At 36.4% G+C, this 128649-nt stretch overlaps 12 protein-coding genes across 22 annotated transcripts; 5 read left to right on the top strand and 7 right to left on the bottom strand.

Moving 5' to 3' along the window:
* Positions 1 to 9800: 9800 nt before the first annotated feature.
* On the bottom strand, positions 9801 to 18855 carry LOC128868946 (alkyldihydroxyacetonephosphate synthase). Of its 8 annotated transcripts, none has more exons than XM_054111595.1 (7): positions 18488 to 18855; positions 13739 to 14147; positions 13143 to 13636; positions 12959 to 13045; positions 10911 to 12099; positions 10727 to 10831; positions 9801 to 10518 (listed from the first exon to the last, which is right to left on the bottom strand). In XM_054111595.1, the coding sequence occupies exons 3-7, from the start codon at positions 13334 to 13336 to the stop codon at positions 10096 to 10098; spliced, it is 1998 nt and encodes a 665-aa protein (XP_053967570.1). In that variant the 5' UTR covers positions 13337 to 13636; positions 13739 to 14147; positions 18488 to 18855; the 3' UTR covers positions 9801 to 10095. The 8 variants fall into 8 exon arrangements, with proteins under 8 accessions (XP_053967570.1, XP_053967571.1, XP_053967568.1 ...); XM_054111596.1 differs by having other exon boundaries at positions 13143 to 13618; XM_054111593.1 differs by lacking the exon at positions 13739 to 14147.
* On the top strand, positions 18030 to 25322 carry LOC128868948 (DNA polymerase interacting tetratricopeptide repeat-containing, protein of 47 kDa). Of its 2 annotated transcripts, none has more exons than XM_054111605.1 (7): positions 18030 to 18095; positions 22383 to 22571; positions 22628 to 22917; positions 22974 to 23166; positions 23222 to 23505; positions 23682 to 23846; positions 23925 to 25322. In XM_054111605.1, the coding sequence occupies exons 1-7, from the start codon at positions 18045 to 18047 to the stop codon at positions 24028 to 24030; spliced, it is 1278 nt and encodes a 425-aa protein (XP_053967580.1). In that variant the 5' UTR covers positions 18030 to 18044; the 3' UTR covers positions 24031 to 25322. The 2 variants fall into 2 exon arrangements, with proteins under 2 accessions (XP_053967580.1, XP_053967578.1); XM_054111603.1 differs by lacking the exon at positions 18030 to 18095 and adding an exon at positions 19002 to 19097.
* LOC128868949 (lactosylceramide 4-alpha-galactosyltransferase) lies at positions 24186 to 26967 on the bottom strand. Its single transcript, XM_054111606.1, has 2 exons — positions 26103 to 26967; positions 24186 to 26049 (listed from the first exon to the last, which is right to left on the bottom strand). The coding sequence occupies exons 1-2, from the start codon at positions 26675 to 26677 to the stop codon at positions 25470 to 25472; spliced, it is 1155 nt and encodes a 384-aa protein (XP_053967581.1). The 5' UTR covers positions 26678 to 26967; the 3' UTR covers positions 24186 to 25469.
* Positions 26968 to 29537: 2570 nt separating this feature from the next.
* LOC128868114 (pre-mRNA-processing factor 40 homolog A) lies at positions 29538 to 33003 on the top strand. Of its 2 annotated transcripts, XM_054109870.1 has the most exons (8): positions 29546 to 29649; positions 29706 to 30277; positions 30339 to 30589; positions 30648 to 31699; positions 31762 to 32064; positions 32126 to 32194; positions 32256 to 32342; positions 32393 to 33003. In XM_054109870.1, the coding sequence occupies exons 2-8, from the start codon at positions 29889 to 29891 to the stop codon at positions 32681 to 32683; spliced, it is 2442 nt and encodes an 813-aa protein (XP_053965845.1). In that variant the 5' UTR covers positions 29546 to 29649; positions 29706 to 29888; the 3' UTR covers positions 32684 to 33003. The 2 variants fall into 2 exon arrangements, with proteins under 2 accessions (XP_053965844.1, XP_053965845.1); XM_054109869.1 differs by having other exon boundaries at positions 29538 to 30277.
* A 618-nt stretch (positions 33004 to 33621) lies between these two features.
* LOC128868116 (phosphate carrier protein, mitochondrial) lies at positions 33622 to 36146 on the top strand. The gene is made up of 5 exons (XM_054109872.1): positions 33622 to 33765; positions 34642 to 34816; positions 34880 to 35456; positions 35543 to 35730; positions 35815 to 36146. The coding sequence occupies exons 2-5, from the start codon at positions 34669 to 34671 to the stop codon at positions 35970 to 35972; spliced, it is 1071 nt and encodes a 356-aa protein (XP_053965847.1). The 5' UTR covers positions 33622 to 33765; positions 34642 to 34668; the 3' UTR covers positions 35973 to 36146.
* A 95-nt stretch (positions 36147 to 36241) lies between these two features.
* On the top strand, positions 36242 to 39565 carry LOC128868113 (ATP-dependent RNA helicase DDX24). Its single transcript, XM_054109868.1, has 10 exons — positions 36242 to 36650; positions 36708 to 37136; positions 37197 to 37668; positions 37729 to 38052; positions 38107 to 38226; positions 38324 to 38640; positions 38701 to 38836; positions 38899 to 39082; positions 39138 to 39269; positions 39332 to 39565. The coding sequence occupies exons 1-10, from the start codon at positions 36447 to 36449 to the stop codon at positions 39486 to 39488; spliced, it is 2475 nt and encodes an 824-aa protein (XP_053965843.1). The 5' UTR covers positions 36242 to 36446; the 3' UTR covers positions 39489 to 39565.
* Positions 39491 to 41167, bottom strand: LOC128868115 (sister chromatid cohesion protein DCC1). The gene is made up of 4 exons (XM_054109871.1): positions 40981 to 41167; positions 39950 to 40916; positions 39727 to 39890; positions 39491 to 39665 (listed from the first exon to the last, which is right to left on the bottom strand). The coding sequence occupies exons 1-4, from the start codon at positions 41028 to 41030 to the stop codon at positions 39566 to 39568; spliced, it is 1281 nt and encodes a 426-aa protein (XP_053965846.1). The 5' UTR covers positions 41031 to 41167; the 3' UTR covers positions 39491 to 39565.
* Positions 41168 to 41865: 698 nt separating this feature from the next.
* On the top strand, positions 41866 to 46427 carry LOC128868112 (uncharacterized). Its single transcript, XM_054109867.1, has 3 exons — positions 41866 to 42545; positions 42608 to 44258; positions 44801 to 46427. Exons 1-3 carry the CDS (start codon positions 42013 to 42015, stop codon positions 45629 to 45631), a joined length of 3015 nt encoding a protein of 1004 aa, XP_053965842.1. The 5' UTR covers positions 41866 to 42012; the 3' UTR covers positions 45632 to 46427.
* Positions 46428 to 49843: 3416 nt separating this feature from the next.
* On the bottom strand, positions 49844 to 54488 carry LOC128867277 (uncharacterized). The gene is made up of 7 exons (XM_054108388.1): positions 53891 to 54488; positions 53740 to 53817; positions 51841 to 51990; positions 51492 to 51764; positions 51126 to 51376; positions 50566 to 51070; positions 49844 to 50505 (listed from the first exon to the last, which is right to left on the bottom strand). Exons 1-7 carry the CDS (start codon positions 54435 to 54437, stop codon positions 49904 to 49906), a joined length of 2406 nt encoding a protein of 801 aa, XP_053964363.1. The 5' UTR covers positions 54438 to 54488; the 3' UTR covers positions 49844 to 49903.
* Positions 54489 to 57161: 2673 nt separating this feature from the next.
* LOC128866452 (VWFA and cache domain-containing protein CG16868) lies at positions 57162 to 64766 on the bottom strand. Of its 2 annotated transcripts, none has more exons than XM_054107209.1 (8): positions 64599 to 64766; positions 63336 to 63928; positions 62325 to 63282; positions 61582 to 62250; positions 61184 to 61524; positions 60781 to 61105; positions 59404 to 60723; positions 57162 to 59327 (listed from the first exon to the last, which is right to left on the bottom strand). In XM_054107209.1, the coding sequence occupies exons 2-8, from the start codon at positions 63789 to 63791 to the stop codon at positions 58495 to 58497; spliced, it is 4902 nt and encodes a 1633-aa protein (XP_053963184.1). In that variant the 5' UTR covers positions 63792 to 63928; positions 64599 to 64766; the 3' UTR covers positions 57162 to 58494. The 2 variants fall into 2 exon arrangements, with proteins under 2 accessions (XP_053963184.1, XP_053963185.1); XM_054107210.1 differs by lacking the exon at positions 64599 to 64766 and adding an exon at positions 63997 to 64576.
* A 1318-nt stretch (positions 64767 to 66084) lies between these two features.
* Positions 66085 to 67922, bottom strand: LOC128866812 (uncharacterized). The gene is made up of 2 exons (XM_054107801.1): positions 67852 to 67922; positions 66085 to 67441 (listed from the first exon to the last, which is right to left on the bottom strand). Exons 1-2 carry the CDS (start codon positions 67864 to 67866, stop codon positions 66467 to 66469), a joined length of 990 nt encoding a protein of 329 aa, XP_053963776.1. The 5' UTR covers positions 67867 to 67922; the 3' UTR covers positions 66085 to 66466.
* Positions 67923 to 75542: 7620 nt separating this feature from the next.
* Positions 75543 to 84142, bottom strand: LOC128868207 (pro-resilin). Its single transcript, XM_054110038.1, has 2 exons — positions 83990 to 84142; positions 75543 to 77258 (listed from the first exon to the last, which is right to left on the bottom strand). The coding sequence occupies exons 1-2, from the start codon at positions 83993 to 83995 to the stop codon at positions 76635 to 76637; spliced, it is 630 nt and encodes a 209-aa protein (XP_053966013.1). The 5' UTR covers positions 83996 to 84142; the 3' UTR covers positions 75543 to 76634.
* Positions 84143 to 128649: the final 44507 nt, after the last annotated feature.

The raw sequence follows: 128649 nt of genomic DNA, 5'->3' as shown, positions 1-128649 counted from the left end.
AAGTTCCACAATGTACTACATACATACATACGTGCATTTATATACAATACCAGTGAAGGGTGGCGCACCAGCTGGTTTCTTTTTAAATCACTGTCAAATGATATGTTAGTTTTAAACAGGTGCGAAACTAGTTGCTGGCATATTGCTCGATGTTTTCACAGCATAAACTGAGTACTATTTCGCCGTGAGATGCCTACGAAATTTCACGCATATTTCACGTCTAAGCAAAATGTGTGGATTTCTATTTCACGTGAAACATGAACTTAGTAATATGCTTTAGGTCAGGGTTAGGCTGACCCGGTTGACTGGTTCGACAGCGATACGAGATGGAGTTCATACTATGCTTTAGATGACAATTTTGACACTTGCATCCATTTCGTCCTTAGAAATTAGCAGAAACTCCATATCATATCTTCGCGAATATATTCCACAATTAATCGGATGATTTGCTCTTAAAAAAATAATAGAAATATGTTGAACGTTGTTTCCTTAGTTTTTTAAATTAAATCAACCAATCGATCACCCTTTATAAACATACATATGCCTGCAAGAACTCACTGCTATTGGACAGAAGAAATATAGTTTTCTTAGAACTTTTGAAGCTTTGCGCGTCCGGAGGCCAAATGAGAGTACAAGCTCGTCATCTGCACAAATGGCTAAGACAGATGAAGCCAAATCAGAAAAAACATGTATTACATATGCACACACATATATGCACGTATCTTTGTTGGAACAAGTATCCAACCGCCAGCCATGCAGCCAGCTACACGCCCACAACAATTTGTGTGGCGGCGGCTGTAGTGGCGGCGCGTTTATAACTACGACACGAATTGGCAATTTGTTAAAATTTTATGGCAGAAAATGTGAAAAAGCGAAGCAACTAAAGCTCAACGTACAACCACAAAACAAAAAAAGCAACGAAAATAAAGAGCGTCCGGGAGAAGATTTTAAAGCGCAATTTCAGCTAACCACCAACGCTGACGTTGCGTCGCTAAGACAGCCATAAAACGTAAACCTTTTGTTGTTATTGTTGCATAAACAGGAAGCCAAAAGAATTTCGCACATTGTACCGCGCTGCTTGGCAGTGATACACTAGCGCAGTGCTTGAATGTAGCGGCAATTAACCCGCCGCGTGAGTGTAGGTCAAGTTGCCGGTATTCGATATACATATGTACACGCGCATACATATCGTACATACATGCAAGCTCATGATGCACAGAAGATAGTTGGTTGAGCATGCGGCCGAGGCATGCGAATCGTTTCTATTTTTTTATTATGATTATCGGCAGTGACTAACTATTATTTTTGCACATTTTTATTTTTGAAAGTTTTTCTTTACGTGTATGCAGCACTTTTGTGATGTTTATAATTGCTACGCAGTAGCAGTAGCAACGACAACTTAGAAATGAAATATGGCAGCAGCCATACGCTGAATATCATTAGTTGTATCAGCGACTTGTACGCAGAATTGTTGTTGGTGTCGATGTTTGACATAGTTGTTAGCCAAGTTAACATGGCGTTGCAGCTTCGTTAGGCCCAAGCTGCTATTGCTGTTGTTTCTTCTTCTGCTTTTAGCCATTACCCAGATGCACTGTGTTGCAGATTCTGTGGCCCTTGTCACACTTACTTTCACTTCCTTTATAGCTTTACTCCTTGATTGTGTGATTGTGTTTAGGTGAAAGGGCAACTATGCAGACATTAATCTGGTGGAATAAGTGGCAAATGAAACATGTTGCACGCAACACAGCAAGGGAGGCAATCGAAGATATTCTTCTAAACATACTTAAAAATGAATACAGTGCGTAAATATATTTAATAGGTAGTAGACATGAGCAGTGACTTTCGGGAGCTCTAGCAATCATTTGGAAAAGCCGAAACTGACGGCTGTGTTTTTGAAGAATGAAAAAGAAACAATCGATGAAAATTAACTATCAGGAAATTAACTTTTTTGGTAGGACTAGATCGAAGGAAAAGAGGGGTTACATGCCTTGATTCAAAGGTCAAGGGAAGATACTAGTATCATGGATCCTGCACCCTAGCGGGGAATTTGTGTGTATGTTGAGTATGTCGAGATCAAAGACTCAAAGCAAGACACGTTGAATAGATAATAGTAGTAGAGCAAAACCAACAGGAGCAATATATTTTGTTTTTGCTTTTGGCCCCTAGAATGTCAAAATCAGTCAAATCATGTCAAAAGACAGTTAAGAGTAATTAAAAAAGCCAATTTAAGGCTAGTACCAACTTCACAGCCATGAATCTTCGCCAGCTTGCCGGGAAATGTTGCTAGTAACATTGACTGTCAAATGAGAAGAAAGGTCAAATTTATGATCATCGCCCCAGAAACAATTTTGGTAAGAAAAGTGTTTTTGTTTTTAAACGAGTTAATACACATACATACATACATATTGACACAAAAAACTATAAGGAAACTTTGCGAAGACGTTTCGCTTAAAAATACCAAACGATTCAGACGCAAGCGAACAGCCAGTTTTCATGTATTTACAATGACATATCAAATACATAAATAAGTGTGAAAAAATATTGCTGGAATGTTGCGCAGTGTTTTCATGACGCGAACTGAGTACTGCTTTGCCGTGCGGTACATACGAAATTTCATGTTTATTTCACGGCAATGCGAATTGTAAGGATTTTGACAGCCATTTCACTTGAAACGCGAACTTAGTACTATGCTTTAGACACCAAATATATGGAAAGAAATCATATCCGCCGCTCTATTGCTACAGCCTGTAATTGTGTCCTGGCTCTTGTTTCAAAACATTTTAATTCGGTAGCCAAAAACTTAAATTAAATTTCAGTGGAATTCGCATCACTGATGACCGGATTCTCATTCCCATTCCTCATGCCTCTGTGCAAAATGCACTTTTGAATATATTCGCAATTTATTTCCAATCATTTTCTCTTAATACCATTCAACTCCGTGAAATAAGCGTCCTCCATTATCATGCCATCCGCATGAATGTCAATAAATCAACACATTTGCATCGTTTTATTAAATAAATCATCATCATCAACACCGACGGCGACAACATTCATTCATTAGCCTATCCACACGCCAATCTGACTCGAATGCACCGCTTGGTTGCATGTGCAGCACAGTGACATTCGCGTGTAGTCACTCACAACAACACTTACCCCAGCTCAGCACCACGAGCTGTTATTCGTGGGGCTGTTATCGCGCGCACATCAAAGCCAACTATCAGCCTCCAAGCTTATTTCTTGTTTCTAGCTCTTTTCCTAAACTATTCTGTGGTGCAAGTATCTATTGGAGATGTATGCTACAGCGCTTCGTTGCCATTAGCCGCATAGTTCCTGCATTGACATTTCAGATTACCGCAGACGCCACAGCGAAGCGTTAATGCGAAGTTGCGCGCTAACAAAGTTGACAACTTGACATATGAGCGCAAAGTACGAAAATGTTGTCGATATGCTCGCATATTTCAGTAGAATTCTTAGCTTTGTTTCTACTTCGCATAGTTTATTTGCTGCGCCACCTTCTACCAGCTGCGCAACCGCAGTAAGATACGCGTCACAGCAATGTTGCAGCTGCAATTGCAACTTCTATATAGGTATGCGTTTAAAATAACTAGCTCCTTAGCAGCAGAAATCAGAGCAGGCATGCCCAGAAATACTTGTATATATAGCGGGTGTTTTTTAATAGCTTGAGAACTAAAAAGAATAATACAAAAAAAAAATCGAGGGTCTGTCAGACTCACGCACGGTAAAAGTGAAACTTCTAAGTTGGTTGTTCCATGCATGGGAGTCCAAGAGAAAGAACGCGATAAACCAATTTACCGGGGCTGTGTATTAATTACGAGTTTAGTGAATTTTCTATTCAAACCCACACGTTAACGAGGTTATGTATTCAAAATCCCTCATTCGTGATGTATTTCATCGTACATTTATGTGATATATTTTTTGATATATTTATTTGATATATTTACTTAATATATATTTACCTTGGATTGCCATGTATTTCATCAGGCATATTGGAGACAACTATCTGTTGATGAGTCGCATCTGATGCGCAAGTTTGCGTCACATCAGTCTCACTCTGACTCATTTTGCCCGTAACTTAATTGTTCACCAACACACACTGAATTTCCTCTAAATAGTTACGCAATAAAGAAAAATCAATAGCCGTAATACGTATTATCCTTCGATTTAGCGATATTGTTAAAAACTATTAAGAATATCGCTTCGTTCAGTGCGAATCACAGGTCAACGCAATATCCTAACCTCGCTTCACACTTACTGAACGGCTGATGCACGGCGTGGGTAGTTTGCTATAGAGCAGTGCTGTCCATCCCATACATCAATTGATGACACGTATTCTTACTCTCCATCGTTCAGTCGTTAGCAAACCAGCAACAAATAAACAACACGTTTGTCCGCGACGCTTAATGTATGCAATACAATGCCGTGTGAGAACTTTTTTATGCTAGAAAGTGCCTTTGGCGACTTGCAATGCCTTTTATGTTACAAGTCGTTCAAAGGAAGCTATAGATGTAATATCAAAAGGCATTTCGATTCCTCCCACAAAAATTGTCTACTCCAATCCAATATTTATTTATTTTGGTTTAAATTTCCCACTGAGCTGCTCCCATTCTCTCGTTCTCACTTATACACTCACATTTTTCATTTTGGACAGCACTGCTATAGAGCAAACGGGAGAGAAAGAAAGGCATTCGAGAGAGAAGGGGAGAGACGGCGTGTCTCAGTGGCTCCCTCACATCGTTCAGCGCTTGCGATGCGAGAGAGCGACAGAGAGAGCGAATAGGCGAGAGTGGGAAGGAGCAGCTGCTCCTTGGCCCCGCCCATTTGACGGATTTCGGTAACGCTCCGAACTTACCGTTTCACTCGCCTATTTTCAATCTGCCTTGGGGCCCCCGACGCGCCTAAAGAAGTTTCACTTCAATAAATATTAGTGAAATGAATATTTTTTATCGTAATCGGGAATTTATTTTTTGAATAGGATGCCGGATTCATATGTCCGCCACTGTTGGGAGTTGCACGGATCATTCGATCAGTTCAATTTTTGAGTATATATATACATACATGTATATGTACAGGTATATATAATTGGCGCGTACACCCTTTTTGGGTGTTTGGTCGAGCTTCTCCTCCTATTTGTGGTGTGCGTCTTGATGTTGTTCCACAAATGGAGAGACCTACAGCCGGCAGAAATACACTCGGAGGTTTGCCAATGCCTGCCGAGGGGCGACCGCTATTAAAAAAATGTTTTTCTTAATTTTGGTTTTTCACCGAGATTCGAACCTATAGTACGTTCTCTTTGGGAATTCCAAATGGTAGTCACACACCAAAGTACATTTCCACAATTTGGAAGCGTTGTTCAGGCGTTAAACGATTCATGATGGCTTGCCAAACCTTGGTTGTAAAGAGAAATGTCAACACAGTTTGCCATTCTCAGCTGTCAAACCATAGTTATCGATATCGATAATTCTCATGCAACTAAAAAACACCCGATGAAATATACACACACAGACAAGTACTTGTATAAAAATATTACACCGATAAAAACTACTTAGCAATAAATTCCTTCAACTGATCATCGCTGATTGATGTGACATTTGGTTGCTGCGGTGGCGGTAGCGTTGCCAGTTGGCAGTTGGTTCGCGCCGGCGCATTGCGTACCTACTCGAGATTCATAGTGTGGTTGTGTTGTGGCTTAAAAGCTCTGAACCACAAAAAGCAGTCATTCAATGTCGACCAAGTTGTTCACTCGTATTTTCATTTGCTTTTATGCGTGACTTGTGGGCGCTGTCTTACGGTTTATAGTTGCTTGCAACCAAAGATATAAACATTAACGGCGCAGCATAATTTTTTGCAGAAAACGTTTATGTTTATGGTTTAAGGGTTTTTATGTGATTTTATTGTACAAAATCTTTTTATAACATAATATAATATTAGGCCGATATTTCACTAAAAATTCTAAAATCTGAGCGCGTTTTTTAAGTACGCAAAGAATTCGCTGATTTTTATTGCTTCAGAAGTACTCAGCTCGCCTCTGATTTACCCAGCTTTAGGCTATAAGTTGTTCTCTGAACACGGGAAGTCTCATTGTACAATAAGTATTGGTGCGGTTGTGGCAAAATAGAATGTGTGACATCTGTACGGCCCCCAAGGCCCTTTGGATTATTGTGTTGTGACTTGAAACGTTCAGATATCACATTTCATCTCTTCATTCCTTCATAAACTTACGGAACAGCAGTTGATTAAGACGGTTGGTTAAGGAGTTTGGTAATTGGTCAAAAGTCAAAAAGCCATACCCAAGGAAGATTATGCTAAAATTATATGGGTTTTTTAACTATCACGCGTATTCTGCTCGTATGAATATTGCTTGTTATTCCAAAACTGCTCTAAAATTTTAGCTTTTAAACAACAGCACACAGAGCAGGTATTCTTCCAGCAAAATGCAAGTGAGGAATTATTTTCAAGACTACAGACCTACAGAAGAGCGTCTATGCGACCATTATGTGTATAAATAAAATATTGTACACACAGAAGACGGTATTTTATTTCTAATTTATTTAGCCTTACTCACCTTTTTTACTTCTTCTTTTACTTACCTCACTGCGCCTTTCTTTACCATCCTTTAGCTTCATTTCCCTCGTTGAATCATGAGCAAGCCAAACGCCATCAACAACGTATGAGGCAACCAAAAAATTCATCCAATGTACCTACTCAATATAATGCATACTCTATACTGATCTCTTTTTTCAGTATTTCGCAAGCAAAGGATTGCTGTATCATGAAATTGTATAAGAGAATTTCGTATGTTTGTTTATTTTTAGCCTTAATTTGTGTTTTTTTTGTAATATTTATTTTTTTAAAGCTTCAAACACTGTTTTGAATTTAAGTACAAAAAAACCCCATACAAATCCATAAAGCCCAATCAAAATTAATCACACGATCGGAACATTTATAATTTTTGTAAATGGTGTCGTATGTCAATCATATTTAGCACTTGTGATTTAGACAAATCCAGCACACCAACAGACAAAATAATTTTTTTATCTAATAAAAAAGTTTTTTAGAAACAAATTTGGATGATTAATTCAAACCTTGCACATACGAGTATATACCAGTGACAGATAGTGAGCTCAACTTTTTATTGCAAGTAGATTCCAGATTCTACGATTAATGAACAAATATAATTTTTTGAGTTTGTTTTAGAAAAAAGCGGTTGCCCCAAAAACGCGAATTACAAAACCGTTCTGTCTTCCGGCTTCCCTGCGACGTTCTAATGAATAAACAGTGGGCTAGGCCAATCTATTTTATAGCATGGTCGTTCTGAGTCAACATTTCAGACCATGTAGTATTTATTACCTGTATGGTCGGCAATCTTCTGTCATCTTTCGAGACCTGAGCTCAAAACAGAGGAGGATAAAGCAAGGAGTGTCGCAGGATATCATCCTTTCACCGATTGCTTATTAACTTCTATATTTCGAAGCTCGCCCACCCACCAAAGCGAGTTCATTGGTCTCCTCCGCCCTTCAATAACGGCGTCCCACAATGCCATCGATAACTTGTGTTTCAAAGTCAACGTTTGTCTCGCAAGCCTTTCTCACTTTTTCACTGTGAGGAATTTCCAGCTTTCCCACACTAAATTCACGGTGACCCTGGTGAAAGTTGATAGCACACCAATACCAACCTTTAACAACCCCAAAATTCTGGGTGTCACCTTCGACAAATCGCTTGCCGGCAGAAAAGAAATGTTGCTGGTGACATTTAAAGTATTTGGCCGGTCGGTACTAAATTACGCTACACCCGTCTGGTCGCCTGGTATTAGTGATTCGCAATGGGCAAAGGTCATACCTGTCAAAATACTGCTATCAGGACAGCTACGGGATGCCTCCTGATGTCTACCCTACAATACATTCACAACGAGGCTTCCATGCTCGCTGTTAAGGCGCACAGTAAAATGAATCGACCCCGACAAACTAATTATATGTCCGTCATGTGACTCCCTCTGGCCCCAATCCCTCGAAACAACACTTTTCCTGGGCCTACCATTAAATGAATTAGGCGATGACGATCGGTGACTACACCGCACTGACAAGACTCCTCTGCGCTTTCATTAGAGTCACACATTACACTGTGCGACAATTTTGGGGTCATCAAAATCAAACCACACCGGACCTTTTTTTTCTGAAAATATACCTATTCAATAGCAAAACCCTCGCTGTGTTTTTAAAAGTTAGCTCGATTTTTTTTTTTATAGCGTTTTGAAGTTTTCTATTTTCATGAGATTTTGGAGTTTTACCTGTACGCTAAATTTGACTTATAAATCGACCTTTGTTTGATTTAATCCATTTATTTTGTCATAGCTTGATGCAGAAATTTCGTACATGTACAAATAAACTTATTTTCAGAAGAACCTATATCTCAATACGCAATTTTGAATACCAAAATTTCGAAAAATTGTATGTTTTTACCATTTTTTACTGTAATTATGAAAATAATATAATTAAAATTTCTCACTATTTCTTCTGGCAAAAATGTTGCAAAATGTACTAAAAAAGTCATTTATAAGATAAAAACATAAAACTGAACTTTAAGTTTGTTATTTTCTAAAAAAATAAATTTTTAACAAGATTTTTCTTCATAAAAATAATTTTTTTATACTCTGCTTTAAATTTTTTTTTAAATATCTAAAAACTCTGTAGGTAAAAATATTAAATAGATTAAGTAAAAAGAATATAGACTTGAATTCTTATAATTTTTTTTTTTTTTTTATTAAAATAAAGAATTTTTACGTACTAAAACCTTGGAGACGAGCTCTTTTCGACAATGATTGAATTTCAACATCATCATTATCAGAGTAATCAGATTCATCAGTAAAGAATTCCATGCCTGTCTCTTCTTCTTCTACCTCATATTCTTTTTCCTCCTGGTTACTCCATTTTCCTTCATTTCCTTCCTGGTCGTATTGAAAAATATGTTTACTCCACCAACATATTTCGGCTAGTATGGCACCTGGAGCTCGTTTTCCTCGGTATCTTGACTCAAATGGCATCGCAGTTTGATGGTAGTTTTGACGGGTGGTTACGTATAAAATTATTTTCATAATTACAGTAAAAAATGGTAAAAACATACAATTTTTTGAAATTTTGGTATTCAAAATTGCGTATTGAGATATAGGTTCTTCTCAAAATAAGTTTATTTGTACATGTACGAAATTTCTGCATCAAGCTATGACAAAATAAATCGATTAAATCAAACAAAGGTCGATTTATAAGTCAAATTTAGCGTACAGGTAAAACTCCAAAATCTCATGAAAATAGAAAACTTCAAAACGCTATAAAAAAAAAATCGAGCTAACTTTTAAAAACCCAGCGAGGGTTTTGCTATTGAATAGGTATATTTTCAAAAAAAAAAGGTCCGGTGCGGTTTGATTTTTGATGTCGCACTGTGTTATTCATAGAATTCTGAGCAAAACGTGAATGGTTAGATAAACATTTCTGTTATAAGGCCCATAAGTTTCCAATGTAGGAGCTGGTATTACAGAGTTTTTATAAAATATGTTGGTTGTCTTCTGTTTTCAAAAATGCTGCTAATGAATAATTTCTTCTTAGAAGTCTCGGGTGCAGAAGTTTCTCTGGTGTGGCATTTTAACCACGGCTAGGAAGCACCCGGATTTCCCGACCGACTTCGTCATGAACCCATATTACAATAAAAACATTTTTTTTAAATAATTTCAACCAATTTTAACTACTGTTTTCCCAATTTAGGAAATATCCCACATTCACATTCAAGAATCAAACTTTAAAAAAGTTCACATTTTAATAATCATAAAAAATTATGGTTACATACTTATCGCAAGTAATACTATTTTATAGTGAAAATATGGCAAAATTTCGGTTCATAAACAATATTTAAGTAAGTAAACAAATTAAGTTTTTTTTCTGGCTCGTACATAACAGTAGTCATATTATCCTAGTACTATTACAAAAGTAAAAAAGAACACACACACATTTTGAGTAATTCCACTACATTTCGCTAAAGCCAAGTTTAAACTAATGCCTCTTAGCAATTTTTAGGTTTTTCCCAAGTTTAAAGTTTCGCCTTTAGTAATGAACTCGACGCGGCGCTAGTTTCTTGTGGCACCACTACTTCTTCCCTCTTTTGACTTTCTGCTCGCCATTTTTCCTCAGGTAGCAAATTTCCCGCCGCGAAAATATTCTTCGGATCTAGTTGCCTTTTCGCCGCCACATACAGCTCACTGCCGGCGCTCGAGACGGTCTTCTCATACCATTTACTACGGATTTTTCCAACACCATGGTGATGGGAGAGCGAGCCACCCGAGGCAAGAATCTCATCACGCGCACTCGTTTCAATCTCTTCGAATGTCGCAACTGGATCAGTTATACCGGTATGTTTGAACCCGAAATAGAAGTAAACACAGGCGCCAACATCGTAGGTCTGCGTGACACGGCAAGATATAAGAAAGTGCTTCACGCCACGTGAGTGACATTCCTAGAGCAGAGAGCAGATAGATTTCAATGAGAATTAGAATTCAAATAAGGAATTCAGAGCAGAGCAGAAAGTGCCAAACTGTACATTTGTGTAAAAAACAGAGATGCTGCTGATAAACAATTATTATTTGGCAACTCTCGTGCTATTTTAATACCAGAATGCATTTTCTTATATATATACATATGTATTGTATATGTATACAACTCACCGCTTCTACACGGCGCTTCACATTGCGACACAACGTACTGCAGCGATCCCAGGACACAGATGTCTCAAAAGATTCAGCAACGATTTGCTGATTCAATGCAAAATCCTGTATGTAGAAAAAAGATAAATAAAGAGCATTCAAAAACAGATGCAATCATTGTTTTGCTTTTCCTTTTTGTACTCACCCTTATGTACGCAATGACAAAGGTCAGTATGTAGCCACGTTCGCCGTTTTGACTACCTGCCGGAAATCCTTTGAACTGCTTAGCAATTTCATAAATGAGTGCCTCCTGTCGTTGCACGTCTCCCTCTTCACCCTCAAACAACAACGTTGCCGCGCACATTTTTGTCAAATTCAGCCCCTTCCACTTCGTAACGTAAGACTTCTTCAAGCCGTCCAGCAAACTGGCCAACCAACCTTTTACTGGCTTTAGAGTTTGGCCCAAAATAAATTGCTCGTTGTCCATTAAGCGCACTGACGCCGGTTGGCAACGTCGACGCGCTACTTCTCGCATAAATTGTACGCCGCTCTCGAAATCGGGAAAGGCTAGTGAGCCGTAACGTTTAACCGGTGGCAGTGGACGCACTTTCAGCACCACCTCAGTCACAACACCAAGTGTGCCCTCAGATCCCATAACTACATGATTGAAATCCGGCCCGCAGGATACACGCGGCGCCATGCACTGGCGCTCTAGTACACCACCAGTAGCGGTAACCATGCGCACGCGCAATACCAAATCCTCTATATTTCCGTAAACATTCTTCTTCATGCCAGAGGCCCGCGTTGCCACCCAACCACCAAGTGTTGAGAACTCATAGCTATCCGGTTCATGGCCAACAGTCAAGCCCAGCTTACGCAATTCCCGCTCCAAGTCCTGACCCACAATGCCCGCCTCAAAGCACACTGTCAAATTGGCTTTATTCAACCACAACATGCGATTCATCTGTGATGTATCCAATACGCAGATCATGCGTTTCTCCGCTTGCGGACAAGTAATGGAGCCAGAGACTGAAGTACCACCGCCGTATGGTATAATAACCACATTGTATTTATGCGCGAGCGTCACTAACTGCGCAACATCAGCGTGGCTGCGTGGCCACACAACAATATCGGGTATGCGTTTGAACTCATTCCGCCAAAGGTGATAGATGTCGTGTAGTGTCTGGCCGTGACAGCGTATCAGCCGATCCTCTCCAGACTGTGAGCACACGAGCTTGGTCGCTTGTAGATCACGCATGAAAGGCGCATTTAAGGTGGGTGCCGGAAACTCGGTAGGCATTTTCGGGAAGGGTGTTTTGTCGCTGACGCGCAAGTTGAATTTACTATAAACCCAGTCGGTGAAGTAGGGCAGGGTGCAACCTTCAAGAGGGTATCTGGAAAACAAAGGGAATGGTGTTAATTTTTTTAAGGCTTATTGCCGCTTAAAATTTAATTAAAATACATATGTATGCTTGTAAGTATATTTATGCGCGAAAAAATCCTTAATGAGATTTAGAAATTTTCAATACTTAGAGTGGTAAAAGAGTAAAGCGCGATCGCACGGATTGTAAATACATTAGGATGGTAAACAAAAATTGTGTTTTACTGCTGCTACCGTTTAATTTGTTTAATGGTCAATAATTGGGACATCTATTTACAGTAATTTTTTTAATTTAATATGTACTCGATTTGGAAATTACTATTGAACTCCCAAGGAAAAATGCAGTTCTCCGTAAATTCGGTATAAAATGGTTACGTCGAGGCATTTAAGCTCCTTTTTTCATTTTCCTTCAAAATGTTCCACAAAATTACGCCCTATGATTGATTTAAAAAATCTCTAATTACTTTAAAATATATATAACGAGTAAATGGCTCATTTGTTTGGCCATGGACAAATAGAAGAAAAAAAATTTGCTTGCGCATAAAATGTACGTGCACATGTCAACATAAATTTGTGTCATTCGAAGTTCACAACTCTTCAGCTTGCTCGGACATTAAATGATTCACTAAGCTGCTCAATTCGCAAAAGCATGCTAAACAGCGTCACAGGAAATGTCCAATATTGCCGCCGAACTGACGCTGACACTGCCAATTGCAGCCACTAAACTCTGGCTAATACTAGTTTCAGCTTCCAGCATAAGCATCATTTCATACATACTTATACATTCATAAATATGTTAGATTAAAAGCAAAAAATACACCGTTACATATGTATGCATCTACATTCATAAATTTATGATACTCAATACAAACTTGTCGCCCTTGAAGCCAATGATGCCATTGTCCGCGTAGAACTGCGAATCTTTATAACCCCAACCGTACCATTTTAGCACATCCTGACTGCAGCGCCATTCGAGAAAGCAACCGGAAAAAGAAAAATGCATTTGCTAATACAAACTTTCAAAATTATGAGCAAACATCAATGGTAAACACTCACCGCCTTTGTGGAAACACACTCTCCACTTGCTGGGAGAAACGCTGATCCATCAATACAGTGGCGGCGGCCATATCAACCGGCTTGCTGCCTTTGTTGTATTTACTGCTACAGTTGTTGTTTTCGCATTCACCGTCACTGTTGCTCCCACGGCTGGAGGCTGTCAACGGGCTGGTACTTTCATTTTTTGTATACATCGTGGATGTTATCAAATTTTCCACTTAATGTTGTTGTTTTTGTATTAGGTGTAACTACTTTTTAATTTTATATTTGTCTGCTACAAAATGCAATTCACTTTGTTTTAAGTAATTCAAAAAGTTATATTGTAAGTATATTTTTAGCTTATCCCACCGCCGTGTGTGTATTGTGCACAGATGTTGTTCATTTATGTGAATGCTTACGCACAAAAAATCGATTTTTTTCAATTTGTTGCAAATTCTCTTGCAGACCGTTGTCTTATTATTTTTTCTCTGCTGCCGCTTTTATAAAATATATTGCTTTAAAAACATTAATTGATTTTTATGTTAATCCGGATAATTTATAAATATTTTTTTATTATTTAATTTATTTAGTGTAATTCAATTTTCACTTAAGTTTACCAGTCATTCAGTTATTGTTAAGCACACACGTTCTCGCCTGCCGTTCAACTAACTAAACTCTAGTAGTGAGTAAAATCACAGGGGTGTGCGGTATTTTTGGTCGCAAAGCATCGAAGGGAAGCATTTCCCCATATGAGCGCTTTGAGCGATGCGAAGCATGACCGGCGCGCTGCGGTGCTCAGTAAATATGCAAAACACTCAAGTTGAGTTTCATTACTTTGGCGGCATTCAAAATGCAAGCGGCGCAAAGCGAAGTGCGTGAGCATACGTTTATGAGTAAATGTGCTTTATTACGATTTCAATTTTTTGTAACTTTTTTTTTTTCTCGCGACTCGTGCGCCAATTCTTTATTTTATTATCGCTGAAAATTAAATACGCGCACATATTATACACACAGTGCTCCACTAAACTATTGGTGCAAGGAAAAAAACATGAATTGGAATATTTTAGTTATTTTGTCAAACGAAATATTTTGATGTATTATTATACAGGGTGGGTCAAATAAAAATAACTAATGTTAAATTTTATTAAAATTGAATGAATTAGCATGAACGGGGTGCTTTTAAAAAATAGAGTCGTAAAATATCTTGTTCACGTATACCATGAACAAATTATGTGGACGTTTTCGTCGTATTTGCAATATTTCGACAAACGATTCAAATGAAATTTTAACCAATGCGCCACATCCAATCTGTGATTTATTGCTTTGAAAACCAAAAGTTCTTTCGTTCAAAATTCCCTAATTAGATTAGTTGGTATTTGTTATAAATGAAGCGCTTTACCTTGTTACGCTACCCCCGTACAGGAGAATTTTTGTAAAAAGGTATTTCATGCTGCAAAAATGAACCGTATTAAAAAAACTCTACTTCCAACAATATGGTTTTTTATATCTGTAGCGACAATCGAATTCATGACCTGCTGCCGATATGCTACGCATAAACACAATCGGCTTGGGCTGAAAAACTTCTTGCAGCAATAAAATCTTGACTTTAAAGGTGTAATGAAATATCCAATACATAGCAACTAAAATAGTTGCCAAAATGCATTTCGATTAGGCATTTCAAGCAATTTTTATATTTGAATAACCGTCTCTAGTGATTTTTTTGGGGCTAAATCGAAAAAAATTGTGTTCGACATGATTTGGTTTTTTAATCACACGACATATCGCTCATTTGCTGCAACGTCGTCATAACTCAAAAATTGTTATTTTCCAGGAGACGCATTTTTCAGTTTTTAAATGGTTTTATATATATTAAAATTGTATATGAAAAGAAGATTATGGTCAAATTTGCTGAAATAGCATCTGGGTAAGACGTATATGTAAATTAAAGGTTGAAATGTATAATGGACTTTTTTCTGTAGCTTCAAAAGTACTCCGAGTTTTTCTTATGACGTTGTTGCTGCAAAAATAGGTTTTATGGTCTGACATAATTAAAATTGTGACGTTACTGCAAATAACAAAAAGTTTTATAGCTGAAAACCTATTGCAAATTCTGACTTGTGACTGTATTATATTTGCATCTTACTAAACATTATAAGAGAAAAAAATATGGATATTACTGGTGTTTGCGCGAGTGTAATGACTTTCGATTTTAAGGATTTTATCGATGCAGCTTTTAACACCTTCCCTTACAATTTCACCAATTTTTCTTTGCTTTCCATGTTTTCCTCGACAATCCTCCATCAGTAAAACATTTGCCATCTTATTTCGTTTCTCCTGCACAGTTCTTATTGGGCGATCATTAATATTCAAAGTATTTTAAAAAAACAGTTTGCATACTCGAACTTTCTGCCCATTGAGATGGAAATAGAAGCCATTATTATTTTCTCTTTTCTTTCTCGTACCACCTTCACGCACATAACGATATTTAGACTGAATGAGCTCCATACTATTCTGAATAAATAGTCGCTGTTTTTCGTACATAGCCAAATCCCAGTATGATCTAAAAATTACCTTCCGTTCCTGTTCTGTAAATTTTTCAAAACATTTTCGCTTACACTTCTCTGTACGTGGAGGTTCAATTTTTCTCTCTTTTCGAACTTTTTGACACGTAGACCTCATTTTGTATTCTTTTCCAATATTTCTCAACTTTTTGTTTATATTTCTTACCCAATTACTCTCATTTCGTTTACGCTTTACTCCTTTTTTAGTGGACTCGTTAAAATCATCGGAGTTTCGACACCGGTTGTGTTAGCCTCAGAACTGTCTGATGTTGAATTTGGTTCGCAGTGACTGTTACTCTTACTGACAATATCGGGTAGAACGTATGTGGTATCACGTACGGAATCGTCATCATCCTCAGAAAATGACCTCGAGCTTAATGAGTCTGATTTCATTTCATCAAAATTCACTGTTGATGTACTTTTTATCTGGCATTCTTTACCCTCTCCATCTTGTTTTTTTAAAGCAATTCCCACCATTTTGGCGGATCGAGAATTAGTTTCCATTATTTTTTGACAACAATACTGACATAAATGGAAATGATTCATAGCAAATAATTTATACTTAAAAAATATTTAGTGCAAGAATGTCATAACAGTGAATAGTTCTTTAATACAGTATTGCTTCACTAATACATCTTATTTGTAATAGTGTTTCAAGACAAAATAGTACTGAAATAAAAATTATTATTTTCTGCAAAAACGTCATAACACTCAAAAACACTACAGGAATTCACTCAAATTTTTACATGCACAACGTCATATCTTAAAATAAGGCAATATACACGATAGAGAAAGAGATATAAAAGTGAACTTACCTTTTATTAATATTGTCACAAAACGAAATATGACACTTTTCTAGAGAACTTGACGATGTTAACCACACAAAAGCCGACGCACAACTGAGATAATACGTTGTTGCAAATACGACGCAATAGGATATGTAATTAGAGCGAAAGGCATCTATCGCGATATTGCGTGAAATGTTAAAACTTCGGATATAACACTTTGTCAGTTGATCAAACATATTATTTCCGATATATTAGTGATGTTAACTAAAATTTTGCGATTTTTGAGTTATGACGACGTTGCAGCAAATGAGCGATATGTACCAGTATGTAATTTTCAATTTATGATGCCTATAAAAACTACAATAACACAAGCGATAAAAATTATACTCAATATTTTTGACACACTTTTCAAAGTCTTACTGAGTGCGTGCATTTTGAGTGCTTAATACGCCCAATTTCTTCAAAGAATGAGAAATGCACTCAATATTATTTGGCATGCGCAAACAATCATAGGGCAGTTCACGATGTGATAAAAACGAATCGAAGAAATTTACGTATGCAACATATTCCGTTCCAATACAAAGTGTCTTTGAAAAGTTACGCCTACGGTGGACATTTAAATGATGTCATTTTTCACATATAATATTAAGAGCTGAATTTTGAGTAACAATAGTGCAACCTGTAAGAATTTAAACTCTATCATGTTTTATTGTAAAACAAAATCTAGGCGCGTATTTTGAAAGACCCTTCTTATGTACATATGCATGGAGTAAACGTGAACACAAAAATGCCTCTACGCCACAATATATTGTAAATTGAGATAATTCGAACTTTAAGATAAACAAAATTACAAAAGAAAACTTGATCCCTTAGAGAAAACAAACAATTATTTGTAACATATGTATGTATGAGGAATGTTTATGATGCTACAGAAACAGCAGCAACAGGCCTGAGTGTGTCTAACAGCACCATAACTTAACTCAACCTAGACGTTAGTTGAAACCTTGCTCTTTGTGTCGTTCACAAACTTTACTTTAAATAAATTAAATCTTCTCGAAAACTTTATATACCCTTTTTAATTCTTTTTTAACAGTTATATAACATTTCATGCAGAAGGTTGCACATATCGCGATAAGCGTATGTACCAAATTCGCATAAGCATAAGTTCGCGTAAATTGCGCTATATGAGCAAATCGCAAAAAATATAATATATGCGCTGTCATGTGAATACCACAAATTACTGCATTAAGCTTGCTCGAGACACAGCCATATTTAGCACATGGGTCGTACATACATACATATATATGGGACCGGTAGATATGACGCATAGCGTTCTATACAAACACATGTACATACAAGTGTGTACAATTATTTTTTCTGAAACAAATGACAGCACCATGTGCACGCTTCTGATAATGCAAACATACCTACAATCGTATGTACACTCAAACGTGCTTCACTTCTCTCACACTCTCAAGCAATTAAAACGCTCCAAAGAGTTTTTCAAAAGGGTGGAAATTAAGAACCAGTGACGATGCTGTACGGCCGGCTATTACATAGTAATCGTAATTAAAATGAAAAACAAGAAAAAAATAAACCCCGAAAGCTTTGCACTGCAACAACATGTAAGAGTTAAAGAGTAATGCTCATTTATGCTCATATCTGATATGACTCAACAACAAAGATAACAAACGAATGTGTGTGTATATACTTGCACAGTGCGGTTCATTTAAAATATATAATTTTAGTGTTATCAAGCAAACAATATCGTATGAATTAGATAAGAGGGGGTTGGTGGTGTGAGAGTAGAAATTAGGCAGGTGTTGCGGAAACACTATTTGTAGAACATTTTAGTGGTAAAATTTTTTTCACATTCTGTATGAATTTGTATTGTTGGATTACTCGAATTTCAGTGGGACTTATCAGCACTCGGTTTTTAACAGTAATTGTAATAATTTTTGTTCGATAAATTATAATAACGGCACTCTTGTTTGCTTGACAGCTGATACATTCTCACCCCGGATAAATATTTTATATTTCTACATAGTATGCACGTATCACATTTCAGTTCACATTTAAAATAGGCAACAGTAAGTCAACGAAACTGAATAAAGAATAATTAATTTTATCCTTCTTAACTTATTCATTAACACGCAAAGCTCTGTTTAATTTCCGTTATTGTAAGCTAATGAATATTGTATTAGAAAAAACAAATTTCTGTTTTGAATAAAAGGAATCAACACAATTTTTTCACACGTTTGCTTTGGAAGTCACTGCCACAATGAAATAGGCGCTTTTTCCATTATACAGCGCGACTGACAGCTAACGGACTACAACTTTATCAGTTTCAACGTCGATGAGTTTTTGTATTGCCTTTTTTAACAACAACAAACAAACTTAAAATATGATATTATAGCTTTAAAACGTAATCAACTGTTTCTGTTTTCTATTATTTTAATTTTTGTTTTATTGAAACCCCTTCAAAAATGGCGCGTATTATACATATGCACCTTTGTTAAATATTTACATACATTTGCGTGTTTTTTATGCAGACATACATAGATGCGAAATTCACAGTAAACTGCACTAGACAAATACTCCAGTGCAAAATATATGTGTGCACCTTTGTAAGTTCGTCCAATGTACAGGTATATTATTGATTGTGTTTTCAAATATTTAAATACGTGCATACATACATACGTAAATTCCAGCGAAACGTGTTCAATATAAGTTTTAATACATAATAAATATTTGACACTGCCTACATTTTTGACTATTTGTAGGAAGAAAATATTTCTCATACAACCTTGTGTCCATCTCACACAATCACACACCCGCATATGCATATGTATGTACTACCTAAAATGAAGTAAAAGAACGAATAAAAGGAGTAAAGTAAACTAATTGTTCATATGTATGTACTTAGGTAGATACGTGCATGCATAAGTAAGTTCACAACTTTAGACATGACGTATTTATTAACGAAATGCGGATGATGCACTACTTAAATGCAGTACATAAATACATACATACATACATACATCCATGAACTGAGCATGCAACACAAACTATCAGCGAATAACTAAACAACTTTCAGTTTCAAATGCTTTTGTCAAAGCTGACACACTCAAACACACATATACATATACCTATGTGTACATAATATTTTGTAAATGGCATATGTACGTACGTGTACACCTAGGCAAAAAATGATACATAAATTTGCACAGCACTTTAAAGTACATTGCTGGTTGCTGATTTTCCCATAAAAAAAAGTAGCATACAAACACCAATGAACTCAACTCCAGCCATATAAACATATACATATATTGATGATTTTCCGTATACCTAAATAGGAAAAAAGAAAATTTTGTTAAATAAAAAATATTGCAAAAATACAAAACATATAGTATTGTTTGTCCATTAACAATATTTTTATAAAGTGGCAAGCAAATTTCCGTAAAACCTCATGAAATATTCGAAAAGTAAATTGGCTTGTATGTACGTACTCGTATATTAAAATTTCACTTCCAAACATAAATATATTAAGATGTACATGTGTAAATATATTAACACATATCGCTCATTTGCTGCAACGTCGTCATAACTCAAAAATCGCAAAATTTTAGTTAACATCACTAATATATCGGAAATAATATGTTTGATCAACTGACAAAGTGTTATATCCGAAGTTTTAACATTTCACGCAATATCGCGATAGATGCCTTTCGCTCTAATTACATATCCTATTGCGTCGTATTTGCAACAACGTATTATCTCAGTTGTGCGTCGGCTTTTGTGTGGTTAACATCGTCAAGTTCTCTAGAAAAGTGTCATATTTCGTTTTGTGACAATATTAATAAAAGGTAAGTTCACTTTTATATCTCTTTCTCTATCGTGTATATTGCCTTATTTTAAGATATGACGTTGTGCATGTAAAAATTTGAGTGAATTCCTGTAGTGTTTTTGAGTGTTATGACGTTTTTGCAGAAAATAATAATTTTTATTTCAGTACTATTTTGTCTTGAAACACTATTACAAATAAGATGTATTAGTGAAGCAATACTGTATTAAAGAACTATTCACTGTTATGACATTCTTGCACTAAATATTTTTTAAGTATAAATTATTTGCTATGAATCATTTCCATTTATGTCAGTATTGTTGTCAAAAAATAATGGAAACTAATTCTCGATCCGCCAAAATGGTGGGAATTGCTTTAAAAAAACAAGATGGAGAGGGTAAAGAATGCCAGATAAAAAGTACATCAACAGTGAATTTTGATGAAATGAAATCAGACTCATTAAGCTCGAGGTCATTTTCTGAGGATGATGACGATTCCGTACGTGATACCACATACGTTCTACCCGATATTGTCAGTAAGAGTAACAGTCACTGCGAACCAAATTCAACATCAGACAGTTCTGAGGCTAACACAACCGGTGTCGAAACTCCGATGATTTTAACGAGTCCACTAAAAAAGGAGTAAAGCGTAAACGAAATGAGAGTAATTGGGTAAGAAATATAAACAAAAAGTTGAGAAATATTGGAAAAGAATACAAAATGAGGTCTACGTGTCAAAAAGTTCGAAAAGAGAGAAAAATTGAACCTCCATGTACAGAGAAGTGTAAGCGAAAATGTTTTGAAAAATTTACAAAACAGGAACGGAAGGTAATTTTTAGATCATACTGGGATTTGGCTATGTACGAAAAACAGCGACTATTTATTCAGAATAGTATGGAGCTCATTCAGTCTAAATATCGTTATGTGCGTGAAGGTGGTACGAGAAAGAAAAGAGAAAATAATAATGGCTTCTATTTCCATCTCAATGGGCAGAAAGTTCGAGTATGCAAACTGTTTTTTTAAAATACTTTGAATATTAATGATCGCCCAATAAGAACTGTGCAGGAGAAACGAAATAAGATGGCAAATGTTTTACTGATGGAGGATTGTCGAGGAAAACATGGAAAGCAAAGAAAAATTGGTGAAATTGTAAGGGAAGGTGTTAAAAGCTGCATCGATAAAATCCTTAAAATCGAAAGTCATTACACTCGCGCAAACACCAGTAATATCCATATTTTTTTCTCTTATAATGTTTAGTAAGATGCAAATATAATACAGTCACAAGTCAGAATTTGCAATAGGTTTTCAGCTATAAAACTTTTTGTTATTTGCAGTAACGTCACAATTTTAATTATGTCAGACCATAAAACCTATTTTTGCAGCAACAACGTCATAAGAAAAACTCGGAGTACTTTTGAAGCTACAGAAAAAAGTCCATTATACATTTCAACCTTTAATTTACATATACGTCTTAACCAGATGCTATTTCAGCAAATTTGACCATAATCTTCTTTTCATATACAATTTTAATATATATAAAACCATTTAAAAACTGAAAAATGCGTCTCCTGGAAAATCACAATTTTTGAGTTATGACGACGTTGCAGCAAATGAGCGATATGTAAATCTTTATTGGGTTGTTTTATCGAAAATTTTCTTCAAAAAAAATTTTTTTAACAAAACCGCAAGCCAATAATGAAAATTTTTTCATTTTTAATTTATTCCCGCTCTATTATTATTATTTGTTACAAATAAACGCATTACAATGTAATATTTTTAAAGTTTTTATCCAAATTTCGAACACTTTCTTTTAAAACATTAATTTAAACAACTTATTCAAATTACATCAGGGGTTTGAATCAAAGTATCACACATCCACCCATAAATGAAAACATAAAAATTGAATGTGACAACTTGTTACAGTTAAATAAATATTTCTACACACCATTTTCATGCCTGCCTTTGAGCATTGCAACACTGGACTACAGCTGTGTTCATTAAACACAGCAGTAGTGTTACACATGTTGATTTTTTGATTTCACTTCTTGATTTGTTTATAAATTTTTCAGCACATGCATGGTGATTTTCTAAACACTTTTCAAAATATGACTGATGAGCAATTGGCAATGAATAAAACATGGACAGACGAGGAGCGTTTGGCTTTGGCCGCAAAATTAGATGAAGAGCTAGACGCATTCATCGACAGTTTGGAAAAGAAACGCTATGAAGAAGGTTGGCCTGAAGATCGTTGGCAAGAAGTGCGTACAAAAATCAGTAACTTAAAAGAAAAATCACATCATTTATAATTTATCAGGAAATGGATAAACATCCATTCTTCATGAAGAAAGCTCCACAGCCTGGTGACGAAGTGCATCCAATGTTCGAAGGGCTGCAGAAATTAAAATACGACCCGGAAGAGAACACTGCTGAGGAGCTTGCTCTTAATTATAAAGAGGATGGTAATTTTTATATGAAACATAAAAAGTTTCGCACTGCAATATATAGCTTTACTGAGGGTTTAAAAGCTAAATGTGATAAACCGGAAGTGAAGTCAGTGCTGTATAATAATCGTTCAGCAGCGCATTTCTTTATCAAGAATTATCGGTAAGAAATTATCACGCACGAGTTATCCTAAATAAGAATTGGTTTTCGCTTAACAGATCAGCACTTAGTGATGCTCAACGCGCTCTCGAATACAATCTTGATTATACAAAGGCTCGTTGGCGTGCCGCTCAATGTGCCTTTTATTTGAAAAAATTAGAGTTGTGTTCCCAATTGTGTGAAGAAATGCTAGACCGAGACGAAAATAACAAAGAAGCCAGAGATTTGTTAAAGAAAAGTAAAACGAAAAAGGTTGTATGCCCCACCAGGCGTAACATAAATAATAAGACCTGTTTTACTTTTATAGTTGGAAATTGAACGTGATCTACGCAAAGAAGCTGCGGAAACAAAGAACCGTCTTGGGCGATTACAACGCTTGTTTGATGCGTTACAATTACGATCCATTAAATTCGATGATCAGAAGAAAAATATGCCCATCACAGAAGAGTTGCTGCATCCGAAATTCTTACCTTTAGAAGATCATCCAGTGCATTTAGACGATGACAATGAGACTCTAATATGGCCGGCAGCTTTTTCTTATCCAGAATTTTTATTTAGCGATTTTCAACAAGAACTGCCGGAGAATGCAATGTAAGTGAATGTGCATGTAGTATATAAATTCCTAGGTGTGTCAAAGACAACTTTGTACCAAAAATAGATGGTTTCGCATAAAAAGGAAAACTGGATGCATACGTTTTTGTAATACACCAGACCTAATTATATTACCTTTATTACTAACATAAAATTAACTAATTTTCTTATTGAAGGATGGAAGATTGCGTAAACGCTTTATTCAAGGAACCACTGCCATGCGACAAATCTACTAGATATCGTTCTGGTAATATAAACGTCTACTATGAGAATCGTAAAGTGGGTTGTGTGCATAAAGTTGATTTAAATAAGACCATTAACGAAATTTTGAATGAGAAGGGGTATGTGAAAATATTGGAAATATTAATTATGATTTCATTTCTTTACTAATTATTATTTTTATAAACTAAACTATGCAGGTTCTTTGTCACTGGTGGTTCGCTGTTGTTTTATATTGTGCCGAAAAACTCACGGGTCGAACAAGAGTTCGTTAATCAGCAGAGGAGACCATTGATATATGCGTAAATTAATTTACGTATACGTCCATATCAATACTTAGGCTAAAGATTGTATATTTGTATGTGTGTTCACGTGTTTAAAAAAATGCTACGTACATGGATTAAACATTTATATGAACCCCCCAATTTTCATATTGCCCTTTCGAACTAAAAGAGGTAGAGTTTACGTGCGTTAGTGCATATTTATTATTACAACACCTTATATCGCTTATACATAACAATTTGTGTTAGTAAAACTTTGATTAATGGTTTACATTTAGGCTTACGGATGCAATCTATTTTGTTTTGTAACTACACGCAGCCTAAAATGCACTCTTTGTATAGGTATGTTGCACATTGCGTATAGATTGGTATTTGTACATATTTGTAGGTATGTATATAACCTTTTTCTATAACAAAATCGCCGGAAAATCAGCCAAATGCCTTTACAATACTTTGTATGCTCTCTCGAAAAAAACGTGTATAAAAATAACCTTGAATCGACTATGTGGCAGGAATAGGTAGGATGTTTGTTTTGTCTAACTTTACATGTATGCATTTGTGCTATACCTAAGCGAAATCCAGTTTAAGCATGCTCGGCAAAAATATGTGGCACATACTTTTGAAGCCATTGATCAAAAAGATGCAAGGAAAATAATCACTAATATAACAAAACCAGTAATAAATTGTCGTTTGATTTAAATGAAATAATAAGAACTTAGAGAAAATAAATGAAAGTATTACTGTATCGGCTTAGTGATCAATATAGCTTCAATAGTATGGTTTATAATATCCTACTGGTATAGATACAATTATTTCCAAACAAATTAAGTGTCAAGAATTTCTAAATTTGTATAATTATGTACATACTTTGGTTTTTCCTACTCGTAAATTAAGAGCTAGATATTTTTGGAGATTCGTTAAAAAAATTAAATATATTTTAATACAATATCTAATGTGATTTTTGTGCCTAGTGTATTCTGTCAAAAGAAAATACATTTTTATGCAAATGAGTATATTCCATAACCCGCATTAGTTTAAATTTCTTTAAGAGAAATTTTCTAATAAATATTTCAAATATGTATAAAAAAGCATATTTGTTAAGAACTTAGAGTTCAGTAACTATACAAATATAATTCTCAAATGAAAATACAAAATAAAAAAAAAAACTAACGAGATTCTTCAAATAATACAATTCATTTTTATGGTTAGTTGTGAAACCTTTTTCTCGTTCTTTTTATCAAAAGAAACTTTGTCAAAAAAAGAATAGAAACTTTGTCAAAACAAAAACAATAACGCATAACATTTAAACACTTTAAGCATAATAAGCTATCGGCATCTTAATAATTTAACTACACAGAAAACTGAAATAATTCTATCGTACTTTCGTCTTATCGAAATACTACACGCATACGTATGAAGAGTTTTTCCTAACCCACTCCTACTTACGGTTTATTTTCCTTCAATTTAGAAGTAATCGCCTGCTGCTGCATAAACCTTTGGGCAATGCCTTTCAGCTAATATGCCATAAGCGGCGTTAGCGCCCACTTTTATACGCCTTTGCTTCGAATGTTTGTTCCACACATGAGCTACATACGAATCTCGAAGCAAATCCAATGTCTCGGTCAGGTACTGCGCTTCGAAGAAATACTCCCATTTCATCCATGGTATAGCATAGAATGCTTCCCGCGGCATTACATGGAAGCCCATACATCGTTTAGATTCCATCATTAGTTCAATGTTGTTCGTCTTGCAGACATCATTCATAACGCGCGTTATCACGCCTGGTCCATTGTTCCCCCAATCTGTCCCATCGAAATTCAGCAAAAAGTCAAGTAAACATTTTTCGGCGATTTCATGACCAAAGCCATCGGGTGCAAAATTCATCACTCCCGCCGCTAGATATGCATTCGACTCTGCTCCAGTATAATTAGGTGGCAATTTATCGAGACTACGTAAAACTACGACATCCATATCAAGGTAAGTGCCCCCCCAACGCCACAAGGTTAAATATCGCAAAAAGTCGGAAACATGTGAAAGCACATAACTACAAATATAAATTTTAAAGCACACCAATAGTTATTATTGCATTGATTTTACCTGGAACTAAAGAGCTTCCCATCTTTAAGCCACTGGTACATTGGTGTGCCAGCTGCGTACGTCCAAAGGTTTAAATTACGCAGATGCACGTTGGTATAGCTGAGTATTGCTTCCATTACTGGTGGGGTATTGTTGTAATCGCGATAAGCGGGACTAGCGAATAATACAAAAACACTAAAACTGGGATTATGTAATGCTGCAGATTCAATAGCACAAGCTTCTCGTGCTGTTAGGTCCATCATATTCAGTGGTGCGCTGCTTATGTATTGCATACTACTCCGCAGTTTTTCATGTGGACAACTGGTTTCGTGAAAGATAATAGAACGCCCACTTGCGTTGGGCTTTGGTTCGGCCAACATCACGTCTTCTAAAAGATGAGGGCCATCAGTAAGTTTATTTTGTGTTTGATACTGTTTTTGCGGTGACGAAGAAATTGATGGAACAGTACTGAAGGTATTCATAAAGCAATAGCGAACGTCTGTCCGACTCATGCTGGAACCATACATTAGGCACCAACTGAATACCAAGAGCGAAAGTAGGAGCAAGAAAATCCATTTTACTCTAGGTTTGTACATTATTTGTCTTTCTGTTGTTTAGAAATATGAGATTCAAAGATGAGATGAAATACGCAATTCCTGGAGCATGTTTGATCAAGACAATATTTAAATGCTAAACTGTTATTCGCACGAGTTGAACTTAAAACTTTTTTAGGAAGTCCACTTCCATCTTTTAAATCAAAAGTATTACGACAACACCCACATTATACACATATAATAAAGAAATTCGACAAATTGTCTTATCGGGGAATATTTATTTTAATTAACTTTTGACAACCTTGAAAAGGGTCAACCCTGCCTTATCTTTCCAATTGTTCAACTCTAAAATATAGCCCTGCCACATGTTTATTAAGAACTCTATTCACAGTTGTTCTACCTTCCTTTATTACGCAAAGTATTTTTTTCATTTATTTATTTGAAACATAATTATAAATAATTACATTACAGTAAGCATAGAACTTGTATACAAAGTATTTGACTCACATTTCACATACACTGAAGAGCAAAACTGTAACAAAATGTAATACTTTCTATTTCAACACATTTTTTTTTAGACATGTTTTAACAAATTAAATATTTTTTTTGCATAACTTTATTGGCATGTATGTACTCTCTCTCTCAAACCGGTTTGGTGTCAATGCAACAACAACAACACTAGTAGCAAGCAATAATGCAAATAAAGACAAATGTTACAGTTTTGCACTCACTCTTAATTTTCAAATTTTCCGTTATTTTTCTCGTAATTATATATTTGGTGGATTTTTAATTATTATAAACGTAACCGTGAATAAGACAAAATGTTAAATCGGGAAGTACAACGCCAAATAATTGATTTGCTGAAGAAGGGCGAGTCTATAAGAAAAATAGCTAAAAAATTCGAAGTGAGCCACATGGCTGTGCAAAGGCTGCGGAAAAATGTACCAGACGCTGTTCCCAGTAACAAAGGAGGCCAGCCAAGGAAGATAAGCGACCGCGATGCCCGCCATCTGGCAAATTTTGTAACAAGCAGCAAGGCGGTCACTCCCAAAGAAGCACTAAAGATGCTGGATATTGATGCCAGTCAGTGGACAGCCAGGCGCAGCCTGTCAAAACTGGGACTAAAGGCAGCGGAGAAGAAAACCAAGCCAATGCTGACAAAAAGACATGTGCGGTTGAGGCGGGATTTTGTTGCGGCTCACCAAAGCTGGACAGTTGAAGATTGGGATCAGGTACGTCTTTATAAATGGATTATAAAAGACCGTTTTTCATAAAATTTCAAAACGATTGCAGGTTATTTGGTCTGATGAAACCAAAATCAATCGATTTCAGTCAGATGGTCGGGCCTGGTATTGGGTTAAAGACCCAAATGCAGTCCAGCCACATCACATCAAGCAGACAGTAAAACATGGTGGTGGCTCCATTATGGTGTGGGGCTGCATTTCCAAAAATGGTGTGGGTCCTTTAGTACGAATAGACGGTGTAATGCGGAAAGAGGAATACCTGGCCATATTGCAACAAAATCTGCCGGGTGTAGTGGAAAGTATGGGTCTTGCTGCTGAAAAAGTAATTTTTCAGCAAGACAATGACCCTAAGCACACCGCACATGTTGTACGAAATTGGATGCAACGCCAAAAATTTCGTAACTTGAAGTGGCCTCCACAATCACCGGACATGAACCCAATCGAAAATTCATGGAGTCATGTAAAATCGAAGCTTGCCGAATATTCAAGTCCGCCCAGTGGAGTTAATGAGCTGTGGGAGCGAACACGCGATGTATGGGATGCTATTCCGACTGACTTTGTCTTAAGGTATACACGAAGTATGCCCAATCGTATCCACGAGCTGAAAAAATCCAAAGGGTATTGGACATCTTATTAATATTTATTTTATTTATTGTAAAAAATAAAAAATGGGTTGAGTGCAAAACTGTAACATTTGTCTTTATTTGCATTATTGCTTGCTACTAGTGTTGTTGTTGTTGCATTGACACCAAACCGGTTTGAGAGAGAGAGTACATACATGCCAATAAAGTTATGCAAAAAAAATATTTGATTTGTTAAAACATGTCTAAAAAAAAATGTGTTGAAATAGAAAGTATTACATTTTGTTACAGTTTTGCTCTTCAGTGTATATCGCAGAAATATGGCACAATAAAATCATTCCTATAAAGAAAACGGCATTTTGGTTGCAAATCATCTGATTTGTATTCATAGCATACTTTACGGTTTACAGAATACAGAAGGTGGGAAATGAATTGCGAATCACTAAGCGGAGAGCGAACTACATGCCGAACATAGCATTACCAAAGGCACTTTGTGTAATTTTAATTGATCAGCTAACTTGATCTACTGTCAAATATTAAAACGTAAATGAATAACAAAAATTATTTCATATCCATGAAGAATACTGATGTTGGAAATTTTTAGGAAAAATTATGGTTACTGATATTTAAGAATTGTGTTAGTGTTTACCCTCGAATTTTATTCAATAACTTTCTGTTGCAGAAAGCCAACAAAAATTTATAGAGACAATTTGGGAAGATTTAATTTTATGTTTATTATGGCAGGCTTGCATAATTTGATGTATAAATTTGCATATTTACACACAACGAAACGAAAGGCATTTATCTCTTTTCTAAAAATTAATTTTAAAACAAGCTTGGCAATATATTATAATGTGATACACTTATACAGCTTATGAGGCTTATATGACTTTTACTCCTTTATTATGGCAGCATATATATGTCGGCAAGTTGAAATGACGATCAATCGTTAATAATTATCTCTAAACCTTAATTTTTTGTGTGTATAATTTCTAATAAGATGGTGATTCTTTTGGTACCAAATTTTACGAAACGCAGCCACTGTGCACTCAACCGCGCTGAATGCAACCCTGATCGACGCTTTCAAACGTCAAGTGTGCATTTTCTTCAGCCGGGAATTGTAATTTTACGCGAGTTGTGCATGGTTTAATCTATTTTATAATGTAAACAATTGAAAAACTTGAAGCAAGTAGTGAAATATTTAATCTATATCCAACCAAGTAAATAACTTGTGCATTTACACAGCATTCTGTATCAGTTCCTCCAAAGACATCTGGTAATAGTGTAACAAGGCCCTTTGAGGTTAGAACATCTTCGGGGCTTAGACTTTTTTGTTGGCATACGTTGACAAATTTACGACTTCTGTCTCATTGCTATTTCATTTGTATTGCTGGTTTTACTTCCGTGCGAATTGTTTGCCAGAAAACAATGAATGTGCCCCCGGTAGCAGCGGCAGGTGCAATTCCGCCCCCAATGGGCATGCCGCCAATGTTTAACATACCGCCACCAGGCTTTGGAGGACCACCGCCTCCAGAGTTGGCCGCAGCATTTGGCGGCATACCACCTAATACTGAGTGGACAGAACACAAGGCTCCAGATGGACGACCATATTACTACAATAATAATACTAAACAAAGCTCGTGGGAAAAACCCGAGGCTCTAATGACGCCAGCCGAGCGGTTGACACATCAATGCCCTTGGAAAGAGTATCGTTCGGATGCCGGGAAAGTGTATTACCACAACGTAAACACAAAGGAGTCGCGTTGGGAACCTCCTCCGGAATTTTTAGACATGCAAGCGAAAGTTAAAGCAGAAGAGTGAGTTTCCGTAAAATGCAACACGTAAATTCTTCATTTGTATTATACTATATCATTATAGAGCTGCTGCAGCCGCGAAGGCAGTTGCTGCCATGACTTCATCCAGTATGGCAGGCATGGTACCACCAGCTGCTTTGGCCAGTATACTTCCTGCGACTCTTCCTACAGTGGTAAATATAGCTACGCCTGACATTCGTTCACCTATGACTCCAGGGAGTAACGAAAATTCTTCATCCGCCCTTGATCAAGCCATGGCAGCTACACTAGCTTCTATAGAAATGCCACAAGCTGGAAAGGAAGAGAAAGAAAACGGTAATTCAAGAAAAGTAATCAGAATAGTATTTAAATAACTATCAATATTGTTCTTTAGCTAAGAAAGAATCGCCAACTGAAGAACCCAAAATCATTTATAAGGATAAAAAGGAGGCGATTGAAGCATTCAAAGATTTGCTGCGTGAAAAGAATGTACCCTCAAATTCTAACTGGGATCAATGCGTTAAAATAATATCGAAGGATCCACGTTACAGTTCTTTTAAAAACTTAAATGAAAAGAAGCAAACGTTTAATGCGTATAAAACCCAAAAGCTGAAAGATGAACGCGAAGAGTCACGTTTGCGCGCCAAAAAAGCCAAGGAAGACCTTGAACGTTTCCTCATGTCCACCGATAAAATGAACTCTCAAATTAAATACTATAAGTGCGAAGAGTTATTCGCGACCAATAAAATTTGGGCAAGTGTTCCAGAACAGGATCGTCGCGATATTTATGATGACTGCATTTTTAACTTAGCTAAGAAAGAAAGAGAGGAAGCCCGACTGCTAAAAAAGCGTAATATGAAGGTCCTTGGCGAACTACTAGAATCTATGACATCTATTACGTACGAAAGTACTTGGGCGCAAGCACAATTGATGCTGCTGCAGAATGCTGCTTTTAAGAATGATGTCAACTTACTTGGTATGGACAAAGAGGATGCGCTCATTGTTTTCGAAGAACATATCCGTTCATTGGAAAAAGAAGAAGAGGAGGAGCGAGAACGTGAAAAGAAACGTCTCAAACGGCAGCAACGCAAAAATCGTGACGCATTCTTGTCCTTGCTCGACGCACAACATGAAGCTGGAAAGCTTACCTCCATGTCCTTATGGGTAGAACTCTATCCAATAATTTCAGCGGACTTGCGTTTTTCAGCAATGCTCGGCCAAACAGGATCAACACCACTCGATTTATTTAAGTTTTATGTGGAGGACTTAAAGGCGCGCTACCATGACGAAAAGAAAATTATACGTGAAATTCTAAAGGAAAAACTGTATGTGGTGCAGGCAAATACCTCATTTGAGGAATTCGCCACAGTTGTTTGCGAAGACAAACGGTCGGCAAATTTGGACGCTGGAAATGTCAAATTGACTTATAATGCTTTGCTGGAAAAGGTAAATTTATTCAATATGAAATTCAAAATCATTTAATTTAATTATTTTATTTTTATAAATAGGCAGAGGCTGTGGAAAAGGAAAGAATAAAAGAAGATGCGCGTCGTTTACGAAAAATAGAAAATGAAATTAAGGCTGAATGGCAAGAGGCAAACATTTCGGTACAAGAAACATTTGAAGCTGCAAAGAAGTTGGTGGAGCATTTAGAATCATTCGCCATATACGAAAAAGAAATAGGCGTTAAAAAAATCTGGGAAGACTATATTAAAGAAAGTGAAGATGCATGTAGTCATCACCATTCGCGTTCACGAAAATCAAAGAAGAATAAAAAGCACAAGAAACGAGCGCGTTCCAGCTCAAAATCGGTAAGTCACAAGAAAACTAATAACCCACATTCCAACTGATTGTTGTGATTATGTTCCACAGGATATAGAAAATGATCAGGAGGAATTTGAGGGCGCAAAGTTAAAGAAAAGGAAATCGCATTCACGTTCGGTAAGCGCACAACTCCACGAACCTAATGTATGATAATTAACTTGCTTATAATTTTTCACAGCGTTCGGTTAGTTCTAGCCTCAGCATGGAAAGTGAGCGTGTATCAAAGAAAAAGAAGAGGAGAAAGAACAAAAAGTCGTCTCGAGCCGTAAGTTAGCTGCGTAAAATTTCTTTCTGGAATAAATAAGTTTTTTTCAGTCCTCCTGCGAATCAGAACGTCCTATTTCCTCGCCGATTGCTTCACCTTCAGCATCTCAAGTGGAAGACATTACTGCTACCCGAAAAAAGAAACGTGACAAGAAAAGCAAAAAGGATAAGAAACATCATCGTTCCATAACACCTATAAGTGCAAACGGTAGTAATCCTTCGGATATTGAAAACTCAGGCAGAAGTTCACGAAACGCTGAAGAGCAAGCCCTTAGCGAAACTGAGCTCGAGACTAAACGTGCCGCTCTACTAGCACAGTTAAACGAACAAATGGAGGATTGACCAGCGGAGAACACAACGTTAGGCAAAAAGTCAACTAGGCCAATAACTGGCAATCGCAGCAACAATTAACTACGCCAAGCCTATAAACCGATGTACAGTAATTACAGGCATCAGCAAGCCTACCCCCTTATTATAGTACATTTTCAAGAAGACTTTTTCGTAGCTGCGAGTTTTTTAAGAATAATATTATTAATAATAATTGTATGTACTATATGAATTGCACATGTATACTGCCAATGGCATCATAACTTTTGGCAAATAGCAACTGGTAATTGAGCACTCGTATGATTAAAAATAAATATTAAATTAAAATAATTAAATTCCGTGGAACTATATGAGTGGCGCAAGAGTTTAACTTCAGATATAGGTTAAAAATGGGTTATATTTAAAACACAAACACAATAATTTGTCATAGGAAACGGGGAAAAGTTCCTATTGCATGTTTCGCAGTTTGCGCAACTTTAATAGAAATTTAGTACTTAATAAAGATTTTCAGCTGAAAAGAAAACCAAAAGTGGCAGACTAACGCACAGTATTGTACGCGCAAGTGACTTCAAGTAACTTTTTATATATGTACATATATATTTTTTAATAAATTAGAACATTAAATGGTCAGGTCAAGTTTGAAAATACTATCTCAGAAATTGGTACATAAAATTATACGACACATACACCTTCATATGTGCGCGCATGTGAGCGAATCTTTTATTACCAAATGCATTTTCAAATATCTGCTCGTATTGTGTGCAGTGGCGCGCGAGCAAATTTTTGAAAACCATAAACGATCTCAAATTTTCTCACAGTATCACAAGTTCCTCTTTCATACACCTAATAATTGAACTCTCGGCGCATTTGCATACATAGGACACGCAACCGAAATTTCTGAGATTCAGAGAGCTGGTCGTATTCGGATAGAAGATTGCTTGCAATATAAAATAAGTATTCTACACGCTGCATTTCGGCTCGTGGTTTGGCGTGCAGCGAACGTTTTTACGTGCTATTATTCCTCTTATTCAATTTATTTTATTTTTCTGTGAACTATCTAATATTCGCGACTCTAGTTTTCGCTATTCCTAATCGAAGTGAGTTTTAAAATAAATATTATAATAACTTACAAGTGCGTGTGAGAGATTTGATATTAGATTATTCTGAAAGCAGTAAAATTTTATTACGCAATGGACAGGAATTTGCATTCCGAAAGATGCAAAATATGAGAATGTTATGTAAAACGCATAAAAAAAAATCAAAAACAAAATTATACTGAATATTTCAGCTTTTGCGAAGTGAGAACTTCTTCTGCAAATAAACTTAAAAATAAATTTATAATTTTTTCGAACTTAAAGTTTGCTTCGCCAATTATAATATATTAAAGTGCGTCTAAGTTATACGTAAATATTTATGTGCTTGTTTATAAACATACAGAAATGTACACATATACGTAGATTTTTAGGTTTTTAAGCTTGGTTGAAAAAAAAACAAATTTTTCGAGCTCCATCCTTCAAAGAAAACTTTCGATTCTATGGAATGTATTAGCCTTCGATGTGTTAATGACCTTCTCTGCTGCTTAAAAAAAGATACGCGAAAGTGTGACGGTTGGCCTTTAAATGTAATCGTTTATTACATCATTTTTGGCAAACGAATTATTTAACCTCAAAAGATTAACTTAAAAATAAAAAGACAAAACTGCACGCGAATTATTTCAATTAGTCCTTTTTTGTTGTCGCGATATAATTTAAATAGTAATAATGATTTTTATGTGTTCGAAACAAACTTATTTTGTTCAAATGATTATTTGAATGATATTCAATCGATCTTAAACTGGCCAGCGCTTTTTAAATAAATTTATAATATATTTGCATATGTAATTAAATTCTTTGAATGCCTATTTTTTATTTTTCCATTATTTTATTTTATAGATTTCTATTATTTTTATTTAATACCATTTTTTTGATTTTTAGCCCGATCTGTAAACTACAGTAGTCGAAATGCTCTTTACATCGCTGCTAGAAGCCGCCCAAAACTCACCTTTTAAAACCCCTTTTTCATCAGCAAGCTGTCAATCCAACACTCGCGCTGATGGACCACAGATTACGCCAAATCGCCAAATAATGGCGGCTGCCACTGTTGAGGGCGGTAGGGCTAACTGAACTTAAATTTAAATACGAATTCTACCTCACAGTTTATTATTTTTCAAAGATTCCTGCGCGTTCGGTTCCAACACCTATTTTGCTCTCTGTGGTCTTGGTGGCATCATCTCTTGCGGTCTTACCCACACCATGGTGGTGCCATTGGATTTGGTGAAATGCCGCCTACAAGTCGACCCAGTGAAGTACAAGAGTGTGTTCAACGGTTTTGCCGTTACACTGAAGGAAGATGGCGTGAAAGGCCTTTCCAAGGGTTGGGCACCGACCTTCTTCGGTTATTCGATGCAAGGTCTTTGTAAATTTGGTCTCTATGAAGTGTTCAAGGTGTTCTATTCTGATGCGATCGGTGAGGAGAACTCCTATCTGTATCGTACTTGGTTGTATTTGGCAGCTTCAGCATCGGCTGAGTTCTTTGCCGATATTGCTTTGGCTCCCATGGAGGCGGCTAAAGTGAAAATTCAAACGACACCCGGATTTGCCAATACGTTGCGCGAGGCTTTGCCTAAGATGTCGGCACAAGAAGGCATTGCTGCCTTCTATAAAGGTCTAGTACCATTATGGATGAGACAAATTCCATATACAATGATGAAATTCGCCTGCTTCGAAAGGACGTTGGAACTGTTGTACAAGTAAGTAAGCTACATAATTTAAAGACTTTTTATTGTAAGTATTCGTAAAGAAAATATATTAAGCACTAACAAGAGTCTTTTTGTAGATATGTTGTACCCAAACCACGCCAGGACTGTACCAAAGGTGAACAATTGGTGGTCACCTTCGCCGCTGGTTATATTGCTGGTGTGTTCTGTGCTATTGTGTCGCATCCAGCCGATACCGTTGTATCAAAATTGAATCAAGCCAAGGGCGCTTCCGCCTTCGATGTGGCCAAACAACTGGGCTGGGCCGGTATGTGGAAGTTTTGTGCTAATAATCCTAATTCAGACATTTTATATTTATACCAAACTTTCTTCTCATTTTAACGGTAAATAGGTCTCTGGGGCGGTCTAATGCCCAGGATTGTGATGATCGGTACTTTAACTGCCGCTCAGTGGTTTATCTATGATGCAGTTAAGGTGTACCTCCATATGCCAAGACCACCACCACCAGAAATGCCAGATTCATTGAAGGCGAAATTGGGTGTGGCTTAATTTGACATATAACATTTTTAAATTTATTAGTAATAATTAATTAGCGACATTGTAAATTATGAAAAGGATCCAAGGAAAAAAAGTTAGTAGTTAAAAAATTATACAACTACCGATATAAAAGGGAACGAAATTTTGGTTTTCATAGAATGCTGCAATAAAATTTATTGTATCGAATCGATGTTTTTTAATACATATAAAAGGGTTGGTGAGAACCAATTTGGTGATAGATCAAGGTCAATCTACATAAGCTGACTTCGTTTTTGCGAACAAAAAAATATATAATAAGATCAATTTATCTCCATTTATTTAATCAAATGAGATCCGGCAACCCTGCTAAAAGAACGATTGCAACAGTGGCGCTCAAACTAATTATATAAACAAATACACGTGCCGGGTACAAATGTCAAAAAGCCATTTGTTTTTTACAAGTGATTAAAAATTAAATAAATTGTGACGATCCTCAGTTAAAACAAAATGCCTGCAGCCAAAACAAAAAAAATTAACCTCGGAGTAAAACCTTATAAAGTAGTCACTGGCGGAGATGCACTCGAGAAGAAAGCTTGGGAGAAAGTAAAAATCAAGGGCAATATAATCTCGGATGATGGTGGCGGATTTGAAGGGCTAATTGGTTTAGAAGTGTTGGAAGAATATGACCCCAAATTAGTGGAAACAGCAAAAGTATTTTTGACTATTTTTATTGTGTTACAATATACTTTTAAAGGTAATTTATAATAGGGAAAACGCACTAGAAAGGAGAAGCGTATGGATCGAAAGGCAGATGCCAAAAAGCTTAAGGTGATGAAACAGTCTAATGATGAGGAAGAGTCACAAGAGGACACAGAAACAGATCATGAAGCAAGTACCGAAACAACTAGGCCCAAAAGCAGAAAGGAACGTCTAGCAGAACGCAAATTGAAGTTAATAGAGAAACGTAGAGAGAGACGTGAAAAGCGTAAACAAAAGAAGAGTGCCAATAAAGTAATCAAAGATGGGAAGCCTACCCAAAATGATGCTTTGGGTAATGAAGAATATCCAGCAGATCGGTTTGCTTTGCTTAGGCCACCAGCATTAACGGACGATAAAATGGATGACAATCATAGCGACGATGACACCGAGCGTCCAAAATTAGTTAGCTCATCAGCGTTGACCGTTGATGATTTAGAGGTTGATAACTTTTTTTTGTTTTGTTTGTAATTACTAATACGATTTCAAAATTGTCCGTAGGGTTGGAATGGTTTAGGGGTTCCACATGCCGTTCTTCGTGCAATTGCTGACAGGGGTTTCAAGTCCCCAACAGAAATTCAAGCCATGACCCTACCTGCCGCGATTTTAGGCAAGAAGGATATACTGGGTGCAGCAGAGACCGGCAGTGGTAAAACACTAGCTTTTGGCATTCCAATTTTAGCTGGTATCATGGAGTTGAAATCGAAAAACGTACGCAGCGGCATACGCAAAGCTCCAAAAGTGAAAGGCCAAAAACCGGAACTTCAAACCAAGCCAGTGAAAGAAAATCGGGAGTTAACACCTCCACCAGAAGAGCTTGATTTCTATCCATCTTTACCTACAGAAGACGAAGCAAGTGAGTCCGACGAGGATGTGGAACATAATGGCCCCCTTTATGCGGTTGTGCTGACACCAACGCGTGAGTTGGCGGTGCAAGTCAGAGAACACTTGGTGGCGGCAGCAAAATACACTGGTAAGAAGAATTTGAATTCGACATTTATATTGTGTTATTTCCTATTTCTTGTTGCCGCAGGCATTAAAGTGGCTGCAATTTTCGGCGGTTTGGCCGTAGCAAAGCAAGAGCGTTTGCTTAAACAGTGCCCCGAAATTGTGGTCGCAACACCAGGACGCTTGTGGGAACTTTATGAACAAGAAAATCAACATTTAAGTAAAATGGAGGACATAAGTTTTTTAGTTATTGATGAAACTGATCGCATGGTGGAAAAGGGCCATTTTGAAGAGTTACGAAGCCTGTTAAAAGTGTTAAACGCGAATGAAGAAAAGAAGCAAACACGACAAAATTTTGTGTTTTCCGCGACATTAACACTAGTGCATGATTTACCCGAACATATGCAGCGTAAGTTTTTATGACTATAATTAAATGTTTTTAAACCAAGTTATTAAACTGCAGGAAGAAATGTTGGGAAACGGCCAAAATTTCTCAAACAAACACCGGGAATGAAAATTCAGAGCCTTATTGAAGAGCTGGGCATATCCCAACCCAAAATAGTAGACATTACCAGAAGCCAACGTAAGTTCCACCGCATGCAAATTAACAATTAAATTGTGAAGATTTGATAGCAAAAGTTCACACTTTATTTCAACCAAAAAAAAAAAAAAAACTTCAGAGACCGCTCAGAACCTCACCGAATGCCGTCTAATTTGTTCAATTGATCAAAAGGACTACTATCTCTACTACTTCCTACAACGTCATCCAGGGCGTACAATTGTTTTTTGCAATTCCATCGATTGTGTGAAACGCTTGGCCACCCTCTTCGGTCTATTGGAATGTGCTCCTTTGCCGTTGCACGCGAGCATGATACAAAAGCAACGTCTGAAAAACCTAGAAAGATTCCGTGACAACTCCAATGGGCTTCTAATAGCCACCGATGTAGCAGCACGAGGCCTGGATATCCCAAATGTGGAACATGTGATACACTATCAAGTAAGCTAAAATAAAAAGGCTTAGTAAACATTTTTGACAATAAATTCTTATTGTTTCTAGGTTCCCCGGACTAGCGAAAATTATGTGCACCGTTCAGGGCGCACAGCACGTGCAAATAAAAATGGCATTACTGTAATGTTCATGGAACCAGGAGAAGTGAAGAACTACGTAAAACTCTATAAAACATTGGATAGATGTAAGTTCTTACGCACGTATTCCATTGATTTTATTAAGTGCATGTATTTCTAACACCTGTAGCGGAGGACTTACCCCTGTTTCCGGTTTCTGAGAAATATCTGCGCGCTGTGAAGGAACGTGTTACCTTAGCTCGCGAAGTAGATAAGCAGGAATTGAAAATACGACGCGCGCAAAGCGAAATCGGTTGGATGAAAAAACACGCAGAGGAGATGGATATGATTATCGACGGTTTCAATGACGAGTCGTAAGTAAATATAAAATTAAATGCAAATAAAAAACTAACCCATTCATATTTTTAGCGGAAGCGACCAGAATGATGAAGATGCTCTTGTGGTCGAGAGAAGACGAGATCGGTTGCATTTAGAAAATATTCGAGCACGGCTTAGATCTTTGCTAGTGAAACCAATGTTCCCCAAAGGCTTCAGTTTTAAGTAAGTTAATATTGAAATTAGGAAGCTAATTTGGAAAAACATGGTTTTTTCTCCGCTTTCAGATATCCAACTAGCACTGGACAATTACAAGTGCCATACATTGGCATACCAACCTCAGGCAATGAACAGGGTAGCGCCGTAAATGTAATGAAAGCAGCTATTGAAGATTTGAAGCAGACAAAAAAAGAGCGGAACAAGAAAAGAAAATTACTTTCATAAAATTTCGTATTTAATATGGGTTGTTTTATTTGTTTGTGTTTTGTAATAAAATAATACAATGAACTATTAAGATGAAATCAGTGTTTTGACACAAAATATCGCACACCGTTCTCCGTGAGGGAGCGCGCATGCTTGGCCAGCAAAGTGGACACGGAAAGGGTAGGTGTACTAAAACATCTACAAATATAAACGTATATTGATTTTCGTGCATTAGCCTAAGACAGTGTTGGATACTCACTCAATGTAAGGCTCCATTTCATCCATCGTCCAACGTGTTTTAGTTTTGAATAATATTCGCATTCGTTCGTGAATATTTGTAGGCAGCAGCTCTTCCACAAGCGAACGGATACAAGTTGTATTTCCTTCTTTATCAATGATGCCCAGAGCTCGTAAATGTTTTTCCTATTTAATAATTGGTAAATACGATTAAAGTTTAAAAATCATACAACTCGATAGCTTACATCGCAATTCATCAGCTCCGGCATTGCTTCCTGCCAAGTGTTCATAAACTCATCTTTGCGGAACTTCAGTTCCGGTTGTAAAATGTTTTGTGCTATGATACGGGCAACCAAGTCCTCTTTGTATGTAAACTTACCATCCTTTCCCTCTGTTGGTACAGTGTAAATCCTAAATAATCCTTTTACAATTTCAGAAGGCGCGATGCCTTCTAAGGCCGATACAGTCTCATCATATTCTACTTCATCTAAAGGCCACGAATTTTCAGTCAACAATGCCAACATACAATTCAAAATACGCATCTCATATTCACATTCAAGCATTCGAACCCGACCATCAAATTCCATTACGCGGAAATGCAGCAAACCTTCGTCAAATTGCTTGCGACTACATTGAACAGTATCCAACAGTTGATTGTATGTGAAAAGTAGTTTCCGGTCAATATATTCCTCGTTCTCGGGTCCTGAGTAACGCGTCAACTGTAACAGTTCATATATCTTACGATAACGTGGTCGAATTTCACGACATTCAAAGTATTCGTGAAAAATTTTCAAAACTTTACGCTGCTCCAATACACGATCGACCGAAATATCGTCATCATCTTCATTTAAACTCGATTCGAGCGAAGACGCGCCAGTGCGAGGACTTTTCAATGGGGAGGTGCTGGTAGCAGCAGCAAATTTCAAGTCCGGCACCAATAGGAGACTATTGGAGATTTCAGCACCCTTCACGTCATATGTTCTCTCCTCGGTACATAAAACAATTTTCTCATTATTGCCCCCTTTGAAGTATAGAGTTTGACCAAGGCGTATTTGCTGGTGCATGTGTGTGTCCAACTCAAGAAGCTTCAAGTTATCATCGCTTTCAGCGGCTGAAGGATAATAAAGTGCTTGTGTGACCTGTGTAAGATTTTTAGCATCCAACTTGGCGTATTTAATGATACTTTGGACATCTTCCAGCGTGCGAACATATCTAGCAGTTGATAAAAGAGGAAAATTATTTATATATCTAGGTATATATTGTTATAAATATTCACGGTTTTTCTTCATCTTCCTCTAAATCTACTTCCATGTCCAATTCACTCATTTCATGTGCTTTCAAATAAATGTTAATGAAATTTATGCAGGTTAACGAAAAATTCAATAAAGGCGCCAAATGTGACAAACAGCTGTGTTTGTTTATAAAACTATGGTTGTGTTTGATAACAAAATTAGCTATCAGTCCAAATCGAGAGCAAACGCGAAAACCCCCTCTCAAGAGAAGAATAATCAAAAAATTGACCGGACCGAAAATTTTTCATCATTTACAAAAGCCGATAGAGCTAATTTGGAAAGAAATAGTAAATTTGACACATATTTTATCGAAATAATCAGGTATTGCTTCAAGATTAATAATTGAGGAGAGAGAAATTGTGTATGGTTAATCTCCTCATTAAATTACAGATTTAGGAATTAAGCTTTAAAATGGGGATAATATATTCATATATAAGATTTTGCTAAAGTATGACATAAATTCAACTTAAATTTCGTGTGAAAAACCGACCCCGGAAGTACCATGCAGCAGCTGTAACATTTTTGGAGGCACTGTCGTGCTTGGGCCTTTGTAAATGGTGTATATTTAAAAATGTATCTAATATGAAATACCTTAACATTCCTAAGTAAATTTGCCAAATGATTAAGAATTAAAAGAGGTCAAATTCCGATTTTGTTTTTTTTAATACCGGTTTTACGCGGTTGCCGGTAATTTTTTTTTTTTCATGTTTATTTTTATATTTTATTCATTTACATTTTTTTAATTTTTACTTATTATTACTAATACTTTATTTTAAAATTTATTGTGAATTTCGCGTTTTTAGTGTTCTTCAATGATTCGAAGCAACACTGAAAAGGAACGGTATCCTTCCTTGGGAATAGATTTTTTCATTAATTTATTTGTTGTTGTACATACAGAATCAAGAAAATTTTCTTCCTTTGTTTTCTTGAGAATTTTTGTTTCTTTGGCGATGATTTTTATGGTACATAGTAAAGTTTAACGTACAATTCAATAAATAATAAATAAAGTGGTTAAAATGGACAACAACGAGATTAGAATGTTTATGGATGTTAAACTAGATATACACAATAAACGCCCAGATTCTCTTAAGTTCAAGCAATGGTCCAGATGTGAAGTAAAAATTGAAGGCATAAAATGTTTGCCCAGCTATTTGCGCGTTGCAATCACAGGATGTAATGATAATGAGACGAACGTGTCTGAGGAGGAGCGCTCAGAGTCGAAACGTTGTATTAGTGTTTCCGTTATAGTACCGGGCGTTAGCATTAGTTTGGCAGCATCGCGTACTAAAAAATTTAGCTATGGCCTTTTTTGGACGCAGAATCGTAAACAGTGTTACATATATTTTGCAGTGGAAACAGAGTCAAGTTGCAGACGCCATATGAAATGGATTAAAAAGACTATTAAAAATTTAGAATTACATCGACAATTAATGTTGGAGCAGAATAGAATTAGTCGCGGCCCAGTTCTGGACAGTGCTGGTATGCATGTAAAGCAGTACGGGAAGGAAAACGTCCAAGTTAGCTCGCAACCAAAGCAAGAAGATGAAAAGTAAGTAGAAAACATTAATAAAATCAAATAGTACACATCAATATGTATGAATTCAATTACAGTTCTAGCGAATCACTTTACTCGGCTCTTGGACCGCTACCGAAAATTCCAAGTTACGATTCTAATCAAAATGATTGGTCGCGCCGCATATCACACAATTCGGAAATTTATGAAGAGATCTTTGAAAATATTGATGGGCAACCACGTGTCTCGCGACGAGTATCTCGTGGTTCCATTGCTTCTGGAATTTATGAAGAGATGAAGCCCAGCCCTTGTGCGTTCAATTCTATCGATGAAGAATCAACTGAACTACAGTTGGGAACGGGCTTAGAAACTACTCCACCTCCACTTCCGCCACTACCACCGCCTCGGAAGCGGATAAACACTTTCGATGGTCAAGGTGTTTTGGGTGAAATACCCCGTTCTAATACAAATCCTGAGTCAGAATTGGCAAAGAAAAAGAAGTATAAAAATGTGTTAGATAATATTTTCGGCAGTGGGCGCGCCAAACGCGCTGAAAGTGTTAGCGAAACACAGGCTTGCACCGCAGAAGATATAATCAATAGCATTACACCTACCAAAGCAGATGATGATAATAAAGCCACCACGCTGATATATACCAATGATGCTGCGGCGAAACGGCAAGAAAGATCAAATTGTCCATCATCTGCTCTCGCTAAGTCGAAACGAAATAGTTTTTCCTCGCCAGACCTATTGAAAATAAATTACATGGATAACTTTGACGAGAAACACATCGTCAGAGGTGCATTGAATGCAACCAATACATCCAGTGATGACTTAGATTTGGGTGGAGACAGCTTACATAATGCTTTCTTAGAACCGTCCAAAGAAGTTTTCCAATTGTCAATCTTACACGGAAAAATATCCGTTGATAGTCTTAATGTCTCTGAAAAAATTCCAAACAATTTTAACTTTTCCGCGATTAATTCATCGGGTATTAATTTAGTAGGCTCTAATGGTGCAGCTATACCCGCAAGCAATCAAAAGAAGAATAAAATTCTGATAGACGATTTAACTGGCTACTGCGTTATGGCACCTATTCGACCAAAGAAGACGCAACATACGTCTAATGATAAGATACCTACTGAGCCAACCTCATCAGGTTACTCAACTAGTTCTTATCCGTCCGCAAGTTCTTCGTCCGCGGAAGACTCAAAAGCGCTAGCTGTTAAAGAACGATCTACAGTCGTTGCTGAAGAGAGCGCCATATATGAGCAAATGTTGGACTTACACAAATCAGCTGTCGAACCCGAGACTACAGAATACAAGAGTCCACACCAACATCAAGTCGATGAATCGGTTACTCTTTCAGCAACTAGTGCTTCACCGTCCGTCTCTAATATTACAGCTTTTACTGGAAATTTATATGAAAATTTATTAGCTGTAAAAGCTTCACAGGAATTGGAGCAACAACTACCACCTGCGTTGCTTAGCACAAGCACACCCACTGAATCACCGCAGACACAACCAGCAGTACAAGATAACCAATTAGAAGAAGAGGAAAATTTCTACCAAACGCCGCGCAAGTCAATAATTAGTGTTGATGAAAAGATTCCTTCCTATTATCCAAATAGTTGTGATACGGCCAAAACTCGTCGTCATCACATAATGGCCACCGCTAGTCCACAGCAAGCGATTTACAGTACTTCGCCCTCCATAAATGCAACCAGTGCAGCAGCGAATACAGCCGAGGTAGGCACACCTTGCAAAAGAAGAAAATATACACATTAGTTTTGTCGAAATAAGTTGATTGTGTTTGTTTATTGCGCGTTTTGAAATGTGTTATCGTTGTGTTATTGTTGCCTTTCTTCTAGAGATTTGCTGAACTCGTTTCTCGAGTTTTGGTAGATATTTGTGTAGGTAGCAAATGAGATATTTATTGTTGACCATCTAGAATCTTTAGAAGGATAAGTATGCTATCAGGGCACCCAAGCTGATAGTTGCGTATTTTGTTCTTTTATAATTTTTTTTATGAACTGCGGTTGCTTAGAAACTATTGAGCGCCTAAAAGTATGTAGCATATATTATTTTTTTTTTCATAACAGGCATTAAGCAGATTGAACACCGGTGGATTAAAAGTTGTTGTTTCCTAATACACACATGTCTATGCGTGCATCGTTCCCCTAATATGTATTGTTGGATTTTTAATAAACATTTCCGGCTTATTCAGTTTTGTTTTTTTAAAAAACTTAGTTTTCGATAAACTGCATCACTACACTTTCAACTATTTTCAGAAACACAAAAATGCATCAACATCTGTTGGCTTGCGGCAAATGGTCAATTTAAAAATACGAGGTGTACGCAAAGAGAACCTCTACATATCCTCCCCACAAAACATCTTAGAGCAACGCCAAAGTGGAAACTATCCACCGGATACTGACATCAAAAACTTGCAGAAAAATGGTAAATTACATAAATCGTTGCGTGCAGGTGCTTTGAAAATTGCCGAACATGTCTATACCGTTAAGCATGCAAAACAGAAAAGCAGCAGCACTGATAAGAACCTAAACAATAACAACAACGAAACGGATGTAGTTAACTTTCCTGATGATATGCGCGAACGGCTACAAAACGAACTGTTGCAATTTGCGTTGCTGCAAAAGATTGATTTCAAATTCGATGACGCAAGATCTGCTGCCGATCAGCAAAGTCCATTAGAAGAGCTAAAACCACCATCACCCACAACGAAACAGCAACCGCAAAGTACCGGGAAAGAGCGCATATACGAGAACCTGCTGCATCATCACCTACAACTGCGGCAAGCAGAAAATCGGTTTGTTGCTGGTACTGTTGGCGATTCTTCGACTTCTGCGTCAGCCGCCAACGGTATAAATTCAAAATTGGAAATGCATCAGAGCTGCATGGCTGGCGTTAACACCAAGGTGCCCATTGCTGCTGCCGATGTCGTTGAAGTGGCAGATAGTTGCAGTGCTGTTGCGGAGAGTAGTGGCTTAAGCGGTGCAAAAAAATTCACTTCGTTGCCGCGTTTCAAGAAAATCGATTTCTCACCGCTGCGTCTGCGTATAAATAATGTATTGCAACGCGGACTGCAACAAGACTTCTAATGGATGCCTGAATGTCTATTGCGCGTGGTTTTAGAAAAAGGTATTGAAGTCATGGTCGTCATGGTCATACATAAAAACACGAAAATATCGATATTAGTTAAGATATAATTGCTTTAAAATTCCGCTTACGCAAGCTCTAAATTACTCAATCTACACTTGTTGCGTTTCGTGTTTGTTCTAAATTTATGCAGCTTTATGCTACAGCTATTGTTGCTCACCGGTTTTACTCGAAATACTCGTATCTATGTAAGCCTTTTAGTTTTTGAATAAGCTTTGGCTGTTTTAATGTCTATATGTAAGAAAGTGAATACCATATATTTTTTTAATATTTACTGTTACTATTATTTTCTTGTATCTTTTATGTTGGCCATCTGAATTAAAACAAAAAGTTGTCAAATGAAATATGTATTAAACAATTTATAATGAATTTGTGTTTATGATTTTTTAAACGGAAGCTAAACAAGCTTTTGGTAATTTTGCTTATTCATGATTTTTTCTGAATTTTTTACGTCTATTTTATACTTATTTTCCTCTTTACTAATTCAGATAAACTTAAATGTATAATTAAATTGAAATTTTGTATTTAAACTCGTATTAAATTTATTAATTAAAGATTTTTTATAACATTCTTTGTGTGGGCGCACAAAAAAAATCTGCGTGCCTTGTTTGAATGTGCACGAGGAGAATCTAAACTGAAAAAATTACTTTTGTATATTAAAACGGTTTAAATGTAGTTAAACGTTACCAATCATGTTAATTATTTTTAAATACATTTTACAAAAACGCTGTTGTGTTATGCGCTGGCTTTCTTGTTTCTTTCTGTATGCTGCTTTAATTTACACTTATGCAGCTTTTTTGGTTTGGCTTACTGATCTTAGTTTAGCGCGCTGTTAAAGTTATACTTTATGTATGTATGTATGTATGAACACATGTATGCTTAAAGAAAAATGTGCATAGAATTATTAAACGCTAATGTGGAAAAATGTTTAAACATATCGCTGTAACAATAAGCAAATCAGTTAAACTAAGAAAATGCGTACAAATTAAAAATATCCGCCGATTGAAAAGTTCTAAACATATATCTAGGGAATTTTTAGTTTTTTTATATACTTGAATAAATATAAAGCATATTGTTAGAAAGAAACTAATATTAGTGGAGATAAATAATAATGCAGAGTTGTGATTAAATAATAAATCAATACTCAGAATATTTTTATTCATAAAATAAAATAAAATTGAAATAATCAGTATTACCCGCTCAACAGTAAATTTAACTGAAAACATCAAATAAAAGTTAAAGAAAATTTGAATTTTTTCCAAAAGTAAACTTGTATGAAGTCTTCATATTCAAAACAAGCTTCCTCTCAAATTATATCCTGACTTGTGTGAATGGTTGAAAAAATGAATGAAACAGTATAACAAATCAAAGAACTTTATGCAGTACATATCCTAGTTAAAATACAAATTTAAGGTTATACGCTTTTACCTATCCTAAAAATAAGCTCACAGTATACTCGTACAAGTAGTACTATAGTAACAACAACTAACCAATATGTTGCCAGACCTCTTTACATGAATCTCACTTCAATATGTACATTTAAATTTTTGATAAAACAACGTAGATCGACTTAGTATGTTTTACCAGTCAGGCGTTATGTTCCTTGGATTGGAATGCAATATGTGAACTAAAAATGGCTGTTGTAGCAGCACAAAAATTCCCCATACAATTATCCATGCTGGATTGACAGCCAATGGCCGGATACAATTCCGGGTTGTTCCGGTAAGGTAGAACCGACTGGAGTTGGAACGCTAAAATTGGTTTTTTTGTGGTTGTGTGCGCCCAAACAAAAAAAAATAATATGACGAGAAAATTTCAAAAATTTCCGGAAACCACTAATTCGGAGACTAAGGTTTTCCACGACAGTCGACCAAGGACTGTCACTCCAGCAGCATTCCCCGTAATTGTACGGGGAATTTTTATGCTACTACAAAAACAACAACAACGCCGGTTTTTTTGTATATTTTGCATAAGAAATTTTATTTTCATGCGATTGCAACGAAAGTTTGTTATGCTTATACTTTGAAGGGTTCCCGATTTGAGTTCTAACCGCTAAATGGCGTCGCAGTTGAGATATTTAGAAAATTGGTATTTATGGTCGGGTTCACAAGCAAAACATATGAAAACTTAATAAAAGAAAAATTTAAAAATAAAATTGACCCTGGTGTTATGTTTTTATAACCCGATTCGGCTCAAATACCAAGCATAAGTCACATTACCAAAGACAAAAATCTCTTCTTATTCTATATATAAAAAAAAGTTGCCTGCGTAAAATGGCGTATAATTTATTTAAGAATAGAAGATAGAAATAAGAATAGATCGACCGATTTCAACTGTCAATTTTTTGTTGAGTTCGCCCCCGCTAAGAAAAACTTTTTTCGGCGAGAAAATTTGAAAGGCGTCAATATTCAAAATTGGGGAAAACTGCCGCCCGAACCATTGCGCTCTTTGTTCTATATATTTTTTGACTAATACCCATACATTTTGTACAATGGTTACTTTTAAATAATGTCATTTGGTGCGAATATAGTTGAAAAATGTGGATTTAATGCCGTACTTAAAGTAACTTTGTCGAACATTTGAATTTACCACTAACTGTAGCGTAACCTCTCATAACGGGCACCTCGCGTGAGCGGACATTTTGTTCCATACCAAATCGTACGTGTCGGAAGAAGTGGACACCTCTCTTGGGCGGACAAAAGCTAACGCCAAAGGAAGGTTTCACTGTATATAGATTCACCATCGTATTGGACCATTGTTTCCGCTCGCGAATGAGGATTACAAAATTCTTAAAATTTATTTCGTTGGCAACTCTAATACCGAAATGCGTCTAATATTTGGAGTCTTGCAAGAACTTCTACATGAACTCAATGTTTTGGTCCGGTTGTTCAAGACGTCGTTTGCAAATATGCCTTCTCATGACACAAAATCATCATCGGAGCGTTATACATTTCACTGGCAATCTTGAACCTCACGAGGTGCTCATTCCGAGAACTCTGATGATTGATTTTGAGTTGAAATTTACTCCGTTAGAAGTTCATCTTGCATTTGCCATGTCAATGAATAAAGCGGTGGCCGGTCTTTGGAAATATGGGGAATTGAGCTTGAGATCCCGTGCTTTTCGCAATGCATTGATTTGAGTACAAAGAATTCCAAAAGTATTTCAGACATTTTAATCAACTTTTGGGTGGCGCGAAGTTCGCCAGGTCGGCTGCGATATGTAAATGAGTTTTTTGCAACTGCACAAAATCGTAACTAAGCTCAATTATTTGTGCGTAAAAACTGTACTGACATTAGAAAAAAAAATGTTTCAGCTATTGTTGGTTTTTAAAATTAGTATATCAAATTAGTAAACAAATATTTATGCATATAAACTTTACTCAAGGAAATAATCTCTTGGCTTCTTGCTTATGTATATTAAACGAAAACATATCACTAATGAAATATGAAACGGTAAAATTATCGCTAAAAAAGTTCAAAAAAAAAAAATATAAAAAAAAAAATTGCAAAACGCTGGTTGTAATAATTTATGAAAAAACGCTTGTAGGCAAATTGAAAAGCTAAAAATGTGTTCAGCAATGCTAATAAATACTATGTATTACCACTTTATGGAAATATCGAATGCTGTAAGCGCGTTTTATAGGAAAATTTTTTATTCGAAACATTTAACCTGCGAAAAATGTTGTTCAGTCATCTGTTTTAGTTTTAACCTACTTTAGTTAAGCTTAATTGTTGTTGGTAACATTTACTTGCGTACATATATAAATATAGGTACATATATACAAAATGGAAACATCATATGGCACTATTGATATTCAAATAGCGTAATTTATAAAAAATAAAAATTAAAAAATATTCACAAATGCTTTGTTTAAAAAGCTATAAAAACGAAATTATGAGTTTTAATCAATTTTAATATTTTTTAATTTAATTTTTTTTTTGTAAATAAGCTTCTTAGTCATTATGAAGCGCAGCTCTACTGGGTTAATTTATTCTAAGAAACAAAATCGTCGGTCCTACGCGCTGCTCATGTGGCTGCGGCGTGTCTGGTGGTAACCATTTTTGAAAATAAAGCGAAATAGTTTTTTTAACTTTATTTGATCCACAACAAATTTAATACAACTACTTATACAATTACAATGCACACTCTCATACAGACATATACGCTAAATACTGATCCAAAAAAAAACATAACACTTTCTACCTCACGCGCCTCACATGCACTCCACCTGCTGATAACGCAGGCACGCTCCAATGTTATCCTCTGCGCTTCCCTTGCCCGCCCCGTTGCCGAAATGCACGCCAACATAGAAAGGCGTAACGGTAGATTCAATGCGGCAGGGCCACGCGCCACTAGAGCAGAACTGCGTGCCACAGTGTACTGGTTCACATCCCGGCAGCGTAGGCGAACCCAACGGACCCATGCCTATGAAGTCTTCCACAATGCACGGCATGGTGAGGCGATCTGTACAACGCGAGTACAGTTGACGCGCGTTTCTCGGCGTGTTGTTGCTATCTCTTTTACTAGCGCGTAACTCGTCGTTGATGTGTCGCCCACTATTAAAATCGAAAGCGCTGCGCAGAAAGCTGAGAAGATCGAAGCCACCACGTATTGGGCCGGGTCGACGAGTTGGCGCGCCACCACCCAAATCAATATCACCACCACCAGAGCCTTCGTCGCCGATTTCGTCACTGAGTGTTGATGAGGAAGGTGTGGCCGGTGTAGTGCTACTGCGCGTGTCCAACGTCGTAGCGCTGCTACTAGCAGGTGCTTCTGAAGACACAGCGGGAGTTTCGGAAGCAGCTGGCGCGGCAGCTAAAAAGAAAAGAAAATCGTTTATGAAAGTTTTAGTTCCTCACAGTGCGTTACACTTACACGACATCTCTGTGCTACTTGCTGGCGTCGCGCTACTACCGACAGCCTCCGTAGGCATGGTCGCAGCGCTGCTATCTGCTGCTGCTGCTGCCGATGTACTACTATCCATTGCGCCGGCAGCGGTGCTCGTTGCTGCGTCGGGTGCTGTTGCGCCTGCCAATGTTGTTGTGGCATTCATCATCTGCAACATATTAGGATCATCGGCGAGCACAGGCGATGGCATTGTGGGAATGACATCCATCATAGGATTACCGCTAGTACCAGCGCCAGCACCACCACCTCCGCCCATCATGCTGCCCATCGCACCAGCCAACATAGGATCCATCATCAATATAGACGCGCCCATATTTAACATGCCAGGCTCACCGGCACTGCTTGGTCCAATACGAAACGATTGCTCATCGCATGGCTGATACATAATCGAACACATGCCTTGTTCCTGACGCATGCAGATGCGATAATTCTGATTGGCTAAATGCCGTCCGTTTTCAGCGAAATTGAAAGTCTTTAAATGGGTGTGAGTTTTTGTTTAAAATTGAAGTCAAACTAAATGAACAAACCTGTATGATACCCTCAGTGCCGGTGTGGTATTGCAAACAGCCGACTGGCGCGCGTTGGCTGAAGGGAATTTGCGCAATGCGTATCTCCCAGAGGCGTATGGGCTGAAATCGTTGCGTGAAGTTCATGCTGAGCTCGATTACTGGCATTACGTTGCCGCTGCTGTTCGGATAGAGCTGACTGAAGGTGAGTGGACGCAGGTTGCCAAAGAGTGTTTGACGGGGAGCTGCGGCGCCGCCGACTTCATAATAAACTGTGTTAGAAATTTTCTTGATTACTATGAAAACTCTATTTGGAAAACCATTTCTTCTAAAATGTATGCCAATTTCCATTACTTCTTCACACTTTGCATGCTCCCAGTTACGTACCGTGCTGACCGCTATTTTGTCCACACAGTGTCAGCTCGCCGCTTGGTCCGCCGTTCACTGCGAACACATCCCCATCACAGATGCCAGTGCGTCGATTCGGTTGTCCCATTGAAAAGTGATAGAAATCTATGCGCAGCTGGCTGACTTCATTGCCCATCAGTTGGATTTTAAAGTTGCAAGGCGCACTATAATTGCTTGGCATGAAACTGGGGAATTGTGGTGACACCAAGTAGGTGATGTTGTTGCTGATGGTGGTGTTGCAGCTGGCGATGACTGCATTTGAATATAGAAAGTTGAAAGTTTTAAATTTTAATTATATCTTACGAGTCAGAGCTTCACTGCTACTCACATATACAGCATACACCGAATCCCATGGCACACTCGCCTTTCGCGGTACCACCTTTGGCGCGGCATTCGTAAGCATTGAAGCAGTTGCCAGTGCGTCGGCCATCATCGGAAAGACATTCGCCATCCACAGGTACAGGGAAAAGGTGGATCACTAATGAATGCAATGATGCAGAAAAAAAGAGAATTTTGGTTTACATAGATTATTGCTGCTATTTAAGTTTTTGTCTGGAGTTCTTAGACTTCCGTCTATCACAATGGATCGGCAACGGTCTAAGTGAGTGGGTTTAAAGACCGACTGCCACTTCTTCTAGTCTGCCGTGAATAATAATTTAATCCGAGTGTATTGCTTGCTGACTCTGACGCTGCTCTGCGTTAAGGCAGAGTATATACGAAAGAGTACTCGTAGTGAGCAATGCCATAAAAAGTCAGCAGATAAAAATCAGAGGCCATTCATTGTTCATCTTTACTTTGCTGCTTAGTGGAGTTGGCCCACAGAAAACAATCACAAAAGCAGAAATTTTGTGAAAAAAATTTATTTTTGTTTCCAAAACTTTTGTAGCAATAGAAAATAGTTGATCAATTTTATTAATGCATAGTGATAGTAAACATTTTGAAGTTCGATAGGACAAACCTAGTATTGTAATCGGTGCCACTTTGCCACATAGACACTCCTCTTTTGAAAGTTTATGCAATTTATCCCAAAACCGACCTTCGAAGAGAGATTAGCTTTGCAACACTAAAGTCCCTGTGCAAATCGGAGCAACCATACATACATATTTTTTGATTTTATTTCATAAGATGTGGGCTATTAATGAATATTGCATTCTAGTGCCTGATATACGTATGAAGATTGACAAAAGGCTGGAAAATTTGAGAAACATGTCAGCAAGGTGTCAACTACAAAAGCAACAAGTAAAGCAAATCTCAGTTCGGATTTAAATGTATATCTAAGGAGCCTAGTTTTATGTATGGTGAAAAAAATGAATAGGAGTGGTCAACATCAGACCGTTAACCGGCTCTCAGCGATTTTGAAATAATCAACTGATTTGCTGACGCAACCGGAGTCATGCCAGAGGTTTGTTTGCGAAAAAATTGAGTTTGTGTTGCTGATATACGAAAAAAATGAACACTATCCCTGCTCATGTTACTTCATGGACGTCTCAATAACGGTTGTTTAGACAAGTGGGTGAATACGTGTGAAATGAGCGGGCGGAATTCCGCTGCATCTACTCCCATAAATTTGAATAACCTTTGGTTTTATTGGTCCCTAACAGTCTTCTATCAAGTATAAAAAAGTATTTCTGGAAAAGTTGGAAAGGTGTCCATGCCATTTACCAAAGTCCATGTATAATAAATATCTTTTTAGCATCAGAACTGGCCGTGGTAATGGTTTTTACGAAAGCCGCCTCCAGTGTATCGAAAAAGAGTAAACCAGTTTTAATTGAGATCTTCATATCAAAATTTATTAAGTGGGGTTAGTATATCTCCAGTAATACTTAGGGTGCTGAATGAAGTGTTGAAACATTTTCTGTTCGTATTTACATTTTTCTATTCCTCTTGCTTTTCTTTTATTTTCTCAATTTTATGTTGAATTTTGGATAAGCCTGTTGAAAATTACAGACATTTACTGTGTGAAAGAAATAAAAAGCACTTTCAGTTACATTTTTACATAAATTTAGCTGAGTTAGTTTCCAAAAACTAATTCTCTGGGGAGTTTGCAAGCCACTTATTTGCTCACTTCTTAAATTTCGCTATGGCTTAACACATCGGTATTTTGTTTTTTGTTTTACATTCACGAATGACTCAACAATTTTTGTACACTCATGTCAATTTGTGTTTTTGTTTTTATTGACGGAGAAAGTGTATGCAAAAAAAATACTCATACGCACGGGTCACTCACCTCGATTTTGACGATTGTTTGGCAGTGCAAATATCGTATGGTTTCCCAAGTGTTTTACAATGGTATTCATGGAGGCTCCTGTAAATAGGATAAAAATTGTATTTATTTTTTTTGAAATGTTGAAATGCATGTATTGCCACCAACTGCTTACCACGCTTTTGCTGGCCGCCCAGCTTCTGCTGCATTTGCGTACGATTGGTAGCTCCTTCAAGCGGCACATCAGTTTCAGCTTCACCAACGCCAGTGGCAGCAATATTCAACAAAGAAGCATCGAAGTTTGGGCCAACATATTGCAAGGCGTCGTGCGCTTGTAGCAGCAGCACCTCCGACTCTTCCGCGGAGTCTTGCCCACTCACCACCCCATTCGATTGCTCTGCCGCGTTCCAAATATCAATATGTTGCAGACTGGCTGGCCAAGCGGGAGCGGGACCATGCATTTCGGTTGTGGTCAAATTTGAATTGTGCAAGGCGAGACTAGGTGCTGCTTGCGCCAGCCGTGGTATAGAATTCGTGCAGCAAATATTTAGTACCAATAAAAATACTGTCAAGCGCATCAACTGCTGCAGCGGAATAAAACAGCTATAAATATCTGAGTTCAATATTGTTGTATGAGTACTTTTCACAATTTGGCATAAACCGTAAATATTTATTTCAAGCGTTCTCACTGCTACCTGCAGTCCCAATCTTTTGCATTCCATAGCGCTGATGGCCTTGGATGCAAACGAAAGAAGTCAATATAAAAAAATTAAAACAAAAAAAAACAAGTTTTTAACTTTCTTGATAATTAAAAATTTGCGCGTCTGCACTTCAGCAGCGTTGAAAACAAAATGCGCGCAGATTACTTTGTTATTGTACTGCGACACACGGCAGCAGTGGCTAAATAATTTCATTGGCAGCAGCAACAGCAGCAGCCTCCAGCAGCGGTGCATTATTATCGGCACGGATATAGCAGCTGGAGTGATACTAACTTACATACCAAACATATACAAACCCATGTACATATATGTGTACACAAAGCCATGCTGCATTTGAGCATGCGTCTAGTCACATTTATAACAACAATAACAATATTGACACAAGTCACAGCAGTGTCTAGTAAATAGTTAATCGAGCTACGAAATGAAAGTGGCGGTGAGAGTGTTTCGCGTCTTTTTCTTGCCGCCACCGCTGCAGTCGACAACGAAAACAACGAAACGTGTTCTTTGAACTTGCTTGCTCCAGCCGTCGGACTCACAACTCTGCCTGCGTGCAATTGTGTCGGCCTCACTATACCATAGCCTATTGGCTTAATATTTGTAGGTATGTGTGAATATTTCATGTGCGTTAGTCGTCATCTAACTACACATCTAACATACTCATAGCAGCAACTCCGCTTAAATGTTGGTCGTACTCCACTTTGCTGCTTTTATTTACTCATCATTGAGGCATTGCGTTGCCTGCTCAAGTAAATTGTCCTCATTGACGCGCTACTTTACAGCGCTTTGATTTGTTATCTTCAGCTTATTGACAGTTTGCGAGTTGTTGCAATTATAGCGTTTGTTGTTGTGGTAAATAAAAAGTAAATTAAATACTATTTTTATGTTGCTGGTATTAGCAAAAATCTGCATAGCTCAATTATCTCGAACGAGTTCGTGACTTAAGTCTTTTGTATCATTGGCAGTCAAAGCCTGAAATTAAATATTTTTTGTAATGTGATTTGCAGGGGTTTCAAAGAAAAATTACAATTCACAAGTGCTTTTGTGTCAATAAATTTAAATTAAACACAAGTTCGAGCTTTTCGTAATATTTGGCAAAACTGTTGGAGAAGCTGTCGCTGGTTGATATCTCACGGAGAATGTTCAATGGCAAAAGAGAAAACGTTCATAGTTTTTAACAAATTTTTTACATTGTTGTAGCAGCATTCCTAACCGCTGGCTGAATAGAAATCCGCCATTTCAAACAATTTAAACCAAAGGGGGTGAGATTAGATGGTTTAAAAGGAATGTGAAGAGTTAGTCTTGCACAGGGCTCCTTTACATATTATATAAAGGGGTTTCCTCCAATCAGAGGTGTTATTTTGATATTTTGATAAAAATGCTCTTTTTTAATATAAATGATCGGATGTTTATTTCATTATAAAGAGGAAGGTGTGCCGTTAATATTGGAAAATAACATCAGGCAAAGGACCTCGTGGTGGCCACGCTTACAGGACAATATCCTTTTAATGAAATTTTCCATAACCGAATTGGAAAGTGGCTGCCCTATGACCTCGATAGCCTCAAGAATTCCATCTTTGAGATCTTGAATTGACACTGGGCTGTTGGCGTAGACCTTCTCTTTCACGTGGCTCCAAAGAAAAAAGTCGTGAGGTGTTAAATCACAAGATCTCGGTGGCCAATTGTGATCACCTCTTCGACAGATAACACGGCCCGGAAACTTTTCCCGTAAAAGATCAATGGTTTCGTTGCTTGTGTGCCATATGGCGCAGCTTGTTGAAAATAAACGTTGTCCATATCAATACCATCCAATTCCGGCCATAAAAAATCGTTAATCATCTCTCGATAGCGATAGATAACACCTGTTATTGAAAAACCCTTTATTATAGTGATGCCTATTATTTGATGTTTAAGCTGCCTTAGGATCTAGACGTAGGGTATATTCAATAACGCATTATAATGCGCAACGTACTTTTGCAGTGTTGGCAATGCGTTCAGAAATGCAAATATGGCAGTACTGCAAATGCATCGCGTTCGAAAACGCCATTTTTGTATCAAACGTCGCGCATTATTTGCAGGAAAAATTTTAATACTGCCAATCTATCAATTGCAACACTTGTCACATTGGCAGTGCTGCCAGCGCTGCAATTACTGCGCATTTATAATGCGTTTCTGAATATACCCGTATTTGTGCTAGCATCAAGCGACTCTCACAAAGCAACTCATCATTTGCGATGGATGGTTGCATATATTTTTAGGTAATGCTGCTGAAACGTAAGTCCTAGGTGGAATATTAAGGGTCTTTCAAAAGAGGCACCTAGATGTTGCTTTAAAACGACACATGTCAGGTCTCACTATTTTTGTTCAAACTACGTCTCTTAACAATTATATGCGCAGAATGATGTCATTTAAATTTCCATCATGAGCACATCTACTTGTAAAATCCGCCAAACAACAGGCGATTCATGAATTGTTGAAATCGCCGAGATATCGATGTTGAAGATTGTTCAGCAGGACTTTACGTTACAGCAGCAATATTCTCAACCGAACGTACAGTTTTTGGGCTGCCATTCCGTTTTCTATCTTCGACTGACCAGTTTCTGGAGAATTTTCATCAACCTTCAACGCATTCAACGCATAATTTTTTTTTTTATAAAATTTTTCACATTTGCTTCTGCAAGTCTTGACAGTCGAAATAAATACCACACAGCATATTTTGAATGCAGTTTGGATGCTGAAAAATTGTTTTATTCTTAAAAAATGTTCAGTATCTTGGCATCTATAATTTTATGTAAATAATTAAGTGCTTATACGTATTCATTTATTTTGAGTAAACAGTTAGTTTCTTTTTAAAATAATTACTTAGGTAAACAACGTTTGTGTGTGTGTATGTATACTTTTTGTATGTATTGCTAAATTTATGTTTTTTTATAATAAGTACATATATTTATTTTATATATATTATTTAGTATATTTTTTAGACATACATATACATGATTGTATATAAATGCTTAGTATGTTTTGCCTTATGCAAAAATATGAAATAACAAGTTACAATAAACAAACAATAGTTGCAAAAGCGACAACCGCCACTTATGCATTTAGTTTGGAATACAGATGAAAGAAGTAGTATGTGTAGAATTTGCAGTTCACATGCGGCAAATAATGGTTCAAGTCACTCAGTTTCGTTAGCATTTACAATATGTAAAAGTTATTTAATGTTTTTTAATAATAATGCCCGCGAATTTCGTATATCTAATGGATGGTTTCACGTAGTACTTATATTTTTTATTAACATTTTATTTTAACAAACTGTACAAAGCCAAAGTAGTCACATATAAGATAGGCCAAAGACATGTTTTTTTATTTTATTTTATAAATGCGTATTTGTGTGCTTAAAAGTAGTGGAAAACAACGATTACGCTAACAAGCAGGCAGTAAATGGCATGCAACGTGCAATTGATAAATTAATTGTGAACAATGATAACGAGACTTGCGACTTCAGCTGTGCGCGCATGCGCAGTTTTCAATCATTTCACTTTCACATAATTACATTCGAAATTACGATTAAATGTATGTAGTTTTTTGGTTTTCCAGGTAAGTAAGAGTTTCGAGATGTGTTTTGTAGGTAACTTGTAACAGCTTAAAGTCAAATGCAACATTTATATAAAATATGGTAGCACATATATACAATTTTTAATACTACAGTACGAAGTTAAAACTTAGCATTATTTAAAAATAAAAATGCTGCAGAAAGCAGCAATATGTAGTTACACTAGACGTATGTTATGTTTAGAACTTAGCAATAAATTGGCAAACAAGCGGATACATTAAAATAAATACATACGAAATGATGTTTGTTTAACACAAAGACTCTTAGAAGTACTGTTTTGCTTTCAAAATGCATAAAACATATTTTTTTTTTACAATTTTCTCATCTTAATACTAATAAAACCTTAATGCGTGTTAAACAAACAATACCTTGTATTAATACTTTTAACTTCTATCCTAACCTATGAAATTAATATGTGTCAAACTCTCCTCAAACAGGCCAATAAAACTACGTTTCGGTCGGCTCCATATGACGATGAACCGTCACCGGCGCTAATATGTAACGCGGCGCAGCCACGTACTCCTCCGCCGAATCAGTGAGTGGCAAAGTCGTCTGCCCATAGGCAGGCCCACTATCGCCTATGTGACGTGCAGGCGTTAGAACCTGTTGAAATTTTTTCGGCGAGTTTATTTGATAACGCGTTGCTACCACATCTTTTGCTTGCGCGGGCGTCGGCATGGGATGGTTGAGGTAGGGGTTTGGATTGTGTGGTTGATGATGACGATTTGTTGGACTCGATATTGATGTTGATATGGACATTGTATCTGATTTGCTGTTGCGTTTATCGTGCAATAATAATGGCTCCGCCAAGGCGAAACACTGATGATCGGAGGAGTCCTCGTGTGGTGTCATTGTGGAGTAACCATGATCCGATTCGCCATTTGGCGGTCGTCGATAGCTGCTGCCAGTGGACATGTGATAAGGTGAAATGTCGGCGGGATGCATGAGGTTGCGCTGTGCAGATGGGTGATCGTAACCACCATTGCCACCGGGTGGATCGTCGTGCGCTTGGCAATCATCAAAATTGAAGCGGGACAATGGAAGCCCATAATTCTCTTCTTGCATGGAGTCCATATAGAACTGCTCTTGTGATTGCGTGTCCATATTGTGTCGATAACAATAAATGGCAAAGCCAATAACGATGCCCAAGACAATAATAGCACCTCCGACAGGACCGAAAGCCGAGTATGTGTTCGGTTTCTGGCCGGGATTATAAGTATGTGCGGCGATTATATCCACGTCGTCTAAATCTCCGTAAGGTGTTAGCGAGGAAAGCACTCCTAAGCAGGAAAGAAATAAGAATAAGAAATTTGGTTTTATATGTAGATGAGTGAGTATAGCGCAATTCCAACTCACCATTAAAGCAAGACACCTGCGCCGCGCAAAAAGACGTTGTAAAGCTGTTTCCGTCCACGTCTTGCTGACACCATTCACAACCCATCACTGCCAGACATTCATTCTGCGTCCCGTATACATCACAGTTGATGTTGACACACGAGTGTAGCAGCTGATGATCCGCGCTGACCGGTGGCAGCGCAATGAAATGTTCGCTTGGCGGTTCGCAGTATGAAAACTGTTGGGTATAGTTCACAAAACGTTCCGCATTTGATTCTGAGGAGTCTGGGTGGCTAGCACCAACTACTCCATTAAATACTTCCATTTCCATGGGGCACTCGCAAGGACATTCGCAATCCATCTGATCCATACGATTACAATTCAAGCACACGCGATCGATAGTACTACAGGGACAGAAGGCACCACCATCGCAGGTCGAATTGAGCACTGCAGCAAAAATATTGCTGCCATATACTAGCGCGATTGCATATTTTGTGCGCTCGCCATGCACGACATTCGTGAGGATATCGCCCAGCGAAGTGTTGAAAACATAGTAGCGTTGGAGCGTACGGTTCTGGTAGTTTGCACAAGCCAATTTACGCATCAGCGATTTGTGATTGAGGATATCATTCGCTAGATACGACTCTTTGTGCGTGAGATGTTCATGGGGTCGGCGTTGATTGCGCGCTGGTGAGCTTGGCTCCAGCATACTAGGATGCGCTATAAGATAACCTTCGTTTTCGAAGAGCAAACATTTGATATGTTTCATATGGCAAAGGGGAGTTGAATCAAGTATCATTTTGTAGTAGTAAGCATATGGTAGGTCTAGCGCAACGATTGCAACCGGTTGGTCGCGTTCGACGGAGTGTAAAGCATTGGATTTGCCCTCGAAAATTGTGTGCGCAATGGTGATGATGTAACCTGCGCCGCCAGCATCTAAATAAGGTTCGGTTGTAATAATTTTACCAGGCTGCAGTAAAGCCCTTCGGAACCACGGTCGTCGAGTGGGATCGTAATTGGTGCTAAGCAAACAACCGGGGAAAACTTGTAGCACACCATTTACTGTGGCGATATAACGGCGTATTATGTAGTTTTTCAGTGTGCCACGTGCGTCTTGATGACGTTTCTTCAAGTGTTGCATGGCGCTATAGAGTGCATTCACCTCGTGTCGAATTTGTGGACGAAGGCCTGGATTGGCTAGGAGACCGGTAGTGTCCTTTAAGTAGGCCATTATACTCTCTACTGTTCGTATTTGGGCTCCCGGTGAATTCACGCGATTATTGTGCAAAAAGGTGAACGGCGACATAAAAGCTGAAGCGCTCAGAAATAGAGTAGGTGCGTCTGTAAAGTCATTAAATTCAGAATATTTAATACGCAAGTAAAAAAGAAAAAACATACCAGTGGTAGCTACTTGTCGAAAGTAGCGACACGTCTGCCCATTTGGTGGCGGTACCAAATCCAACCGGTGATACAGTAACTCCATACTGGACAAATATTCGTAATCATTGTGGTGGAAGCGTGGCACGTTGTCCTTGGGCACACTGAAACGCTGTAAAGAGAGTGGTAGGCTTGGAGGCGCCTGTAGAGTTGCTGATCTTATAGCATTATCAGTGCTCGCTGGCGTTGTCGAGTTGCTGGAGGATGTTTCTGGTTTATAAGTGGACACAAGGCATAGTATGTATATACCCAGTATGGACTGCCATTGATAAATACGTTCAAAAGCCTAGTAGAAGAGTTGAAATAAAAGAAATAATTTATATGGATTTTGAATTTTTGAATTTGAATTTTTTTCATTCCCAACCTCGATCTTACGATCTCTGGTGAGATAAACGCTCGTTGTTATATTCCCCATTTCATCATGCAAAATAAGTCTTCTTGTATAAGCAAAATCAGTTGAGTTTTCCAAAAAGCCAATGTCTACAGGAAACGGTGTCTGCTGCTGCGCCATAGGGCGTGGAAAAGCCGGATGGGCGATGGTTATACCGTTCCGATCGATAAGAAAAGCATAGTTGAATTCGTTTTTGTTGGCATTTTGTGCTGGTTGTCCATAACTGATGACATCTTCGATCAAATCGGCTAGGTAAAGATTCACACCCACCACACCAAAAGGAGGCACGGCATGCGTTACCGATATAATAGAGTCTGCAAGTCGATTGAATTTCCATTACTGATTCCTGTTCATACATCTACTTTACTTACCTTGGCTATTTGGTTCCACCACCGGTAGTTGCACTTCCAGACTCTCGCTCAAATATCGTTCCCTAAATGTGTGCTGAAAAAGGGCAACGCTTAGCCGCATCAGATCATTCATTTGCGCCTTAGTGAGTACGAAAAATTTTCCCGCTAATTGCTGTTGGTCCGTATCATTTTCACACCATTCGTTTACTGGTATTTTGTACTTTGTGTAGTTTTGTGTGGCAATATCGGTAAGAAACTGCTTCTCATACATGATACGCTTTTCATCGGTGACCACAGCGCAAGTGTGTATCACAATTGGATCTATCAATTGACGCTGACCGTTGGCAATCACCTGGAGTACATGCATTGTATCGGAGAGATTTGTGAGTAGTCCCCGGGTGGCATAAACGAATTGTATGGGGTTTTGTTCAGTGATTATGCTGCTGTTCTGTAGTTGATGAATCACTTTAAAGGCATACTCGAAGCCAAGAGAGTGATTCGTTTGGCCATTCGTCACTACAAGTGAGTGTATATGGTTAAGAATCTCCTCTTTGCGTGGACGTGTCGCGTAAAATACGCTAGTTGACATGTCGTTAGGGTAGGGTTCGAACTGCATTATGTGTGCTTCATCGGTAACAGTTGCGATAGAAATTAAATCGGTGGGCGATAGCAGTTGCAGAATATTGGTTACTGAAAATTAAATATTAAATGATTTAAAATAAGTTATAGTTATTAAGTAATAAATGTTGGCCATAAACGTTTACCTAATGCCTTTGTTAGTTCCAACAATTCCATATTCATTGCCGAACCAACATCCAGCAAGAGAAAAACGTATTTATTTTTTATAGATGATACATATAATTGCTGGAAGTAATTCTCCGTATAATAGCGTGTGCGCAAATCATCGGCATGATCACTACGCGATAGAAAAAAGATATGTTTAAAGTGATTTCCTAGGAATTTTAGTTTCGTATTAGTCGTAGTTGTAATTGTTGGGGCCGTGCTGCGTACATTCGACGACATTTTAGGATGCTCAATTGAAAAATCACTTTTCATTAGTGCATTCTTGAGCGTTTGTAGTTTCTCGAGTATGTACGCGTTGGCGCGTGCCTCAAAGGAACCTTCATCCATGAAATAGTTGCTCATGTCGAACTGGCGGTAGAATTGTGATTTATGGGTCTGTGTTAATGTTGAATCAGTCTTAAGGTAGTTTAATATTTGTATTTGTTTTTTGTTGTAATTTGATTCAGTGGTCATAAATCCTTTACTTTCGCTTGTAATTGGTTGGAAGCCTTGAATGCAGGTGTGCAAATACATATGCAGATTACGCACTCCATGACCTGTAGCAACTAAGCCATCCAAATCGTCGATTTCAATGTCGAATTCATCCTCTTCGCTGTCGTCATCACTTACGCCTTCTTCTTCGTCGGCGTCGCTTTCTTCTTCTTCCGAATCCTTATCTTCGCTTATATCACCGTATTCAGTGGCTTGTAGATGCTGTTGCAGCAGTACTTTTGTGATGTTGAAACGAAAGAAGTCACGCAACTCCAGCACCATATGCGTTGCTTTTTGCAGTTTCTTTGCAAGTCGTTTGCTGAATAATTGCAGGTCACGCTGAAGAGTTGCCGACGCAGAATTGTGTTGTGTCTCACTATTATTTTTAAATATGTTTATGCTGACGGCAGCACCATTGCTGCTGAAATGCATGGAGTCAAATAATTCCTAGAAAAATAGGAATTAGTTTAATTTTTATGATATCATGCGTTTGAACTCACCTGTATGGTTGCAACTCGCATTTCAACATTACGTATGATTCGCAGTCGTGTGTCGATATTGCGTACAAGTTCCAGCACATTTTGCTGGTTATGGTAATTTGCAAAAAACACGCTGGTCGAAGTCTGAGCGAAAGGGGAGGTAACTCCCATAGCGCCAACAATACTCGATTCACTTGTATTGCGTCTCAAAGGCACTTTTTGTGGCGCAACAGAGACACCAGCTCCTGCTGCTGACACCGGCAATGGAAGCGTATTTACATTGACAGTGACAAAGTCCTTTGCTACCGTCGGCAATTGTGTGGTTACACTTAAGTTTGTATGAAGACTAATATTACTTAATAATACAGGAACATTGCTGTTGGTGTGGCTATTAATTGCTGTTTCATTCTCGTTGAACTTATCGAGCACAACGGCGTCGCAGCTAAAGAGCAAAAAGAGAATAAATATCCGATCCATATTGCTATGCAGTGTTGACTTCTGCTTCGAGGATGCTATTTACTATTTGATAAGCTTTCTTGGCAAGTTTGTTCATAGCCTGTTATTGATACGTTCTGAAAGTTTATTTGATGCTTACTCGCGGATGTAATGATTTTCTGAAAGCAGAAAACGGGTCTATTTTTAAACAAATGCATTTTAATGAAATGAAAGAAACACGTTTTACATGTTCGTTAAATTTAATTGCTCGCTGTTGTAAAATGTGTTTTTGGAGAAATGAGTTAACAAGCGAACTGCGGAAATATCTTAAATTTAGCCGTCCAACAGTTCCTTTTTATCAGTCAATGAAATTAAGGTTTATATTCGAACACATTCAGCCAGCATGAGTATGGACGAGTTTTTGAATTATTGAATTTTTATCCCTTCTACTTTTATTTCGCAACACAATTTTCTTCGTCCAGCCCGCAACCACATAACACGCTTGTTTTTTATATCAATAGAGGCTCGCAAATATCAACAGATCGCGAAAGCAAATGTAAATATTTATATTGAGCCATTCCCTTTCGCACATAATCTTGCTCACGTACAAAGCAACAAATAGAATGCTGGCGCGGCAGACTTCAATCGCTGACATATTTTGTTACTTGTATATGTTTTTTGGACGGCTTTCATTTTTTTGTTTATTTATTCTTCTTTATACTTTGCCGTTCCCGCATCACATTTCCTGCACCACATTCATACAAACTGGCTTACAATATCAAGTAAAAAAGACTGAAAATATTTCCAACGTGCCTCTACTTTGCAGGCTTTTGTTCAGTTTAAACTTACAAATTTCAACTTTCATTTTGTTTGATTTTGGTTAGTATTAGTTACACATTATTTTATTGATATTTTTATTTAAAATAAATAGTTTTATTTATGTTTAATTTATAAAAAACTTCAATTGTAAAATATCGGGCAGTGCACAATCAAGCAATGAAAAACAGTGCTGCATTTGCGAATGTCATGTGGGACGAAACCGAAGAAAATAAAAGGCACTGGAATATAAGAAAAGCAGTGGATTTCGGGATTTCGATGTGTAAATGATTTTTTTGTAATTTCATATCTTTATCCGTTTAAACTCAAACCTTAACGAGTATAGCTAATGTTTTTCCAACAATTTTTTTTATTGATACTTTTTTGTAAAGAGGGCGTTAAGTTTGTTTATGTCCCAAAAGACAAAATGAAAAGAAACTATTGGGTAAAATCGTTTGACACTTTATTGAAACCAGGTGAACAAGTTTACGTGTATCACTTTTCGGCAACAGATTTTGAGATCGGGCCAGATAGAAAGGGGCCGAAGTAGTCTAGTGATGCTCTTTCGATGCTTATTGATATTTTGTATTGTATGCACTCGAGACGGAACATCTTTCGATTAACGCTTCTACGCAAAGAGAGTAAACCCTTTTTTATTTAAAGAGTTTAATTTTATTTAAACTAATTTTGATTTAGATCATGTACTCAAGGAACGACTTGTGAAACTGGATAAATTCCTAATTAGAAGCTTGGAGGACTAAGCTAAAACAATTGGGTTCAATGGGCTTGCAACTATATGGCACAGGCCATATGGATTATCAAAGATCTTCTGAGAATGGGAAAAATATCTTTTTTGTGGGAAACTTATAGTTTTTAAGATATGGGTTGTCAAAGCTTTTGTGAAACGTACTGAAAGTTGCAGAAATTGTTAAAATCTAACAATTAAGTTGAAAATACTCAGTTATATTTTATTTCTATATGGCTTTGGTTATCACAATTATTTGTCAAACTACGAGCTTTTAAATCTGGCAGCGAAATCAAAAAGATGAGGTAAAAAATGATAAAATTGTGTTTTTAAGTGAAATAAATAGTAACATTTTTTATAAACAGAACTTTATAACGGTATTTCACAAATTAGAGAGAGCACCAATTAAGGTGCAATAAAAGAGTTTTGTTGGTAGGAGGTGGAAACCGAACCAGTAACTTCTTTGACAAACTTTTGCGTGACATTTCATTTATTTATTTTGTTATCGCAATAATTTGTAATAGTCATTACATTCTCTATCGACAAGTTACGTCGACTGTTATCATAAACGGGTTTTCAGGATTGGAGTGATTTATCAAAAATTTTGATTGCACATAGAATTTTATCAGGTGAGGTCTGGGTTTGTCCCAAGGATCTTTTCAGAATTTTTTTGGTTGGTGGTTTGGTGCTGTTACCCTCAAATTAGAAAATAGTTTTGTAGAGGGGTTTTCAGAGGAAGCGCAAAAAAGTTCTTTGAAAATAAAACATGTAAAATTAAGATTCCTTAGGTTACTCTATTTATTAAAAATACGAAATTATGGAAAGTGCCACCGTGAGCACGTCTAAATGTAATTGTTGAGAACGTCGAGATATCGGAGTGAACGCTGTTATTTTTATTTTTGAATTTATGAACAAATTAAGCCACAATATTGATATAAATAATAGATTAGATTTCATAGATTAGATCCCAAAATTAAGCAAATAATGTATCCGGTTATTTGCAAAAATATGTATGTATGTATATGATTCTTAAACTTGTTTCGGAACATAAAAATACAATCTTAAAAAGTAAAATATTCTTACTAAATTGGCGCGTGTGTACATAAGTTTCTAATTAGTAATTTAATATTGATGCTGTTTTTAAACGATTTAAATTTTATTTCTTAAAAACTCTCACCACCTGCCCGCGACTATTATATTTAAAAATTGGGTCGTTTATTTCGTCCACTGGCGTATAGCGCAATTGTGCTGTGAAACCACCATTACCTCGCGCTTCCGCCTCACTCTGTGTGGTAGTAAAACGCACCAGCTGCAGGCGATTGTCGGGCCCTAGAACATAGTATTGGCCACGAGTTGCGCGTGATGCAGGATAGCCGCCACTTGACGGTTTTGCGCTGTCGGCATCAACTTCCTGAACATCAGCTTCTGATGCATCATCATCACTTCTCACTATTTCTCCCTCCTGTTGCCGGTTGTAAGCTTCTGCTGCTAAATTGAGAGCTTCGACGGCTATACGTGCACCTTCTTCCACGTCACTGTCTGCCTGTTGAGGCTCAAAGTCACGGGAACCGGGATAGTTGATGGTGAATTTCTGCTCTTGTCCACCACTTGGTGGCCCATATGTTTGTGCTGGCTTGGAAAATTCAGACTGCTGTTGTTCTACGAGAGTGAAAAATTGCCGTTGTTGATTGGGGAGCAAAGGAAGACGTTCTCTGCGTTGCTGTTGCTCTTGTGTTCCTGATATTTGGAAAACTTGCGCTTCTTTTGACTGTTGTGGTCGAGGGCCAGATGATTGCAGTATGAATTGTGGGGCTGGTTTTTGATAAGGTGGCCGTTGAACTTTCAAAAAGTCAGTGATTTGCTTTCGCGGTGACAAATAAGTACTCGCCGGTTGTCTGTTGGCTGAATTGAAAATATTATTTTGAATTTGACCGGCGTAGTCCACACGTTCTTTATTGATCTCCACAGCAAATGTGCGTTGGTGTTGTTTCTGGCGCTCCTTTCCTACGTCACGTGATGGCGGCAGATAGTCGTTGGGCAGATTGAAAGGGTGTTGTGGACGCCATCCTGCGGCGGCATAGGGTGCTTCGCATGTAGCGGAGTTAATGTAGAGCGAGACAATTAAACAGATCTGTACAAAAATTGGATTATAATGGCTTAAAGTTTTTGTGTTTACTTAATTTGGATCGACAAAAATCGGCGTGTTATCATATACATATGTATGGTTTAGTTTTATTATATATATGTATTAAAGTAAGCTTTTATAAATCAAAAAGATTTTTCGTACATTTTCGAAAATGTTCAGCACGTTTTTTATTTTGAAATGTATTTTATTACTATATTTGTGGACTAATTAAGTTTTTAACAAATTTTGAAATATCTGCATATTTTAAACTTGAAAGGTGTTATTTCTCAGCTTTTGAAGTATTCTTAAATTTCTGTTTTCATACTCAACAATGTTCACTTAGAAATTCGTTAAGCACACATTTTTATTTTTGAATATTTTTTTGATATTCATTGATTTCTTTGCATTTCACTAACCTTTAAGTACCACATTTTTCAATAGTTTCTGAACCACAGCTTGACGATTAATTCCGACAACTGATTTCGTTCAACAAAACAAAACACATTTTTATACCCAAAAATTCAATATGAAATGCAATGTGCAAAATATTCAGTGCAAAAGCATACAAGTAATCAAGTTTGCAAAAAGTGTTTATTAAAATTTTAGGCACGTCCTAAGCAAATGCACTAAACTGTGCTAAGGTGCTATGTGTAATGTTCTCTGCAATGTTGCTGATGTCAACAGAAAATAAAAGGGTGGGATTTACGCATGCGCGCATTAAAATATTTTACACGCATGCACGCGCAAAAAAAAAAAAAAAAATTCAATGTGTAGCGACAATTATTACAATTGACAAACACCAAAAAAATGAATAAAACTAAGAGTACATAGCCGCAACCGAAATGGGCAAAATCCTCGTTGCGAACACTGATGAATATTAATTTTATGTTTATAACGAAATTTACTCTTTTTTGACATTTGCGGGGTTATCACGTTGCATTACAAAGAAAATTGTGCAATATATAGATTTGTTAAATTTTTTCTGATTTTAGCTCATTTAATTTAGCACATGTTGTATGTAATATCTGTGTGTATGTACGAATGTAGAAAATACAATTTTTAAAATGCGCACACGAGTAATGGATTTTGGCATACACGTTGGGCTGGCACTTTTATTGCTGCTGACAGTTTATTAATTTACTATTATACTTTATGGCGTATATGCTTTCCGGTTTGAGACATTTTTAATAAATTTTTAACCTTGATATATGCAGAAATGCCCAAACTCAATTTTTTTAAAATATTTTTTAGATTTCGGTAGACCCCCTCTAATAAAATGTCAAATTAAAAAAATGTTACAGCATTAACTTGTAGGAAATATCACAGCTGTAGAATCGAATCGGAGTTATTTTTCTTCTTAAGTGAAATATGCTACAACTGGTTCCTTATTACCTCTCTTTACTAAGAAAGGCTAGTTTCATCATAACACTGGCGAAATTCTATCGGTCAGCGATATGCGAAACAATTCCTAACATCGGACAGAGGAATTTCTGATAAACTTTCGCTCAGCAGAGTAGACTTAAGACTTTTAACAGGCTACATTACAGGCCACTGTAGCCAGTGAGATATCACTTAAACAAAATTGATCTCTCTGAGACTATCCTCTGTCGATTCTGTGAAATGAACACTGAAAATTCAGAACAAATTCTTTCTTTGGTGATATTGCCGTGCATTTGTTTAAACTATGATACAATAAGCCCCAGAATGTGCTCAAATATTTAAAGGGCCCTCAAGTAGGCTTTGCATGAAAGAGATATTTTGGTCGCATTGCGCAGTAGCCTAATAAATAAATAATAAATAAAAATAGATCATGTACCTAGACACATTCATACATAATATATTTAAATACAAATAAATGCCTTGAGACATCGTGCTAATTACTAAATAAAAAAAATTGTAATTTTCTGCTTCTGCCTATCTAAGAGGTTTATAAATGATCTTAGTATTTAATTGTGTAACATATGCAAATTTGCTGGTTTGTGCACAATGAATAAGCAAAAATATAGAATTCATACAAACTCTACTCTACAACATTTATTTACACATAACCATCCGTCCGTACAAGCCATATTTTGAGCTGCGTAATGTGGGCAGACAAGTAAATTTTTATAGCGACTACCGGACCATCGTAGACATGTACACAGACAGACTACAACCATATGCACATATGTTCATACAAATATGCACATCAATGCTAAAACACGGCGCTGTAAATATGTATTTACGTGTGAGAACCAGTGCCTGCATATGAGTTCACTGTTTTGCAAGTTTGTCAGTTGATGCAAACGGACTGTAGTCTTTGACCTTTCTTGTACTGCCTTTTTTTTAACTTAACTTCAACTTCAACTTGACCGTCAATAATATGCATTTTAATTTTAAGCAAACGTACGAGTATATACCCCGTTAGTTTATGATTGTTCTTTGGCCACTTAACTGAAAAGTTACAAATTTGTGCAAAAAATTAAGACCACAGAGAGTTGAGTGTTTTTTAATGAATCCAGATATGGATGGTAGGAGAGAAATGAAATATCTCTCACAGACGAAACACGCACGCAGAAGTAAAACCTTGTTACTTCAGCGTCTGTTTCATCAGTTAGGTGCGGTTAGAGCTGGCGTCTGCCTTGAATCAAGCGGCTCGCTCTATACATGCCAACTTCGACTTTTACTCAATCCGGATGCTTGAGCATGGATTCAAATCCAAATGGAAATATGTTTCCATGGGATAATCGGTTAATTTCAGAAAATTCATACAGAAATATAAAAACTATGTGCGAAACAATTAGCTCATTAGCTCATAATGTTCAGGTTAATCACTCTATGTGTAGCAAGAAAAGGAACATCAATTATTCTAGGATTGAGATGAAGCGCGGATTAAAACGTACGAATCTAAATGAAAGCCACAAATTAGATAAACTACGTAATGAAATACACCGATACAAAATTTAAATCATTGCGATACACGTTCTACTCCGACAGACCGGACAGAGACGGTAGCAATCCTCATGACAAAAGCAGTATCAAAGAGTATTTTCTAATAAACAAGCAAATAATTAAAATAAAAAGAAACGTTATTTTAATTGACAAATCGCTTATCTTCTTATGCCTTCATATAGTTTTAATAAACCTGTGCTCTTTAAATGTAGCAAACAAATTGTGATGTCCGAATAAACCGAAGCTTCATAACAATTTTGTGAATATGTTTGTAAGTATGCACTTAAGCAAATAACTGTAATTTCTTGAATATGTAAACGCCGTTGAGTTGAATGTCCGCAGGCTCTTCAAGTATCACTTTCTGTTAATTTAAGCCTATTTATTTATCGCCATTGCAACTGCTAATTTAAATTATAACTATCATACAAAATGTTTCTATTGTAGCTGTAACTCAAATAATGCGCTTTGTACTTTAGTCAATAATTTTCGGGCATGATGCCATCATTACGCCTACTTGTAGCATGAAAAAAATTGTTTCTTTCAAAATAATTTCCGACATCTAAACATACCAACAAATACCTACGTATATACACATGTATGTACTTAAGTGCTGCTATTAGATGGCAAGTGCTCGAGCACTTGTGCACACAATCAAATGTTTCTTTGCTTTTCAGTCAAAGCTGCACTTAATGAACACTTGAATGTAAAAATAGCAAAAATAATTTTTTTGTTGCTATCAAAAAACCCATTTTCCTAAAACTATGGCAATTTCAGCACGGCAGACGTCACAGCCCACACCAACGTTCAAACAATAATAGAAATATAAAATACCAACAATAAACAATAAAAAAAGTAATTGTAGCGCAGCGCCTTTGGCAACATAAAAACAATATATATGTATAAATAATGTTGATGAAGCGCATCCCATTGTGGGTATTAAAAGGCGTCTTCTGTATGTATTTCTGTATATGGGATTTATTTAATAACTTATCGATAGTTAAAAAAAATATTGTGCGCTTATAAATACCTATTTGCCACTTCAGTTTGTTGGATTGTGTAATGAGTTTGCGGTTGCGCATACGCCATCGCCGGCTTTGAATGACGTCTGCCCCTACTTTGGCTTGTAAGCTGCAACAGACATTTTACTCGTATTCCACATGAACTGTTACAGTTTAAAGCCACTTGACACGCTTTTAGAGTGCAAGAGGCTTTCAAATGTATTTCTTATTTTTTATAATTTTTTTTTTAATTTCTTTACGTGACTAGTTTTTACTTCATGTCCTAAACAATTTATATGCTCGTTAAATTATAGCTATCCCGAATAGCTTGTTTGTTTTTGAACTAGAGAATATTATTTTTTTTTAAATGGGCTGTTAGAAAACTGAAATGCAAAAATTAATAGGTAAATGACGGTTTGTAACTCTAAAATGGGCAGTTAAATAAAAAATGAAATTTTTAATATAAAATAATTAATAAAATATAAAGTTTGAAGTTCTTATAAATACAAACATAATTTCTCATATAAATAGCTATGAAACTGCAAGTTACAATTCCAAGAAGAGTTCATTTTTTGCTCATTCATTCATATCAGCTTGTGTTAAATTTTTTCTTCTACACTTTTTCCAATGTCATTACTGATATTTTTATTATGGCATTGCCCTTCGAAATGTCAAAGCATCAGCCTATGCATCACCATTATATCAGTCAACGATTAGTCAGCCCTTGCTTCATTTTTATACCGGTGAATTAACTAGTTCATTATGGACTTAAAAAAAATTGGTCCAATTTGTCGCAAAAGTCACCACTTTTGGACGAGTTTGAAAGTGTATACAGGGTGATACCGTTTCTACAAATACAACAATTTGGAGGACTATTGCCAAATTTGAGTTGAAGGTGTAAGAGGCAAAGAAAACACAAATACTTCCACTTTGACAATCAGGCACCAATCAGCTGATGAAGCAATACCCTGCTGTACGGATTGGCCTTATAAAAATTTATAAATGAAAGTTTAAAAATTGTTTCATTATGAACTGAAAATTACAGAATTTATTAAGGATTTTCTTTTGATTGATTGTACGTACAATATTTGTTTGTATGCCGTATGATTCATAGTATGACTTGTGCCAACAAATAGCGCTGCATGAATTGGAATGTTTGATGAGTAGTTACGCTTTTCACTGCAAGGCATATACTTATACACATATCATGTATAACAGAACATAGATTTATATGTAACATACTCGTATATGTACTCATGAATGAATTTGGTGTTTGCTTGCTTCAGCACTTACTCACCATTTGAGCTATAATTTTCATTGAATGGATACGAAGCACTTGGCTATGAACGGAACATAGCGTTTATTGTTTCACGTTTCTGAGTCTTGTAATTTCATACATTGGAAGTACGATACGCCAATTTCATTTCATATAATTGAGAACCTGAAGCCAGGAAAAAATAGCCAGTAGCCCAGGGCAAGCTAGTTCGAAAAATAGCTATTTTTGGTGAATTTTTCAGGCATCAATTTGATTCAGTTAGGATACAAGTAGTTCAGATTAGAAACTCAGAAATGAAAGAAAGTAAGAAAGATGCCCTTTTTACAGAAAACTTTTTGCAAAATATGTCAGACTTCTGTTTGGTATTCTGAAACTTTCTGTGGCGAAGCATGTCAATAGATGCCCCATGACCTAACAGCCTATTTATAACGAAAGACCTACACTGTCTTAAACAACTATAAGTATAGCACTAGGACTTTTGAGAAGTTTTGACAATTTATTTGCTTCCTACAGCCACGTTGACCAAATGATATAATATTTACTCTAATTGCCATTGCCACTAGTTAAAGCCTAGTCCGTTCTGTGGAATCAATCTTAGTTCCATTGAAACATTCTTTGAGTGCAGTCGTTCCATGTCACGACGATGCTTTCCTTATCAGTTAATTAGGTTATCCTTGGTTATGCACTTTAGATATCAAATCTACCCATTTGAAGGACCTTTCAAGATTTCTTGCTTTAATTTTCAAATAAATATACTAACCTTTGTTTAATAATGCAAAATGATTCTCAGTCATATAATATAAAGTTTGAAATGACCAAGCGCGACATGCAACCTTCAAGTTCTTAGAAATTTTGCTTGGTGCGAGGAAAGGCTAAAGTGGGTACAAAATTGATCTTACTGTAGGTATGTGAGTTATAACAAATACTCCTTACTCTTTACCTGCAATTTATTACGATTCTATCTTGCTTCGATTTCAGTCCATTCAGATCTTCTTGGACCATTTCGGGCTTTGGTCTATTGAGGAACGCACTAGTACTATAAGTCCAAGAGAGAGTGTTAGGTTTAGGATCCCTCAGCGCTTCGGCGTTAGTGAATTGAAGTTACTAAGGCCTCTCTCAGCAATATTTTATTGATACAGGATCTTTCTAGTTATAGTTTTTTTATACTCTGAATGAGAATTCATTATCTGCACCATTACCAGGATCTTTCTAGTTATAGTTTTTTTATACTCTGAATGAGAATTCATTATCTGTTTTTTAGCATAACATATATGAACGATAAGTGATATCTTCAAGTATCGATTCTTTTAGAGAACAGTTTGAAGAAATTTAGGCGTATTGTGCTTTGAGTGTTATTCCTCAAAGCTTCAATTATTTTCGATTTGTTTCCAGAAATTTCGATTCACAAATTTTCGTAGTGGATTTTAATTATTTTCACTGCAAAAAAAAACTCTAAAAACTTGAGTTGCATTTATCCTATTTTTCCAAAGATAGTTTCTGAATCTGTTTTCATATTTTTTTGTAGTTATTGCCAAAAAAAAAATTCAGAAAAGCGAATAAAAATTACCTTTTATGGATATCATTCCATTTTCCCGCGTTGAACTATTCTTTGTATCATTCGGAATAGTATTTTTTGAGACATAGGCGTTTCAATTCAAAAACTAACTCTACAGAACACAAACGGATTAATTTGTGTAGAAAAATATATTTTCAACTGAGTGAGGTCAAAATTTAAATTGGCTGCTTTTACTTACACAATTTGTCATAACTCTTACATTTTCTGTCCGATCTCAGGCTTCACATTTTCATAATGAAATTTTTTTTAATCTCAAAGTTTATCAGCTAAAAAGATGAATAAAAATTAGCTATGAGAGTCATTTAAAAAGTCCGTGCAAAAATAACAACTACTTAATTTTTTGAGGTAAACTTTTTTATTTTTCATTATAAACCTACAAGGATGCGGCTTATACATTTCGACCAACGCTGTTCTAGTTTGTTGATTCCCTCCGAATGATAGGATTTGTTCAAGCCATACGTTTCTGCAATCACCTCCTCGCTTGAACAAAATCTTTTTCTCGTCAGCCATTTCTTCAATTTGGCGAACAAACTGTAGTCCGAGATATATGAGGGAGCCTAGTCTGGAGAATAGTGACGATGTGAAATGAGAAGGAACCCTATTTCCATTAACTTTGCGACCACAATTGCTGACGCGAGAAATTCTACACACCAAGTTATTTTTCGTCCATTTTTTTAAAATCAAATCGATTCAAATGGCCGATCTGGCTGAAATTTGGTGTGCTTTCTTCCAAGAGATGCTACAGTTAAACATAACCTATTTCCGTGATACCATAACCATCATACGTGCCAGTAGTGCAATATCTCTGACTTTGCGTGAACTTTTTAAATGACCCTCGTATTTTCGGAAAAGCTTGAAAATGGTGTCTTCAATTTTCTGGAGTTTTTTGGTGTTAACTGCAACCCTTTTATAGAAAAGTTAATAATGCTCATTTTCATATTCAGCAACCCAAAATTAGTCTAAAGAACACATTGTTAACGAACTAGCACTTTTTTAAGAAAACATTTGCGTTATTTAAGTTCTGAAGCGGATACTCGTTATGTAGTTGTTTGGGCTAACAAAGTTTGCATTCTGGATAATGAAGAAAAAAAAGATCATAACTAAAATGTAAAGTAAAGAATCACATTTCTCTATATTTTTAACTCAAAGAAATTTGGCAGAAAACGCCTAATTTTTCGCATACCTTTAATATTCGAAATTTCCATTTATCTTTGTAATCTGACATTTTGAATGATTCCCCATTAATAAAAATAAAATTGGTATTTATTTTTTAAACTTTGTTTTATACAAAAATGCTCTTTATTGATATTTTTATGACATGCACAATCTGATCTGGCTTACTCGTTATTCCATTATTTTTATGATTTTCTTACATAATTGCGATGCATCTACATTTTCGTTTTTATGGTTTTTACAATTACAATATAAAAAAATTAATGAGTATTATGTAAAAAACAAAAAATATTATGAATCTCGTTGGCGCAACATGTGATTTTTTTTGTTTTATTTTATTTTTTTCTAAGTTAAGGGATGCATGTGCTATACGATTGTATATGTCGGTAGATGATGAATGTATGTATGTGTATGTGCATATATTTTATACAAATTGTATGCTTTTGTGTTGTGAGTTTTCAAAAGCTGTAGTTGAAGTATACTAAGAATGAAAGTGCTTATTGGCTAAGGAAAGATAGCGGCTACATTAACACGAATAACAAAATTTACAACAAATATATTCCGCCACAAAGCGTTGTTGCAGTTGTTGTTTACATTTCTTGTTGATTCTCGTTGTTGTTCTTTGTTGCTTTGATTTGTTGTTATAGATGGCGGAAACAAATGGCAAGTGACGGGTATCGTTGGATTGATCAGTTGTCATAGACTTGTGGAACTGCATAGAAGATTGGAAGTAGGTGCAAGAGTGAGAAAGAAAGCAAGAGCTTTCGAAAATTATATACAAGTGAGCTAATGTTAACGCGTAAGCGTGTGCAAGCATCTTGGCATGTGAAAGAGCTATCGGTAAGAATTTTTTTTGGACACACACAAATATTGAACGGCGGGTGGTGTAATGAGATGAAAGTGAAAGCTTTTGTGTAGCGCTTTCGAAAAGTTTTTAGGCGCACGCATATGGATTAAATGAAGCTTATGTACTCAACTGTTTAACCTAAACTATCCAAGAAATTTAATGAAAAACTAAAAAGTGAGAAAAATAAACTATAAAAACAACAAAAAAAAAGAAAACAAAATTGTACAAAAAAGCATGACGACAGGTCGCGCCGGCTACAGGAAATACTTTACAACATAAACAAATTTTCACTCTCTCCCTCTCTTTTTCTTTTCACACACGTTCCCTAACTTCACTTCACCTTCTTGCAATAATCTCTTTTACCCATTAAACGACACACGTCCATGGCGTTGGACACTTTATTGGTAGCCAGCAAATTGGCCACCCTGACCGCCACGTCCACCGGCGGCACCATTACCATTGAAACCGTTATTGACTTGTTCGTAACGGATGGTTGGACGGTAGCCATGACCATCAGCCTCGTAATCGACGATCTGTTTGCGACCATCGGGCAAAAGCACGTAGTAACGGCCAACAGCCAGATCACCATCACGCTGTTCCATGTGTCCGAAGTCGTTGCCGGATTCGTAGTCTTGCACGTCGTATTTGAATTCGTATTTAGCTGGTCCGTATTGTTCCTCGCCGCCATAACCGCCATTGCCGCTGCCGCTGCCATAGCCGCCACCGCTACCGCCTTGTTGTTTGGGGAAGATGGCACCGGTCAACGCTGGAGCGCCGTACTGAGAGCTGGGCGCACCGGCAGCGGGTGCACCATAGCTGCTGCTGGGTGGCGCAACGCCAGCACCACCGCCGCGTTGGGGAGGCAGATAGTTGTTGGAGGGCGACTGGTACGATTGGGTGGGTGGCAGGTATTGGTTCGAAGGTTGGCCACCTTGATTGGGAGGCAAGTATTGGTTTTGTGGCACTGGTGGTTCGGCACGGGCGAGCGAAACACAGGCGAGTAGAGCTATCGTTGCGAAGCACTGCAAAAGCGAAAGGGTCGAGAAAAAAGATGAAAAGTGATTAGCGTTTAAATTTATTAAAATTAAAAGTGTATTTGTGAGGTGAAATATGTTTGAGCTTAAGCAAAAACTAATTAACAGCTATTTGAATGCCACTAAATGCCTTAAAAAAGAATACTAATAATAAATATGAGTTTTAAAGTTACACCATTGTTTCCGAATCCGAAAATCCAATTATTCTTGCCACTCACTCTCATTTACTTATCTCTCACCCACATCAACAATAGCACATTTTCAATTAACTTTTATAACCAATGCGAATTAATTCAATTTTTAATGCCTACCTAAATGTATTACATAAAAATTCATAAAAATAATTAACATTTGCATTCGGTTAAAAATCAAGAAAATCTACAAAAAAATTAAACAACTTTAGACTCGAAGCGCTACACGCGAACGCTGTCAAACAAGTGCAAACAATGGCAATTAAGTTGTCAGATCTAATCTAATAAAACTGCCAGATGCGCGGCGATAAAATGCCTAAGACACCGCCAGACGCCACAGAAACAGCCATGGCGACCAAACGACCACCGCCTTCGTCGCACAAACTCTATTAAAATGCGCCGAATGACAGTCAGCGACGCTGGCAGAGGCAGTGGTGCGGAGTGCGGTGTGTGTTTGTGGTAGTGGTAAAATAGAACTGTGCAGAATGATGAGCGAGCTGGAGCAGCGTTAGCTGCGCAACTCATAATTAGAGGAAATTAACATTTTATGCATGACGATGACAGTTACACTTTGTGGGGTTGGAATTGAAATGGAGAAGCATGAAGAAGTACCAGTAAAAGCAGCAACAAAACACAATAGCTGGTAAAGTGATATGGCAAAAGCGAAATGAGTGCTGTGTGGCGGCAGTCAAGCGACAAGCACCTGCTTCGGCCGCTCAAGCGCCACTTAATTTAAGCCGCTGCTGAGTTGTTGTTGTTGTTGCTGCTGCATACAAATCCACCATTGCATTTTGTTGTAGGCCTGAGATGACATCGCACAGCGTCACTGCGCATTTAAATGAATTATTGCAAAATTTTGGCTGTTTTGTGTTTGTTTTTTTTTTTGCAAAGAATTTCAAAGGAAATAAGTTGTATTTCACAGCGTCAGCGCGACAAAATGTAAATGTTGGCAATTGGGTCGCCAAGAAATGTGAATGAAGCAAGAAGTGCAGTAGAAAGAAGAACTGAGGGAGCAGAAGATACGAAGAAGAGGAAGAATTAGCTGAGGTTGCTGCTAAAGAGTGGAAATGCAGTTGACACAGTTGCAAGCGTCTTGCGTCGTTACTTTGTGTTTTAAACAGATTTTCTATGCTGATCACAAGGCAGCTGAGGCGGTATTACAAATATAATACTATTTGTTTTTTGTTTTTTATTTTTGTTTCTTGTTTTTGTATTGCTTCTCTTAATCTTTTTAGCTGAGTTGCATTCGCTATGGGAGCATATGGTGGCTAATTAAAAACTGCGCGACAGGCTTATGATGACTTTTTTGCTTAGTTATGCCCCCTTTCAGCCTTTCAGCCCTCCAACTTAGATCTTTTGCATACGTCATCTTTTGCATATTCTACGAAATATAATTAAGTGAAAAGCGTTATGTTGCAAGCATGTTGTGCTTGAAATTTACCGCAGGCTACGGATGCAACTTTTGCAAAAAAAAATCAAAAAAAAAAAAACACTGAGCTGTGATTAACTCCCCGGTAACATCGTTAGATGCGCAAAATTAATTTTTGATTTTGGTCGGAAAGTGTCGCAACGCTGCTTTGAAGAACAGACAAAACTGATTGCAAAAAACACACATACAAATAGTACTGCAACAGAAGCTTACCCGTTGCGCAGTTTTAATTATCTGATAGCCGCTCGCATGTGAACGAGTGGCATTCTAATAAGTACGGCAAGATCTGCTGATGCCTGCTATTCTGCACGTAACTGCTTGCAGCTTGCCGCCAGTTGTCATTCTAAATTGAAAGTTCACCACACTGTTGGCTGTGACTGCAGTAGGAATTTTTTTGGCAACCATATAAATCATTTCGATGACCATCAGTGACGTGCTTGTGGCATAGCAAAAAAGTTTGTATAAGCATAACTGCTATTGGCAGTGGAGTGGAGGTTTTAATTGCTTGTTTTAGTTGCTTTTGTGCCTTCTTCAATCATTTTACGCGCTTATGCTTACCTCTGGCTGATGCTTATTATGTCTGCACTTTATATAAATAAATCTGATTCAGCTAAATATCTAGGAGTTATTCTAGATAGGAAGACGAGTTGGAAATTGAACATCGAAAACAGATGTAAAAAAGCTTTCATAGCTCTTTATACTTGTAAGAAAGCTATAGGCAAAACCTGGGGCTTTTCACCTTGGATCATTTATTGGATATATACCTCGATCATCAAACCGATACTCTTCTACGGTGTGGTTGTATGGTGGACAGCACTCGAAAAACGGTGTAGAGTAGCCACAATTGATCGAGTTCAAAGAACAGCCTGCCTCCTGATAACAGGATGCTTAAGTACAACACCTACTAAGGCTCTAAATACGTTGCTTCACTTGTTCCCTATCGATCTGGCTGGCAAAGCGATTGCAGCGAAAGCAGCGACACGCATGAATGCTATATCGAAATGGAATAAGTATCTTGGCCATTCGGCCTTACTGAACAGGAACACTGTTATCTCTTCCGACATAGACTATCATGTAAGTCTTCCATCACCACCCTTGCTATTCTCCTGTTCACTCCCAACTAGGGAAGAATGGAAGACAAATCTAACCGAAATCAATGGCCCTCTGACTATATATACAGATGGTTCAAAACAAGACGGCAAAGTGGGATTTGGAATCTTTTCCAATTCCCCTCACATCAATCTATCATTTAGATTACCCGACTACTGTAGCGTCTTCCAAGCGGAAGTATGCGCTATCTGGTATGCTGCGAAAACTCTCTTAGAAAATAGAATATCACTAGAGGATATCCGCTTTTTCACCGACAGTCAAGCGGCCGTTCGAGCACTCAGCTCCTCTTATACCCACTCAGATGTGGTTCGATCCTGTCTCTTATCTCTTAACGAGATAAGTGTTCAGAATTCTGTCCAAGTTATCTGGATACCGGGTCACAGTGGATTCGAAGGTAACTGCAAAGCTGATGAGCTCGCAAGAGCTGGAGCTGCGCAATCAAATGTTAGTAACTTACCCACAATCCACATTCCGCTCTCAACATGTAAATTACTCATTGATCGAGAATTTCACAGCATTGCTGATCGGAGGTGGCGAGTGGAAACTACTTGCGTTACGACCAGACAAATCTGGTCATCCTACAATCTGAAACAGACAAAAACCCTTATAAGTCTTTCGAAACACGAACTAAGGCATATAATATCTCTTATCACCGGCCACTGCCTGTTGGGCACTCACGCACGCCGGCTCGGGGTTCCTCAAAACGACCTGTGCAGATACTGCGAGAACGAAGATGAGGAAGTATCGAGCAGACATTTGCTGTGCAGTTGTCCCGGTCTAGCCAGAAGTCGACTCGCTCTTCTTAGCTCTCCAACAATTGACAATCTTTCAGTACTCTCGAACCTGAAAATCGAATCTCTCATCAAATTCTCGAAACGAATTAATATCTTTGACCAAAATCCACAATAAAAATCTCGGTTAGGTGGGGAAATCATATAACATAATGAGCTCTAGGGCAACACAACGGACCCAACTTGCGGTCTATGTGGCACTCCGATGCGGGGTCACCCTTAAACCAACCAACCAACCAATAAATAGCATAAAATGAGTACTAAATATATGTATATGTAATAAATTTGTATGGCTATTTAATTAAAATCGATTAAAATTTCGGCCTATACAACTTGAAAAAGAAAAAAAAAATGTATCAATTGCAAGATAAGGGCGTTTGAAGGGAAATATGTATGTAGGTGCGGCGAAATAATCGCTTTTTATCAAAGTTTCGCATGTATCACATTTTTATTACTGCTGTGCGCTTGCAGCTTGTATAGATTTAATTTTTAGCAGCATTTGATAATTAAAGTGGAGTTGGCTTTGAAAGAGTAATCATTGCGGCTGTCGATTGAAAAGGGCTCATAAGAGTTCAATTGCTATTTTAGCATAAAATCAACTATGCTTATATTTTTTATAAAAATTGGAGATACAGAAATACTTCGCTTCTTTTTAATTTCGTGCGCTTCATTAATCAAAGTTTTGTATGTAACTTTCCCGAAAAAGTACCTTAATTAAGTTTTCCATTTAATTAGAATTTCCTCAGATGCCAACTGACCAAAACTGATTGGAGTTTGGCATGAAAAAAAATACTCCAAAAAGAAACAGTATAACAAAAACTATGTGACATGCTACTTATAACGCTATTATGCACCTGAAAATGAGCTGCGAAAAAAGTCTCAAGATGAATTGCATGTCAAATTAAGCGCCATGCATGTCTCGTATTTCAACTGGGGCACGTTGAGTGGCACACAAATAAAAGCAAATGCGAATAAAAACAGGTGATGAAAAATTAAAGTGTTAAATATTACAAGCAAAGCGCAAAGGAAGTAAGCTGAATATTTTGATGGCAGGTAATTTTTGAGTAAATTTAATAATATAAATTTAGTATTAGCGCTATTTACTACAAAATTTATTATGAATGGTAGTTTTATGCTGCGATTAAGCGCTGGAAATTGCTATTTGACTTTGTTTATTGTAACTTTTATAAGCGAGGTAAAAGCCTCGATTTAATGTAAGTAAAAATTAATATAAGAATCGTATAATAGACTCTGATTGACCACTCTTCAGCTTTAAAGCTTGTCTGCAATATTTTGTGAATAATTTTTGAATCTCCTATTGACTTAAATTTCATTGGTGGAATTGATATTTAATTGAGTGATAAATTAATCTTAAGTCGAATGTTATAGAGATGTAATTCATGTACAGCAAAAAAGGCTGATATAGGCAAAAAATTTAATACATTGTTTTGAGTACCAAAAGCAATTTTCATTCTCACTTAAAATATAAATGATTTAATTTGTTTTGAGAATTTAATGGACATGAGTAGAGCGATTCTGATTGCGTACAATTAATGCGTGTTTTCCAGCAATAGAGTTTTTAAATTTTTTTATTTAAAAATGTGGAAATATTTCCACAAACGGTATACTCTTAAAAAAAATTAAATTACAGCTAGTAAATAAAGAGCTTGTTTTGCTGATACCCTTACGTTGACCTAAAAAGCATACAAAATGATTAGTTATTACTATTAATTCAATTTATTGCAAGTGTGCAAGTCTTTTGTTTTTTCTCAGATCCAATAAATAGATAATTCTTGTGGAAATTTTAATTTATAAGTTTCTATGATGATGAATTAGGGCAATTCAATGCTAAAAGATAAAATTCAAAAAGTGAATGAAATTATATTTACATTTTTTTTATAAAAATTAAAAACTTAAATTTTCAGTTCTATTAAAAACTACCTAGGTAATTACTTTGATTTCATACTACTTTACTAGATTTGAAACATTTAATTTTTTTTTTAATATTTCAATTTCAATTCAAGAGCTAAAGGATGATATATCGGCGACCATTAAGCCGATATTTTGTTCCATACGTAATTGGTCCATACCAATATTATCATAATAAAGAAAAATTACAATAATTTCCTAAAAAAATTATTCAAAATCAACACCGGCCCTTGAAACTTAACCACCCTTATTACTCATCAAATATTTTTTTAAACTAATATATCTCATTGAACCATTTAAACTATTTGAACCATATTTTAGTCCGTGTCTTTCAGCCATCTTGTGCAAGTAACTATGCCGTATTTTATTATTGCGTGCTAATTTTAGTTTACATAGAAACATATTTTTTTTTTATTTAATTTATTTAGTTTTAATAAAAAAGTGTTTTTAATAAAAAAAATGTTAAAAAGATTCGTTTTTAATATAAACAACATAAATATTCTTTAATTTAATTTATATGTCTGTGTGTTTTTAAAATTTACTTGGCTCTAATTTTTATAAAATCTATTTTTTTAATTATTGTAAATTTTGTTTTTAATTTAAAATTGTGATTTTAGTGGTTCAGGTCGAAATATTGACAAATAAATATACCTTCAGTTTTGCAAATCAATAGAATACAAGATGGTCCGATATATGTATTCGTTTTATTTTAAGTATTGCTGCCTCTATAAGTCAAACAAAAGGTGTGTTGCTTAAAAAAATGTTTTGTTTTTTCAAATCTATTTAGCCATTCTTGAATGATTGTGCTTAATTTACTAATTTATTTTACTAATATGTTCATATATGATTTTATTTTAGCACTTGGTACTGAACTCTCTAGATTGTACTGCAGGAAAGTCTATGCAAATTTTGCTACTCAAATTAGAAAAAGGAATTCGTGTAAATTGTACTAAACCATTTGATGTAGCAACTTTGAATTCTTTAAAACCACAAATAATTTTGCTCAAAAAAAACACTTTAATTTTGTAAAATATGTGTAAATTGCTTGTAGATCTCTGAATAACAACTTTTTTACACATTTTGTTTTGTATTTTAGGTCCTTTGAATCCTGTATTTGCTTGCACACAAACGGCTGGCGCTAGTTGGCACAGAGATGCACCTACTTTTATTGAACTTAATTTAGTTTTTTTTAATATTTTTTTTTTCTATATTTATGTATAAGCGTTTTTGTTTGTATAACTCTTTGCTTGTATGCATTTATTGGCGTACCTTCATTTTGTATATTCACTTATATGAGTTTTGAATTATCACACACAAAGGTTGGTTAGCTTAACTTAGCTGTTTGTTCTTCTTGCGAAGATCGTTGAATTGAATTTGATACTGAAACAGTTTCGTAGGCCAGTATTTATATTGTTTGAAATAAATAGCAGTTAGCAGCTGGCAGCAGCAGGCAAAGAGGCTGCCGAAAGCGTTGGCCCAAAAGTGGCTTCAGGCAGACGCGGGAGACGTTACAAGTGAAGGCGCACAAGGGGCAGCGCAACTGTGAAACAACGACGAGGGAGTCAGCAGCTGAGGAGGCAGAGAACAGGGTAGAGCAAGTCAAAGCAGCAGAAGATAACACCAAGATGGCAAAATTGCGCGCCAAATTTTTGAAAAACTACAACAAAAAGGTAGGCAACTACAACAGATAATAACTAGAAAAAAAATTTGTACAGCATACGTACAAGTATATATTTACATGTACGGAGAGCGAATGAGTAAAATATGTAGAAATAATAAAAATCTTTTAAAAACTTAAAACAAAAAATACGAGAGCGCAACAGCGTTAGAGTTGATGCGATAGAAGTGGCAAGCAGCATAAGTGAGTTGAAGCAGCACTGGGAGCGCTTGCAGAGTCAGCGAAAGAAGCAGCAACAATGTATGGGACTCAACAACTGAGGAAGCGGCAATAGTTACAGCTGAGCTAATAGCGCATTGCTGTTTCTGGCGCTGCTGCCGCTGCCACCGCCAAGCGTCAGTCAAAGGTACAAAACAATAAACACTTGAATAATAGACGCGGCAGCAACACTAAAAACTATTCGTAAATGAGCGCAACAACCAACAAGTAATGGTTGGCGAGCAACAGCTACATATAACAGCAACAACAAGGGCAAGTAAGGCACGGACAATGGTAATGATGTCGATGATGCCGAGCAATAAACAGTTACTGTTATAACGGAGTTGTTGTTCTTGCCGTTTGTGTGTGTGTATTTTTGATTCAGTTTCGGTTTCACGTGAGACGTATAAAAATACACATACACATATATACCAATACGTTTGAATGCCAATTGTTGCAATTGTGTTTTTTTTTTGTTTTTTTTTTTGACAAGGAAGCATTGTGTGGCATCTGCTGAGTGCTGAAACGGGGCTATGTAAAATGCAACTCAAGGTATATGAAATGCGTGAGATCATAAAAATTCATTCAAAATTGGTTTGAAAAAAATAACTGTTCTCAGCATAATAACATAAAATTAGGTCTTGTACAAGAATTTTTAATTTTATTGAAGGCTATTTAATTCCTAAAAAGTATAACTGCTATGTTGGAAGAATAACTGCGCCTTATTTGCTGCAAAATAAATCACTGGCTAGCTGGTCATCTAGCATCATAAAGTAATGATGTTATAGCATTTGATTGCCGTTTGTGTTGAATAGCCAGCAATCGAAATGTTGCAATAATACAGTACCATGAGTGGGTTAATTTAACTGAGCTGCAGGAGTTTACTTTGGAGCCTTGCATTCATTACGATGCACTGAACTGATACCGATTCGGCTTAAGAGCGTCGTCCCTCCTTTTTTTGGCTTTTACGCGCTGGAGTTGTCGAGTAGCCCATATCTTGGAATTATTCACTACTGCTGTTTAAGCGTAACTTTTGAAAGACCCTGATGATCGTGTCTATAAAACAAGTACACAAGTATTCCAAGACATCCGAAAAAACAGTTTTTTGATCTTAATCCAGACTTCGACTAGACCAATAAAATGCGCCATTTGGCATTCTAAGTAACACGTCTTTTTAATTTTGTTACGTAGTGAAATCAGTAAGGCTAAGCTGCTCAAGAAAAAATTAAGATTCGATTAATTGATGGAAAACAAATGTAGAAATAGTCTTGCTTTTCTAGGCCTTTTAAGACCGTTAAGACCGTTCTACTGAGATGCCCTTGAAATTATGCAAGGTGGTGCAAAATTAATCATCCAGTTTTGCTTTTGAATAACTTTTTTACTAAATATAAATTATTTTGATCTTTACACGCTTCCTTCCTTATCTGTTTGTATAATGCAGTTGTCTAGTTCGCAAGTGTCAAATATGATTGACGTGCAGCGTCACCTGCAAAAATTATAAATCATCCGTCTAGGTGATTAATTTTACGCCACCTTGTGTAAACAAATTCTTAGGCGAATTAATTTTTTCCTAACAAATTCAAATTACTTTAATTGCTTGAGCTTTTCCAGCTGACATCAGAAAATAATATAAATATTTATTTAAAATGAGTCGCGAAATTCCTACAACTGCCAGCGCTACAATGCCCTTAGATAAGTGCTTGTGCTACACATACAACATGAATAAGCATACATCCGTTAGACGAAAACGGCGCAGCAGGAATCATAAAAACGCCAGCGTAAAACCAACGCATGAGTTCTCTTGTTGCTGGGGACCTAAACTTACGTTCACTGCGCCAAATTTTCAATTGCTGCGTAGAAAAACCAAAAACAAAATGCGTTATGAATATATGTGTGCATGTATTTTCGCATAGCGCCTTACATTTGTTAATGACTTTTTACACTTTTGTTGCTGAAATGTGCTTCGCTGACGAAGCGGTATGTGTACGCGCCCGTGAGTACAACAAAAAAACAAACACAAATTACTTACCTAGCAATCGCTCTGGCACACGCAGATGCTCAACTGAGCAACAGATGCACGCTGCAGATGCTCAACTGAGCGCTCATTCAACGGTTCACGTTCACAGCTTGGCCTGGTGCTGCAGCCAGGCATTCCTAAAAAAAAACTTAGAAAATTAATCATTTACAACTTCAACTTGTAGCACATTGGAGCAGCGAATTTGTTGCTAGTTGTTGTTGCTTTGTTTTACTAACAAATTATACGTTTCATTTATTTGTAATTAATGCGCTAGCAGTTGGTAAATGCTCTATGCTAACTACTAATGTCGTAGTTGCTTTTTGCTGCTTCTTTGACCTAGCACCGCTGATGCTGTTGGCCGTTGTATTGCTGCTGCGCTCTCACTGCTTACCACGAGCAAAACTAGTGCACAGCTGATTATTTGCGATTACATAGAAGTCTCGTAGTTAGTTGAAATTTGTGTTGGAGTGAAGTTCGATTTCGCATGCGCTCTCTAGCAGTAGTTGCAGTGTGAGCGCGGAAATGCTCACACATGGTTGATGGCGTTTTACTCATACGCCGTGTGGGCAATCGCAGCAGCAGTGCTGCCTCGGCTATATCAGTCGCGTTCAGTTGCTGGTAGAGTTTGGAGCTGTTAATTAAAGAGTTAAATTTTTTTAATTTTATAGGTGTTCGTTGATAGAGTTATGGGAGATGGGGAAAATTGAGATACTTGCAGATACTTCACAGGATGAGAAAAGGGTTTGAAAATGAGATTTAAGATACAATTTTCTCTATTGGTCCATGTTGGTTTAGACATAAAATAATAGTTTTTTTAAATGTTTTTTTTCATAATCCTATTTGATAACGAGACCGCCTCTTCTCAAATCAACTGAAGGTTAGGTTTAGTCAAATGGTTGTCCAATGAGAGGACCCATTTGAATGAAAAAGAAACAAACATTGGGAGGAGATATCACGAAAGGTAGTAGCAAGGATATACAGATAGTTCAGTGAGTAGAAGTTTGGCAATTTCACATACATTGTGCTACTCTCTGCTGTTTTTGTTAAACAATAAGACGAGTTTTTTTGACTAGTAAGACTAAGTGGAAAGGGATGTAGCTTCACTTGGTAGTGGAGAAAACCGATTAGCGGGATTTTTCAGAGAGTATTACTAAGAGCGCTTGATAAATAAAATAAGTTAAGTAAAATTAAATTAAATAAATAAAAGTGGCACAGGAATAAAATAAAATAAGTTAAGTAAAATAAAAGAAAAAAAACAAATAATAATAATAATAAATTAAAGGGCGTAATGTAACTTGACCTAGTGACTTTTGACATCTCTAAAACGGCTTAAGTAACGTATAAAAGTAAATAATTGTAAAAAATTAATTGCTCAAGAATCAAATGTTGTGGATAGCCCAGGAAAACAATTTAAGCAAAGTTCTCAATGTCAAAACCACAATTGGCTGAAAAAAACTGCAAGAATTACAACTTAATAGAAATGCTAATAATGGTGTAGCGCTTTAAGCATTAACAATTTTTGTTTAATCTCTTCAATTTGTAATGTTTTGCAAATAATAAAGTGCCTTTAAATGTTTATATAGCCTATGAAAAGCAGCTTGTTTCTAATGAATAGTTTGTTATGTCTGAAACGCAATCGAAGCGTGCTGACGAGGGTAACAAAGATTTTTCCATAAATTGTTCTAGGACTTTTGGCTATTATATCAGGAAAACTACAATATATTCGTCTGTTGAAAGCCGTATTTCACTCTATTTATTTAAATATATTTAAATGCATTCCTGCAGACTTGTGTCATAAAAAAAACACACATTTTTGGAAAAAAATTGATAAAAACTGGCAGAATGGTAATTTTTTGTAAAGAGGCAGCACTTGACAAAAAAAAAATGTTTTTGTGGTTTTTCAGCATAAAAGAGTTTACATTAGTCAAATTTATTTTAATATTTATTCAAACATAAATTCCACAATATTTTGTTCAGGGCTAAATTGAAAAGAAAAAATGTTTATGTTAATAATAAATTGTTTTTGAAACAAACGCTATATAAATTTATTCGAACACCAAAAATGCAAAAAGAAATATACATTTTTGGTTATAATTTTTTTTTTTTTAATTTTTCAAATATAAATTCCACAATATGTATTTTGTTCTGCGCCAACTTAAGAAAATAAATATTTACTTTAATATTTTGATATTTCTTCAAACGTAAATACTACATTATATTGTTTCAGCGCCAATTTTGGAAAAAAATGTTTGCAAATATTTTTGCATAATAATATGCTTTCTGAGACTCAATCGAAATCACTTACAAAAAAAAAGGCTTTCATAATTGTTCGGTTTTATTTATTAAGCTTGTAATTTATTATTGTGATATTTTTCCAAACATAAATTCCACATTAAATTGTTGAAAAGCCAAACTTTTTCTTTATAAAGTCTTAATTATAATTTCTACTTTCATATTTTGAAGTTTCGTCAATTCTACAATATTTTCTTCAAACGCCAACTTCGAAAAAAATTTTATATACATTTTTAATTTTATTTTTTTTTCATTTTTCTTTCACATCTTCAAATTTAAAAACCAAAATATTATGGTCAAATATTGTGTGTCAATATCGAAGTTAAGTTAAAGTAATTTTTAATAGATGTTTCTTTAAACTGTTCATTTTTTTCTCATATATTAGCATCAAAATCCTAATTTTTAGATAAATGAGTAAATTTTAAGTGAAATATTTCAATGATTCTTCATACGAAAATAGCACGTCATCGGTAAACACAACTACAGCAATGATTTTTTTTAATGAATTCTCTATATTGTGATGATTGATCATACAGCTCGAGTTCCTGGCACAAATATTTGAAAGGAAGGAAAAGCTTGTCGGTATTAACAGAAGTTTAAAGACCTCACCTATGTAGTCACCACAAATCTTTATAAGCAAAAAATGTTGGTTAAAGTAATATTATTCCCGGTATCAGATTTTGGGTGTAAAACGCTAAGGTCTTTTTGCTGATTTCCTTATAAAAGAATCACCATTTATAGCATAAATTTCATCTTCATTGCGTTCACACACTTCTTAATGTCACTCGCGTGCACTGAAGCAAAAATCCGCACACTTAACGTCATTTCAAAAATTGCAAAGATCTAATACGTGCTAGTCCCACACATGCGTGCCTAGGTACAAAAGTGCAAACAGACCATTTTAAAATCTACATTTGATTGTGCTTATTAACCGCAAGCCATCCATTTGTGCCGCTAACGACACGCAACGCACGAATATGTAACAATGGCTGCCATAAAATAAGATTTGTTCTAAACAATAGATAAGCAATGTGGGTGAGGTGGGGAGAAGGAGACGAGAGGAGTCGGGTGCCAATAGGCAATAAAAGTTTATGACGTATTCAATTAGTTGTGGCTACAACGCATTGTAATTCTAAACGCCAAGTTGCGGTGTGAGCGGTTATGCGTGCGAAAAGTAATGTGACCCGACGAAACAAAAGACTTTTGCGACGAACTTGACTGAACTGCTGAATGTTCTAAATGCGGGCTAGCAAATGAAAAGTGCCACAAAAATACTGAAAAAGACTGAAAACGAAATGCATATGGATAAAATTACAAAATATTGCTGCATCGAACTTACCGCATGCAAACAAAAATAAGAGACAAAATAATATAATAAAAACAACAACAACAAAATGGGCAATCAATGTCCACAACAGTTGCAACTAATAAGAGAAGAATTGTAGAAAATGATCAGACGTTAATTTGACGTAATTTGCACACACGCAGCATACCATAGTAGCAACGAACGCAGTAATAGTGAATGCAGCGTCGGTTGTGGCAGCATTGATTATTTTGGTTGCTGCGCGGTGCGTTTCGCATTGAAAATAAAAATTGAATATTTTGCAATCGAGCAGAATAAACTCACAATACGGCTGATGCATACGAAAAAAAAAAATAAATGCACGTCCGACCTTTTTTTTTTTTGTTTTTGTTTTTGGACTAGTAATGAATGGCTGGGGCAGAAGCATATAAAAACAACCATAGTAGCAACAATGAGCAATGAACAATCACCAATTGCACGACAGCGTCAGTGCATCGATTGAAGACGAGCGGAGCTATTGCGCTGACGGCCTTTCGCATGCAAAATGCTGCCTCATTCACCGCCGCCGTGTCCATTGGCAGTCAACATAGGAGCCAACAATTTGCACTCGGCTGTAGCAGAATGGTTACTGCAACAATTTTTGACTGCTTGGCTGCTTGGCGGGCTACTGGCAGTTAGCGCGTGGCTCACCCGCTGCTGGTCATTTGTTGTACGCTTCGCCACGCCGACTGAAGGTTTGGCTGGCTTAGCTTGCTGATTTGATGCGCGCGAAGCAAATTAGTTTTTGTAGTTGGTATTTTTTGGCAAACTTCTAAAATTGAAAATATAAACGAAAATAGCAGCAACAAAAAAAAAGAAGAGAATTGTGTAATGCGGCGTGCAAATGTTTATGAGTTCCAGGGTAATGTGTGTGTGTGTATTTTGCTGCGCTGCTGAGTTCAAGCGCTTTTTCATGGGTTACTGTAACATGCTCGGCACTCACTGTGGTTGGGCGCTTTTGGAAGACCCACATAAGGCTCATATGTTTGTATGTATTTTACTGTTCGAATTCAAAATAATTCCTATTCCTATTTCTTCTTCTACTTTTATTATCGCTGGCATGTTAGGGCAGGTAATTACTATTCCTTTATTGTTCTAAACGAAATTATTATGAGCACATTTTATAGCCACTACCGTTTTGCGAAATTTTTCAGTCTCCGATCATCATAAATAAATATATATATAGAATATACGTAGATTTGTATGTACGAGCGTAATATGTGAAACAGTGTGATACAGTTGCGTCACAGTGGGAGTCATAAAAAATTACCTAATGGCTTTGCGAATTCCTAATTATCCATTGCTGTAAACGCTTAAGACGTTCATGCATTGAGATTTGGTAAATATAAACAAATTAAGTGAAGCTTTGAGGCTTCAAACACATCGAGATGTGCATGTGATTTTATGCATGGGTATTTTAAACACCTTAGTGGTATTGCTTATGAACTAATACTAACTAATACAAATCTATGGTTTAGAGGCGATTTGATTCTCCTAAATACACATTTTTTCGGTGCTTTAAAGTAAACCAACCTTGACAGTTGAATTATAGAAAAACACTTGTTTTTGGTACTCATATGAACCACAGACATGCTGAGTTCGTATCTGAGCTTATAACTATGGGCAGTCAGTGCCATGAATGCAGCTCGCCACATTTTTAACTCTCTTCCACCCTCAAACTGACCACTATGACTCACAAACTTAATGAAAAGCACTTAATCATAGACACTTAATTAATTAATAAGTTGAGAGATGTGCGTGAGTTCACATTTTTCTTTGATTAGTTAAATACTAAATAATAAATCATTTTACTCCCTGAACTATAAAGAATTGTGTTTACTTATAATTAACGATTTAAAAACAAAACATATGTAAAACATACATATATATAGATCCACATTAATAGTACTTTTGACTAATTGTACTTTTTACCTCTTAATGACATCATATGCTTAAGTACTCAAACCTAAAGCAAAATACATTTCAAAAGCACATATTACTTATGGGTTCGACACAATGTTAATAGTGCCCTATATTTGAAACTAACACAATCAGCGTAACACAAGTGCAGCCAACAATTTTTATATATAACAAAAGTTTTTTCTATAACCCGAAACACACATGACTTCAATTCGTACTTTGCCTTCCTAGTCTATGCAAACCTTTTTTCTTGCTAAGGCTTCGTGACACGCCTCTGGCTTAAAAATTTTAAAATACATTTCAATATGAATACTATTATATCCTACTGTGCAAAATATTGTTCTAGTGATGCGCTAGCATACTCCTATATTGCATCCGTTAGCAAAGCGGTCGAAGCTTCGCTACGCACATTAGTAAGCAGATGCGCGGAAATTTTCACTGATTCGCTGTACGTATTTCAATACATATAACTCGAAAAGATATAAGAATTCCACCATGAAACTTTTAGGGATTACTGAGCAGTAAGCCTATCAATCCACAAAAATTCGCTGATCATGCCCGCATAGCATCATTGAATCAAAATTACATTTCCAGCAGCATTTTGGAGAAAACCACCATTAGCGCCATCACTGATTACAATTCATTTACTGTTACTACCTTTTTTAGATTTGCACATTTGCAGAAATTGAATTCCTTTAAACCTACTAGCCCATTAAACTCTTTCGAAAACTACCCACCTTGATAATATAAACTTGGAATACAGTAGTTGTCAAGCGTGTTTTGTTTTGTCTTAACTAACTTATTCTAATTTTTATGGCCTCATTAAGTGTTTAAAATCAAGGCGCCGCAAAAATTATGTGCAACAACCACATCACGCGCAAGTTTGCCGCTAAATCCTCGGCTTCAAGCCGTTTAACGCATTTACTTGAAAGCCAAATGAGCCTGAGAGTGTATGTTGGTATGTATGTATGTTGGCTCGCTTTAAAACCTGGCACAGTTTTTTGCCACTTATATGAATGCAATTGCTGCTATTGGCCCTTAAATGAAGATTTTTGAGTGCTTAAAGGCCAATTAATTGTAGCCAGCTAGAGCCATTTTAGCGGAATTGTAGGTACAAGCGAATAATTTATTTATTTATTTCAATATAAACATATTTTTAAATTACTAGGTTTTATTTTTTTCGATTTGCTCTAGGAAGTTTACGTATTGCTATTTAAATTTATTAATTTGTGGAGTTAAAGTTTCTTTATAGCAGTACAAAATACATTTTTAGTCAAAGATAAGGTAAGATAAACATTTGGAGTGCAGTGCAGCGGAAGCTGCGATCGAAATGATATTTTCTGTTCTGGTGATGCACCGAACGAGATATTTATATCGACATATTATATTAGGTAAAATTAATCACACAATTTTATTTAGAATAACTTTTATTTTACTAAATAAATAAAAAAGTATTTTGAGTGATGGAAATCTTTCTTTTGACCTTCACGTGCTCCATTGCTCGTCTGTTTGTAAATTGCAGCTGTCTAACAGAAGTTGCAAAAATTATAAATCTTCAAATAGGATGATTAATTTTGCAACATGCGTACTATGTAAATATTTTTGGTAGTTCTCTTGATGAGTTGCATGCAGTTTTTATTTAGGGATGGTTGATAAAAGTATAGACGATATTCTTTGAAACTTTGTCTTGCTATCAAATCAGCTTGAGTTAGTTGTAGAAACTGATACCATATCAAATTTTATCTATTTTATGCTAATCAAATGCTGCTCAATTGGCTTTATAAAATTGCTATTCCTTTTGATTATTAACAAATATTATTTACTTATAACTTTCAATAGCTTTGCCGTCGGAAAACCTCTCAAGACAATTATATATTTACATTTTCCTGACGGACACAGTTTTCTTCATATCGGCCACCGTAGCCAACTGGGTTGGTGTGTGACTACCTTTCGGATGGCGGTCCGGGCATGAAACATCAAATTATAGAAATAAGCGGTCACCCACCGGCAGGCAATGGCAAACCTGCGAGTGTATCTCTGCCACGAAAAAGCCATTTATATGTATATACATAGATAATTTGACTTCAAGATGTGTGTATGAAGGTACAAAAAATAATATAATATTCCAGAGGTCTAAAGTTAAATAGCTTTGATTTTTTTGAAATAAAATCCATAAAATCAATTTATTTTGTGTCATATCAAGCGTTTAATTATTTCTCAATTCAATTCCCAGCATGTGATGCTAAAAAGTTAGTTTTTGACCCATAAAAAGAGTTTGCCAAAAACTGTGCGCATATTTTTTAATTAACAAAAAATAATTAAAGGAGTCTGAAGAGTGTACACACACTTTTCGTTTGCAGCTATTTAGCTGCTGAACACTTGTAGTTGTAAGCCCATATAATGCCCACATGCCAACATAACTTATGACACAGATGATGCGCCCACATTCAGAATTGTACACCAAAAATAAAAAAAATTAAAATTAAATAGCAAAAACCAGAAATCAAAAATCGAAAATGGAAAAACTCAAAACCATAAATGCAAAACCTTTGCCATTCTTCATATTACTCATGCCGTATTCAGCGACGCAATTGCCGAAGTCGTCGTTGTAGTGTTCAGTTTATTTTTGTAATTGTAATTTTTCATTTAATGTTGTTCAGTATTTTTTGAATGACGAAAACGTGCCATAATTGAACTGCATTCGTCACGACCTTTCCCTATTTTGTCTAACGTAAATTTTTTTTATTATATTTTATATTCGACACGCTTTGTCACCAAACATCGGAAATTTTCATACGGATGCTCATCATCTATGCATATATTTAGTTGAGTTCATTTTTCGCTTCATCAAGAACAAATGCACATAAGTGCATATAAAAATAATTTGTATTTACAAAAGCAATAGCTAATTTGCCTGCGACAAATTAGTTTACGTGCAACACGGGCCATTGGCGCGAGACGGATGTTGCATGTCGCAGGCGGCTTAGGCCGTACTCTTCTTAATACAAACACAATTACATATACATACGGGTATGTATAAATATACTGGACTACATACCCTGCTGGAATGGGAACTTTTTTCTTCTCTTCTGATCATAAGCAACTGCTAAATTTTACTTGGAATATGCCAAGGAAGTAGAAAAGTTCGGAACTATGAGGGTTGTCTTTAATTTTTTGCGCCCAATCATGAAAAGACAATAAAAGAATAATGAAAATGGCTTTGTTATTTTTCAAACTATTCTCCTGTGCAGCCTGTACACTTCTGATTCTGATTCGCCAAAACCAATTTTAAAATCATACTATCTTTTCATCTCTTGGTAGTCACGCACCAACATATTCAGCTACGGCGCCAAATTATAGCGATTTATTATGAAAATCAGTGATCAGTTAAAAATTTTCACAGATCCTTTCGCTCCATGTTCAGTCTTCAGAGATGAAACTCACTTCTGATTTCTGAGTTGATTCCTCAACAACCGATGCGTATCGAAAAATGAACTTATTGACACACTTAATTTGTAACTGGATATTGCTCCATATTTTTTAGAGCTGAATATGGAGATAAGATTATCGCCACTGATAAGCGCTGAAGGTAAATTAATAACAATTTATTAGTTCACCACATCCATACCAATCGCTTGAGTGCCAAATAGTTCAGGCCATACAATTTGCCTTAATAGCTGAAACATAGACAAATTCAATAATTTTCAATATTTCACTTAAACAAAAGTTGCATGCATCTAAAAAAGTATCCTTTACTAAGCAACTCCAAACATTTGTATGAATACATAAAGCTTTCCTGCAGGGTAAAAGTAATGTTACGAGTAATGTGCCTGGGTGCTCAAGTTGGTATAGTTTTTCAAGTTGTTGACGAGCATGTGGCATAGCTTAATTTATTTCTAATATTATTAAGTGCAGAGATCTTTAATTAAAATAATGTTGAAGGTAGTTTTTAATGACAAAACAAATAAAAATTAAATACAAAAATGTTGCAAACTGCTGGTTTGCATTTCGTTTCGAATGCAACCTTCCTACTATAGACAAATCACGGCAGGCGACTGAAGAAATATTCCAGCGCAGTTTGTGAGGGTTGTTATTAAATTTTATCAACAAATTTCTTAAACAATTTTAAAAACATTTGAAAACAACATACATTCTAATATATTATTTTATTATTAAAAATTGCTTAGGCTTGAAATAACTACAAATGAGATACCTATTCTTGTTTTTTAATTTTTAACATTTTTTCGGGGCTTTAAGTAATATTTTTATTTTTCATAAAAAGTGAAGGCTATAATTTCTGAAGAATTTGTGAAGGGAAATTAAAAGCGAAAACTAAATAAATTTCGATCTGTACGCATTTTGGAAAAGTGCATATTTGCCCATGGGAACTCAATGATAAATATCAAATAAAAATTAAAAAAAAACAATACAGAAACATATTAATCATATTTTAATAATAGAAAAAATTAAGGGCGTAGCATTAAAGAAAAACATTTTTTTTGGCCAGTAATATTAATAAATACATAGGCAAAGATTTTAACGTATTTCGGAAGTAAATTTGGACTTTATCAATTAATTCATTTCCATTACGAAAAAAAAACTTGTAACGATAATTGAATTTTGTAATGAATAAATTTGATCTGTACCACTGGTAGAAAAAAACAATTATTTTATAGTTTTATCGAGAACAAATCTATAAATGGTTTGCCAGAAAACATTCTAAGGGTTTGATTTCAATCAATGATCAAATACAGTTTTGTAAAAAGTATAATTTTTTTTCTTTTTTATAATAAATTTTCAAAATTTAAATACTTCGTAGAAGTGCTCATATACCGAGTTTTTTAACCAAATATAATATCATCTATGACTCGTGGGAATTAGAGCGTATTTAAACTGCACTTGTCGACCTTTATTAATTTCATGACTTTGTATTTACCTGTACCAGTTTTTTTAATACTCTCTATAATATAAGCCAAATTGTCTACACTATTTTTTATATATCGAAAAAACGCATTTTGCATTACCAGTACCACCAATTAATTAATCAAATTTTAATTAATGATATGAACTTTCACGTCCCCTCATTTCTTCAAAAATGCCGCTGCTGTCGCTACTTCCACTGCTGTTACTGTTAATACTCTTGCAAGCCTTACTGCTGCATTACCTAATTGGTGAAATATACAACCAGGAGAGAGGTGCTCGAGAGGTGTACAAGCACATTTGTATGAAGAGGTATTTCCAAATACGCTGTTGGTGACTGAGTGGAAGGTGCAAAAATTTCAGTTAACAGCTTTTCGCGAATCAAGTAAAAATTTTGTATAACTATATAAATCATGGCACTTAGGGTGGTACAGCACTTAACAAAACTGCCTTATAACTGTATGGTAATGAAAGCAACAATCGTAGAAGGCAAAAAAAAAAAAATTGTAACAGTTAGAAAATAATGAAAGTCCAGTTTGCTGTATTGTTAATATTTTTGTATTTTTTGTGTAGTCTTCGCGATCGAGTGGCGTAAGCGTAACGAGCCGAACCTTGAATTATGCTCCTACTTATCGTGTTTAGAAATTACGTTACATATTTACACTATATTTTTTAACTAGGGCATTAATAGAAATGTGTAACTCAAAAGCATGATAGGCATATAGGTATACTGATTTCAACGGCAATTTACCAGCACCTGGCGCTTGATTTCTTTAGTTTTCGACAATGTATTTCTTGCTACCTATTTATGAGCAATGAATCGCAAAAATGTATTAATCGAAAGCAACAGCAAATAATGAATTGCATGAATTTATTTATTTTTTGCTTGCATGGATATTTAAGTATAATGAAACAGAAAAATAGAGCTAAATACATATTTTCGCAGTTCAGTCTAAATAAATGTGTTTGATGAGTTTTAATCGATTCATCTGCATGGTAAGTTGCATATATACGAAGTGTAGCTATTAAGCAACGATACTGATGCGTTTATAGAAGAAGTATTTTTGTAAGTAAAAACCCATGTACTATAAAAAATTGGGCCACTGATTTTAGGAAGATGGCCACTGAAATGTGGAAGAAGTGGCATTTCGCGCCAAGTGTGCTGAAAATAGTGTGATGTTCAGGCAATCGTTCATATTTTGGATAGATCCAGCTATATTTAGAAATAAAAAATTTTGTCGAATATTTAAAAATTTTGTGCTGAGACATGGAAAATTAATTATTTTATTTTGTGACCACAAGCTCTTTAGCGTCTGGCCTGCTCTTTCAAATGCAGTACCGCTCGCTTGTGGTGCATTCGTCGAACTTCGTCAAAGAATAAGGAAAAAAGGAGGTGAATTGTGTCAGGACAAGTCAAGAGTTGTCCATCAAGACTTGCTCACTCTAGCCAAGTATAGCCTCCCAGCATTGGACCATTAGTCTCAACCGCTGGAGCTTGTTGTGCCTTGTTACTTCTATTTTTATCTTAAGAGAAGGCGGCATACATTCCAAAGGAAGGTACGGAAAAAACGTACAGCACTTTATGGAAAAAGGAAAGTTTCGCATGTAATAGGTGTAGAGGATGGCTGAACATTAAAGGTAATAATAAGTGAATCTTTTTGAGATTAAAAGAAATATTTTAATTCATCAGTCCCGCTATTTACTACAAACACTTCACGCAAATCGCTCATTTGCTGCAGGAGGGTCATAATCAAAAAAAGTTGTTTGTAGATAAGTATAAGTGACTAACATTCGGGAGTGCGTAGGTTCGAATGTCTGTGGATGAAATAGCAGAATGATTGAAAACGTTTTTTGTTTTAAATCTCCTCATAAAAAAACATTAAGACGCACGTAGTTATGCATATTTGCTCGGTCTTGGTAGACTTGGTTTACTTTTTCGAAGCTGTACTGCTTTGGAGGCATGCTGCCACAGTGACCGTCCTTGACCGGATGTAAAACCTCCTGCCTGCACACTTTGTATTTGCCCAAGCGTATGTATTTATGTCGATTAACTCGTTCATGAGTATCTTCGGCACTTAAGTGAGCTCATACGAGTACTTAATGATAACAAAGAACCGCATTCCTGCTCGCCAGTGGCATATTTATCTACAGTTTCTACGTGCCTAGTGAATAATGGAGTCGTACGCGTCGTATATTGCCCATATACGTATATACTTATATGTAGTTAAAACTAAGAATCGGGCTTCGCCACTTGCCACTTACCGACAAGTGTCGATGGCGGAATATTTGTATTTTTTTCTACAATTATTTTACTTCTGCTTATGCTCACTCAGCAACTATATCATTATTTTTGCTTTACTTAAGTTTGTTGTTGCTTTTGATTGTAATGACCGTAAGCCACTTGACGGTTCTAAAGCAAGTAGTAGATTACTTAGATACGAGTAAATTGAACATGTGCTAAAGCGGATTTTATAAGTCGGTAAAAAAATTAAATGTAAACATTTGTGCATATGTTTCGACGTGTACGCATGTACCTAAGTTATTCTAATTACGAATATAACATCATTTAGGGGTATGTAAACAATCTTTAATTGATCTATGTGTGTATGTGCGAGCAAAATACGGAAGCAAAGTTGTTGTAGCTTCACACCTTCGAAGAGAGTGAGATGAGTTGTGATGGAATTGGCTACAAATTTAGACTTTCTGACATCATTAAGGAAATTTTTCGGTGCGTAGGAACAAATTAAGCGATTCTTGAGTATGGCGCAGCCGTTTAAATTGTTAATACTACTGAAGAGGTTCAAGCCGAATATGAAATGGTTGATGAAAAATGGAAGTTTTTGCATAACTTTTAACCCCCTGCTGTTGAGAACTATTGCTATTTTTATTTTCAAATATGTACTTTTAGAAACGTATGTCTTGCAGCCTTTGCTTCTTAGCAGAAATAAAGAAAAAATATGATTTATTACCAACATCCTTATGTTTTCTGGTATAGAAATTAGTGTTGATCTTCAAAGTGCTCAGCTGAACTCGGCAAAAACGAAAGTTCCACACATATAACACGAAGCAGGTTTTTGTAAGAGAAGATAGGTAAGGTTGCCCTTTGAATGTAACGCTATAAGAATCTTTAGGTAGGTAGATAGGGGTAGGTGAAATGGTTGAAGTGCGAGTCTGGCACTCCCCAAGTAGCACTAATGCGCCGCTTCGACACCATTATGAAACCTCCAACAGGCAGATATCTACAGCCAGCCAGAGCTGTTGATATAATAGAGAAGATTGATGGGATTTAGGTTGACGCACTGCCCCAGGCTGTTGAAGAAGTGATCTAAATCGTCTAGCTGCCAAACCCGGACGTTTACAGAGAAAATGCTCAACAGTCTCCTTCTCTGAAAGGTCCCCAAAGTTTCTGCAATGGGGGTTAAATGGTAACCCTAGTTTTTCCCCATGTGGGACGATCGTCCAGTGAGCGGTAAACACAGCAAAGAGTTTGGAAATTGAATGGCGAGGAGTCCAAAGGCCTTTCTGAGTCCTTCGTATATTATTAGGTTTTTCGAAATAGCACATGAAGAAATGGAGCTCCATCTTTTCTGCGCTTTCCTGAGACATAATTTGTGCAGTTCCCCTTTAAAAATTGTCAGGGGATGCCAATGTCCGAGTAGGAGGTCTCTGAGGCCAGTTCAGTCCCCTTCCTGGCAAGCTCATCAGCAATTTCATTTCCCTCTATGTTCCTTGATCGCGGCTTGACTATCGGAGTAAATGTTAATATTTCAATTTATTTCAATTTATTTGGTTTGTTTAGTACATAGTAAGACAAAGTCTTGTGGTAGTACATCTTCTTATAATTCTAGAATACGAGGATGGTATTCTAGATTTGCAATTTACGTTTCGAATTATTATCAAGCCTGCAATATACTAATTCAGCGTATGATCCATGAGGATAAATGAGTGATCTAACAAGTTTTAATTTAGTTTGCCGTGGCAGTAAGTAGGCAGTACAATATAGCTTTCTAAGAATATTATTATATACCTTGTTTACAACAAAGCTTACATGCTCAACGCATGATAATCTTGAATTTATTCTGAAACCCAGGTTAGTTACTATGTCATCAAAGTTAATATTTACTTGATTAAGTATTATTGGCGGCAAAGAGCTAAGGTCATACTTTGAATGAGAAATAGCAATCGCCTTCGTCTTGGACTCATTTAATTTCAAATTGTTAGATTTGGACCAGTTAGAAATACGAGTGAGGTCTTCATTAAGCCTTGCTATCAAATCTTCAATAAGATCTATTGGCCTTGACAGGTAGATCTGGGTGTCATCAGCATAGAGATGAATCGACGAATTTTGGCAACACTCAACAATATCATTAATAAAAATGCAAAATAAAATTGGACCTAAAATAGAGCCCTGCGGCACACCTGACGTAATCGGTTTTAGGCTCGAGTAGTTATCACTACACTCAACTTGTTGTAACCGATTCGAAAGGTAACTTTTTATTAGTTTCAGAGAGAATGCTCCAAACTTATTGTGATAGCACAATTTTTGCAGTAAAATGTTGTGATCAATGTACTATAATATCTCCCTCGCTCCCGCGTTCCCTAAGCATTTTGCATGCCTGCAAGATTGCAAAGTCTTCTGCTTGAAAAACACTAGCAGTATTCGGCAGTTTAAAGGATAGAGATAAATTGGCTGATTTAGAAAAAGCCCCTGCTCCGACTTCCGATTCCATCTTTGAACCGTCAGTGAAGACAGAGGTGCAAGCTTCGGTACAGATAAGAATCTTTAGTGTGAAGCCTTTATTGCGAAGGCCACAGAATTTTCACTCATAAAAATTATTCTGAAGATTTGAAGAAGAATCGGAACTTAAAATAGATATTTATAATTTATTATAATTGTGTTTCTATCAGAAATGGTGCATAGTTTATGTTTTATCACCATTAAATATTTTAAGTTAAAATCTCCGTCCGATGCACTTTGTTCCTCTCGAATTATCAACTGAACAGAAAACTTGCCTTCTGCTTAATCTCGGCGTAATAGAAAGTCACTCAACATTCGTGAAATACAGCCCGTTCCAAAAAAAAAAAAAACGGCATCAAGATATAAGATATGAAGTTTATAAATTTTTGAATATTTTTAGAGGAAGTATTTAGGTTATGAATTTTTGGTACTTTTCAGAATAATTTTTTTAGAACAAATATTTTTTTAAATTTTAGGGTAGTTTTTAATGATTTTTTTATTGTAAATAATAAATTTTTAATTCGTTTCATAGTAATTTTTTTAGGTTATAAATTTTTGGACATTTTTAGGGTAATTTTTTTAGTTTACGGTACTTTTCAGGGCAAGTTTTTTGTTATAAATATTTAAGTATTTTCATTGCAAATTTCCATATTTTTACAGTAGTATTTTTGTTAATGAATTTGAGGGAGTTTGATTTTTTTAAGTGCATACATTTTTGCATATTTTCTGCATACATTTTGCGTTTTTCTAGTTTATAAATCTGTGGGTCTTTCCGTTGAAATATTATAATTTCAGTATTTTCAAAGTATTATTTCATAGGAGGTGAATAATTTTTCTAATATAAGTGACAAAAATTTAAGATGGCAAGATTTTCAAATGTAATTATTACTGATTGATGTCACCAAGGGTGCAGGAAAAATGCTTTTTAAAGTACAACCAATCATAATAAATCGATTTTATGGTTATTATTTTTTATACTTAGCTTTAAAAATTGATGCTTTTCGCTAAAAATGTGATGACAATTAAGGCGTAAAAATCATAAATATTTCTAAGACTGTTGAAAAATGCAAAGGCATCACTAATTATACAAATTTGCGCCAGATATGCCAAAATTCTGACATATTGCATTGCGAATACATGTATGTAGACATGTATGTGGATATGCACCCAAGACCTCGAAGTTTCAACGTGATGATAAATACAAATTATCGCTTTTAAGCATTAACTTACTCATAGTTTTGAATTATACTTGAGTGCACATTATGTAAATAGATTTGGGTGACAAGGTCGCGAACAACGAATCATTGAAGCATACAATTTAATTAAAAAACTTCAAAGGCAATAACAACAGAAAATGCAACAGCAACGCTTACATACATACATACATGTAAAAAAATAAGCAAGTGCAAAAAAAAACAAGCAAGTGCTCAACATAAATACAAGCAATTCCGACACCAGCTAAATTTAATTAGATGAGGCAAAACAGAAATGGAAAAGTGGATGGAAAATAAAACAGAAAATCATAAAATACAATAACAGAAACAAAACAAAAAAAAAAAAATTGATTTTCGTCAAGGTATACTCCGTTAAAAGCAAACAAAAATCATCATTCGAAAAATGCGTTTGAAATTAGAGAATCATCAAAACATCTAGGTATCGCCGCATCATGCAAAACAAACACTTCAGCGCTAATGTGCCCATTATCAAGTGCTGTAATTATAACACCAAAAAAAAATAATAATAATAAAACGAAAAATAGTAATACGCAGCCGCCTAAGAAGAGCGGCAATGGCATGAGCGGAGCGCTACAGCAATAGCTCACATCTTACATACATATGTAGCGATTGCAATGAGGCTGCAATGGCTGTCACCAAATTATTGGCAAGCAAAGCCACCAACTGTGACAACACGTATGCACTTGGTGTTGACGACTAACTAATGCTATAATTGCACACATCATCGCCTTCGGCACAATTTACTATGTACCTTTGCATGTATGTTTGTATGTGTGTTTTATCAATGCTCTTGTGGCAATGGAGACTGCCAAAGCAATTGCAGCAGCAACAAAAGTAGCAGTAACAGCATCAACAACAGCTTCGTCATCTTCAAACTCATCGCTGAGTCGGCAACATTATTTCATTTCTGAGCTGTATTCAAAGGCATTCGAAGACATTGAGGTATGGCATTCAGGCGTTCAGGCGTTCAGACATTCAGGCATTCTGACATGCCAAATTAATGTCGCTGCACAAACTGAGAGTAGCCCAAACGGAATTGTCGTGTTGTTGCAAAGCATCGCTTTACTTTTTGATTTTCTAGAGCGTGTCTGTGTGTGTGGGGTGACCCAATTCCGAAGGTCAAACCCAATATGCATATGCAACGAAAATCGTCGATAACTGCCAAAGTAAATTGCCAATTGCAAAAAAAAAGAATAATTTACTCATCATCGTCAATCATTCACACAGTTGCACTTCGCACAATTTCGTAGCCGTGTACACATTAAAAATCAGAGTAAAATCCACTTTCAGTCGCCGAAACGCCGCAAAAATAGTAATTGTTGAACAGCAATAAAACAACAACAACAATTACATCTGAAAAACAGCTCTACAATCCTCCGTTGGGTAATATTGAAGAATAATTCTATGTTTTACGAGCGTGGCAGGGTAATTAAATTGCGCACTTCACCGGCTATGTTGTATGGGCGTATGTGTGTATGCAGTAAAAATAAGTTGCCTTCATACTTTTGCGCACACTATACTCGTATATATCCACATACATATGTACATGTTGTTGGCACTACGTATTAACAGCAGCCCAAATGTGTTTGAGAATCTTTGAAAAATCGAAAGTGAATTTCCATTCACATAATAAACCGAGTGACCGCTTGAATGAGTTGCTGTTCATTTGCTGTACTCGCATTCGTTGGTTGTTTGCCTGATGGGCAACTCTTTGAGCGCATAAATTGATGGTTAGACAAATGCGATCGAGTAAGGTGTGTGTGTGTGTGCACGTGGTGGTTCTTCTGCCCATATTGGGCGTCTTGCCGCACTTAAGACATATTTTTGTGGAGGTTGTGCTTGGCGTGAGATTAAAAAACGAAAAACTTAACAGAAACGCTCAAGGCAATTGATATATGGGGCTATAAAAAATTCAGTTCAAAGTTTTTAGAACATGTTTTTATATTTTCCGATATTTTGTTACATTACGTAAGATATTATTCAAAATATTTCGCAAATTTTTTGCAAATATCCATGGAAGTTACGAAAAATTACGTATGGACCAAAATATTGGCCAAACGGCTGCCACGGCCTCGGCGGCACACCTCCATTCGATGGTCCAAATTTTCGACGACGCTGAGGCATAATTGAGGTTCTATGCCGTTAATGTGCCGAATTATCTCATCCTTTTGCTCTTGAATTGTTGCTGGCTTATCGACGTACACGTTTTCTTTCAAATAACCCCAAAGAAAGAAGTCCAGCGGTGTCAAATCACATGATGTTAGCGGTGAATTGACATCGCCGCGACGTGAGATTATTCGCCCATCAAATTTTTCGCGCAAAAGAGCCATTGCTTTGTTAGTTGTGTGACAAGTGGTACCGTCCTGTTGAACCCACATATCGTCCACATCCATATCTTCCAATTCGGGCCATAAAAAGTTTGTTATCACCTCACGATAGCGAACACTATTCACAGTAACTGCCTGACCGGCCTGCATTGGTTTTTCAGCAATCACTCGCCTAAATGCGGCAATTCTGCTTATTGACGAATCTACTGAGGTGAAAATGTGCTTCATCACTGAAGATGATTTTCTTCGAAAATTGGACGCCCGTTTTCATAATAAGCCTGAATATCTTTAACGCGTTGTTCGACCATGTATCTTTCCATGGTTCAAATTGAGTTAGTCTGAAATTGAAAATGTCAAATAAAATGCAGAAAAAACTTGACATTTAGGTGTTGTTCACATTCAACATCGGCCCTTGAAATTTAACCACTCTTTACATAGTTTCTCTTAAATGAAAACTGTTTTCAATGTTTTGTGGCAGCTGTGGGGCCTTTTGTTAATAGAGCTCTGATTTAAATACTTAGCGTCAGTCTTTTTAATTTTACATACATTTTTCGCTTGAAAAAACTTCTAAGTGGAAATGGAATTCCTATCCCATAAGGACTATGTGCTGCGTATTTACTGAAAGCGCAAAATGCAGAATGCAAAGATGTGGCGAATTTGAAGGAATTATATGATTTTCTGACGTAATAAGGGACTGCTGTCAGTTTATTTATAACAGAGGTCGGCAAACTGAGATTGCATTGGCCACATATGAAAAAATCAACGCAGCCGACTGATTGGAAGAGCCTAAAAATTAGTGTAAAATGAGCAGGCCCAACTCTGTATTCTAGTCCCATTTTACGTAGCAGCATTCAAAGATACTCTCAAAATTGTACTTCAGATGGCCAGAATAATATCTTGGATACGTAATACTGAGGATATTACTAAGCAGTAATCAATTTGTTTGGGCCTATGATAATTTACTGACTCGAAAACTAATACTCTTGCCAGGAAAAAATTGAAATTCACTGAAGAAAACGCTACGTGGGTTGAGCATTTGCTGAGGTTGCAAGAAGCTGTCCTCATTAGGAAAGCAGTTCGGCACTGCCAACCAATACTGCTCTGGCTCTAAGCGCAACGCTAAATATTGAACCTGTATATATTGCAGACAAAGCTGCCGATATCCACGCTACGACGTGGTTATAAGTTGAATTCATTTCCGCTGAAACTGACCGTTGCATACTTAGGTTTACTCCAATGGAATCCTTTTCTTCCCGAATTTCGACAGGCAGGGAGGGGCGGAGTGTAATATCTGGAAACAAAGCCTATCCAATTGTTTACTTAGATTTTGAAGTTGCATGGAAAGGTTTGTGATTTTCTCCACTACGAAATGTTGAAATGTTTTTAAGGGCAAATTTAGGTTGTTAGATCACTGCAGCATTTTCCATCTGATGGACTGTTTTCTAACGTTATACCTACACCCTTTGGGGAACTAAAAAGTAATCTGATAGCCGTGAATTAGGCAAAGCGCTCTGTGAACGCTTTTCAGGAAACACTGATTTTGGATATAAATTTCCAGAATTAAGTGCGAATTTAAGGTACTAATTTTGAATTCTTGGAGCATTAAATATTTTTTACGTCCGATCCTTAGAAAATGGAATGTGCAAGTGTTTTCTTTTCTTAATAAAAATTATAATAAATAAATTGGTGACACATATTTCCATCTTGGGATCTTCGTGGCACGTTTTCGCTTACTGCTTTAAGACGTTCATTGCTGCATATTCCACACACATACATACAAATTTTGGATATACTGAAGCCACATCTTGCTGCGTCAAGATAAATTATTATTATTATTATGTGCTAAGTGTAAAAATAATGTGTTTTGCCTGCCAATCATCTGTTGCAGCCACATGCAGAATCATTCATGCCTGCCAACGCATATGCAAATTTTCAGCTACCGTATGAAAATACTAAGATTCAGTTCCACTTATTCATGGATGTGTATAAATTGCCACTTCGGCGATTTCTGTGATTTCTGCGGCCTCTCTTACTTTAAATATTACTTTAACTGCTGTAGTAATTAAAAGGCTTCGATTGATTCATTGATTGCTACATAGATCTTGATCAAACGTACAAGTACAATAAATCGATTAATTGCACGCCAAGCCGGCCACTTGATTGAAACGAAAAAAAAAAAGAAAAATAGATAGAAACAATGAACTTGATTTATGAATTATTCGTTGGGTTGCGATTTTATAATTTGCTGATTTGTAATGGTTAATAAGCTTGAAGGGTATTTAACGGAAACAATGGAAGATGCTCACCCTCATTTAAGTATTTATAATATTTTTTGCGGCACAGGAATGGAATGTGCGAATACGAGTGCAGGCTTTAAGTGTACATATATATATACAAGGTGTTTTATTATCGACCTCAAAAGCAGCCCAGTTAGCAACAGCTGCTTATTGCTTTTGGAAGTTAAGTTGAGAATATAGATTTAAGTCTATGTTTAAGGAATCGATTGCTTCCGTGACAAAAACCACAAGCCTTTCAAAACGCTACCAAAATTCTAGGATTAAGTTGAAAATTTAATGATATTAAAATTAGGTTATTGGTGCTGAAATCTGGACATTGAAAGTTAATGATATAATATAAATCAGCTATTAAAATTTGAAAGATGCATTATGAGAAAAATTTACTACTATTCGTGTTGAAGACGGCACGTATCGTATCCGCTCCAACAACTAAATTGAAAAGCTTATTGGTGGTGTGATTGTAATACGTTTTATTAAAGCGCAGCGGATTAGTTGGATTGGCCACATTATAAGAATGCCAATGAAAAAGTTCAAACAAAGTTTTTACAGAAGGAGGAAGAAAAAGAGGCAGATCAAAAAAGAGATGGCTTGATGACGTCGAAGCAGACCTGAAAGTGATGAACGTTCGCAATTGGAAAAATGTTGCAAGATAGAGAGTGAGCTGGAGGAAGATTATTGATGAAACTATGGTCCACCCCAGACTGTGAAGCTAGAAGAAGAAGAATATTAGGTTAAGAGCTATCGATTAATGTAAAAATAAGTTACCTGTGTTCACAATAATAGCAGGGCGAGATATTGCAAAGCTTTGGCGATTTATTTATTTTTCTTTTATTTTTTTATAATAAAAATAGCATGTATGATAATATAAGGAAACCCAAATAAACTTTGTACAAAATTTAAAAAAACTTGGATTGCTTGATTTTTTTTAAATGGAGAAAATGCATAAGACCACTGCAAACCAAAAATTTTCAACGCCAACGCGATTTTCGACCCCTTCAAGCATGCACTTTACTAAAATCCAATGGATTATAAAACTGTATACACAGAATTTTTTTAAATGTTCTAACTAAAATATTTGACATTTTTATACAATTTTTTACATTTTTTGTGTTAGCCTTTTTTGCGTTTATTCGTTTTGTTAAGAGTTTAATTAAATGTACGACAACTTTACCTCTTGGAATAGATTTGTAGATGGGAGGATGTGTTTATTCAACTGTTACGTCACAGCAAGACATTTTTCTATGAATTTCGCAATTTTGAAATCCATCGTTCTTGGATGACCGAAGTTTTTAAACATAGGAAATATTGCTTACTTAATTTAAGGTCAAGGGAGGGGACTTAAAGCTAAAGGTACACACGTAGAGTGGAAATGCATTGTACTTCTCAAAACTTCGTAGATATTTTTAAGAATCTTAGAGGCAAAAACAATGTAGCTCGCCTATTCTCAAAACATCCGCACCAGAAATGTACTACCCAAGGATGGTGAAAGCTGGACTAAAGCGGCAGTGAAAATGCCCTTTATTTTTAATTTTCCAAGCATGATGTACACAATGAACCGTCGTTGATGCCTGTGGAGATCATTTGTCGTGCCCATTTTATGCCTCGCTATTCAGGTCTCATAATTCTCTGTCTGAGAAAGAATTTAGGTTCTACCCTGTCTGGCTTTATTAAGAAATACTTGATTGTTTTGCAAGCATTGGCCCTACACCAACGGTTATTATGAGATTTATTAATGAAAACCTTGATGTAACCCGTCGCTTTGCTGTATGCTTGGTTCCAATTAAGCGCTACGGTCAAATTAAACGCTCCAACGAACCGAAGTTCGCCATTTCATTACTCAATTAATTGGCTTGCATACCACAGCGTTACTCTACTCACATATGCTCAAGCTCAGTCCATCTTGTAACGGAGCTTACATTCCTCATCTATTTTTGAAGAAGTGCAAGCAAGTAACAGCCTGGCTGCCACTGCAGAACCTGACTTCATTCGCTCGCTACCTTCTATCTAGTCTAGCATCAACTGATCAGTATCATTTTCAGTCGCGGGGTCATCGTTGTGGAAAATTCATACCAGTTCCACAAGAGAGTGCCTGGATAACCCTATTGCTCCATTATAGGGAAACTAAACACAAGCTTTCTTTCAAAAGAGATTCCAAGTATCAGTTTGTCATTAGGTACCAAAAACAAAGTGTATTGCTCTGACAACCTTTTAAACAATTGCCTGTGTCTAGAACTCCGATCGTCTTGCTACAATTGGAAATAATGAAGTCGGCACATAGTTTCCATTACCTCCTCTTGGATCGCTAAGTCCAGAGGTAGCGAACCCAACAAAGTATTAAGAGCCGATTCTGACTTTGTCGCTTACCAGTCTCTATCATGATATTTCTTGCCCAAAAAGTGCACCCAACCCCGACTAACAGAATGGTAGTCGCACAAACATCTACTCGGTTACGGTGGTCTGAGAATTGATTGAGGTTTATAGCTTTGTAAAAAACTGTTTTTGTTGTGTTTTAATCAGCCATTTTATGATTTTTTCTGTAGTAAAACATTTTTCTGCCAATCAGGAGCATAAAGAAGTTCTATGCAACCGTAGAGTGTTGTTAAGCAATTTTTAGTTTATCTCATGCGATTTGTGTGTCAAAATTGCTGCTAACGCTGCACTTTGCTGCGCCCAGTTGTATTTCCCAAAACTACTAAATAAAAGCCAACCGATCCATTGCATTCAAGCACTGCCTGCCCTTAAATGCTTCGTTACTGAAATCAATTTTACGCCGCATCAACTATTCTCATATCAAAACTAATCAATCGATCAATGACAGCTTGTTGACATTGAAAGCAAACGCTGTAATACTCAAGCCCAAAAATGATTTTTCAAATATTTATTTGTATTGCAGAGCTCTTTGATACATAAAATAGGCTTTGAGCTGGGAGTGAGTGAAATCAAGTTCAGGCATATAAAAAAAATCGCTGACGGATGCAATTAAATTCCATTTACGGCAAAAGCACACTATTAATTTTTATGTGCAGCTCAGTATAAAAGAAAAATATTAAAAACTCCTTAGTTTTTTACTACTTAAATTTTCTGAATAAGCGTTTTGTAAATTTTAGGTAGCTCTATGAGACATTAAGCGCCAAAAATCCATGCTTTTTGCTCTACTTGAAAGGGGGTTGTTGTTGTAACAGCATAAACATTCCGCAAAAATGTTTGGGGAATGCAGCTGGAGTGACATTTCTCGGCTGGATATTAATACGATGTTCTTAGACATTTTTCTCTTGGATAGTAGTTGATTTATTGCCGAAAAAAGGTTTCTATTTAAAATTTTTCTATCTTGCTTATTATTTTTACTATACAGGCCCTAGATTCTATCAGATTCAGCTCTAAGCTCGCCGCTACTTATAGATGTGAGTGCGTTCCGTATTGTTCACTTGACTACAACTGAAAGCTCCTTACTGCAAGCCACCTCTTGCGTCTTCTACCATCTTCAGGTCTAAAAACCTAGCGTTTGCTGCAAGTAGACTCTTGGTCTGAAAAGTTTAAGATTTTTTTGAATTGTGTTTGGTAATCGTCAAAACAAAAAAACGCCGAAAATTCAAAAACCTTCAAGACTACTAGATAATTTTGGTATGCCGTTTTTTGAAAATCACGAGCAAATTAAAGTTTTGGCTACGCAATAAAAACGAAATTACATCAATAATAGCATTAAATGTAGTATTTAGTCAACAAATCGGAATTATTTCTTCAAATTCAGCACTTCCTATTGTTTGTACGTGTGAAAAGCAAAGTGCGGCATGCATTCATCGCTGAGTTTGTTGGCGCATTTGAAAAACATTTGTACCCTAGTCATGGACTTCGAGTAATCTCTGCCTGCGGCCGTTCTTCAAATCGTGCTTGAGCTGTCATCTTAGCAACGCCAGCTTCTATTTTTATTTGTTTGTTTATATTTTCGATAATTGCGCGGAATTTGCTTTTGGTTTCCAGATTGTTGAACAAAACAATTTATTATTATTTTTTTTTTTTTTTTGGAGAATCTCAGAAACTGCGTTTTCACACCTTTCGTAGTACATAGAACAAAAATAAGCAGCCTATTAATTATGCTGAAAGCGACATTAATCTACCTACTCACCTGCGGCTGCTTTAATTTGAGAATTTCATTTAACTCTACTTGCTATTTTAACTTATTTTTAACTTATTTATCAATGCCAATACGTTAAATCTCTTCTCTCATACAACGCTTCTTCTTCTTTCTCAGCTGCAGAAACAGCAGTGTTTGTTTGGCCAAATTTGAGCAAGATAAATTGGGCAGAAGTTGAGCGTCATAACTCAGGTTTGTGGGTGGCACATTTAGTGGCATTCATGCTCAAATCAAAGTATGTATTTCCTGAAAGTGAAAAATGTATTTACAAATGCAAGACATCTTCGTTGAAATGTTTTTGTATTTGGTTGCAATGACTCCTCTTCCAGAGCATGAAAAGGAAAGTTTTGTCGAAGCATTTTTTTATAAACATTTATTGAATATTCTGAAAATTTTCTTAAACAGATATGAAATTTTCAACATAAATGCATACAGACTATGACTTCATATTTCGTCGAAATAATTTTGTATTTGGTTGCAATGACTCCTCTTCCAGAGCATGAAAAGAGGGTTTTTTGAATGCTAAAATGTAGCGCTTTATCGAAAGCAAGTAAGACTACAACAATGCTAGAGGTTGTAAAAATTTATGAGCTGCCCATTTGGATAGACAAATACTTGGAAAGTACTTGGAAATGGATTTTGTCAAAGCATTTTTTTATAAACATTTATTGAATTTTCTGAAAAATTTCTTAAACAGATATGAAATTTTAAATCTGGTTTTTCAAAGTGTTACCTCTGAATCTGAGCTTATTTAACGTAATTGCTTTGTTGTTGAATATTCCTGTTAGATGTTTTTCTCCCCTGTTCTCGACTTGAGTTTGAGTTTAGGTTTTGTAGCTCTGTGAATATTTTCTTTATGGACGGACAATGGTGCTGCTGTCAACATCTTCCCTGTTGCATCGATTTTGGTGCTTGCATTTGCTTATCGTACATCCAAATCAGCTTTATTTATATTAGTATTTTGTAGTCCAAGCTTTTAGCGATCTTTCAATCAGCGAAAAATGTAGTTGAGCACTTCAATTACTCATTTTACTGCCTATGTTTTTGTTTTTTTTGTGGTTAGCCCCATTCCTATATAAGATTAATCTTGTTTAGTACAATTTTCTAAAACAATATTTGGAAAAGTTATGTTTTATTGGAGTTAAATGCAAATTGCTCATGTTCTTTCGCAAAACTAGTTCATTAATTTTTTCCCCAAACAACATTTGTTGAATTTTACTCCATGTTTTTGTTTGTTTTAACGTGATTTCTACACAACAGTTGCGTTTATGTTATCGCCTCACTGCATGTCGCAGTTCGTAACGTAAAAACTTGGCCAATTTGACACCAACTCTCTGCTATTCGTATTCCAAAGATATATGTATAAATGTGTATGTAGTTATTCATGAGTTTATATGCATGCCGCTGCCCATAAGCATATCTGCATGCATGCCAGTGCAACTGCAACATCCATTAATTAAATTCAACAACCATTCACATGCGCATGCGCAGACGCAAATACGCGTCATCATGGTTTTGGTCAACTGGCCTGAACTTGTGAATACCAAAATTAGTTTTAATAACGTAGTCGTTCGCTAGCCTATAGAAGTAAAAATAAGAAGCTGCAGTTTCAAGAAGAAGAAGAAGCCACATCCGTTTCTAAATGCGCTTCGCACGTTTTTTATAGCAACACAAAAACAGTTAAATTTGTCGCAGTTGACCTGCGAATGTATGGAAATAAAATTAATTGAAATATATATATTTTTTCACCTAAACAAGCGCTTATTCGTCTGTCCACTTGGCCTACGATTGTACGAGAAAAAATGGTGCAGTCTGTCATTTCGTTGCATAGCCCATTCATTTAAGCGAAAATTCTCAAGCTCAATGTTCTCTTCATGCGTGGTTGAGTATCTTCAAATGTATAGGCATACATATGCACATATTTACACAGATTTTTTTGCATTTATGCGTACATCCGTTGTATTATTCAGCAGCCCAGCTGCAGTGGAGGTGGCTCAAGAGTCGCTTCTGCAGCGAGTCTATTTGTCTGGCTGTCCACAAGTATTTTGCCAAATGTTTATCCGCGCTTATTCATTTGTCCACCGTCCGTCTGTTGGCTTGTCTACTTGTCTAATATTTGTTTGTTTGTCTGTACGGCTATCGTTTGTTTGATTTATGTGCACTTTTGCCGTTTGGTCATTAGCTTTTCAGCCTCCTCGATTTGCGCTGCGGTCTGAAAGCCGACCATACTATGCAATTCATTCAATTCACTTGGTTGGTTGCAATGGTAAAAGGTTAATTGGTATGATTTGTACACTTTGGTCATTTGCTGTGGCGCCCCAAGAAGATTGGCTTTGAATGTCGAATTGCTTGTACACACGAGTATGAATGTGTTTGTGTGTTCGCATATGTGCATGACTGTAATGAGGATATTTTTATTAACTCGTTTGCTTATCACGCTTTGTTGTTGCTTTTGATTGGTAATAGAATATGATTTCTGATTTAAATGATGCGATAAATTTGTTTACAAGCGGTGATGAGATGATTGGAAACAGTTTCTTCTGAGGTCATTAATATGGAAGTGGAGGATGTAAAAGTTTCGGAAAAATGTGCATGACTGTGTAATTTTAGAATTAAGAATTCAATGTATTTGCATTAATGTAAGTGGTTTTAATGGATTTTTTTTTATTACTTCTGGTTATTACGAAAATTCTGCTAAAGGAAGCAATATTTAGAAACCACTTTTTGCTCCCATAAAACATAAAAATATGTGCGATAAAAGACTTGACCACTATGAGCGATGCCATAGAGATTCTACTTCTATATATATAGTTAATTTTTTATGATTTTGACTGAGTCCGAAAAAAGCTTGAAGTTGCAATTCCCACATATTGCTGGTGTATTGGCGTTCGCTTTAAAGGCACAATTTTGTAAGCCAGTTATGTTATCAGGGAAAGTTCGCCTGCATAGTAACCAATGGCTTTAAAATAGTTCTGGTAGTGCGTCAATACAAAATCTAAAAAGAGCTGCCAAATACTATATAGACAAAGTGTTCACAACAGTTCATCAACACAATCCAGGAAAATGAGCAACGAAGAAGAATTAGCTGTGTTAGTTCGGGCCCAGAAATATATATCATGCTAAGAGTGATAGCAATGTTATCCATGGCAAAACATGAGACCAATTTTGTATACGCTTTTTATTCATCGGCCAGGAATCAGAGGAAGAGCACGAAGCTCTAAATAAAGATTTTTAAAAATAAATAGAGTATTTTTCACGCAACATTAAACGAGTAAAATGTAACGAAGATGTATTAAAACGATTTCTCATTACCTCTGACCCATTAATTCGCATTACCAAATACCATAAAAACCTTTAATAAAAATAAAATTTCCGACTAAACTATTTTCGGATTTGTCTTTTTGTTTTACTTAGTATGAAAGATTGGAATTTAAGTGTGCTCTGCCTAATACACAAGAAGGGCGATCCTGCAATTTGTGCCAATTACCGCGGGATTAGTCTTCTAAATATCACCTATAAGGTTCTAGCGAGCGTATTGTGTGAAAGGCTGAAGCCCACCGTCAACCAACTGATTGGACCTTATCAGTGTGGCTTCAGACCTGGAAAGTCTACCATCGACCAAATATTCACAATACGCCAAATCTTGGAAAAGACCCATGAAAGGAGAATCGGCACACATCATATTTTCGTCGACTTCAAAGCTGCATTCGACAGTACGGAAAGGAGTTACCTGTATGCCGCGATGTCTGAATTTGGTATCCCCGCAAAACTAATACGGCTATGTAAGATGACGTTGCTCAACACCAGCAGCGCCGTCAGAATTGGGAAGGACCATTGTACGAGCCGCAGAACTGAATCGCTCAGGCACAATATTTTATAAGAGCGTACAATTGTTGGCGTATGCCGATGATATTGACATAATCGGCCTTAACAACCGCGCTGTTAGTTCTGCCTTCTCCAAACTGGATAAAGAGGCAAAGCAAATGGGTCTGGTGGTGAACGAGGACAAAACGAAGTACCTCCTGTCGTCACTGTTGACAGTTATAATTTTGAGGTTGTAAAAGATTTCGTGTATTAAGGAACCAGCATTAACACCGATAACAATGTCAGCTTTGAAATTCAACGCAGAATCTCTCTTGCCAACAAGTGCTACTTTGGACTAAGTAGGCAACTGAGCAGTAAAGTCCTCTCTCGACGAACAAAACTAACACTCTACAAGGCTCTCATCATGCCCGTCCTAACGTATGGCGCAGAAGCTTGAACGATGACAACATACGATGAAGCGACGCTTGGAGTGTTTGAGAGGAAGATTCTGCGCAAGATTTTTGGACCTTTGCACGTTGGCAGCGGCGAATATCGCAGTCGATGGAACGATGAGCTGTATGAGCTTTACGATGACATATACATAGCGCAGCGAATAAAGATCCAGCGGCTACGCTGGCTGGGACATGTTGTCCGAATGGATACAAACGCCCCGGCTCTGAAAGTATTCGATGCGGTACCAGCTGGTGGTGGCAGAGGAAGAGGAAGGCCTCCTCTGCGTTGGAAAGATCAGGTGGAGAAGCATTTGGCTTCACTTGGTGTGTCCAACTAGCGTCGGTTAGCACGAGAAAGAAACGACTGGCGCGCTTTGTTAAACTTGGCCAAAATCGCGTAAGCGGTTATAGCGCCAATTAAGAAGAAGAAGTATGAAAATTACAAAAAAATTTGGCCATTAAGTATTTAATTATATAAATTGATCTACAATTTCGGGGTCGGTTTCGCAGCTCAGAATGGGCTCACAAATTTCCTTGCTAATTTTGCTTCGAAAAAATCGTTGTATTAAATGTTGAAAATTTTGGTATAGAGTTCTTTAAAGCCAAGTGCCTTTGGTTCTTTTTCACATTTTTATAAACCTTTTATTATAAACTTTTTGTTTAATTTTTAGTATAAAATATACTCTTCAAAAGCATTTTTTGGAAAAAAAATTTGAACGCTGCAAAAACTGGCGTACGGCCTAATCAGTAAGTCTAGTTTGCAAATCTACGCAAAATTAGATATTTATCCGTTAGAAGTTCGTTATTTCAGAACAAGTAAAATTAATCACACAAAAAAAGAAGTAAATAAGCAAATAAACAATCATTAAAATTCCTCGTTGCAGACCATTAAAAACTAAAAAGCCTTATTGTGGGTTAAATCGCTTTTTTAAGCGCTCAACATCAGTAATTAAAATGAAGAAGAAAACAAGCAAGTAACAGAAGTGAGAAATTGAAAAATTGAAAAAACATGAAGCAAAAACAAATGTTTATATGCATAAATTGCATATGTGCATATTTAAATAGAAGTGGACTGAATGAAACACATACACGCTGACATGCATTCCGCTTATTATGAAATGTGTAATTTTTTCTCCAAATAAACCTAAAATTTGAGATACGATAATTACGAGCAGCAACCGCAAGAAAATCAAACCAAAGTAATGAGAAGCAGCTGGAAATTAGTGGAGAAAAAGTTGTGAAAATCTCAGCCGGCAACAGCTTGTGAAGAGGCGCAAAAGCAAATTGCTATTGAGGCACACATACACACATACTCGCATGCATGGCATATATCGACCGCACACAAATGCAAGTGTTAACAAGAGCCAAATCACAGTTATCATGCAGAAAATTATGTTAATGGAGAAAAATGTTTGAAATTCCGGTTAATTTATATTTGAACATTTGTAAGCACTTGTGGAATGTGCAAATCCGATCAATTACAAGCGCGTGGCAATGATTGGTGGCAATCACTTTAGCAATAGTAACAACAACGAAGGCAACAGCATCAAGTGGAGTAACTGGGTGAAACAAGTGTGCGAGCGTGACGAAGATGAGTTGGAGTAGGCCTGACAACAAACATACAAAATACCTATGAACGAGTATACGAGTGTGAGCGCTCATGTGAATGTGTCCGTGAGTATGCATCTTGTTGCTGCTGCGCGTAATAAAGACAACATTTCATGCACAGCAAATCAGCGGATGTCAAAATTAATCTGCTGAGCCTGCCGAAAATGTCATATAGAAACGATTTTAAACACATACACGCGTATGTATATACACAAAGCCATGCATGCATATTAGAGGTGCTCAAGTTACTGTGGTTTATAAAATTTTATATTGTATTTTTGATTTTTATCAAATTTGTATCCCTTACATCTTATGTAAAAAATTTTTCCACTAGTCTGGTTTTCGCAATTTTGGAAAAAGTCTTTACGAAGGCTGATTTGAAAAGGCCATCCTTAAAATAATAATATATGTGTTTAGAAATTTGTTTTACTAAAGAGACAATTCTGTTTTAACCTTAAATCGGATTGAGTCCTTTGTGCAGCCATGGAAAATATGACCACCTTTAATGTACATATATACATACATACATATGCACCAGCACTCAGCTGGCGCCACAGATGAGTGTTCTGCGCAGCTGGCGCCATATTTTGAAACTCCCTCAAATATTTGACGTTTTTTTCGCTATCCAAAAAATAGTAATAAGTAAATCGAGTATTACACATTTTTTGGCTGCTATAATGCACCTGCAGCATAGGCCGCGCGGTTACACGCTTTACTTTCGAATTTGTACCCGTACAACATAGATATTACCACATGTGAGTGCATATGCGCCTATGCAATGCACACATACACCCACGTTCAAAATAATAGGAGCGCGTCGAATTACTAAGCATTAACAACTTCGTATTTATTTTTCTTTGTTTACAAAATTTTACACTTTTTAATCAGAACCTTTAGCAAACTTTAAGGTATGAAGTTTTGCAGCCCATTCAATTCATTGAGAGTTTCCTTCTAAATATAAGAAAATGCTCAACCCCAGCAAAAAAAATTGTCAAAGATGAACGAAAATTTGGGGCACTTGAAAGCTGCCCATTTGACTGAAAGCACTAATATTGAATGGGCCATACAACTGCCTAGCCAGAATTTTCTAAAAATTCTTCATAAAAAGTTGAGAAGTTTATATAATAAAATTTGTTAAATTTTCTAAAAAAATTGAAGGTTTGCGTTATATACAATACTTTTTGCCATAAAATGCGACTATACTTGTAAAAAAACATAAATAAATTTATCCTAAACCAAAAAAATGTTAAATTTCAATCATTCGTCGCACTCCCAATATTTTGAACACAGGTGTACATACATATATATGATGTACTTAGTTGTTGTTGGTTGGCTGTAACAAGTCGATAATGATTATTGGCGAAAAATTAGTTTCGTACTAAATTCGGGTTGAAATGATCAGATTTACTCTTACATACGCGCAAGCATGCACATCCCAGGTGGAAATTGAATTCCATTACTTTGCTTCTTTATAAACTAGAAGGCATCGACATCCACTTGCGGACTTAAAGGAAACATATGTTGGTATGACAAAAAGTGAGGACTGTAAAACTGATGACAAGATTTGTGGATTGCGTTGCAATTTTTCAGGTCAAGGTCTATGTTGCGGAAGACAGTTGAAAATGCAAGGTGCTTGCAGTGGCACTGAAATTTGTCGAATCATCTGTGCTTAACTTTGCCTAGTTCAAAAAGTTTCCCTTTGAGTATACTGAATAATTTTTTTTTTCAATTAAAACGCAAGATTTAAATTACAAACAAAAATGAAGACAAAAAACAAAATAATAAACAAAACCACTTTCATATTTTTGACAGTTTTGCGTATTTCTGCCATGAAAAAGTTGATCATAAGAAACCATTTGCCATTAGGAGTCCGCTTAAAAATGTAGGTCTCTCCATTTGTCGAATAACATTAAGACCACGCTACAAATTGGAGGAAGAGCGCAGCCTATCACCTAACAGAAGTGTACGCGCCAATTCTTTATTTATTTTTGATATGAAAATCAATGCTAAAATTTGTCAATGGAAACTCCACTCGATCGTTTGATTTTGAACAAAAAGTATTGCAAAAAATTCACCTCCAGCTGAACAAAAAATACTCTTTTGTTGTTTACAGAGAATAATTCACTTGCTTCTCACTCATACACTCTCTTGCCATCACTCTCTGTTCTCATTGCAGTGGTATACTTAGACGCCTGACGGACTAGTTCATGCTTTGATCGTGTTATGAGCTATGCATGCCTATGTTTTTTTTTTTAATTGATTATGCTTTTGTTAGTCGAGTATATACGACTGTATAGAGAGGAAGTTCCGGTTGGGTTCTTCAATAGACAGCCTCGCACATAGTTATTCATGCTTGAATGTGAATTCGCTGTCGCTGCAATGTGTTTTACATATCGTTGGCCATTCAAGAAATATTTGTTGCTCACAGCTAAGCCGCCTACAATCCATTGCCATTCAAAGATGTTGATGCTGTTGATGTATTATGTGCTTGCAACATGCTACAAATGCGTACAGCAACCTTTTCAACTTACATCCTTTTTCGAACAAATTAATTTAATTTTTTCCTCAGCTGAATGCAAAACCCAGCTCTGGAAGCCACACAAATCGTATTGCGACAAAAGCAATAACCACGTGAGCAACTTGCATAATCGATATTCGATTGTTGACTATGCATTTGGGAGTTTTTGTTAACTTGTACAGAAGCATCAACGCCATTTCCGCACTCCCCCACATGCGAGTGCAAGCATAACAAGCTGTGACTACGTGTCATGCATTAGCACATTTATCGCATAGTAATAAGATGTTGCATGTAACATACCAACGTTTTGGGGTGTTCGATCTTATAATAGAATGTTTGTGGCGTTGAGTTTGCGGACGTTGTTGTTGTTGGCGATTTTTTGAGAGCGTAACCACTTAGCCTTTATGTAGTAGCGGTTTTGTATCCTGAATAAGTATGGACCTGCTTTCCTCCAGATCGATCTAGAAAAGTAGGCCAAGGATACGTTGCCCTTTGCAATAATCAGAAATTGCCGCAACAATTACTTGGAAAGCTGCATCAGATTGAGGGGCCTACGCAAAAATTCAAAATAGATATTTTCCCCACCGTAGTATGCCATTTCGAAGCATTGAAGCATTAAGTAAGGTTAGGTTAAATAACTACTCATGCCAGAGTCCACTTGGAAAAAAATTAATTATGCTTTATGAAATCATAGAAAAGCATAGGGGAAAAACGAACTACTGGTACCAGCGTTTCACAGTGGTTAAGTGCGGTGCTTCAACGCCAAGAGTCGAAGTAAGTTCGTCAATGCCTCTAGTCTCGCTAATCCGGACGAATATCGTAATAGACCATAGCTCGAAAAATTTCACGAGTTATTTCCATCTTTTGAGCGAGATGAATTTTTCAACTCACTGGAAAAGGAACAAATAAAGCTCGTAAGAGAAAACGTTACATGTAAGTTTGTTTTCGATAAAAATATCGAATTATAGCTTATAACACGTACTGTTGCAAAGGCGCAAAATATAAAAGGCAACCCTGGTACTCGTAAAACTTCATACCCAATGCCCCGCTAGTACTGATGTTGTTGGAATATGTTTGAAAGTTCGCTAGACAAATTATTGGAAATGCTCCCCTATATTTGTTTTGCTTTTTTCTGGCAATCTTTATTATTGGTTGTTTTTTTCAAATCTAACAATTCTATTGTAATTAACAAACAATTACAAGCTCATCAGGCAAATCCCAAAAAGTAGGAACGAATTCCTTTTATTATGCAAACTGTTTTACATGGACGTATGTATGTGTGCATGTATGTATGTATATATTCAGCTATAGAAATTATGCATGTACGTATGTATATTTCAGCAACAAACATCAAAAATAATCAAACATTGTGTTGACAGATTTGAAAGTAATAAACGAACTATTTAGCCAATTCTCTGTCAATGAACATTCAGCCACAACTAAGCAGAAAACAAAAAAAAATAATATAAAAAAGGTAATCACAACGTGAAGCCATTGTAGGAATTTCCAGCATAAATGTTACTTTGGCCCATACAAGAAGTAGATATGTGCAGTTGGTGCACACATTTTAGGCATTCACTTTACCAGATATTACGATGAATATACCATTTCAAGTGTTAAATGAATGGTTGTATTACCTTCATAAAGTAGGTGGTAGCCGCATTTGTGTTGAAAATGATTTGCGCACGAAAACATATAAATTTTCTTATTGATGCAATTAAAGTACATATAACATTTGAGTAACAGTACAGTAGTAATCGCTAATAACTACAATAAGAATAAAATAAACCAAAAAATCTAGACTCAGATAAAAATTTTAAGCACCGAAATCAAAATCAGCTAGAGAATCAATTAACATCCGCTCGCAATTGATTAGGAGTGATGGTATCATAACACAAGTTGGTTATGCAACTGTACTTAACACAATCGAGAACACGGGCGATCTTGCTATTTGTACGTAATTATATATACAGTGAAATTCCTTATAACCGGACACTCACCGTCGCAGTGTTTTTGTCCGGCTATGGGAGATGTCCGCTTATAAGGGATGAAGTCACAAAATATATACCACACATATGAATTGTATTGTACATAGTTTATTTAAGAAATTTTTGGAAGTAAAGAGTATTTACATACTTTGGTATTACATATAAATACATATATGTACATATAGCGATTAAGTACAATACATTGTACAAGTCTTTACATTTCAATACTAGTTTGATTGAAAAAATTAGGTAATGCTTGATTGCTTTAATTTAAAATGTTCATTTTCAAAGTGACTCTCGATATTTTTAATGTGCTGAAAAGCTACATAGTCATTTTTTGCATATTGTTTCAAGCCCGCAACAAGTTTTAAAGCCTCATCCTATGATGTTATAGGCTCACTTATTTCTTCTGAAAATTCATCTTCTGAATCACTTATGTCGATAGTATCATCTTGTTGGTCAAATTGAACTTCTATATTCTTGTCCTCAGTGAAAACATTTTGATCCATTTTGAGAAAACCTTTGAACGCAACCATTCGCATGCAACTGACTTAACAAACTGAATGGAAAACTACTCTTAATTTAAAACACAGGACTTGAATGAGTGTATACATGTTAAAAGGTGAATCACCTGTTTCATTTTTATAATGAACAACAAAGCTTGCTTGTGATATTTTTGAATTTTGTCCGTTTATGAGAAATTTTTTTATGAAAATGGTTTGAAATACCTTGTCCGCGTCCGGTTATTAGAGTGTCCGTTTATTAGGATGATATTTGTATGAAAAAATGAATGAAAAACCTGTGTGCCCAAAATTTGTCCGGTTATTGGAGCTGTCCGGTTATAAGGACTGTCCGTAATGGGGAATTTCACTGTATATATAATTGGCGCGTACACCCTTTTTGGGTGTTTGGCCGAGCTCCTCCCCCTATTTGTGGTGCGCGTCTTGATGTTGTTACACAAATGGAGGGACCTACAGTTTCAAGCCGATTCCGAACGGCAGATATTATATTTTTATGAAGAGCTTTATCATGGCAGAAATACACTCGGAGGTTTGCCATTGCCTGCCGAGAGGCGACCGCTATTAGAAAAATGTTTTCCTTAATTTTGGTGTTTCACCGAGATTCGAACCAACGTTCTCTCTGTGAAGTCCGAATGGTAGTCACGCACTAACCCATTCGGCTACAGCGGCCGCCGTACGTAATTAGTCCTCTTAATATTACTGCGATGGGGTCTGTGTGTTTTTGTATGTGGCAAGCGTCAAGAGGTACTGGGTAATAGGCAGTGATAAATTTCGGCCTTTATTTGTAGAACAACCTTATCAGATCTTACAGGCGAAGCTGAGCTCGTAACTCCTCAAGGGAGTATGCACCGCACTATTCTTACTACTACTACTATGTAACTTACAATTACTATTGTACTTTTTGTAGCAGATCTGTATGCAATTTTTTTATATTTTTTTTTTTTTTGTTTATTCTTCAGTTTTTTTTGTTTTTGAGAATTCACGATGTTTGCTTGAAAAAAGTTTTTATGTCTTTTAACTCTTGAGTTAACTTAACGAATCTAGGCAGTTACTTTTTCCTCCACTTTACCATTAGAATCTTGTCTTCTCCTTAGAAGTGCGTTATATTTCTAAAGTAGATAGGTAGAAGTAGCAGTCGGTTTTTAAAAAAACTCACTTAAGCTGTTGCGGATCTCTCGTGACACCATAGTTCCAATTTACCTGCTACTCCTCGTTAAGCCATTTTGTTCTAAGTGCAAACTCATTAAAATCGCTGATTCTTATCAGTATCATTCAAGAACGTTTAGCCAAAGTATCTCAACCTGGTGGCATGCCACGCAGGATAATGATAGAGAAGAAGTCTGACACACTCTTCTTCAACCTCATTCTTGTAGCTTCTAATATATAATAGTCGATAATAGTCGAAAATGGGGTAAGTTTACTCTTTGAGTATGTCTACTAACTAACATAGAGAAGATTTTCCTTGACCAATTAAGTAGCGTCTGCGAGCTCCTGACCATTTTGGCCAAATTATTTTTGTAGCGTTACATGTCAGACTATAACCCATCTCGTCTTGGCTGAAGTGACAATGCTGCTTGTATACCACACAGTTTCTAGGTTGTGAGGGGTGTACCTACAATCCCCATGCCAAAAGATAGGCGAGTGGTAGTGTCCTCTCTCGTTAATTTGTCTGTCTTACAATTCCTTGGTATGTCACTATGCCCTGGCACGATTCCTAAGTAAGTGTCTGATACTTTCTGGCATTCTGAGCCGCGCGAGTTACGTCACTCAACCATTCTACTCCAAAAGAAAATACAATTGAAGTGGACTGGTCATCGTAACTCGATACCCAACCAAATAAGTGCCATTGCACTAACGCATTTCGCAAGCGACACAATTAGCTTGTAAAGAAATGAGTGCAACGACACTTATGCAAATAATTTACGAAATTTAGAATAAGCAATATTCGTATTTCGTTGATTCAAATATTGTATTGTAGGTGAATCAACTATTAGCAATAGGTATAATAAGAAAATATTATAAATACTAGCTGTAAGCATATCAAAATTGTAATTGAAAAATACCATTTAATCAATAAAGACGCGTTTCGACGCCAGTTGATTTTTTTTAAGCCACGACTTTCGCTATGGCTTATTTGGCGCAGTCACCGGAAATCAATTCTGAAGAATTGATTAAAAGAACCATCGGCATCCTTAAGGACCGAAAAGTAAAATTCCTGACTAAAGTCGAGAATTAGTGATTACAAGAACGTCGGTATCCCGAAGGACCGAAAAATAAAATTCCTGACTAAAGTCAAGAATTAGTGATTAAAAGAACGTCGGTATCCCGAAGGACCGAAAAATAAAATTCCTGACTAAAGTCAAGAATTAGTGATTAAAAGAACGTCGGTATCCCGAAGGACCGAAAAGTAAAATTCCTGACTAAAGTCAAGAATTAGTGATTACAAGAACGTCGGTATCCCGAAGGACCGAAAAATAAAATTCCTGACTAAAGTCAAGAATTAGTGATTAAAAGAACGTCGGTATCCCGAAGGACCGAAAAACAAAAATTTCTGACTAAAGTCAAGAAATAGTGATAAAAGGCTACTTGAACACTGGCAGATCGGTAAACCGAATATAATGGAAATGTGCAGTGAACAATAAGTGACAAGTGTAAAAAAAAAAAAAAAAATAAATAATAAAAACTTGCTGGCTGAAGTCAAGCAAAATAGTGACTACATAAAAGCAACAACAAGCAATAATAGTGAACAATCACAGTGAAATAGATCTAAGCAGATCAAAAGAAACTAAAGACGATTATATACTCGTATAAGAGATTTAAATTGCTCCTACATATTTAAACAAAAGAAAAAGTTTACAAAATGAACGACCAACCACAACCAGCAATAGCGGTAACCGAACTCATTAAGGAGGCGTCCCGCATTAAAGAGTTTAGAGGCGACAGATCTTTTGACTTATCGGCGTTTATACGGGAAGTTGAAATCATCCTTCCGCTATTTAATCAAAATCTACCGCTGCAAGAATTCATATTCCAGCGTCACATCAGGACGAAGATCCAGGGACAGGCATTAAACACAATCAGAACACTGGGACAATCACCTACTTGGGACGATATAAAAAAAGAGCTGATCAGGAATTTCGGCGTAAAAGAAACATACCACAATCTCTACCACCAGGCGATCACAACGAAAAATTATAATGTAAGTGATTATTTTACTAATTTAAGAAACATTTTAGACAAACTTAACACAAAATATGAACAGGACGAAAGCAAACCAGTAGAGTTTGCACCAGAAGTTAACGAATCAATAATATTAAAAACATTTCTTGATGGGATAGATCCAAATTTAGCTAGTATAGTTTATAGTAGGAATAAAAGGACACTTAGGGAATCTTACTATATACTCGAAGAGACTGGCATGGTTAAGAAATATGACTATAGGAACAATAGGTCAAATAGATCGACACAAAACTATCCTCGACAAGGATCCGGACAAAACACAAGGAGTTACGGACCAACTACTAGTTCCGACACATCAGGACAGTTTAAGCAGAATAAACCTGCTTCTGGACAATTTCATAGAAATTCACAACAAAGTAGGCGATTTCCAAATAACACAACAAGTAGGGGTTCAGGACAGTATAAGTCGAACCAGACCGAACCCATGGAAGTGGATAACATAGAAACCACTAACGAAGAAAGTGAAAATTTTCGGTCTCCTGCCCATGCTACAACCTACCGGTAGTTAAATTGACAATAGGAAAAAACGAAATGACGTGCTTTATTGATACAGGCTCTAACACTTCGCTTCTCGGACAAGACAAACTTCAAAATTACAAACGACAAAGACTTAAGAAGCCTCTAAATTTTAAGACATTGGACGGAAATGTAAGAGTGGATACAGAGATTATCACACCACTCCCAACCGAATTCAATGAAAAAAATCTAATGAGTTGGAAGTTGACAAACTTGAAGAACAAAAAATTCGACGGAATACTTGGACAAAACATTTTAAAGCCAATGGAGGCAATAATTAACCTAAAAGATGGATACATGGAAATCCACAATACAAGGACGAAGTTCATCGATACATGCCCACACAGTTACGAGGACATACACACACTGGAAACTACACAGATGGACAGTACAATTATACAAAAGCTTTCACGTGAAGATATGAACGAAGAGGTAAAAAGTCTATTACAAACAATAGTAGACGAAAATGGCGACCTATTTTTTCAGGAAGGACAAAAACTCTCTCACACACATGAAATAAGACACGAAATCGTCACAACTATTGACAGACCAGTATATTCTAAAATATATCGATACCCTCAAATTCATGAAGAGGAAATAAATAAGCAAATGAAGGAAATGCTAGAGCACGACATCATTAAAGAAAGCTGTTCTCCTTATAACTCACCATTGTGGATCGTCCCCAAAAAAAGTGGACAAATCAGGTAAAAAGAAATGGCGCATCGTTATAGACTATAGAGCCCTTAACGAGATCACTGTAAGCGATAAATTTCCTATACCCAACATAGAAAACATTTTAGAAAAATTGGGAATAGCCCAATATTTCACGACATTAGATCTGGCCAAAGGTTTCCACCAGATCCTTATAAAAGAGAAAGACAGGGCGAAAACCGCATTCTCTACTCCACTAGGACACTACGAATCTGTTCGTATGCCCTTTGGACTAAAAAATGCTCCTGCCACCTTCCAAAGACTTATGAATTCAGTCTTGAGAGACTATATCAATAAAATTTGCGTTGTTTACTTAGACGACATTCTTATATTTAGCACTACAGCCCAAGAACACATGGACAGTATCAAGAAAATTTTCGATAGACTACGAAAACATAACCTACGAGTTCAAATTGATAAGAGTAATTTTTTCGCTACAACCACAGAATATTTAGGGCACATCCTGACTACAGAAGGTGCAAAACCAAACCCCACCAAAGTGGAGGCAATCCAAAAGCTCAAGCTGCCGCAAACAGCAAAACAGATTAAATCATTTCTGGGAGCAACTGGATACTACCGTAAATTCATAAAGAATTACGCTAAAATAGCTCAAGCTATGACTAAATACCTAAAAAAGGATACAAAAGTCAACGTCCACGATACACAGTACATGTACGCCTTTTATAAATTAAAGAGATTACTCATATCCCCACTGATACTTAAGTACCCGGATTTCGGAAAAAAATTTGAAATTGCTACAGACGCAAGCGATTACGCTATAGGTGCCGCATTAACGCAAGCAGGTCATCCCATATGCTACGCAAGTAGAACTTTGAATGAGCACGAAAAAAAAATACTCAACCACAGAAAAGGAACTTCTCGCCATAGTATGGGCAGTCAATTATTTTAGGCCCTATGTTTACGGCAGGAAATTTGCCTTCTTAACAGACCACCAACCACTAAAGTGGCTACAAACAAAATACAGAGGAAAGGACATAAATCCAAGACTACAAAGGTGGATACTGAAATTAGGCGAATATGACATCAACATCGGTTACATTAAAGGTAAAGAAAATACCCTAGCCGATTTCCTAAGTAGAATTAATAGCGAAACAGGTGACATCTACCTAACGAATGAGGACACACAAATCGAGGATAACTTAGACAATATGAGTACCTCTGCAACCATACACTCTCAAGAAGAGGACCTTAATGATCATTTCCCAATTCTAGATACAGTAGTCAATCGTTTCCACACACAAATAATATTAGTTGAGCACAAATATAGAGAGATTAATAGAATTATTTAATAGAAATATAAAATTTTTCAAATGCTCTTACCATGCTAAAGACATGCAGAATGAAGACGAGACATTTAGGTATATAAAAAATGATCACTTCACCGAAAGCGGCCATTCAGGCATAAATGAAAATTACGAAGGTCTGAAAAAACTCATATATCACAAAAATTTAAA

The sequence above is a fragment of the Anastrepha ludens genome, chromosome 6 (genome assembly GCF_028408465.1).
Source record: "Anastrepha ludens isolate Willacy chromosome 6, idAnaLude1.1, whole genome shotgun sequence".
Taxonomy (NCBI): domain Eukaryota; kingdom Metazoa; phylum Arthropoda; class Insecta; order Diptera; family Tephritidae; genus Anastrepha; species Anastrepha ludens.
The sequence above is the reverse complement of the archived record's forward strand: the minus strand, read 5'-3'. Positions and strand labels throughout refer to the sequence as shown.

Bases quoted from the DNA above. Each gene is read 5' to 3' on its own strand.
- LOC128868112 (XM_054109867.1), top strand. From the start codon at position 42,013: ATGGACAACAACGAGATTAGAATGTTTATGGATGTTAAACTAGATATA. The intron at 42,546-42,607 runs GTAAGTAGAAAA...ATTCAATTACAG, and splicing joins CCAAAGCAAGAAGATGAAAA to TTCTAGCGAATCACTTTACT. The intron at 44,259-44,800 runs GTAGGCACACCT...AACTATTTTCAG, and splicing joins CAGCAGCGAATACAGCCGAG to AAACACAAAAATGCATCAAC.
- LOC128868113 (XM_054109868.1), top strand. From the start codon at position 36,447: ATGCCTGCAGCCAAAACAAAAAAAATTAACCTCGGAGTAAAACCTTAT. The intron at 38,053-38,106 runs GTAAGTTTTTAT...ATTAAACTGCAG, and splicing joins TTTACCCGAACATATGCAGC to GAAGAAATGTTGGGAAACGG. The intron at 38,837-38,898 runs GTAAGTTCTTAC...TAACACCTGTAG, and splicing joins CTATAAAACATTGGATAGAT to CGGAGGACTTACCCCTGTTT.
- LOC128868946 (XM_054111595.1), bottom strand. From the start codon at position 13,336: ATGTATACAAAAAATGAAAGTACCAGCCCGTTGACAGCCTCCAGCCGT. The intron at 10,832-10,910 runs GTGAGTACAAAA...TTCTACATACAG, and splicing joins TTGTCATTGCGTACATAAGG to GATTTTGCATTGAATCAGCA. The intron at 10,519-10,726 runs GTGAGTTGTATA...TCTCTGCTCTAG, and splicing joins TGAAGCGCCGTGTAGAAGCG to GAATGTCACTCACGTGGCGT.
- LOC128868115 (XM_054109871.1), bottom strand. From the start codon at position 41,030: ATGAGTGAATTGGACATGGAAGTAGATTTAGAGGAAGATGAAGAAAAA. The intron at 39,891-39,949 runs GTAAGCTATCGA...ATTATTAAATAG, and splicing joins CGGAGCTGATGAATTGCGAT to GAAAAACATTTACGAGCTCT. The intron at 39,666-39,726 runs GTGAGTATCCAA...TTATATTTGTAG, and splicing joins GAAATGGAGCCTTACATTGA to ATGTTTTAGTACACCTACCC.
- LOC128868114 (XM_054109869.1), top strand. From the start codon at position 29,889: ATGAATGTGCCCCCGGTAGCAGCGGCAGGTGCAATTCCGCCCCCAATG. The intron at 30,278-30,338 runs GTGAGTTTCCGT...ATATCATTATAG, and splicing joins GCGAAAGTTAAAGCAGAAGA to AGCTGCTGCAGCCGCGAAGG. The intron at 32,195-32,255 runs GTAAGCGCACAA...AATTTTTCACAG, and splicing joins GGAAATCGCATTCACGTTCG to CGTTCGGTTAGTTCTAGCCT.
- LOC128867277 (XM_054108388.1), bottom strand. From the start codon at position 54,437: ATGGAATGCAAAAGATTGGGACTGCAGGTAGCAGTGAGAACGCTTGAA. The intron at 51,071-51,125 runs GTTTGTTCATTT...ACCCATTTAAAG, and splicing joins GCACTGAGGGTATCATACAG to ACTTTCAATTTCGCTGAAAA. The intron at 50,506-50,565 runs GTAAGTGTAACG...TTTTCTTTTTAG, and splicing joins AAGTAGCACAGAGATGTCGT to CTGCCGCGCCAGCTGCTTCC.
- LOC128868948 (XM_054111603.1), top strand. From the start codon at position 19,017: ATGCAGACATACATAGATGCGAAATTCACAGTAAACTGCACTAGACAA. The intron at 22,572-22,627 runs GTGCGTACAAAA...ATAATTTATCAG, and splicing joins CTGAAGATCGTTGGCAAGAA to GAAATGGATAAACATCCATT. The intron at 23,167-23,221 runs GTTGTATGCCCC...TTACTTTTATAG, and splicing joins AGAAAAGTAAAACGAAAAAG to TTGGAAATTGAACGTGATCT.
- LOC128868116 (XM_054109872.1), top strand. From the start codon at position 34,669: ATGCTCTTTACATCGCTGCTAGAAGCCGCCCAAAACTCACCTTTTAAA. The intron at 34,817-34,879 runs GTAGGGCTAACT...TATTTTTCAAAG, and splicing joins GGCTGCCACTGTTGAGGGCG to ATTCCTGCGCGTTCGGTTCC. The intron at 35,457-35,542 runs GTAAGTAAGCTA...GTCTTTTTGTAG, and splicing joins ACGTTGGAACTGTTGTACAA to ATATGTTGTACCCAAACCAC.
- LOC128868949 (XM_054111606.1), bottom strand. From the start codon at position 26,677: ATGTACAAACCTAGAGTAAAATGGATTTTCTTGCTCCTACTTTCGCTC. The intron at 26,050-26,102 runs GTAAAATCAATG...TTATATTTGTAG, and splicing joins GGGAAGCTCTTTAGTTCCAG to TTATGTGCTTTCACATGTTT.
- LOC128866452 (XM_054107209.1), bottom strand. From the start codon at position 63,791: ATGGATCGGATATTTATTCTCTTTTTGCTCTTTAGCTGCGACGCCGTT. The intron at 63,283-63,335 runs GTGAGTTCAAAC...CTATTTTTCTAG, and splicing joins TGCGAGTTGCAACCATACAG to GAATTATTTGACTCCATGCA. The intron at 61,525-61,581 runs GTAAGTAAAGTA...ATCGACTTGCAG, and splicing joins GGTGGAACCAAATAGCCAAG to ACTCTATTATATCGGTAACG.